We start from the raw sequence: 144,179 nt of genomic DNA, 5'->3' as shown, positions 1-144,179 counted from the left end.
CGGGCACTTGGATTATCTAGGTTAACCAGCGGGCACTTGGACGATCTAGGTTAGCTAACGGGCAATTGGACTATCTAGGTTAACTAACGGGCACTTGGACTATGTAGGTTCCCTAGAGAGCACTTGGAATATTTAGGTTACCTAGCAGGCACTTTGACTATCTAGGTTAACTAACGGGCACTTGGACTATGTAGGTTCCCTAGCGGGCACTTAGACTATATAGGTTCCCTATGGGCACGTGGAGTATGTAGGTTCCCGAACTGGCACTTGGAATATATAGGTTCCCTATCGGGCACTTGGACTATGTAGGTTCCTCAGCGGGCACTTGGACAATGTACGTTCCCTATCGGGCATTGGACTATGTAGGTTAACTAGCAGGACCTTGGATTATCTAGGTTACCTAGCGGGCACTTGGACTATGTAGGGTAACTAGCGGACACTTGGACAATCTAGGTTACCTAGCGGGCACTTGAACTATGTACATACCCTAGGGGGCACATGGACTATCTAGGTTACCTAGCGGGCACTTGGACTATGTACGTCCCCTAGCGGGCACTTGGACTATCTAGGTTAACTAGAGGGCCCTTGGACGATCTAGGTTAACTAGCGGGCACTTGGACTATCTAGGTTTACGAACGGGCACTTGGACTATGTAGGTAACCTAGCGGGCACTTGGACTGTCTAGGTTACCTAGCGGGCACTTTGACTATCTAGGTTAACGAACGGGCACTTGGATATGTAGGTTACGTAGCGGGCACTTGGACTATGTAGGATCCCTATCGGACATTTGGACTACTTAGGTTAACTAGCGGGCACTTGGACTATCTAGGTTAACGAGCGGGCACGTGGACTATCTATGTCAAGTAGCGGGCCCTTGTACTACGTAGGTTAACTAGCGGGCACTTGGACTATCTAGGTTAAATAGCGGACCTTGGACTATGTAGGTTAACTTGCGGGCCCTTGGACTATGTAGGTTAACTAGCGGGCACTTGGATTATCTAGGTTTCCTAGCCAGCACTCGGACTATGTACATACCCTAGCGCGCACTTGGACTATCAAGGTTACCTCGCGGGCACTTGGACTATGTACGTCCCCTAGTGGGCACTTGGACTATCTAGGTTAACTAACGGGCACTTGGACTATGTAGGTTACCTAGCGGGCACTTGGACTATGTAGGTTAACTAGAAGGCGCTTGGACTATCAAGGTTACCTAGCGGGCCCTTGGACTATGTAGGTTAACTAGCGGGCCCTTGGACTATCTAGGTTTACTAGCGGGCACTTGGACTATCTAGGTTAACAAGCGGCCACTTGGACTATCTAGGTTAACTAGCGGGCATTTGGATTATGTAGGTTAACTACCGGACACTTCGATATCTAGGTTAGCTAACGTGCAATTGAACTATCTAGGTTACCTAGTGGGCACTTCGACTACGTAGGTTCCCTAGCGGGCACTTGGACTATTTAGGTTACCTAGCAGGCACTTTGACTATCTAGGTTAACTAACGGGCACTTGGACTATGTAGGTTGCTTAGCGAGCACTTGTACTATGTAGATTCCCTAGGGGGCACTTGGACTATGTATGTCCCCTAGCGGGCACTTGGAATATCTAGGTTAACTATTGGGCCCTTGGACTATGTAGGTTAACTATCGGGCACTTGGATTATCTAGGTTAACCAGCAGGCACTTGGACGATCTAGGTTAACTAGCGGGCACTTGGACTATCTAGGTTAACTAGTGGGCACTTGGCCTATCTAGATTAACTAGCGGGCCCTTGGACTATCTAGGTTAACTAGCGGGCACTTGGACTATCTAGGTTAACTAGTGGGCACTTGGACTATGTAGTTTCCCTAGCGGGCATTTGGACTATTTAGGTTACCAAGCGGGAACTTGGACTATGTAAGTTCCCTAGCGGGCACTGGGACTCTCTAGGTTAACTAGCGTGCACTTGGACTATGTAGGTACCTTAGTGGGCACTTGGACTATCTAGGTTGCCTAGCGGGCACTTGGACTATGTAGGTTAACTAGCGTGCCCTTGGACTATCTAGGTTACGTAGCGGGTACTTTGTATATAGGTTAACTTGCTGGTACATGGACTATGTAGGTTAACTAGAGGACACTTGGATTATCTAGGTTAACTAGTGGGCCCTTGGACTATGTAGGTTAAGTAGCAGGCACTTGGACAATCTAGGTTAACTCGCGGGCACTTGGAAGATCTAGGTTAACTAGCAGGCACTTGGACTATCAAAGTTAACAAGTGAGACCTTGGACTATGTAGGTTACCTAGCGGGCACTTGGACTATGTAGGTTAACTAGCGAGCACTTGGACTCTAGGTTACCTAGCGGGCACTTGGACTATCTAGGTTAACCAACGGACACTTGGACTATGTAGGTTAACTAGCGGACACTTCGACTATCTAGGTTAGCTAACGGACAATTGGACTATCTAGGTTAACTAACGGGCACTTGGACTATGTATGTTCCCTAGAGAGCACTTGGAATATTTAGGTTACCTAGCAGGCACTTTGACTATCTAGGTTAACTAACGGGCATTTGGACTATGTAGGTTGCTTAGCGAGCACTTGGACTATGTAGATTCCCTAGGGGGCACTTGGACTATGTAGGTTCCCTAGCGGGCACTTGGACTATATAGGTTCCCTATGGGCACGTGGAGTATGTAGGTTCCCGAACTGGCACTTGGAATATATAGGTTCCCTATCGGGCACTTGGACTATGTAGGTTCCTCAGCGAGCACTTGGACTATGTATGTCCCCTAGCGGGCACTTGGACTATCTAGGTTAACTATTGGGCCCTTGGACTATGTAGGTTAACTATCGGGCACTTGGATTATCTAGGTTAACCAGTGGGCACTTGGACGATCTAGGTTAACTAGCGGGCACTTGGACTATCTAGGTTAACTAGTGGGCACTTGGACTATCTAGATTAACTAGCGGGCCCTTGGACTATCTAGGTTAACTAGCGGGCACTTGGACTATCTAGGTTAACTAGCGGGCACTGGACTATGTAGATTAACTAGCGGGCCCTTAGACAATCTAGGTTTACTAGCGGGCACTTGGACTATCTAGGTTAACAAGCGGGCACTTGGATTAACTAGGTTAACTAGCGGGCATTTGGATTATTTAGGTTACATAGTGGGCACTTGGACTATGTATGTTACCTAGCGGGCACTTGGACTATGTAGGTTACCTAGAAGGCACTTGGAATATCAAGGTTACCTAGCAGGCACTTGGACTGTGTAGGTTACCTAGCGGGCACTTGGCCTATCTAGGTTAACGAACGGGCACTTGGACTATGTAGGTTAACTTGCGGACACTTCAACTATCTAGGTTAGCTAACGGGCAATTGGACTATCTAGGTTACCTAGCGGGCCCTTGGACTATGTAGGTTCCCTAGCGGGCACTTGGACTATTTAGGTTACCTAGCAGGCACTTTGACTATCTAGGTTAAGTAACGGGCACTTGGACTATGTAGGTTGCCTAGCGAGCACTTGGACTATGTAGGTTCCCAGCGGGCACTTGGACTATGTAGGTTCCCTATCGGGTACTTGGACTGTCCAGCTTAACTAGCGGGCAATTGGACTCTCTAGGTTACCTAGCGTGCACTTGGACTGTCTAGGTTACCTAGCGGGCACTTGGCCTATCTAGGTTAACGAACGGGCACTTGGACTATGTAGGTTAACTAGCGGACACTTCGACTATCTAGGTTAGCTAACGGGCAATTGGACTATCTAGGTTACCTAGCGGGCACTTGTACTACGTAGGTTCCCTAGCGGGCACTTAGACTATTTAGGTTACCTAGCAGGCACTTTGACTATCTAGGTTAACTAACGGGCACTTGGACTATGTAGGTTGACTAGCGAGCACTTGGACTATGTAGGTTCCCAGCGGGCACTTGGACTATGTAGGTTCCCTATCGGGTACTTGGACTGTCTAGCTTAACTAGCGGGCAATTGGACTGTCTAGGTTACCTCATGGGCACTTGGACTATGTAGTTTACCTAGCAGGCACTTGGAGTATGTAGGTTCACTAGCGGGCAGTTGGACTATCTAGGTTACCTAGAAGGCACTTGGACTATGTACGTTCCCTAGCGGGTACTTGGGCTATCTAAGTTACCTAGCGGGCACTTGGACTATGTAGGTTAACGGACGGGCACTTGGAGTATGTAGGTAACATAATGGTCACTTGGACTCCCTAGGTTACCTAGCGGGGACTTGGACTATGTAGGTTAACTAGCGGGCACTTTGACTATGTAGGATCCCTATCGGACATTTGTACTACTTAGGTTAATTAGCGGGCACTTTGACCATCTAGGTTAACTAGCGGGAACTTGGACTATCAAGGTCAACTAGCGGGCCCTTGTACTATGTAAGTTAACTAGCGGGTACTTGGACTATCTAGGTTAACTATTGGGCCCTTGGACTATGTAGGTTTACTATCGGGCACTTGGATTATCTAGGTTAACCAGCGGTCACTTGGACGATCTAGGTTAACTAGCGGGCACTTGGACTATCTAGGTTAACTAGTGGGCACTTGGACTATCTAGATTAACTAGCGGGCCCTTGGACTATCTAGGTTAACTAGCGGGCACTTGGACTATCTAGGTTAACTAGCGGGCACTTTGACTATCTAGGTTAACGAACGGGCACTTGGATATGTAGGTTACGTAGCGGGCACTTGGACTCTGTAGGATCCCTATCGGACATTTGGACTACTTAGGTTAACTAGCGGGCACTTGGACTATCTAGGTTAACTAGCGGGCACTTGGACTATCTAGGTCAAGTAGCGGGCCCTTGTACTATGTAGGTTAACTAGCGGGCACTTGGACTATATAGGTTAAATAGCGGACCTTGGACTATGTAGGATAACTTGCGGGCCCTTGGACTATGTAGGTTAACTAGTGGGCACTTGGATTATCTAGGTTTCCTAGCCAGCACTCGGACTATGTACATACCCTAGCGCGCACTTGGACTATCAAGGTTACCTAGCGGGCACTTGGACTATGTACGTCCCCTAGTGGGCACTTGGACTATCTAGGTTAACTAACGGGCATTGGACTATGTAGGTTACCTAGAGGGCACTTGGACTATGTACGTCCCCTAGCGGGCACTTGGACTATCTAGGTTAACTAGAGGGCCCTTGGACGATCTAGGTTAACTAGCGGGCACTTGGACTATCTAGGTTAACTAGCGGGCACTTGGACTATCTAGATTAACTAGCGGTCCCTTGGACTATCTAGGTTAACTAGCGGGCACTTGGACTATCTAGTTTAACTAGCGGGCACTTGGACTATCTAGATTAACTAGCGGGCCCTTGGAATATCTAGGTTTACTAGCGGGCACTTGGACTATCTAGGTTAACTAGCGGGCACTTGGACTATGTAGTTTTCCTAGCGGGCATTAGGATTACTTAGGTTACCTAGTGGGCACTTGGACTATGTAGGTTACCTAGCGGGCACTTGGACTATGTAGGTTAACTGGAAGGCACTTGGACTATCAAGATTACCTAGCGGGCCCTTGGATTATGTAGGTTACCAGCGGGCACTTGGACTATCTAGGTTAACGAACGTGCACTTGGACTATGTAGGTAACCTAGCGGGCACTTGGACTGTCTAGGTTACCTAGAGGGCACTTGGCCTATCTAGGTTAACGAACGGACACATGGACTATGTAGGTTAACTAGCGGACATTTGGATTATTTAGGTTACATAGTGGGCACTTGGATTATGTATGTTACCTAGCGGGCACTTGGACTATGTAGGTTAACTAGAAGGCACTTGGACTATCAAGGTTACCTAGCGGGCACTTGGACTGTCTAGGTTACCTAGCGGGCACTAGGACTATGTAGTTTTCCTAGCGGGCATTAGGATTACTTAGGTTACCTAGCGGGCACTTGGACTATGTAGGTTACCAAGCGGGCACTTGGACTATATAGGTTAACTAGAAGGCACTTGGACTATCAAGATTACCTAGGGGCCCTTGGATTATGTAGGTTGCCAGCAGGCACTTGGACTATCTAGGTTAACGAATGTGCACTTGGACTATGTAGGTAACCTAGCGGGCACTTGGACTGTCTAGGTTACCTAGAGGGCACTTGGCCTATCTAGGTTAACGAACGGACACTTGGACTATGTAGGTTAACTAGCGGGCACTTGGACTATCTAGTTTAACTAGCGGGCACTTGGACTATCTAGATTAACTAGCGGGCCCTTGGAATATCTAGGTTTACTAGCGGGCACTTGGACTATCTAGGTTAACTAGCGGGCACTTAGACTATGTAGTTTTCCTAGCGGGCATTAGGATTACTTAGGTTACCTAGTGGGCACTTGGACTATGTAGGTTACCTAGCGGGCACTTGGACTATGTAGGTTAACTGGAAGGCACTTGGACTATCAAGATTACCTAGCGGGCCCTTGGATTATGTAGGTTACCAGCGGGCACTTGGACTATCTAGGTTAACGAACGTGCACTTGGACTATGTAGGTAACCTAGCGGGCACTTGGACTGTCTAGGTTACCTAGAGGGCACTTGGCCTATCTAGGTTAACGAACGGACACATGGACTATGTAGGTTAACTAGCGGGCATTTGGATTATTTAGGTTACATAGTGGGCACTTGGATTATGTATGTTACCTAGCGGGCACTTGGACTATGTAGGTTAACTAGAAGGCACTTGGACTATCAAGGTTACCTAGCGGGCACTTGGACTGTCTAGGTTACCTAGCGGGCACTAGGACTATGTAGTTTTCCTAGCGGGCATTAGGATTACTTAGGTTACCTAGCGGGCACTTGGACTATGTAGGTTACCAAGCGGGCACTTGGACTATATAGGTTAACTAGAAGGCACTTGGACTATCAAGATTACCTAGCGGGCCCTTGGATTATGTAGGTTGCCAGCGGGCACTTGGACTATCTAGGTTAACGAATGTGCACTTGGACTATGTAGGTAACCTAGCGGGCACTTGGACTGTCTAGGTTACCTAGAGGGCACTTGGCCTATCTAGGTTAACGAACGGACACTTGGACTATGTAGGTTAACTAGCGGACACTTCGACTATCTAGGTTAGCTAACGGGCAATTTGACTATCTAGGTTACCTAGCGGACACTTGGACTATGTAGGTTCCCTAGCGGGCACTTGGACTATTTAGGTTACCTAGCAGGCACTTTGACTATCTAGGTTAACTAACAGGCACTTGGATTATATAGGTTGCCTAGCGAGCACTTGGACTATATAGGTTCCCTAGCGAGCACTTGGATTATGTAGGTTCCCTATCAGGTACTTGGACTGTCTAGGTTAACTAGCGGGCAATTGGACTGTCTAGGTTACCTAGTGGGCACTTGGACTATGTAGTTTACCTAGCAGGCACTTGGACTATGGAGGTTAACTAGCGGGCACTTGGACTGTCTAGGTAACCTAGCGGGCACTTGGACTATCTAGGTTAACGAACGGGCACTTGGACTATGTAGGTAACCTAGCGGGCACTTGGACAGTCTAGCTTACCTAGCGGGCACTTTGACTATCTAGGTTAACGAACGGGCACTTGGATATGTAGGTTATGTAGCGGGCACTTGGACTCTGTAGGATCCCTATCGGACATTTGGACTACTTAGGTTAACTAGCGGGCACTTGGACTATATAGGTTAACTAGCGGGCACTTGGACTATCTAGGTCAAGTAGCGGGCCCTTGTACTATGTAGGTTAACTAGCGGGCACTTGGACTACATAGGTTAAAAAGCGGACCTTGGACTATGTAGGTTAACTTGCGGGCCCTTGGACTATGTAGGTTAACTAGTGGGCACTTGGATTATCTAGGTTTCCTAGCCAGCACTCGGACTATGTACATACCCTAGCGCGCACTTGGACTATCAAGGTTACCTAGCGGGCACTTGGACTATGTACGTCCCCTAGTGGGCACTTGCACTATCTAGGTTAACTAACGGGCATTGGACTATGTAGGTTACCTAGAGGGCACTTGGACTATGTACGTCCCCTAGCGGGCACTTGGACTATCTAGGTTAACTAGAGGGCCCTTGGACGATCTAGGTTAACTAGCGGGCACTTGGACTATCTAGGTTAACTAGCGGGCACTTGGACTATCTAAATTAACTAGCGGTCCCTTGGACTATCTAGGTTAACTAGCGGGCACTTGGACTATCTAGATTAACTAGCGGGCCCTTGGACTATCTAGGTTTACTAGCGGGCACTTGGACTATCTAGGTTAACTAGCGGGCACTTGGACTATGTAGTTTTCCTAGCGGGCATTAGGATTACTTAGGTTACCTAGTGGGCACTTGGCCTATGTAGGTTACCTAGCGGGCACTTGGACTATGTAGGTTAACTTGCGGGCCCTTGGACTATGTAGGTTAACTAGTGGGCACTTGGATTATCTAGGTTTCCTAGCCAGCACTCGGACTATGTACATACCCTAGCGCGCACTTGGACTATCAAGGTTACCTAGCGGGCACTTGGACTATGTACGTCCCCTAGTGGGCACTTGCACTATCTAGGTTAACTAACGGGCATTGGACTATGTAGGTTACCTAGAGGGCACTTGGACTATGTACGTCCCCTAGCGGGCACTTGGACTATCTAGGTTAACTAGAGGGCCCTTGGACGATCTAGGTTAACTAGCGGGCACTTGGACTATCTAGGTTAACTAGCGGGCACTTGGACTATCTAAATTAACTAGCGGTCCCTTGGACTATCTAGGTTAACTAGCGGGCACTTGGACTATCTAGATTAACTAGCGGGCCCTTGGACTATCTAGGTTTACTAGCGGGCACTTGGACTATCTAGGTTAACTAGCGGGCACTTGGACTATGTAGTTTTCCTAGCGGGCATTAGGATTACTTAGGTTACCTAGTGGCCACTTGGCCTATGTAGGTTACCTAGCGGGCACTTGGACTATGTAGGTTAACTAGAAGGCACATGGACTATCAAGATTACCTAGCGGGCCCGTGGATTATGTAGGTTACCAGCGGGCACTTGGACTATCTAGGTTAATGAACGTGCACTTGGACTATGTAGGTAACCTAGCGGGCAATTGGACTGTCTAGGTTACCTAGAGGGCACTTGGCCTATCTAGGTTAACGAACGGACACTTGGACTATGTAGGTTAACTAGCGGACACTTCGACTATCTAGGTTAACTAGTGGGCACTTGGCCTGTCTAGATTAACTAGCGGCCCCTTGGACTATCTAGGTTAACTCGCGGGCACTTGGACTATCTAGGTTAACTAGTGGGCACTTGGACTATGTAGTTTCCCTAGCGGGCATTTGGACTATTTAGGTTACCAAGCGGGAACTTGGACTAAGTAAGTTCCCTAGCGGGCACTGGGACTGTCTAGGTTAACTAGCGTTCACTTGGACTATGTAGGTTCCTTAGTCGGCACTTGGACTATCTAGGTTGCCTAGCGGGCACTTGGACTATGTAGGTTAACTAGCGTGCCCTTGGACTATCTAGGTTACGTAGCGGGTACTTTGTATATAGGTTAACTTGCTGGTACTTGGACTATGTAGGTTAACTAGAGGACACTTGGATTATCTAGGTTAACTAGTGGGCCCTTGGACTATGTAGGTTAAGTAGCAGGCACTGGGACAATCTAGGTTAACTCGCGGGCACTTGGAAGATCTAGGTTAACTAGCAGGCACTTGGACTATCAAAGTTAACAAGTGAGACCTTGGACTATGTAGGTTACCTAGCGGGCACTTGGACTATGTAGGTTAACTAGCGAGCACTTGGACTCTAGGTTACCCAGCGGACACTTGGACTATGTGGGTTCCCTAGCGGGCACTTGGACTATGTAGTTTACCTAGCAGGCACTTTGACTATCTAGGTTAACTAACAGGCACTTGGACTATGTTTGTTACCTAGAGAGCACTTGGAATATTTAGGTTACCTAGCAGGCACTTTGACTATCTAGGTTAACTAACGGGCACTTGGACTATGTAGGTTCCCTAGCGGGCACTTGGACTATATAGGTTCCCTATGGGCACGTGGAGTATGGAGGTTCCCTAACTGGCACTTGGAATATATAGGTTCCCTATCGGGCACTTGGACTATGTAGGTTCCTCAGCGGGCACTTGGACTATGTAGGTTCCCTATCGGGCATTGGACTATGTAGGTTAACTAGCAGCACCTTGGATTATCTAGGTTACCTAGCGGGCACTTGGACTATGTAGGGTAACTAGCGGACACTTGGACAATCTAGGTTACCTAGCGGGCACTTGAACTATGTACATACCCTAGGGGGCACATGGACTATCTAGGTTACCTAGCGGGCACTTGGACTATGTACGTCCCCTAGCGGGCACTTGGACTATCTAGGTTAACTAGAGGGCCCTTGGACGATCTAGGTTAACTAGCGGGCACTTGGACTATCTAGGTTAACGAATGGGCACTTGGACTATGTAGGTAACCTAGCGGACACTTGGACTGTCTAGGTTACCTAGCGGGCACTTTGACTATCTAGGTTAACGAACGGGCACTTGGATATGTAGGTTACGTAGCGGGCACTTGGACTATGTAGGATCCCTATCGGACATTTGGACTACTTAGGTTAACTAGCGGGCACTTGGACTATCTAGGTTAACGAGCGGGCACTTGGACTATCTAGGTCAAGTAGCGGGCCCTTGTACTACGTAGGTTAACTAGCGGGCACTTGGACTATCTAGGTTAAATAGCGGACCTTGGACTATGTAGGTTAACTGGCGGGCCCTTGGACTATGTAGGTTAACTAGCGGGCACTTGGATTATCTAGGTTTCCTAGCCAGCACTCAGACTATGTACATACCCTAGCGCGCACTTGGACTATCAAGGTTACCTCGCGGGCACTTGGACTATGTACGTCCCCTAGTGGGCACTTGGACTATCTAGGTTAACTAACGGGCACTTGGACTATGTAGGTTACCTAGCGGGCACTTGGACTATGTAGGTTAACTAGAAGGCGCTTGGACTATCAAGGTTACCTAGCGGGCCCTTGGACTATGTAGATTACCAGCGGGCACTTGGACTATGTAGGTTAATGAACGTGCACTTGGACTATGTAGGTAACCTAGTGGGCACTTGGACTGTCTAGGTTACCTAGTGGGCACTTGGCCTATCTAGGTTAACGAACGGGCACTTGGACTATGTAGGTTAACTAGCGGGCCCTTGGACTATCTAGGTTTACTAGCGGGCACTTGGACTATCTAGGTTAACAAGCGGCCACTTGGACTATCTAGGTTAACTAGCGGGCATTTGGATTATGTAGGTTAACTAGCGGACACTTCGACTATCTAGGTTAGCTAACGTGCAATTGGACTATCTAGGTTACCTAGTGGGCACTTCGACTACGTAGGTTCCCTAGCGGGCACTTGGACTATTTAAGTTACCTAGCAAGCACTTTGACTATCTAGGTTAACTAACGGGCACTTGGACTATGTAGGTTGCTTAGCGAGCACTTGGACTATGTAGATTCCCTAGGGGGCACTTGGACTATATATGTCCCCTAGTGGGCACTTGGACTATCTAGGTTAACTATTGGGCCCTTGGACTATGTAGGTTAACTATCGGGCACTTGGATTATCTAGGTTAACCAGCGGGCACTTGGACGATCTAGGTTAACTAGCGGGCACTTGGACTATCTAGGTTAACTAGTGGGCACTTGGACTATCTAGATTAACTAGCGGGCCCTTGGACTATCTAGGTTAACTAGCGGGCACTTGGACTATCTAGGTTAACTAGCGGGCACTGGACTATGTAGATTAACTAGCGGGCCCTTAGACTATCTAGGTTTACTAGCGGGCACTTGGACTATCTAGGTTAACAAGCGGGCCTTGGATTATCTAGGTTAACTAGCGGGCATTTGGATTATTTAGGTTACATAGTGGGCACTTGGACTATGTATGTTACCTAGCGGGCACTTGGACTATTAGGTTAACTAGAAGGCACTTGGACTATCAAGGTTACCTAGCAGGCACTTGGACTGTGTAGGTTACCTAGCGGGCACTTGGCCTATCTAGGTTAACGAACGGGCACTTGGACTATGTAGGTTAACTAGCGGACACTTCAACTATCTAGGTTAGCTAACGGGCAATTGGACTATCTAGGTTACCTAGCGGGCCCTTGGACTATGTAGGTTCCCTAGCGGGCACTTGGACTATTTAGGTTACCTAGCAGGCACTTTGACTATCTAGGTTAACTAACGGGCACTTGGACTATATAGGTTGCCTAGCGAGCACTTGGACTATGTAGGTTCCCAGCGGGCACTTGGACTATGTAGGTTCCCTATCGGGTACTTGGACTGTCTAGCTTAACTAGCGGGCTATTGGACTCTCTAGGTTACCTAGTGGGCACTTGGACTATGTAGTTTACCTAGCAGGCACTTGGAGTATGTAGGTTAACTAGCGGGCACTTGGACTATCTAGGTTACCTAGAAGGCACTTGGACTATGTACGTTCCCTAGCGGGTACTTGGGCTACCTAAGTTACCTAGCGGGCACTTGGACTATCTAGGTTAACGGGCGAGCACTTGAACTATGTAGGTAACATAATGGTCACTTGGACTGCCTAGGTTACCTAGCGGGGACTTGGACTATGTAGGTTAATTAGCGGGCACTTTGACTATGTAGGATCCCTATCGGACATTTGTACTACTTAGGTTAATTAGCGGGCACTTTGACTATCTAGGTTAACTAGCGGGAACTTGGACTATCTAGGTTAACTAGCGGGCACTTGGACTATCTAGGTTAACGAACGGGCACTTGGACTATGTAGGTAACCTAGCGGACACTTGGACTGTCTAGGTTACCTAGCGGGCACTTTGACTATCTAGGTTAACGAACGCCACTTGGATATGTAGGTTACGTAGCGGGCACTTGGACTATGTAGGATCCCTATCGGACATTTGGACTACTTAGGTTAACTAGCGGGCACTTGGACTATCTAGGTTAACTAGCGGGCACTTGGACTATCTAGGTCAAGTAGCGGGCCCTTGTAATACGTAGGTTAACTAGCGGGCACTTGGACTATCTAGGTTAAATAGCGGACCTTGGACTATGTAGGTTAACTTGCGGGCCCTTGGACTATGTAGGTTAACTAGCGGGCACTTGGATTATCTAGGTTTCCTAGCCAGCACTCGGACTATGTACATACCCTAGCGCGCACTTGGACTATCAAGGTTACCTCGCGGGCACTTGGACTATGTACGTCCCCTAGTGGGCACTTGGACTATCTAGGTTAACTAACGGGCACTTGGACTATGTAGGTTAACTAGAAGGCGCTTGGACTATCAAGGTTACCTAGCGGGCCCTTAGACTATGTAGATTACCAGCGGGCACTTGGACTATCTAGGTTAATGAACGTGCACTTGGACTATGTAGGTAACCTAGTGGGCACTTGGACTGTCTAGGTTACCTAGTGGGCACTTGGCCTATCTAGGTTAACGAACGGGCACTTGGACTATGTAGGTTAACTAGCGGGCCCTTGGACTATCTAGGTTTACTAGTGGGCACTTGGACTATCTAGGTTAACAAGCGGCCACTTGGACTATCTAGGTTAACTAGCGGGCATTTGGATTATGTAGGTTAACTAGCGGACACTTCGACTATATAGGTTAGCTAACGTGCAATTGGACTATCTAGGTTACCTAGTGGGCACTTCGACTACGTAGGTTCCCTAGCGGGCACTTGGACTATTTAGGTTACCTAACAGGCACTTTGACTATCTAGGTTAACTAACGGGCACTTGGACTATGTAGGTTGCTTAGCGAGCACTTGGACTATGTAGATTCCCTAGGGGGCACTTGGACTATGTATGTCCCCTAGCGGGCACTTGGACTATCTAGGTTAACTATTGGGCCCTTGGACTATGTAGGTTAACTATCGGGCACTTGGATTATCTAGGTTAACCAGCGGGCACTTGGACGATCTAGGTTAACCAGCGGGCACTTGGACTATCTAGGTTAACTAGTGGGCACTTGGACTATCTAGATTAACTAGTGGGCCCTTGGACTATCTAGGTTAACTAGCGGGCACTTGGACTATCTAGGTTAACTAGTGGGCACTTGGACTATGTAGTTTCCCTAGCGGGCATTTGGACTATTTAGGTTACCAAGCGGGAACTTGGACTATGTAAGTTCCCTAGCGGGCACTGGGACTGTCTAAGTTAACTAGCGTCCACTTGGACTATGTAGGTTCCTTAGTGGGCACTTGGACTATCTATGTTGCCTAGCGGGCACTTGGGCTATGTAGGTTAACTAGCGTGCCCTTGGACTATCTAGGTTACGTAGCATATACTTTGTATATAGGTTAACTTGCTGGTACTTGGACTATGTAGGTTAACTAGAGGACACTTGGATTATCTAGGTTAACTAGTGGGCCCTTGGACTATGTAGGTTAAGTAGCAGGCACTTGGACAATCTAGGTTAACTCGCAGGCACTTGGAAGATCTAGGTTAACTAGCAGGCACTGGGACTATCAAAGTTAACAAGTGAGACCTTGGACTATGTAGGTTACCTAGCGGGCACTTGGACTATGTAGGTTAACTAGCGAGCACTTGGACTCTAGGTTACCTAGCGGGCACTTGGACTATCTAGGTTAACCAACGGACACTTGGACTATGTAGGTTAACTAGCGGACACTTCGACTATCTAGGTTAGCTAACGGGCAATTGGACTATCTAGGTTAACTAACGGGCACTAGGACTATGTATGTTCCCTAGAGAGCACTTGGAATATTTAGGTTACCTAGCAGGCACTTTGACTATCTAGGTTAACTAACGGGCACTTGGACTATGTAGGTTCCCTAGCGGGCACTTGGACTATATAGGTTCCCTATGGGCACGTGGAGTATGTAGGTTCCCTAACTGGCACTTGGAATATATAGGTTCCTTATCGGGCACTTGGACTATGTAGGTTCCTCAGCGGGCACTTGGACTATGTAGGTTCCCTATCGGGCATTGGACTATGTAGGTTAACTAGCAGGACCTTGGACTATCTAGGTTACCTAGCGGGCACTTGGACTATGTAGGGTAACTAGCGGACACTTGGACAATCTAGGTTACCTAGCGGGCACTTGAACTATGTACATACCCTAGGGGGCACATGGACTATCTAGGTTACCTAATGGGCACTTGGACTATGTACGTCCCCTAGTGGGCACTTGGACTATCTAGGTTAACTAGAGGGCCCTTGGACGATCTAGGTTAACTAGCGGGCACTTGGACTATCTAGGTTAACGAACGGGCACTTGGACTATGTAGGTAACCTAGCGGGCACTTGGACTGTCTAGGTTACCTAGCGGGCACTTTGACTATCTAGGTTAACGAACGGGCACTTGGATATGTAGGTTACGTAGCGGGCACTTGGACTATGTAGGATCCCTATCGGACATTTGGACTACTTAGGTTAACTAGCGGGCACTTGGACTATCTAGGTTAACTAGCGGGCACTTGGACTATCTAGGTCAAGTAGCGGGCCCTTGTACTACCTAGGTTAACTAGCGGGCACTTGGACTATCTAGGTTAAATAGCGGACCTTGGACTATGTAGGTTAACTTGCGGACCCTTGGACTATGTAGGTTAACTAGCGGGCACTTGGATTATCTAGGTTTCCTAGCCAGCACTCGGACTATGTACATACCCTAGCGCGCACTTGGACTATCAAGGTTACCTCGCAGGCACTTGGACTATGTACGTCCCCTAGTGGGCACTTGGACTATCTAGGTTAACTAACGGGCACTTGGACTATGTAGGTTACCTAGCGGGCACTTGGACTATGTAGGTTAACTAGAAGGCGCTTGGACTATCAAGGTTACCTAGCGGGCCCTTGGACTATGTAGATTACCAGCGGGCACTTGGACTATGTAGGTTAATGAACGTGCACTTGGACTATGTAGGTAACCTAGTGGGCACTTGGACTGTCTAGGTTACCTCGTGGGCACTTGGCCTATCTAGGTTAACGAACGTGCACTTGGACTAAGTAGGTTAACTAGCGGGCCCTTGGACTATCTAGGTTTACTAGCGGGCACTTGGACTATCTAGGTTAACAAGCGGCCACTTGGACTATCTAGGTTAACTAGCGGGCATTTGGATTATGTAGGTTAACTAGCGGACACTTCGACTATCTAGGTTAGCTAACGTGCAATTGGACTATCTAGGTTACCTAGTGGGCACTTCGACTACGTAGGTTCCCTAGCGGGCACTTGGACTATTTAAGTTACCTAGCAGGCACTTTGACTATCTAGGTTAACTAACGGGCACTTGGACTATGTAGGTTGCTTAGCGAGCACTTGGACTATGTAGATTCCCTAGGGGGCACTTGGACTATGTATGTCCCCTAGCGGGCACTTGGACTATCTAGGTTAACTATTGGGCCCTTGGACTATGTAGGTTAACTATCGGGCACTTGGATTATCTAGGTTAACCAGCGGGCACTTGGACGATCTAGGTTAACTAGCGGGCACTTGGACTATCTAGGTTAACTAGTGGGCACTTGGACTATCTAGATTAACTAGCGGGCCCTTGGACTATCTAGGTTAACTAGCGGGCACTTGGACTATCTTGGTTAACTAGCGGGCACTGGACTATGTAGATTAACTAGCGGGCCCTTAGACTATCTAGGTTTACTAGCGGGCACTTGGACTATCTAGGTTAACAAGCGGGCAATTGGATTATCTAGGTTAACTAGCGGGCATTTGGATTATTTAGGTTACATAGTGGGCACTTGGACTATGTATGTTACCTAGCGGGCACTTGGACTATGTAGGTTAACTAGAAGGCACTTGGACTATCAAGGTTACCTAGCAGGCACTTGGACTGTGTAGGTTACCTAGCGGGCACTTGGCCTATCTAGGTTAACGAACGGGCACTTGGACTATGTAGGTAAACTAGCGGACACTTCAACTATCTAGGTTAGCTAACGGGCAATTGGACTATCTAGGTTACCTAGCGGGCCCTTGGACTATGTAGGTTCCCTAGCGGGCACTTGGACTATTTAGGTTACCTAGCAGGCACTTTGACTATCTAGGTTAACTAACGGGCACTTGGACTATGTAGGTTGCCTAGCGAGCACTTGGACTATGTAGGTTCCCAGCGGGCACTTGGACTATGTAGGTTCCCTATCGGGTACTTGGACTGTCTAGCTTAACTAGCGGGCTATTGGACTCTCTAGGTTACCTAGTGGGCACTTGGACTATGTAGTTTACCTAGCAGGCACTTGGAGTATGTAGGTTAACTAGCGGGCACTTGGACTATCTAGGTTACCTAGAAGGCACTTGGACTATGTACGTTCCCTAGCGGGTACTTGGGCTACCTAAGTTACCTAGCGGGCACTTGGACTATCTAGGTTAACGGACAAGCACTTGAACTATGTAGGTAACATAATGGTCACTTGGACTGCCTAGGTTACCTAGCGGGGACTTGGACTATGTAGGTTAATTAGCGGGCACTTTGACTATGTAGGATCCCTATCGGACATTTGTACTACTTAGGTTAATTAGCGGGCACTTTGACTATCTAGGTTAACTAGCGGGAACTTGGACTATCAAGGTCAACTAGCGGGCCCTTGTACTATGTAGGTTAACTAGCGGGCACTTGGACTATCTAGGTTAACTAGCGGACCTTGGACTATGTAGGTTAACTAGCGGGCACTTGGACTATGTACATACCCTAGGGGGCACATGGACTATCTAGGTTACCTAGCGGGCACTTGGACTATCTAGGTTAACGAACGGGCACTTGGACTATGTAGGTAACCTAGCGGGCACTTGGACTGTCTAGGTTACCTAGCGGGCACTTTGACTATCTAGGTTAACCAACGGGCACTTGGATATGTAGGTTACGTAGCGGGCACTTGGACTATGTAGGATCCCTATCGGAATTTGGACTACTTAGGTTAACTAGCGGGCACTTGGACTATCTAGGTTAACTAGCGGGCATTTGGATTATGTAGGTTAACTAGCGGACACTTCGACTATATAGGTTAGCTAACGTGCAATTGGACTATCTAGGTTACCTAGTGGGCACTTCGACTACGTAGGTTCCCTAGCGGGCACTTGGACTATTTAGGTTACCTAGCAGGCACTTTGACTATCTAGGTTAACTAACGGGCACTTGGACTATGTAGGTTGCTTAGCGAGCACTTGGACTATGTAGATTCCCTAGGGGGCACTTGGACTATGTATGTCCCCTAGCGGGCACTTGGACTATCTAGGTTAACTATTGGGCCCTTGGACTATGTAGGTTAACTATCGGGCACTTGGATTATCTAGGTTAACCAGCGGGCACTTGGACTATCTAGGTTAACTAGTGGGCACTTGGACTATCTAGATTAACTAGCGGGCCCTTGGACTATCTAGGTTAACTAGCGGGCACTTGGACTATCTAGGTTAACTAGTGGGCACTTGGACTATGTAGTTTCCCTAGCGGGCATTTGGACTATTTAGGTTACCAAGCGGGAACTTGGACTATGTAAGTTCCCTAGCGGGCACTGGGACTGTCTAGGTTAACTAGCGTGCACTTGGACTATGTAGGTTCCTTAGTGGGCACTTGGACTATCTATGTTGCCTAGCGGGCACTTGGGCTATGTAGGTTAACTAGCGTGCCCTTGGACTATCAAGGTTACGTAGCGGGTACTTTGTATAAAGGTTAACTTGCTGGTACTTGGACTATGTAGGTTAACTAGAGGACACTTGGATTATCTAGGTTAACTAGTGGGCCCTTGGACTATGTAGGTTAAGTAGCAGGCACTTGGACAATCTAGGTTAACTCGCGGGCACTTGGAAGATCTAGGTTAACTAGCAGGCACTTGGACTATCAAAGTTAACAAGTGAGACCTTGGACTATGTAGGTTACCTAGCGGGCACTTGGACTATGTAGGTTAACTAGCGAGCACTTGGACTCTAGGTTACCTAGCGGGCACTTGGACTATCTAGGTTAACCAACGGACACTTGGACTATGTAGGTTAACTAGCGGACACTTCGACTATCTAGGTTAGCTAACGGGCTATTGGACTATCTAGGTTAACTAACGGGCACTTGGACTATGTATGTTCCCTAGAGAGCACTTGGAATATTTAGGTTACCTAGCAGGCACTTTGACTATCTAGGTTAACTAACGGGCACTTGGACTATGTAGGTTCCCTAGCGGGCACTTGGACTATATAGGTTCCCTATGGGCACGTGGAGTATGTAGGTCCCTAACTGGCACTTGGAATATATAGGTTCCCTATCGGGCACTTGGACTATGTAGGTTCCTCAGCGGGCACTTGGACTATGTAGGTTCCCTATCGGGCATTGGACTATGTAGGATAACTAGCAGGACCTTGGACTATCTAGGTTACCTAGCGGGCACTTGGACTATGTAGGGTAACTAGCGGACACTTGGACAATCTAGGTTACCTAGCGGGCACTTGAACTATGTACATACCCTAGGGGGCACATGGACTATCTAGGTTACCTAGCGGGCACTTGGACTATGTACGTCCCCTAGCGGGCACTTGGACTATCTAGGTTAACTAGAGGGCCCTTGGACGATCTAGGTTAACTAGCGGGCACTTGGACTATCTAGGTTAACGAACGGGCACTTGGACTATGTAGGTAACCTAGCGGGCACTTGGACTGTCTAGGTTACCTAGCGGGCACTTTGACTATCTAGGTTAACGAACGGGCACTTGGATATGTAGGGTACGTAGCGGGCACTTGGACTATGTAGGTTAACTAGAAGGCACTTGGACTATCAAGATTACCTAGCGGGCCCGTGGATTATGTAGGTTACCAGCGGGCACTTGGACTATCTAGGTTAACGAACGTGCACTTGGACTATGTAGGTAACCTAGCGGGCACTAGGACTGTCTAGGTTACCTAGAGGGCACTTGGCCTATCTAGGTTAACGAACGGACACTTGGACTATGTAGGTTAACTAGCGGACACTTCGACTATCTAGGTTAGCTAACGGGCAATTGGACTATCTAGGTTACCCAGAGGACACTTGGACTATGTGGGTTCCCTAGCGGGCACTTGGACTATGTAGTTTACCTAGCAGGCACTTTGACTATCTAGGTTAACTAACAGGCACTTAGACTATGTAGGTTGCCTAGCGAGCACTTGGATTATATAGGTTCCCTAGCGAGCACTTGGACTATGTAGATTCCCTATCGGGTACTTGGACTGTCTAGGTTAACTAGCGGGCAATTGGACTGTCTAGGTTACCTAGTGGGCACTTGGACTATGTAGTTTACCTAGCAGGCACTTGGACTATGGAGGTTAACTAGCGGGCACTTGGACTGTCTAGGTAACCTAGCGGGCACTTGGACTATCTAGGTTAACGAACGGGCACTTGGACTATGTAGGTAACCTAGCGGGCACTTGGACTGTCTAGGTTACCTAGCGGGCACTTTGACTATCTAGGTTAATGAACGGGCACTTGGATATGTAGGTTACGTAGCGGGCACTTGGACTATGTAGGATCCCTATCGGACATTTGGACTACTTAGGTTAACTAGCGGGCACTTGGACTCTCTAGGTTAAATAGCGGGCACTTGGACTATCTAGGTCAAGTAGCGGGCCCTTGTACTATGTAGTTTAACTAGCGGGCACTTGGAGTATATAGGTTAAATAGCGGACCTTGGACTATGTAGGATAACTTGCGGGCCCTTGGACTATGTAGGTTAACTAGCGGGCACTTGGATTATCTAGGTTTCCTTGCCAACACTCGGACTATGTACATACCCTAGCGCGCACTTGGACTATCAAGGTTACCTAGCGGGCACATGGACTATGTACGTCCCCTAGTGGGCACTTGGACTATCTAGGTTAACTAACGGGCACTTGGACTATGTAGGTTACCTAGCGGGCACTTGGACTATGTAGGTTAACTAGAAGGCGCTTGGACTATCAAGGTTACCTAGCGGGCCCTTGGACTATGTAGATTACCAGCGGGCACTTGGACTATCTAGGTTAATGAACGTGCACTTGGACTATGTAGGTAACCTAGTGGCACTTGGACTGTCTAGGTTACCTAGTGGGCACTTGGCCTATCTAGGTTAACGAACGGGCACTTGGACTATGTAGGTTAACTAGCGGCCCTTGGACTATCTAGGTTAGCTAACGGGCAATTGGACTATCTAGGTTACCTAGTGTTCACTTCGACTATGTAGGTTCCCTAGTGGGCACTTGGACTATTTAGGTTACCTAGCAGGCACTTTGACTATCTAGGTTAACTAACGGGCACTTGGACTATGTAGGTTGCTTAGCGAGCACTTGGACTATGTAGATTCCCTAGGGGGCACTTGGACAATGTATGTCCCCAAGCGGGCACTAGGACAATCTAGGTTAACTATTGGGCCCTTGGACTATGTAGGTTAACTATCGGGCACTTGGATTATCTAGGTTAACCAGCGGGCACTTGGACGATCTAGGTTAACTAGCGGGCACTTGGACTATCTAGGTTAACTAGTGGGCACTTGGACTATCTAGATTAACTAGCGGGCCCTTGGACTATCTAGGTTAACTAGCGGGCACTTGGAATATCTAGGTTAACTAGCGGGCACTGGACTATGTAGATTAACTAGCGGGCCCTTAGACTATCTAGGTTTACTAGCGGGCACTTGGACTATCTAGGTTAACAAGCGGGCACTTGGACTATCTAGTTAACTAGCGGGCATTTGGATTATTTAGGTTACATAGTGGGCACTTGGACTATGTATGTTACCTAGCGGGCACTTGGACTATGTAGGTTAACTAGAAGGCACTTGGACTATCAAGGTTACCTAGCGTGCACTTGGACTGTCTAGGTTACCTAGCGGGCACTTGGCCTATCTAGGTTAACGAACGGGCACTTGGACTATGTAGGTTAACTAGCGGACACTTCGACTATCTAGGTTAGCTAACGGGCAATTGGACTATCTAGGTTACCTAGCGGGCACTTGGACTATTTAGGTTACCTAGCAGGCACTTTGACTATCTAGGTTAACTAACGGGCACTTGGACTATGTAGGTTGACTAGCGAGCACTTGGACTATGTAGGTTCCCAGCGGGCACTTGGACTATGTAGGTTCCCTATCGGGTACTTGGACTGTCTAGCTTAACTAGCGGGCAATTGGACTGTCTAGGTTACCTCATGGGCACTTGGACTATGTAGTTTACCTAGCAGGCACTTGGAGTATGTAGGTTAACTATCGGGCACTTGGACTATCTAGGTTACCTAGAAGGCACTTGGACTATGTACGTTCCCTAGCGGGTACTTGGGCTATCTAAGTTACCTAGCGGGCACTTGGACTATGTAGGTTAACGGACGGGCACTTAGACTATGTAGGTAACATAATGGTCACTTGGACTGCCTAGGTTACCTAGCGGGGACTTGGACTATGTAGGTTAACTAGCGGGCACTTTGACTATGTAGGATCCCTATCGGACATTTGTACTACTTAGCTTAATTAGCGGGCACTTTGACTATCTAGGTTAACTAGCGGGAACTTGGACTATCAAGGTCAACTAGCGGGCCCTTGTACTATGTAGGTTAACTAGCGGGCACTTGGACTATCTAGGTTAACTAGCGGACCTTGGACTATGTAGGTTAACTAGCGGGCACTTGGACTATGTACGTCCCCTAGTGGCCCTTGGACCATCTAGGTTAACTAACGGGCACTAGGACTATCTAGGTTACCTACCGGGCACGTGGACTATGTAGGTTAACTAGCCGACACTTGCACGATCTAGGTTAACTAGCGAGCCCTTGCACTATGTAGGTTAACTAGCGGGCCCATGGATTATGTAGGTTTACTAGCAGGCACTTGGACTATCTAGGTTAACTAGTGGGCACTTGGACTATGTAGTTTCCCTAGCAGGCATTTGGACTATTTAGGTTACCAAGCGGGAACTTGGACTATGTAAGTTCCCTAGCGGGCACTGGGACTGTCTAGGTTAACTAGCGTGCACTTGGACTATGTAGGTTCCTTAGTGGGCACTTGGACTATCTAGGTTGCCTAGCGGGCACTTGGACTATGTAGGTTAACTAGCGTGCCCTTGGACTATCTAGGTTACGTAGCGGGTACTTTGTATATAGGTTAACTTGCTGGTACTTGGACTATGTAGGTTAACTAGAGGACACTTGGATTATCTAGGTTAATTAGTGGGCCCTTGGACTATGTAGGTTAAGTAGCAGGCACTTGGACAATCTAGGTTAACTCGCGGGCACTTGGAAGATCTAGGTTAACTAGCAGGCACTTGGACTATCAAAGTTAACAAGTGAGACCTTGGACTATGTAGGTTACCTAGCGGGCACTTGGACTATATAGGTTACCTAGCGGGCACTTGGACTATGTAGGTTAACTAGCGAGCACTTGGACTCTAGGTTACCTAGCGGGCACTTGGACTATCTAGGTTAACCAACGGACACTTGGACTATGTAGGTTAACTAGCGGACACTTCGACTATCTAGGTTAGCTAACGGGCAATTGGACTATCTAGGTTAACTAACGGGCACTTGGACTATGTAGGTTCCCTTTAGAGCACTTGGAATATTTAGGTTACCTAGCAGGCACTTTGACTATCTAGGTTAACTAACGGGCACTTGGACTATGTAGGTTCCCTAGCGGGCACTTGGACTTTATAGGTTCCCTATGGGCACGTGGAGTATGTAGGTTCCCTAACTGGCACTTGGAATATATAGGTTCCCTATCGGGCACTTGGACTATGTAGGTTCCTCAGCGGGCACTTGGACTATGTAGGTTCCCTATCGGGCATTGGACTATGTAGGTTAACTAGCGGACACTTGGACAATCTAGGTTACCTAGCGGGCACTCGAACTATGTACATACCCTAGGGGGCACTTGGACTATCTAGGTTAGCTAGCGGGCACTTGGACTATGTACGTCCCCTAGCGGGCACTTGGACTATCTAGGTTAACTAGAGGGCCCTTGGACGATCTAGGTTAACTAGCGGGCACTTGGACTATCTAGGTTAACGAATGGGCACTTGGACTATGTAGGTAACCTAGCGGGCACTTGGACTGTCTAGGTTACCTAGCGGGCACTTTGACTATCTAGGTTAATGAACGGGCACTTGGATATGTAGGTTACGTAGCGGGCACTTGGACTATGTAGGATCCCTATCGGACATTTGGACTACTTAGGTTAACTAGCGGGCACTTGGACTCTCTAGGTTAACTAGCGGGCACTTGGACTATCTAGGTCAAGTAGCGGGCCCTTGTACTATGTAGGTTAACAAGCGGGCACTTGGAGTATGTAGGTTAACTAGTGGGCACTTGGATTATCTAGGTTAACCAGCGGGCACTTGGACGATCTAGGTTAACTAGCGGGCACTTGGACTATCTAGGTTAACTAGTGGGCACTTGGCCTATCTAGATTAACTAGCGGCCCCTTGGACTATCTAGGTTAACTAGCGGGCACTTGGACTATCTAGGTTAACTAGTGGGCACTTGGACTATGTAGTTTCCCTAGCGGGCATTTGGACTATTTAGGTTACCAAGCGGGAACTTGGACTATGTAAGTTCCCTAGCGGGCACTGGGACTGTCTAGGTTAACTAGCGTTCACTTGGACTATGTAGGTTCCTTAGTGGGCACTTGGACTATCTAGGTTGCCTAGCGGGCACTTGGACTATGTAGGTTAACTAGCGTGCCCTTGGACTATCTAGGTTACGTAGCGGGTACTTTGTATATAGGTTAACTTGCTGGTACTTGGACTATGTAGGTTAACTAGAGGACACTTGGATTATCTAGGTTAACTAGTGGGCCCTTGGACTATGTAGGTTAAGTAGCAGGCACTGGGACAATCTAGGTTAACTCGCGGGCACTTGGAAGATCTAGGTTAACTAGCAGGCACTTGGACTATCAAAGTTAACAAGTGAGACCTTGGACTATGTAGGTTACCTAGCGGGCACTTGGACTATGTAGGTTAACTAGCGAGCACTTGGACTCTAGGTTACCCAGCGGACACTTGGACTATGTGGGTTCCCTAGCGGGCACTTGGACTATGTAGTTTACCTAGCAGGCACTTTGACTATCTAGGTTAACTAACAGGCACTTGGACTATGTTTGTTACCTAGAGAGCACTTGGAATATTTAGGTTACCTAGCAGGCACTTTGACTATCTAGGTTAACTAACGGGCACTTGGACTATGTAGGTTCCCTAGCGGGCACTTGGACTATATAGGTTCCCTATGGGCACGTGGAGTATGGAGGTTCCCTAACTGGCACTTGGAATATATAGGTTCCCTATCGGGCACTTGGACTATGTAGGTTCCTCAGCGGGCACTTGGTTCCCTATCGGGCATTGGACTATGTAGGTTAACTAGCAGCACCTTGGATTATCTAGGTTACCTAGCGGGCACTTGGACTATGTAGGGTAACTAGCGGACACTTGGACAATCTAGGTTACCTAGCGGGCACTTGAACTATGTACATACCCTAGGGGGCACATGGACTATCTAGGTTACCTAGCGGGCACTTGGACTATGTACGTCCCCTAGCGGGCACTTGGACTATCTAGGTTAACTAGAGGGCCCTTGGACGATCTAGGTTAACTAGCGGGCACTTGGACTATCTAGGTTAACGAATGGGCACTTGGACTATGTAGGTAACCTAGCGGGCACTTGGACTGTCTAGGTTACCTAGCGGGCACTTTGACTATCTAGGTTAACGAACGGGCACTTGGATATGTAGGTTACGTAGCGGGCACTTGGACTATGTAGGATCCCTATCGGACATTTGGACTACTTAGGTTAACTAGCGGGCACTTGGACTATCTAGGTTAACGAGCGGGCACTTGGACTATCTAGGTCAAGTAGTGGGCCCTTGTACTACGTAGGTTAACTAGCGGGCACTTGGTCTATCTAGGTTAAATAGCGGACCTTGGACTATGTAGGTTAACTTGCGGGCCCTTGGACTATGTAGGTTAACTAGCGGGCACTTGGATTATCTAGGTTTCCTAGCCAGCACTCAGACTATGTACATACCCTAGCGCGCACTTGGACTATCAAGGTTACCTCGTGGGCACTTGGACTATGTACGTCCCCTAGTGGGCACTTGGACTATCTAGGTTAACTAACGGGCACTTGGACTATGTAGGTTACCTAGCGGGCACTTGGACTATGTAGGTTAACTAGAAGGCGCTTGGACTATCAAGGTTACCTAGCGGGCCCTTGGACTATGTAGATTACCAGCGGGCACTTGGACTATGTAGGTTAATGAACGTGCACTTGGACTATGTAGGTAACCTAGTGGGCACTTGGACTGTCTAGGTTACCTAGTGGGCACTTGGCCTATCTAGGTTAACGAACGGGCACTTGGACTATGTAGGTTAACTAGCGGGCCCTTGGACTATCTAGGTTTACTAGCGGGCACTTGGACTATCTAGGTTAACAAGCGGCAACTTGGACTATCTAGGTTAACTAGCGGGCATTTGGATTATGTAGGTTAACTAGCGGACACTTCGACTATCTAGGTTAGCTAACGTGCAATTGGACTATCTAGGTTACCTAGTGGGCACTTCGACTACGTAGGTTCCCTAGCGGGCACTTGGACTATTTAAGTTACCTAGCAAGCACTTTGACTATCTAGGTTAACTAACGGGCACTTGGACTATGTAGGTTGCTTAGCGAGCACTTGTACTATGTAGATTCCCTAGGGGGCACTTGGTCTATATATGTCCCCTAGTGGGCACTTGGACTATCTAGGTTAACTATTGGGCCCTTGGACTATGTAGGTTAACTATCGGGCACTTGGATTATCTAGGTTAACCAGCGGGCACTTGGACGATCTAGGTTAACTAGCGGGCACTTGGACTATCTAGGTTAACTAGTGGGCACTTGGACTATCTAGATTAACTAGCGGGCCCTTGGACTATCTAGGTTAACTAGCGGGCACTTGGACTATCTAGGTTAACTAGCGGGCACTGGACTATGTAGATTAACTAGCGGGCCCTTAGACTATCTAGGTTTACTAGCGGGCACTTGGACTATCTAGGTTAACAAGCGGGCCTTGGATTATCTAGGTTAACTAGCGGGCATTTGGATTATTTAGGTTACATAGTGGGCACTTGGACTATGTATGTTACCTAGCGGGCACTTGGACTATTAGGTTAACTAGAAGGCACTTGGACTATCAAGGTTACCTAGCAGGCACTTGGACTGTGTAGGTTACCTAGCGGGCACTTGGCCTATCTAGGTTAACGAACGGGCACTTGGACTATGTAGGTTAACTAGCGGACACTTCAACTATCTAGGTTAGCTAACGGGCAATTGGACTATCTAGGTTACCTAGCGGGCCCTTGGACTATGTAGGTTCCCTAGCGGGCACTTGGACTATTTAGGTTACCTAGCAGGCACTTTGACTATCTAGGTTAACTAACGGGCACTTGGACTATGTAGGTTGCCTAGCGAGCACTTGGACTATGTAGGTTCCCAGTGGGCACTTGGACTATGTAGGTTCCCTATCGGGTACTTGGACTGTCTAGCTTAACTAGCGGGCTATTGGACTCTCTAGGTTACCTAGTGGGCACTTGGACTATGTAGTTTACCTAGCAGGCACTTGGAGTATGTAGGTTAACTAGCGGGCACTTGGACTATCTAGGTTACCTAGAAGGCACTTGGACTATGTACGTTCCCTAGCGGGTACTTGGGCTACCTAAGTTACCTAGCGGGCACTTGGACTATCTAGGTTAACGGGCGAGCACTTGAACTATGTAGGTAACATAATGGTCACTTGGACTGCCTAGGTTACCTAGCGGGGACTTGGACTATGTAGGTTAATTAGCGGGCACTTTGACTATGTAGGATCCCTATCGGACATTTGTACTACTTAGGTTAATTAGCGGGCACTTTGACTATCTAGGTTAACTAGCGGGAACTTGGACTATCAAGGTCAACTAGCGGGCCCTTGTACTATGTAGGTTAACTAGCGGGCACTTGGACTATCTAGGTTAACTAGCGGACCTTGGACTATGTAGGTTAACTAGCGGGCACTTGGACTATGTACGTCCCCTAGTGGGCCCTTGGACTATCTAGGTTAACTAGCGGGCACTTGGACTATCTAGGTTAACGAACGGGCACTTGGACTATGTAGGTAACCTAGCGGACACTTGGACTGTCTAGGTTACCTAGCGGGCACTTTGACTATCTAGGTTAACGAACGCCACTTGGATATGTAGGTTACGTAGCGGGCACTTGGACTATGTAGGATCCCTATCGGACATTTGGATTACTTAGGTTAACTAGCGGGCACTTGGACTATCTAGGTTAACTAGCGGGCACTTGGACTATCTAGGTCAAGTAGCGGGCCCTTGTACTACGTAGGTTAACTAGCGGGCACTTGGACTATCTAGGTTAAATAGCGGACCTTGGACTATGTAGGTTAACTTGCGGGCCCTTGGACTATGTAGGTTAACTAGCGGGCACTTGGATTATCTAGGTTTCCTAGCCAGCACTCGGACTATGTACATACCCTAGCGCGCACTTGGACTATCAAGGTTACCTCGCGGGCACTTGGACTATGTACGTCCCCTAGTGGGCACTTGGACTATCTAGGTTAACTAACGGGCACTTGGACTATGTAGGTTAACTAGAAGGCGCTTGGACTATCAAGGTTACCTAGCGGGCCCTTAGACTATGTAGATTACCAGCGGGCACTTGGACTATCTAGGTTAATGAACGTGCACTTGGACTATGTAGGTAACCTAGTGGGCACTTGGACTGTCTAGGTTACCTAGTGGGCACTTGGCCTATCTAGGTTAACGAACGGGCACTTGGACTATGTAGGTTAACTAGCGGGCCCTTGGACTATCTAGGTTTACTAGTGGGCACTTGGACTATCTAGGTTAACAAGCGGCCACTTGGACTATCTAGGTTAACTAGCGGGTATTTGGATTATGTAGGTTAACTAGCGGACACTTCGACTATATAGGTTAGCTAACGTGCAATTGGACTATCTAGGTTACCTAGTGGGCACTTCGACTACGTAGTTTCCCTAGCGGGCATTTGGACTATTTAGGTTACCAAGCGGGAACTTGGACTATGTAAGTTCCCTAGCGGGCACTGGGACTGTCTAAGTTAACTAGCGTGCACTTGGACTATGTAGGTTCCTTAGTGGGCACTTGGACTATCTATGTTGCCTAGCCGGCACTTGGGCTATGTAGGTTAACTAGCGTGCCCTTGGACTATCTAGGTTACGTAGCGGGTACTTTGTATATAGGTTAACTTGCTGGTACTTGGACTATGTAGGTTAACTAGAGGACACTTGGATTATCTAGGTTAACTAGTGGGCCCTTGGACTATGTAGGTTAAGTAGCAGGCACTTGGACAATCTAGGTTAACTCGCGGGCACTTGGAAGATCTAGGTTAACTAGCAGGCACTGGGACTATCAAAGTTAACAAGTGAGACCTTGGACTATGTAGGTTACCTAGCGGGCACTTGGACTATGTAGGTTAACTAGCGAGCACTTGGACTCTAGGTTACCTAGCGGGCACTTGGACTATCTAGGTTAACCAACGGACACTTGGACTATGTAGGTTAACTAGCGGACACTTCGACTATCTAGGTTAGCTAACGGGCAATTGGACTATCTAGGTTAACTAACGGGCACTAGGACTATGTATGTTCCCTAGAGAGCACTTGGAATATTTAGGTTACCTAGCAGGCACTTTGACTATCTAGGTTAACTAACGGGCACTTGGACTATGTAGGTTCCCTAGCGGGCACTTGGACTATATAGGTTCCCTATGGGCACGTGGAGTATGTAGGTTCCCTAACTGGCACTTGGAATATATAGGTTCCTTATCGGGCACTTGGACTATGTAGGTTCCTCAGCGGGCACTTGGACTATGTAGGTTCCCTATCGGGCATTGGACTATGTAGGTTAACTAGCAGGACCTTGGACTATCTAGGTTACCTAGCGGGCACTTGGACTATGTAGGGTAACTAGCGGACACTTGGACAATCTAGGTTACCTAGCGGGCACTTGAACTATGTACATACCCTAGGGGGCACATGGACTATCTAGGTTACCTAATGGGCACTTGGACTATGTACGTCCCCTAGTGGGCACTTGGACTATCTAGGTTAACTAGAGGGCCCTTGGACGATCTAGGTTAACTAGCGGGCACTTGGACTATCTAGGTTAACGAACGGGCACTTGGACTATGTAGGTAACCTAGCGGGCACTTGGACTGTCTAGGTTACCTAGCGGGCACTTTGACTATCTAGGTTAACGAACGGGCACTTGGATATGTAGGTTACGTAGCGGGCACTTGGACTATGTAGGATCCCTATCGGACATTTGGACTACTTAGGTTAACTAGCGGGCACTTGGACTATCTAGGTTAACTAGCGGGCACTTGGACTATCTAGGTTAAATAGCGGACCTTGGACTATGTAGGTTAACTTGCGGGCCCTTGGACTATGTAGGTTAACTAGCGGGCACTTGGATTATCTAGGTTTCCTAGCCAGCACTCGGACTATGTACATACCCTAGCGCGCACTTGGACTATCAAGGTTACCTCGCAGGCACTTGGACTATGTACGTCCCCTAGTGGGCACTTGGACTATCTAGGTTAACTAACTGGCACTTGGACTATGTAGGTTACCTAGCGGGCACTTGGACTATGTAGGTTAACTAGAAGGCGCTTGGACTATCAAGGTTACCTAGCGGGCCCTTGGACTATGTAGATTACCAGCGGGCACTTGGACTATGTAGGTTAATGATCGTGCACTTGGACTATGTAGGTAACCTAGTGGGCACTTGGACTGTCTAGGTTACCTCGTGGGCACTTGGCCTATCTAGGTTAACGAACGTGCACTTGGACTATGTAGGTTAACTAGCGGGCCCTTGGACTATCTAGGTTTACTAGCGGGCACTTGGACTATCTAGGTTAACAAGCGGCCACTTGGACTATCTAGGTTAACTAGCGGGCATTTGGATTATGTAGGTTAACTAGCGGACACTTCGACTATCTAGGTTAGCTAACGTGCAATTGGACTATCTAGGTTACCTAGTGGGCAATTCGACTACGTAGGTTCCCTAGCGGGCACTTGGACTATTTAAGTTACCTAGCAGGCACTTTGACTATCTAGGTTAACTAACGGGCACTTGGACTATGTAGGTTGCTTAGCGAGCACTTGGACTATGTAGATTCCCTAGGGGGCACTTGGACTATGTATGTCCCCTAGCGGGCACTTGGACTATCTAGGTTAACTATTGGGCCCTTGGACTATGTAGGTTAACTATCGGGCACTTGGATTATCTAGGTTAACCAGCGGGCACTTGGACGATCTAGGTTAACTAGCGGGCACTTGGACTATCTAGGTTAACTAGTGGGCACTTGGACTATCTAGATTAACTAGCGGGCCCTTGGACTATCTAGGTTAACTAGCGGGCACTTGGACTATCTTGGTTAACTAGCGGGCACTGGACTATGTAGATTAACTAGCGGGCCCTTAGACTATCTAGGTTTACTAGCGGGCACTTGGACTATCTAGGTTAACAAGCGGGCACTTGGATTATCTAGGTTAACTAGCGGGCATTTGGATTATTTAGGTTACATAGTGGGCACTTGGACTATGTATGTTACCTAGCGGGCACTTGGACTATGTAGGTTAACTAGAAGGCACTTGGACTATCAAGGTTACCTAGCAGGCACTTGGACTGTGTAGGTTACCTAGCGGGCACTTGGCCTATCTAGGTTAACGAACGGGCACTTGGACTATGTAGGTAAACTAGCGGACACTTCAACTATCTAGGTTAGCTAACGGGCAATTGGACTATCTAGGTTACCTAGCGGGCCCTTGGACTATGTAGGTTCCCTAGCGGGCACTTGGACTATTTAGGTTACCTAGCAGGCACTTTGACTATCTAGGTTAACTAACGGGCACTTGGACTATGTAGGTTGCCTAGCGAGCACTTGGACTATGTAGGTTCCCAGCGGGCACTTGGACTATGTGGGTTCCCTATCGGGTACTTGGACTGTCTAGCTTAACTAGCGGGCTATTGGACTCTCTAGGTTACCTAGTGGGCACTTGGACTATGTAGTTTACCTAGCAGGCACTTGGAGTATGTAGGTTAACTAGCGGGCACTTGGACTATCTAGGTTACCTAGAAGGCACTTGGACTATGTACGTTCCCTAGCGGGTACTTGGGCTACCTAAGTTACCTAGCGGGCACTTGGACTATCTAGGTTAACGGACAAGCACTTGAACTATGTAGGTAACATAATGGTCACTTGGACTGCCTAGGTTACCTAGCGGGGACTTGGACTATGTAGGTTAATTAGCGGGCACTTTGACTATGTAGGATCCCTATCGGACATTTGTACTACTTAGGTTAATTAGCGGGCACTTTGACTATCTAGGTTAACTAGCGGGAACTTGGACTATCAAGGTCAACTAGCGGGCCCTTGTACTATGTAGGTTAACTAGCGGGCACTTGGACTATCTAGGTTAACTAGCGGACCTTGGACTATGTAGGTTAACTAGCGGGCACTTGGACTATGTACATACCCTAGGGGGCACATGGACTATCTAGGTTACCTAGCGGGCACTTGGACTATCTAGGTTAACGAACGGGCACTTGGACTATGTAGGTAACCTAGCGGGCACTTGGACTGTCTAGGTTACCTAGCGGGCACTTTGACTATCTAGGTTAACCAACGGGCACTTGGATATGTAGGTTACGTAGCGGGCACTTGGACTATGTAGGATCCCTATCGGACATTTGGACTACTTAGGTTAACTAGCGGGCACTTGGACTATCTAGGTTAACTAGCGGGCATTTGGATTATGTAGGTTAACTAGCGGACACTTCGACTATATAGGTTAGCTAACGTGCAATTGGACTATCTAGGTTACCTAGTGGGCACTTCGACTACGTAGGTTCCCTAGCGGGCACTTGGACTATTTAGGTTACCTAGCAGGCACTTTGACTATCTAGGTTAACTAACGGGCACTTGGACTATGTAGGTTGCTTAGCGAGCACTTGGACTATGTAGATTCCCTAGGGGGCACTTGGACTATGTATGTCCCCTAGCGGGCACTTGGACTATCTAGGTTAACTATTGGGCCCTTGGACTATGTAGGTTAACTATCGGGCACTTGGATTATCTAGGTTAACCAGCGGGCACTTGGACTATCTAGGTTAACTAGTGGGCACTTGGACTATCTAGATTAACTAGCGGGCCCTTGGACTATCTAGGTTAACTAGCGGGCACTTGGACTATCTAGGTTAACTAGTGGGCACTTGGACTATGTAGTTTCCCTAGCGGGCATTTGGACTATTTAGGTTACCAAGCGGGAACTTGGACTATGTAAGTTCCCTAGCGGGCACTGGGACTGTCTAGGTTAACTAGCGTGCACTTGGACTATGTAGGTTCCTTAGTGGGCACTTGGACTATCTATGTTGCCTAGCGGGCACTTGGGCTATGTAGGTTAACTAGCGTGCCCTTGGACTATCTAGGTTACGTAGCGGGTACTTTGTATATAGGTTAACTTGCTGGTACTTGGACTATGTAGGTTAACTAGAGGACACTTGGATTATCTAGGTTAACTAGTGGGCCCTTGGACTATGTAGGTTAAGTAGCAGGCACTTGGACAATCTAGGTTAACTCGCGGGCACTTGGAAGATCTAGGTTAACTAGCAGGCACTGGGACTATCAAAGTTAACAAGTGAGACCTTGGACTATGTAGGTTACCTAGCGGGCACTTGGACTATGTAGGTTAACTAGCGAGCACTTGGACTCTAGGTTACCTAGCGGGCACTTGGACTATCTAGGTTAACCAACGGACACTTGGACTATGTAGGTTAACTAGCGGACACTTCGACTATCTAGGTTAGCTAACGGGCTATTGGACTATCTAGGTTAACTAACGGGCACTTGGACTATGTATGTTCCCTAGAGAGCACTTGGAATATTTAGGTTACCTAGCAGGCACTTTGACTATCTAGGTTAACTAACGGGCACTTGGACTATGTAGGTTCCCTAGCGGGCACTTGGACTATATAGGTTCCCTATGGGCACGTGGAGTATGTAGGTTCCCTAACTGGCACTTGGAATATATAGGTTCCCTATCGGGCACTTGGACTATGTAGGTTCCTCAGCGGGCACTTGGACTATGTAGGTTCCCTATCGGGCATTGGACTATGTAGGATAACTAGCAGGACCTTGGACTATCTAGGTTACCTAGCGGGCACTTGGACTATGTAGGGTAACTAGCGGACACTTGGACAATCTAGGTTACCTAGCGGGCACTTGAACTATGTACATACCCTAGGGGGCACATGGACTATCTAGGTTACCTAGCGGGCACTTGGACTATGTACGTCCCCTAGCGGGCACTTGGACTATCTAGGTTAACTAGAGGGCCCTTGGACGATCTAGGTTAACTAGCGGGCACTTGGACTATCTAGGTTAACGAACGGGCACTTGGACTATGTAGGTAACCTAGCGGGCACTTGGACTGTCTAGGTTACCTAGCGGGCACTTTGACTATCTAGGTTAACGAACGGGCACTTGGATATGTAGGGTACGTAGCGGGCACTTGGACTATGTAGGATCCCTATCGGACATTTGGACTATCTAGGTTAACTAGCGGGCACTTGGACTATCTAGGTTAACTAGCGGGCACTGGACTATGTAGATTAACTAGCGGGCCCTTAGACTATCTAGGTTAACTAGCGGGCACTTGGACTATCTAGGTTAACAAGCGGGCACTTGGATTATCTAGGTTAACTAGCGGGCATTTGGATTATTTAGGTTACATAGTGGCCACTTGGACTATGTATGTTACCTAGCGGGCACTTGGACTATGTAGGTTAACTAGAAGGCACTTGGACTATCAAGGTTACCTAGCAGGCACTTGGACTGTGTAGGTTACCTAGCGGGCACTTGGCCTATCTAGGTTAACGAACGGGCACTTGGACTATGTAGGTTAACTAGCGGGCACTTGGACTGTCTAGGTTACCTAGCGGGCACTTTGACTATCTAGGTTAACTAACGGGCACTTGGACTATGTATGTTCCCTAGAGAGCACTTGGAATATTTAGGTTACCTAGCAGGCACTTTGACTATCTAGGTTAACTAACGGGCACTTGGACTATGTAGGTTCCCTAGCGGGCACTTGGACTATTTAGGTTACCTAGCAGGCACTTTGACTATCTAGGTTAACTAACGGGCACTTGGACTATGTAGGTTCCCTAGCGGGCACTTGGACTATATAGGTTCCCTATGGGCACGTGGAGTATGTAGGTTCCCTAACTGGCACTTGGAATATATAGGTTCCCTATCGGGCACTTGGACTATGTAGGTTCCTCAGCGGGCACTTGGACTATGTAGGTTCCCTATCGGGCATTGGACTATGTAGGTTAACTAGCAGGACCTTGGACTATCTAGGTTACCTAGCGGGCACTTGGACTATGTAGGGTAGCTAGCGGACACTTGGACAATCTAGGTTACCTAGCGGGCACTTGAACTATATACATACCCTAGGGGGCATATGGACTATCTAGGTTACCTAGCGGGCACTTGGACTATGTACGTCCCCTAGCGGGCACTTGGACTATCTAGGTTAACTAGAGGGCCCTTGGACTATCTAGGTTACCTAGCGGGCACTTGGACTATCTAGATTAACGAACGGGCACTTGGACTATGTAGGTAACCTAGCGGGCACTTGGACTGTCTAGGTTACCTAGCGGGCACTTTGACTATATAGGTTAACGAACGGGCACTTGGATATGTAGGTTACGTAGTGGGCACTTGGACTATGTAGGATCCCTATCGGACATTTGGACTACTTAGGTTAACTAGCGGGCACTTGGACTATCTAGGTTAACGAGCGGGCACTTGGACTATCTAGGTCAAGTAGCGGGCCCTTGTACTACGTAGGTTAACTAGCGGGCACTTGGACTATCTAGGTTAAATAGCGGACCTTGGACTATGTAGGTTAACTTGCGGGCCCTTGGACTATGTAGATTAACTAGCGGGCACTTGGATTATCTAGGTTTCCTAGCCAGCACTCGGACTATGTACATACCCTAGCGCGCACTTGGACTATCAAGGTTACCTCGCGGGCACTTGGACTATGTACGTCCCCTAGTGGGCACTTGGACTATCTAGGTTAACTAACGGGCACTTGGACTATGTAGGTTAACTAGAAGGCGCTTGGACTATCAAGGTTACATAGCGGGCCCTTGGACTATGTAGATTACCAGCGGGCACTTGGACTATGTAGGTTAATGAACGTGCACTTGGACTATGTAGGTAACCTAGTGGGCACTTGGACTGTCTAGGTTACCTAGTGGGCACTTGGCCTATCTAGGTTAACGAACGGGCACTTGGACTATGTAGGTTAACTAGCGGGCCCTTGGACTATCTAGGTTTACTAGCGGGCACTTGGACTATCTAGGTTAACAAGCGGCCACTTGGACTATCTAGGTTAACTAGCGGGCATTTGGATTATGTAGGTTAACTAGCGGACACTTCGACTATCTAGGTTAGCTAACGTGCAATTGGACTATCTAGGTTACCTAGTGGGCACTTCGACTACGTAGGTTCCCTAGCGGGCACTTGGACTATTTAAGTTACCTAGCAGGCACTTTGACTATCTAGGTTAACTAACGGGCACTTGGACTATGTAGGTTGCTTAGCTAGCACTTGGACTATGTAGATTCCCTAGGGGGCACTTGGACTATGTATGTCCCCTAGCGGGCACTTGGACTATCTAGGTTAACTATTGGGCCCTTGGACTATGTAGGTTAACTATCGGGCACTTGGATTATCTAGGTTAACCAGCGGGCACTTGGACGATCTAGGTTAACTAGCGGGCACTTGGACTATCTAGGTTAACTAGTGGGCACTTGGACTATCTAGATTAACTAGCGGGCCCTTGGACTATCTAGGTTAACTAGCGGGCACTTGGACTATCTAGGTTAACTAGCGGGCACTGGACTATGTAGATTAACTAGCGGGCCCTTAGACTATCTAGGTTTACTAGCGGGCACTTGGACTATCTAGGTTAACAAGCGGGCACTTGGATTATCTAGGTTAACTAGCGGGCATTTGGATTATTTAGGTTACATAGTGGGCACTTGGACTATGTATGTTACCTAGCGGGCACTTGGACTATGTAGGTTAACTAGAAGGCACTTGGACTATCAAGGTTACCTAGCAGGCACTTGGACTGTGTAGGTTACCTAGCGGGCACTTGGCCTATCTAGGTTAACGAACGGGCACTTGGACTATGTAGGTAAACTAGCGGACACTTCAACTATCTAGGTTAGCTAACGGGCAATTGGACTATCTAGGTTACCTAGCGGGCCCTTGGACTCTGTAGGTTCCCTAGCGGGCACTTGGACTATTTAGGTTACCTAGCAGGCACTTTGACTATCTAGGTTAACTAACGGGCACTTGGACTATGTAGGTTGCCTAGCGAGCACTTGGACTATGTAGGTTCCCAGCGGGCACTTGGACTATGTAGGTTCCCTATCGGGTACTTGGACTGTCTAGCTTAACTAGCGGGCTATTGGACTCTCTAGGTTACCTAGTGGGCACTTGGATTATGTAGTTTACCTAGCAGGCACTTGGAGTATGTAGGTTAACTAGCGGGCACTTGGACTATCTAGGTTAACTAGCGGGAACTTGGACTATCAAGGTCAACTAGCGGGCACTTGGACTATGTAGGTTAACTAGCGGGCACTTGGACTATGTACGTCCCCTAGTGGGCCCTTAGACCATCTAGGTTAACTAACGGGCACTAGGACTATCTAGGTTACCTACCGGGTACGTGGACTATGTAGGTTAACTAGCGGACACTTGCACGATCTAGGTTAACTAGCGGGCCCTTGCACTATGTAGGTTAACTAGCGGGCCCATGGATTATGTAGGTTTACTAGCAGGCACTTGGACTATCTAGGTTAACTAGTGGGCACTTGGACTATGTAGTTTCCCTAGTGGGCATTTGGACTATTTAGGTTACCAAGCGGGAACTTGGACTATGTAAGTTCCCTAGCTGGCACTGGAACTGTCTAGGTTAACTAGCGTGCACTTGGACTATGTAGGTTCCTTAGTGGGCACTTGGACTATCTATTTTGCCTAGCGGGCACTTGGACTATGTAGGTTAACTAGCGTGCCCTTGGACTATCTAGGTTACGTAGCGGGTACTTTGTATATAGGTTAACTTGCTGGTACTTGGACTATGTAGGTTAACTAGAGGACACTTGGATTATCTAGGTTAACTAATGGGCCCGTGGACTATGTAGGTTAAGTAGCAGGCACTTTGACAATCTAGGTTAACTCGCGGGCACTTGGAAGATCTAGGTTAACTAGCAGGCACTTGGACTATCAAAGTTAACAAGTGAGACCTTGGACTATGTAGGTTACCTAGCGGGCACTTGGACTATGTAGGTTAACTAGCGAGCACTTGGACTCTAGGTTACCTAGCGGGCACTTGGACTATCTAGGTTAACCAACGGACACTTGGACTATGTAGGTTAACTAGCGGACACTTCGACTATCTAGGTTAGCTAACGGGCAATTGGACTATCTAGGTTAACTAACGGGCACTTGGACTATGTATGTTCCCTAGAGAGCACTTGGAATATTTAGGTTACCTAGCAGGCACTTTGACTATCTAGGTTAACTAACGGGCACTTGGACTATGTAGGTTCCCTAGCGGGCACTTGGACTATATAGGTTCCCTATGGGCACGTGGAGTATGTAGGTTCCCTAACTGGCACTAGAATATATAGGTTCCCTATCGGGCACTTGGACTATGTAGGTTCCTCAGCGGGCACTTGGACTATGTAGGTTCCCTATCGGGCATTGGACTATGTAGGTTAACTAGCAGGACCTTGGACTATCTAGGTTACCTAGCGGGCACTTGGACTATGTAGGGTAACTAGCGGACACTTGGACAATCTAGGTTACCTAGCGGGCACTTGAACTATGTACATACCCTAGGGGGCACATGGACTATCTAGGTTACCTAGCGGGCACTTGGACTATGTACGTCCCCTAGCGGGCACTTGGACTATCTAGGTTAACTAGAGGGCCCTTGGACGATCTAGGTTAACTAGCGGGCACTTGGACTATCTAGGTTAACGAACGGGCACTTGGACTATGTAGGTAACCTAGCGGGCACTTGGACTGTCTAGGTTACCTAGCGGGCACTTTGACTATCTAGGTTAACGAACGGGCACTTGGATATGTAGGTTACGTAGCGGGCACTTGGACTATGTAGGATCCCTATCGGACGTTTGGACTACTTAGGTTAACTAGCGGGCACTTGGACTATCTAGGTTAACGAGCGGGCACTTGGACTATCTAGGTCAAGTAGCGGGCCCTTGTACTACGTAGGTTAACTAGCGGGCACTTGGACTATCTAGGTTAAATAGCGGACCTTGGACTATGTAGGTTAACTTGCGGGCCCTTGGACTATGTAGGTTAACTAGCGGGCACTTGGATTATCTAGGTTTCCTAGCCAGCACTCGGACTATGTACATACCCTAGCGCGCACTTGGACTATCAAGGTTACCTCGCGGGCACTTGGACTATGTACGTCCCCTAGTGGGCACTTGGACTATCTAGGTTAACTAACGGGCACTTGGACTATGTAGGTTACCTAGCGGGCACTTGGACTATGTAGGTTAACTAGAAGGCGCTTGGACTATCAAGGTTACCTAGCGGGCCCTTGGACTATGTAGATTACCAGCGGGCACTTGGACTATGTAGGTTAATGAACGTGCACTTGGACTATGTAGGTAACCTAGTGGGCACTTGGACTGTCTAGGTTACCTAGTGGGCACTTGGCCTATCTAGGTTAACGAACGGGCACTTGGACTATGTAGGTTAACTAGCGGGCCCTTGGACTATCTAGGTTTACTAGCGGGCACTTGGACTATCTAGGTTAACAAGCGGCCACTTGGACTATCTAGGTTAACTAGCGGGCATTTGGATTATGTAGGTTAACTAGCGGACACTTCGACTATCTAGGTTAGCTAACGTGCAATTGGACTATCTAGGTTACCTAGTGGGCACTTCGACTACGTAGGTTCCCTAGCGGGCACTTGGACTATTTAAGTTACCTAGCAGGCACTTTGACTATCTAGGTTAACTAACGGGCACTTGGACTATGTAGGTTGCTTAGCGAGCACTTGGACTATGTAGATTCCCTAGGGGGCACTTGGACTATGTATGTCCCCTAGCGGGCACTTGGACTATCTAGGTTAACTATTGGGCCCTTGGACTATGTAGGTTAACTATCGGGCACTTGGATTATCTAGGTTAACCAGCGGGCACTTGGACGATCTAGGTTAACTAGCGGGCACTTGGACTATCTAGGTTAACTAGTGGGCACTTGGACTATCTAGATTAACTAGCGGGCCCTTGGACTATCTAGGTTAACTAGCGGGCACTTGGACTATCTAGGTTAACTAGCGGGCACTGGACTATGTAGATTAACTAGCGGGCCCTTAGACTATCTAGGATTACTAGCAGGCACTTGGACTATCTAGGTTAACAAGCGGGCACTTGGATTATCTAGGTTAACTAGCGGGCATTTGGATTATTTAGGTTACATCGTGGGCACTTGGACTATGTATGTTACCTAGCGGGCACTTGGACTATGTAGGTTAACTAGAAGGCACTTGGACTATCAAGGTTACCTAGCAGGCACTTGGACTGTGTAGGTTACCTAGCGGGCACTTGGCCTATCTAGGTTAACGAACGGGCACTTGGACTATGTAGGTTAACTAGCGGACACTTCAACTATCTAGGTTAGCTAACGGGCAATTGGACTATCTAGGTTACCTAGCGGGCCCTTGGACTATGTAGGTTCCCTAGCGGGCACTTGGACTATTTAGGTTACCTAGCAGGCACTTTGACTATCTAGGTTAACTAACGGGCACTTGGACTATGTAGGTTGCCTAGCGAGCACTTGGACTATGTAGGTTCCCAGCGGGCACTTGGACTATGTAGGTTCCCTATCGGGTACTTGGACTGTCTAGCTTAACTAGCGGGCAATTGGACTGTCTAGGTTACCTAGTGGGTACTTGGACTATGTAGTTTACCTAGCAGGCACTTGGAGTATGTAGGTTAACTAGCGGGCACTTGGACTATCTAGGTTACCTAGAAGGCACTTGGACTATGTACGTTCCCTAGCGGGTACTTGGGCTACCTAAGTTACCTAGCGGGCACTTGGACTATCTAGGTTAACGGACGAGCACTTGGACTATGTAGGTAACATAATGGTCACCTGGACTGCCTAGGTTACCTAGCGGGGACTTGGACTATGTAGGTTAACTAGCGGGCACTTTGACTATGTAGGATCCCTATCAGACATTTGTACTACTTAGGTTAATTAGCGGGCACTTTGACTATCTAGGTTAACTAGCGGGAACTTGGACTATCAAGGTCAACTAGCAGGCCCTTGTACTATGTAGGTTAACTAGCGGGCACTTGGACTATCTAGGTTAACTAGCGGACCTTGGACTATGTACGTCCCCTAGTGGGCCCTTGGACTATCTAGGTTAACTAGCGGGCACTTGAACTATCTAGGTTTACGAACGGGCACTTGGACTATGTAGGTAACCTAGCGGGCACTTGGACTGTCTAGGTTACCTAGCGGGCACTTTGACTATCTAGGTTAACGAACGGGCACTTGGATATGTAGGTTACGTAGCGGGCACTTGGACTATGTAGGATCCCTATCGGACATTTGGACTACTTAGATTAACTAGCGGGCACTTGGACTATCTAGGTTAACTAGCGGGCACTTGGACTATCTAGGTCAAGTAGCGGGCCCTTGTACTACGTAGGTTAACTAGCGGGCACTTGGACTATCTAGGTTAAATAGCGGACCTTGGACTATGTAGGTTAACTTGCGGGCCCTTGGACTATGTAGGTTAACTAGCGGGCACTTGGATTATCTAGGTTTCCTATCCAGCACTCGGACTATGTACATACCCTAGCGCGCACTTGGACTATCAAGGTTACCTCGCGGGCACTTGGACTATGTACGTCCCCTAGTGGGCACTTGGACTATCTAGGTTAACTAACGGGCACTTGGACTATGTAGTTTCCCTAGCGGGCATTTGGACTATTTAGGTTACCAAGCGGGAACTTGGACTATGTAAGTTCCCTAGCGGGCCCTTGGACTGTCTAGGTTAACTAGCGTGCACTTGGACTATGTAGGTTCCTTAGTGGGCACTTGGACTATCTAGGTTGCCTAGCGGGCACTTGGACTATGTAGGTTAACTAGCGTGCCCTTGGACTATCTAGGTTACGTAGCGGGCATTTTGTATATAGATTAACTAGCGGGTACTTGGACTATGTAGGTTAACTAGAGGACACTTGGATTATCTAGTTTAACTAGTGGGCCCTTGGACTATGTAGGTTAAGTAGCAGGCACTTGGACAATCTAGGTTAACTCGCGGGCACTTTGAAGATCTAGGTTAACTCGCAGGCATTTGGAATATCAAAGTTAACAAGTGAGACCTTGGACTATGTAGGTTACCTAGCGGGCAGTTGGACTATGTAGGTTAACTAGAAGGCGCTTGGACTATCAAGGTTACCTAGCGGGCCCTTGGACTATGTAGATTACCAGCGGGCACTTGGACTATCTAGGTTAATGAACGTGCACTTGGACTATGTAGGTAACCTAGTGGGCACTTGGACTGTCTAGGTTACCTAGTGGGCACTTGGCCTATCTAGGTTAACGAACGGGCACTTGGACTATGTAGGTTAACTAGCGGGCCCTTGGACTATCTAGGTTTACTAGCGGGCACTTGGACTATCTAGGTTAACAAGCGGCCACTTGGACTATCTAGGTTAACTAGCGGGCATTTGGATTATGTAGGTTAACTAGCGGACACTTCGACTATCTAGGTTAGCTAACGTGCAATTGGACTATCTAGGTTACCTAGTGGGCACTTCGACTACGTAGGTTCCCTAGCGGGCACTTGGACTATTTAGGTTTCCTAGCAGGCACTTTGACTATCTAGGTTAACTAACGGGCACATGGACTATGTAGGTTGCTTAGCGAGCACTTGGACTATGTAGATTCCCTAGGGGGCACTTGGACTATGTATGTCCCCTAGCGGGCACTTGGACTATCTAGGTTAACTATTGGGCCCTTGGACTATGTAGGCTAACTATCGGGCACTTGGATTATCTAGGTTAACCAGCGGGCACTTGGACGATCTAGGTTAACTAGCGGGCACTTGGACTATTTAGGTTAACTAGTGGGCACTTGGACTATCTAGATTAACTAGCGGGCCCTTGGACTATCTAGGTTAACTAGCGGGCACTTGGATTATCTAGGTTAACTAGCGGGCACTGGACTATGTAGATTAACTAGCGGGCCCTTAGACTATCTAGGTTAACTAGCGGGCACTTGGACTATCTAGGTTAACAAGCGGGCACTTGGATTATCTAGGTTAACTAGCGGGCATTTGGATTATTTAGGTTACATAGTGGCCACTTGGACTATGTATGTTACCTAGCGGGCACTTGGACTATGTAGGTTAACTAGAAGGCACTTGGACTATCAAGGTTACCTAGCAGGCACTTGGACTGTGTAGGTTACCTAGCGGGCACTTGGCCTATCTAGGTTAACGAACGGGCACTTGGACTATGTAGGTTAACTAGCGGGCACTTGGACTGTCTAGGTTACCTAGCGGGCACTTTGACTATCTAGGTTAACTAACGGGCACTTGGACTATGTATGTTCCCTAGAGAGCACTTGGAATATTTAGGTTACCTAGCAGGCATTTTGACTATCTAGGTTAACTAACGGGCACTTGGACTATGTAGGTTCCCTAGCGGGCACTTGGACTATTTAGGTTACCTAGCAGGCACTTTGACTATGTAGGTTAACTAACGGGCACTTGGACTATGTAGGTTCCCTAGCGGGCACTTGGACTATATAGGTTCCCTATGACCACGTGGAGTATGTAGGTTCCCTAACTGGCACTTGGAATATATAGGTTCCCTATCGGGCACTTGGACTATGTAGGTTCCTCAGCGGGCACTTGGACTATGTAGGTTCCCTATCGGGCATTGGACTATGTAGGTTAACTAGCAGGACCTTGGACTATCTAGGTTACCTAGCGGGCACTTGGACTATGTAGGGTAACTAGCGGACACTTGGACAATCTAGGTTACCTAGCGGGCACTTGAACTATGTACATACCCTAGGGGGCACATGGACTATCTAGGTTACCTAGCGGGCACGTGGACTATGTACGTCCCCTAGCGGGCACTTGGACTATCTAGGTTAACTAGAGGGCCCTTGGACGATCTAGGTTAACTAGCGGGCACTTGAACTATCTAGGTTAACGAACGGGCACTTGGACTATGTAGGTAACCTAGCGGGCACTTGGACTGTCTAGGTTACCTAGCGGGCACTTTGAATATCTAGGTTAATGAACGGGCACTTGAATATGTAGGTTACGTAGAGGGCACTTGGACTATGTAGGATCCCTATCGGACATTTGGACTACTTAGGTTAACTAGCGGGCACTTGGACTATCTAGGTTAACGAGCGGGCACTTGGACTATCTAGGTCAAGTAGCGGGCCCTTGTACTACGTAGGTTAACTAGCGGGCACTTGGACTATCTAGGTTAAATAGCGGACCTTGGACTATGTAGGTTAACTTGCGGGCCCTTGGACTATGTAGGTTAACTAGCGGGCACTTGGATTATCTAGGTTTCCTAGCCAGCACTTGGACTATGTACATACCCTAGCGCGCACTTGGACTATCAAGGTTACCTCGCGGGCACTTGGACTATGTACGTCCCCTAGTGGGCACTTGGACTATCTAGGTTAACTAACGGGCACTTGGACTATGTAGGTTACCTAGCGGGCACTTGGACTATGTAGGTTAACTAGAAGGCGCTTGGACTATCAAGGTTACCTAGCGGGCCCTTGGACTATGTAGATTACCAGAGGGCACTTGGATTATGTAGGTTAATGAACGTGCACTTGGACTATGTAGGTAACCTAGTGGGCACTTGGACTGTCTAGGTTACCTAGTGGGCACTTGGCCTATCTAGGTTAACGAACGGGCACTTGGACTATGTAGGTTAACTAGCGGGCCCTTGGACTATCTAGGTTTACTAGCGGGCACTTGGACTATCTAGGTTAACAAGCGGCCACTTGGACTATCTAGGTTAACTAGCGGGCATTTGGATTATGTAGGTTAACTAGCGGACACTTCGACTATCTAGGTTAGCTAACGTGCAATTGGACTATCTAGGTTACCTAGTGGGCACTTCGACTACGTAGGTTCCCTAGCGGGCACTTGGACTATTTAAGTTACCTAGCAGGCACTTTGACTATCTAGGTTAACTAACGGGCACTTGGACTATGTAGGTTGCTTAGCGAGCACTTGGACTATGTAGATTCCCTAGTGGGCACTTGGACTATGTATGTCCCCTAGCGGGCACTTGGACTATCTAGGTTAACTATTGGGCCCTTGGACTATGTAGGTTAACTATCGGGCACTTGGATTATCTAGGTTAACCAGCGGGCACTTGGACGATCTAGGTTAACTAGCGGGCACTTGGACTATCTAGGTTAACTAGTGGGCACTTGGACTATCTAGATTAACTAGCGGGCCCTTGGACTATCTAGGTTAACTAGCGGGCACTTGGACTATCTAGGTTAACTAGCGGGCACTTGGACTATCTAGGTTAACTTGCGGGCCCTTAGACTATCTAGGTTTACTAGCGGGCACTTGGACTATCTAGGTTAACAAGCGGGCACTTGGATTATCTAGGTTAACTAGCGGGCATTTGGATTATTTAGGTTACATAGTGGGCACCTGGACTATGTATGTTACCTAGCGGGCACTTGGACTATGTAGGTTAACTAGAAGGCACTTGGACTATCAAGGTTACCTAGCAGGCACTTGGACTGTGTAGGTTACCTAGCGGGCACTTGGCCTATCTAGGTTAACGAACGGGCACTTGGACTATGTAGGTTAACTAGCGGACACTTCAACTATCTAGGTTAGCTAACGGGCAATTGGACTATCTAGGTTACCTAGCGGGCCCTTGGACTATGTAGGTTCCCTAGCGGGCACTTGGACTATTTAGGTTACCTAGCAGGCACTTTGACTATCTAGGTTAACTAACGGGCACTTGGACTATGTAGGTTGCCTAGCGAGCACTTGGACTATGTAGGTTCCCAGCGGGCACTTGGACTATGTAGGTTCCCTATCGGGTACTTGGACTGTCTAGCTTAACTAGCGGGCAATTGGACTGTCTAGGTTACCTAGTGGGTACTTGGACTATGTAGTTTACCTAGCAGGCACTTGGAGTATGTAGGTTAACTAGCGGGCACTTGGACTATCTAGGTTACCTAGAAGGCACTTGGACTATGTACGTTCCCTAGCGGGTACTTGGGCTACCTAAGTTACCTAGCGGGCACTTGGACTATCTAGGTTAACGGACGAGCACTTGGACTATGTAGGTAACATAATGGTCACCTGGACTGCCTAGGTTACCTAGCGGGGACTTGGACTATGTAGGTTAACTAGCGGGCACTTTGACTATGTAGGATCCCTATCAGACATTTGTACTACTTAGGTTAATTAGCGGGCACTTTGACTATCTAGGTTAACTAGCGGGAACTTGGACTATCAAGGTCAACTAGCAGGCCCTTGTACTATGTAGGTTAACTAGCGGGCACTTGGACTATCTAGGTTAACTAGCGGACCTTGGACTATGTACGTCCCCTAGTGGGCCCTTGGACTATCTAGGTTAACTAGCGGGCACTTGAACTATCTAGGTTTACGAACGGGCACTTGGACTATGTAGGTAACCTAGCGGGCACTTGGACTGTCTAGGTTACCTAGCGGGCACTTTGACTATCTAGGTTAACGAACGGGCACTTGGATATGTAGGTTACGTAGCGGGCACTTGGACTATGTAGGATCCCTATCGGACATTTGGACTACTTAGATTAACTAGCGGGCACTTGGACTATCTAGGTTAACTAGCGGGCACTTGGACTATCTAGGTCAAGTAGCGGGCCCTTGTACTACGTAGGTTAACTAGCGGGCACTTGGACTATCTAGGTTAAATAGCGGACCTTGGACTATGTAGGTTAACTTGCGGGCCCTTGGACTATGTAGGTTAACTAGCGGGCACTTGGATTATCTAGGTTTCCTATCCAGCACTCGGACTATGTACATACCCTAGCGCGCACTTGGACTATCAAGGTTACCTCGCGGGCACTTGGACTATGTACGTCCCCTAGTGGGCACTTGGACTATCTAGGTTAACTAACGGGCACTTGGACTATGTAGTTTCCCTAGCGGGCATTTGGACTATTTAGGTTACCAAGCGGGAACTTGGACTATGTAAGTTCCCTAGCGGGCCCTTGGACTGTCTAGGTTAACTAGCGTGCACTTGGACTATGTAGGTTCCTTAGTGGGCACTTGGACTATCTAGGTTGCCTAGCGGGCACTTGGACTATGTAGGTTAACTAGCGTGCCCTTGGACTATCTAGGTTACGTAGCGGGCATTTTGTATATAGATTAACTAGCGGGTACTTGGACTATGTAGGTTAACTAGAGGACACTTGGATTATCTAGTTTAACTAGTGGGCCCTTGGACTATGTAGGTTAAGTAGCAGGCACTTGGACAATCTAGGTTAACTCGCGGGCACTTTGAAGATCTAGGTTAACTCGCAGGCATTTGGAATATCAAAGTTAACAAGTGAGACCTTGGACTATGTAGGTTACCTAGCGGGCAGTTGGACTATGTAGGTTAACTAGAAGGCGCTTGGACTATCAAGGTTACCTAGCGGGCCCTTGGACTATGTAGATTACCAGCGGGCACTTGGACTATCTAGGTTAATGAACGTGCACTTGGACTATGTAGGTAACCTAGTGGGCACTTGGACTGTCTAGGTTACCTAGTGGGCACTTGGCCTATCTAGGTTAACGAACGGGCACTTGGACTATGTAGGTTAACTAGCGGGCCCTTGGACTATCTAGGTTTACTAGCGGGCACTTGGACTATCTAGGTTAACAAGCGGCCACTTGGACTATCTAGGTTAACTAGCGGGCATTTGGATTATGTAGGTTAACTAGCGGACACTTCGACTATCTAGGTTAGCTAACGTGCAATTGGACTATCTAGGTTACCTAGTGGGCACTTCGACTACGTAGGTTCCCTAGCGGGCACTTGGACTATTTAGGTTTCCTAGCAGGCACTTTGACTATCTAGGTTAACTAACGGGCACATGGACTATGTAGGTTGCTTAGCGAGCACTTGGACTATGTAGATTCCCTAGGGGGCACTTGGACTATGTATGTCCCCTAGCGGGCACTTGGACTATCTAGGTTAACTATTGGGCCCTTGGACTATGTAGGCTAACTATCGGGCACTTGGATTATCTAGGTTAACCAGCGGGCACTTGGACGATCTAGGTTAACTAGCGGGCACTTGGACTATTTAGGTTAACTAGTGGGCACTTGGACTATCTAGATTAACTAGCGGGCCCTTGGACTATCTAGGTTAACTAGCGGGCACTTGGATTATCTAGGTTAACTAGCGGGCACTGGACTATGTAGATTAACTAGCGGGCCCTTAGACTATCTAGGTTAACTAGCGGGCACTTGGACTATCTAGGTTAACAAGCGGGCACTTGGATTATCTAGGTTAACTAGCGGGCATTTGGATTATTTAGGTTACATAGTGGCCACTTGGACTATGTATGTTACCTAGCGGGCACTTGGACTATGTAGGTTAACTAGAAGGCACTTGGACTATCAAGGTTACCTAGCAGGCACTTGGACTGTGTAGGTTACCTAGCGGGCACTTGGCCTATCTAGGTTAACGAACGGGCACTTGGACTATGTAGGTTAACTAGCGGGCACTTGGACTGTCTAGGTTACCTAGCGGGCACTTTGACTATCTAGGTTAACTAACGGGCACTTGGACTATGTATGTTCCCTAGAGAGCACTTGGAATATTTAGGTTACCTAGCAGGCATTTTGACTATCTAGGTTAACTAACGGGCACTTGGACTATGTAGGTTCCCTAGCGGGCACTTGGACTATTTAGGTTACCTAGCAGGCACTTTGACTATGTAGGTTAACTAACGGGCACTTGGACTATGTAGGTTCCCTAGCGGGCACTTGGACTATATAGGTTCCCTATGACCACGTGGAGTATGTAGGTTCCCTAACTGGCACTTGGAATATATAGGTTCCCTATCGGGCACTTGGACTATGTAGGTTCCTCAGCGGGCACTTGGACTATGTAGGTTCCCTATCGGGCATTGGACTATGTAGGTTAACTAGCAGGACCTTGGACTATCTAGGTTACCTAGCGGGCACTTGGACTATGTAGGGTAACTAGCGGACACTTGGACAATCTAGGTTACCTAGCGGGCACTTGAACTATGTACATACCCTAGGGGGCACATGGACTATCTAGGTTACCTAGCGGGCACGTGGACTATGTACGTCCCCTAGCGGGCACTTGGACTATCTAGGTTAACTAGAGGGCCCTTGGACGATCTAGGTTAACTAGCGGGCACTTGAACTATCTAGGTTAACGAACGGGCACTTGGACTATGTAGGTAACCTAGCGGGCACTTGGACTGTCTAGGTTACCTAGCGGGCACTTTGAATATCTAGGTTAACGAACGGGCACTTGAATATGTAGGTTACGTAGAGGGCACTTGGACTATGTAGGATCCCTATCGGACATTTGGACTACTTAGGTTAACTAGCGGGCACTTGGACTATCTAGGTTAACGAGCGGGCACTTGGACTATCTAGGTCAAGTAGCGGGCCCTTGTACTACGTAGGTTAACTAGCGGGCACTTGGACTATCTAGGTTAAATAGCGGACCTTGGACTATGTAGGTTAACTTGCGGGCCCTTGGACTATGTAGGTTAACTAGCGGGCACTTGGATTATCTAGGTTTCCTAGCCAGCACTTGGACTATGTACATACCCTAGCGCGCACTTGGACTATCAAGGTTACCTCGCGGGCACTTGGACTATGTACGTCCCCTAGTGGGCACTTGGACTATCTAGGTTAACTAACGGGCACTTGGACTATGTAGGTTACCTAGCGGGCACTTGGACTATGTAGGTTAACTAGAAGGCGCTTGGACTATCAAGGTTACCTAGCGGGCCCTTGGACTATGTAGATTACCAGAGGGCACTTGGATTATGTAGGTTAATGAACGTGCACTTGGACTATGTAGGTAACCTAGTGGGCACTTGGACTGTCTAGGTTACCTAGTGGGCACTTGGCCTATCTAGGTTAACGAACGGGCACTTGGACTATGTAGGTTAACTAGCGGGCCCTTGGACTATCTAGGTTTACTAGCGGGCACTTGGACTATCTAGGTTAACAAGCGGCCACTTGGACTATCTAGGTTAACTAGCGGGCATTTGGATTATGTAGGTTAACTAGCGGACACTTCGACTATCTAGGTTAGCTAACGTGCAATTGGACTATCTAGGTTACCTAGTGGGCACTTCGACTACGTAGGTTCCCTAGCGGGCACTTGGACTATTTAAGTTACCTAGCAGGCACTTTGACTATCTAGGTTAACTAACGGGCACTTGGACTATGTAGGTTGCTTAGCGAGCACTTGGACTATGTAGATTCCCTAGTGGGCACTTGGACTATGTATGTCCCCTAGCGGGCACTTGGACTATCTAGGTTAACTATTGGGCCCTTGGACTATGTAGGTTAACTATCGGGCACTTGGATTATCTAGGTTAACCAGCGGGCACTTGGACGATCTAGGTTAACTAGCGGGCACTTGGACTATCTAGGTTAACTAGTGGGCACTTGGACTATCTAGATTAACTAGCGGGCCCTTGGACTATCTAGGTTAACTAGCGGGCACTTGGACTATCTAGGTTAACTAGCGGGCACTTGGACTATCTAGGTTAACTTGCGGGCCCTTAGACTATCTAGGTTTACTAGCGGGCACTTGGACTATCTAGGTTAACAAGCGGGCACTTGGATTATCTAGGTTAACTAGCGGGCATTTGGATTATTTAGGTTACATAGTGGGCACCTGGACTATGTATGTTACCTAGCGGGCACTTGGACTATGTAGGTTAACTAGAAGGCACTTGGACTATCAAGGTTACCTAGCAGGCACTTGGACTGTGTAGGTTACCTAGCGGGCACTTGGCCTATCTAGGTTAACGAACGGGCACTTGGACTATGTAGGTTAACTAGCGGACACTTCAACTATCTAGGTTAGCTAACGGGCAATTGGACTATCTAGGTTACCTAGCGGGCCCTTGGACTATGTAGGTTCCCTAGCGGGCACTTGGACTATTTAGGTTACCTAGCAGGCACTTTGACTATCTAGGTTAACTAACGGGCACTTGGACTATGTAGGTTGCCTAGCGAGCACTTGGACTATGTAGGTTCCCAGCGGGCACTTGGACTATGTAGGTTCCCTATCGGGTACTTGGACTGTCTAGCTTAACTAGCGGGCAATTGGGCTGTCTAGGTTACCTCGTGGGTACTTGGACTATGTAGTTTACCTAGCAGGCACTTGGAGTATGTAGGTTAACTAGCGGGCACTTGGACTATCTAGGTTACCTAGAAGGCACTTGGACTATGTACGTTCCCTAGCGGGTACTTGGGCTACCTAAGTTACCTAGCGGGCACTTGGACTATCCAGGTTAACGGACGAGCACTTGGACTATGTAGGTAACATAATGGTCACTTGGACTGCCTAGGTTACCTAGCCGGGACTTGGACTATATAGGTTAACTAGCGGGCACTTTGACTATGTAGGATCCCTATCAGACATTTGTACTACTTAGGTTAATTAGCGGGCACTTTGACTATCTAGGTTAACTAGCGGGAACTTGGACTATCAAGGTCAACTAGCGGGCCCTTGTACTATGTAGGTTAACTAGCGGGCACTTGGACTATCTAGGTTAACTAGCGGACCTTGGACTATGTAGGTTAACTAGCGGGCACTTGGACTATGTACGTCCCCTAGTGGGCCCTTGGACTATCTAGGTTAACTAGCGGGCACTTGGACTATCTAGGTTAACGAACGGGCACTTGGACTATGTAGGTAACCTAGCGGGCACTTGGACTGTCTAGGTTACCTAGCGGGCACTTTGACTATCTAGGTTAACGAACGGGCACTTGGATATGTAGGTTACGTAGCGGGCACTTGGACTATTTAGGATCCCTATCGGACATTTGGACTACTTAGATTAACTAGCGGGCACTTGGACTATCTAGGTTAACTAGCGGGCACTTGGACTATCTAGGTCAAGTAGCGGGCCCTTGTACTACTTAGGTTAACTAGCGGGCACTTGGACTATCTAGGTTAAATAGCGGACCTTGGACTATGTAGGTTAACTTGCGGGCCCTTGGACTATGTAGGTTAACTAGCGGGCACTTGGATTATCTAGGTTTCCTAGCCAGCACTCGGACTATGTACATACCCTAGCGCGCACTTGGACTATCAAGGTTACCTCGCGGGCACTTGGACTATGTACGTCCCCTAGTGGGCACTTGGATTATCTAGGTTAACTAACGGGCACTTGGACTATGTAGTTTCCCTAGCGGGCATTTGGACTATTTAGGTTACCAAGCGGGAACTTGGACTATGTAAGTTCCCTAGCGGGCCCTTGGACTGTCTAGGTTAACTAGCGTGCACTTGGACTATGTAGGTTCCTTAGTGGGCACTTGGACTATCTAGGTTGCCTAGCGGGCACTTGGACTATGTAGGTTAACTAGCGTGCCCTTGGACTATCTAGGTTACGTAGCGGGCACTTTGTATATAGGTTAACTAGCGGGTACTTGGACTATGTAGGTTAAGTAGAGGACACTTGGATTATCTAGTTTAACTAGTGGGCCCTTGGACTATGTAGGTTAAGTAGCAGGCACTTGGACAATCTAGGTTAACTCGCGGGCACTTTGAAGATCTAGGTTAACTCGCAGGCACTTGGACTATCAAAGTTAACAAGGGAGACCTTGGACTATGTAGGTTACCTAGCGGGCAGTTGGACTATGTAGGTTAACTAGAAGGCGCTTGGACTATCAAGGTTACCTAGCGGGCCCTTGGACTATGTAGATTACCAGCGGGCACTTGGACTCTCTAGGTTAATGAACGTGCACTTGGACTATGTAGGTAACCTAGTGGGCACTTGGACTGTCTAGGTTACCTAGTGGGCACTTGGCCTATCTAGGTTAACGAACGGGCACTTGGACTATGTAGGTTAACTAGCGGGCCCTTGGACTATCTAGGTTTACTAGCGGGCACTTGGACTATCTAGGTTAACAAGCGGCCACTTGGACTATCTAGGTTAACTAGCGGGCATTTGGATTATGTAGGTTAACTAGCGGACACTTCGACTATCTAGGTTAGCTAACGTGCAATTGGACTATCTAGGTTACCTAGTGGGCACTTCGACTACGTAGGTTCCCTAGCGGGCACTTGGACTATTTAGGTTTCCTAGCAGGCACTTTGACTATCTAGGTTAACTAACGGGCACATGGACTATGTAGGTTGCTTAGCGAGCACTTGGACTATGTAGATTCCCTAGGGGGCACTTGGACTATGTATGTCCCCTAGCGGGCACTTGGACTATCTAGGTTAACTATTGGGCCCTTGAACTATGTAGGTTAACTATCGGGCACTTGGATTATCTAGGTTAACCAGCGGGCACTTCGACGATCTAGGTTAACTAGCGGGCACTTGGACTATCTAGGTTAACTAGTGGGCACTTGGACTATCTAGATTAACTAGCGGGCCCTTGGACTATCTAGGTTAACTAGCGGGCACTTGGACTATCTAGGTTAACTAGCGGGCACTGGACTATGTAGATTAACTAGCGGGCCCTTAGACTATCTAGGTTAACTAGCGGGCACTTGGACTATCTAGGTTAACAAGCGGGCACTTGGATTATCTAGGTTAACTAGCGGGCATTTGGATTATTTAGGTTACATAGTGGCCACTTGGACTATGTATGTTACCTAGCGGGCACTTGGACTATGTAGGTTAACTAGAAGGCACTTGGACTATCAAGGTTACCTAGCAGGCACTTGGACTGTGTAGGTTACCTAGCGGGCACTTGGCCTATCTAGGTTAACGAACGGGCACTTGGACTATGTAGGTTAACTAGCAGACACTTCAACTATCTAGGTTAGCTAACGGGCAATTGGACTATCTAGGTTACCTAGCGGGCCCTTGGACTATGTAGGTTCCCTAGCGGGCACTTGGACTATTTAGGTTACCTAGCAGGCACTTTGACTATCTAGGTTAACTAACGGGCACTTGGACTATGTAGGTTGCCTAGCGAGCACTTGGACTATGTAGGTTCCCAGCGGGCACTTGGACTATGTAGGTTCCCTATCGGGTACTTGGACTGTCTAGCTTAACTAGCAGGCAATTGGACTCTCTAGGTTACCTAGTGGGCACTTGGACTATGTAGTTTACCTAGCAGGCACTTGGAGTATGTAGGTTAACTAGCGGGCACTTGGACTATCTAGGTTACCTAGAAGGCACTTGGACTATGTACGTTCCCTAGCGGGTACTTGGGCTACCTAAGTTACCTAGCGGGCACTTGGACTATCTAGGTTAACGGACGAGCACTTGGACTATGTAGGTAACATAATGGTCACTTGGACTGCCTAGGTTACCTAGCGGGGACTTGGACTATGTAGGTTAATTAGCGCACACTTTGACTATGTAGGATCCCTATCGGACATTTGTACTACTTAGGGTAATTAGCGGGCACTTTGACTATCTAGGTTAACTAGCGGGAACTTGGACTATCAAGGTCAACTAGCGGGCCCTTGTACTATGTAGGTTAACTAGCGGGCACTTGGCCTATCTAGGTTAACTAGCGGACCTTGGACTATGTAGGTTAACTAGCGGGCACTTGGACTATGTACGTCCCCTAGTGGGCCCTTGGACTATCTAGGTTAACTAACGGGCACGAGGACTATCTAGGTTACCTACCGGGCACGTGGACTATGTAGGTTAACTAGCGGACACTTGCACGATCTAGGTTAACTAGCGGGCCCTTGCACTATGTAGGTTAACTAGCGGGCCCATGGATTATGTAGGTTTACTAGCAGGCACTTGGACTATCTAGGTTAACTAGTGGGCACTTGGACTATGTAGTTTCCCTAGCGGGCATTTAGACTATTTAGGTTACCAAGCGGGAACTTGGACTATGTAAGTTCCCTAGCGGGCACTGGGACTGTCTAGGTTAACTAGCGTGCACTTGGACTATGTAGGTTCCTTAGTGGGCACTTGGACTATCTAGGTTGCCTAGCGGGCACTTGGACTATGTAGGTTAACTAGCGTGCCCTTGGACTATCTAGGTTACGTAGCGGGCACTTTGTATATAGGTTAACTAGCTGGTACTTGGACTATGTAGGTTAACTAGAGGACACTTGGATTATCTAGGTTAACTAGTGGGCCCTTGGACTATGTAGGTTAAGTAGCAGGCACTTGGACAATCTAGGTTAACTCGCGGGCACTTGGAAGATCTAGGTTAACTAGCAGGCACTTGGACTATCAAAGTTAACAAGTGAGACCTTGGACTATGTAGGTTACCTAGCGGGCACTTGGACTATATAGGTTACCTAGCGGGCACTTGGACTATGTAGGTTAACTAGCGAGCACTTGGACTCTAGGTTACCTAGCGTGCACTTGGACTATCTAGGTTAACCAACGGACACTTGGACTATGTAGGTTAACTAGCGGACACTTCGACTATCTAGGTTAGCTAACGGGCAATTGGACTATCTAGGTTAACTAACGGGCACTTGGACTACGTAGGTTCCCTAGAGAGCACTTGGACTATTTAGATTACCTAGCAGGCACTTTGACTATCTAGGTTAACTAACGGGCACTTGGACTATGTAGTTTCCCTAGCGGGCACTTGGACAATATAGGTTCCCTATGGGCACGTGGAGTATGTAGGTTCCCTAACTGGCACTTGGAATATATAGGTTCCCTATCGGGCACTTGGACTATGTAGGTTCCTCAGCGGGCACTTGGACTATGTAGGTACCCTATCGGGGATTGGACTATGTAGGTTAACTAGCAGGACCTTGGACTATCTAGGTTACCTAGCGGGCACTTGGACTATGTAGGGTAACTAGCGGACACTTGGACAATCTAGGTTACCTAGTGGGCACTTGAACTATGTACATACCCTAGGGGGCACTTTGACTATCTAGGTTACCTAGCGGGCACTTGGACTATGTACGTCCCCTAGAGGGCACATGGACTATCTAGGTTAACTAGAGGGCCCTTGGACGATCTAGGTTAACTAGCGGGCACTTGGACTATCTAGGTTAACGAACGGGCACTTGGACTATGTAGGTAACCTAGCGGGCACTTGGACTGTCTAGGTTACCCAGCGGGCACTTTGACTATCTAGGTTAACGAACGGGCACTTGGATATGTAGGTTACGTAGCAGGCACTTGGACTATGTAGGATCCCTATCGGACATTTGTACTACTTAGGTTAATTAGCGGGCACTTTGACTATCTAGGTTAACTAGCGGGAACTTGGACTATCAAGGTCAACTAGCGGGCCCTTGTACTATGTAGGTTAACTAGCGGGCACTTGGACTATCTAGGTTAACTAGCGGACCTTGGACTATGTAGGTTAACTAGCGGGCACTTGGACTATGTACGTCCCCTAGTGGGCCCTTGGACCATCTAGGTTAACTAACGGGCACTAGGACTATCTAGGTTACCTACCGGGCACGTGGACTATGTAGGTTAACTAGCGGACACTTGCACGATCTAGGTTAACTAGCGGGCCCTTGCACTATGTAGGTTAACTAGCGGGCCCATGGATTATGTAGGTTTACTAGCAGGCACTTGGACTATCTAGGTTAACTAGTGGGCACTGGGACTATGTAGTTTCCCTAGCGGGCATTTGGACTATTTAGGTTACCAAGCGGGAACTTGGACTATGTAAGCTCCCTAGCGGGCACTGGGACTGTCTAGGTTGACTAGCGTGCACTTGGACTATGTAGGTTCCTTAGTGGGCACTTGGCTATCTAGGTTGCCTAGCGGGCACTTGGACTATGTAGGTTAACTAGCGTGCCCTTGGACTATCTAGGTTACGTAGCGGGCACTTTGTATATAGGTTAACTAGCTGGTACTTGGACTATGTAGGTTAACTAGAGGACACTTGGATTATCTAGGTTAACCAGTGGGCCCTTGGACTATGTAGGTTAAGTAGCAGGCACTTGGACAATCTAGGTTAACTCGCGGGCACTTGGAAGATCTAGGTGAACTAGCAGGCACTTGGACTATCAAAGTTAACAAGTGAGACGTTGGACTATGTAGGTTACCTAGCGGGCACTTGGACTATATAGGTTACCTAGCGGGCACTTGGACTATGTAGGTTAACTAGCAAGCACTTGGACTCTAGGTTACCTAGCGGGCACTTGGACTATCTAGGTTAACCAACGGACACTTGGACTATGTAGGATAACTAGCGGACACTTCGACTATCTAGGTTAGCTAACGGGCAATTGGACTATCTAGGTTAACTAACGGGCACTTGGACTATGTAGGTTCCCTAGAGAGCACTTGGATTATTTAGGTTACCTAGCAGGCACTTTGACTATCTAGGTTAACTAACGGGCACTTGGACTATGTAGGTTGCTTAGCGAGCACTTGGACTATGTAGATTCCCTAGGGGGCACTTGGACTATGTATGTCCCCTAGCGGGCATTGGACTATCTAGGTTAACTATTGGGCCCTTGGACTATGTAGGTTAACTATCGGGCACTTGGATTATCTAGGTTAACAGCGGGCACTTGGACGATCTAGGTTAACTAGCGGGCACTTGGACTATCTAGGTTAACTAGTGGGCACTTGGCTATCCAGATTAACTAGCGGGCCCTTGGACTATCTAGGTTACCTAGCGGGCACTTGGACAATATAGGTTAACTAGCGGGTACTGGACTATCTAGATTAACTAGCGGGCCCTTGGACAATCTAGGTTAACTAGCGGGCACTTGGACTATCTAGGTTACCTAGCAGGCACTTTGACTATCTAGGTTAACTAACAGGCACTTGGACTATGTAGGTTGCCTAGCGGGCACTTGGACTATATAGGGTCCCTAGCGAGCACTTGGACTATGTAGGTTCCCTATCGGGTACTTGGACTGTCTAGGTTAACTAGCGGGCAATTAGACTGTCTAGGTTACCTAGTGGGCACTTGGACTATGTAGTTTACCTAGCAGGCATTTGGACTATGGATGTTAACTAGCGGGCACTTGGACTATCTAGGTAACCTAGCGGGCACTTGGACTATCTAGGTTAACGAACGGGCACTTGGACTATGTAGGTAACCTAGGGGGCACTTGGACTGTCTAGGTTGCCTAGCGGGCACTTGGACTATGTAGGTTAACTAGCGTGCCCTTGGACTATCTAGGTTACGTAGCGGGCACTTTGTATATAGGTTACCTAGCGGGCACTTGGACTATGTAGGTTAACTAGCGAGCACTTGGACTCTAGGTTACCTAGCGGGCACTTGGACTATCTAGGTTAACCAACGGACACTTGGACTATGTAGGTTAACTAGCGGACACTTCGACTATCTAGGTTAGCTAACGGGCAATTGGACTATCTAGGTTAACTAACGGGCACTTGGATTATGTAGGTTCCCTAGCGGGCACTTGGAATATATAGGTTCCCTATGGGCACGTGGAGTATGTAGGTTCCCTAACTGGCACTTGGAATATATAGGTTCCCTATCGGGCACTTGGACTATGTAGGTTCCTCAGCGGGCACTTGGACTATGTAGGTTCCCTATCGGGCATTGGACTATGTAGGTTAACTAGCAGGACCTTGGACAATCTAGGTTACCTAGCGGGCACTTGAACTATATACATACCCTAGGGGGCACTTGGACTATCTAGGTTACCTAGCGGGCACTTGGACTATGTACGTCCCCTAGCGGGCACTTGGACTATCTAGGTTAACTAGAGGGCCCTTGGACGATCTAGGTTAACTAGCGGGCACTTGGACTACCTAGGTTAACTAGCGGGCACTTGGACTATGTAGTTTCCCTAGCGGGCATTTGGACTATTTAGGTTACCAAGCGGGAACTTGGACTATGTAAGTTCCCTAGCGGGCACTTGGACTGTCGAGGTTAACTAGCGTGCACTTGGACTATGTAGGTTCCTTAGTGGGCACTTGGACTATCTAGGTTGCCTAGCGGGCACTTGGACTATGTAGGTTAACTAGCGTGCCCTCGGACTATCTAGGTTACGTAGCGGGCACTTTGTATATAGGTTAACTAGCGGGTACTTGGACTATGTAGGTTAACTAGAGGACACTTGGATTATCTACTTTAACTAGTGGGCCATTGGACTATGTAGGTTAAGTAGCAGGCACTTGGACAATCTAGGTTAACTCGCGGGCACTTTGAAGATCTAGGTTAACTAGCAGGCACTTGGACTAACAAAGTTAACAAGTGAGACCTTGGACTATGTAGGTTACCTAGCGGGCACTTGGACTATATAGGTTACCTAGCGGGCACTTGGACTATGTAGGTTAACTAGGGAGCACTTGGACTCTAGGTTACCTAGCGGGCACTTGGACTATCTAGGTTAACTAGTGGGCACTTGGCTATCTAGATTAACTAGCGGGCCCTTGGACTATCTAGGTTACCTAGCGGGCACTTGGACAATATAGGTTAACTAGCGGGCACTGGACTATCTAGATTAACTAGCGGGCCCTTGGACAATCTAGGTTAACTAGCGGGCACTTGGACTATCTAGGTTACCTAGCAGGCACTTTGACTATCTAGGTTAACTAACAGGCACTTGGACTATGTAGGTTGCCTAGCGAGCACTTGGACTATGTAGGTTCCCTATCGGGTACTTGGACTGTCTAGGTTAACTAGCGGGCAATTGGACTGTCTAGGTTACCTAGTGGGCACTTGGACTATGTAGTTTACCTAGCAGGCACTTGGACTATGGATGTTAACTAGCGGGCACTTGGACTGTCTAGGTAACCTAGCGGGCACTTGGACTATCTAGGTTAACGAACGGGCACTTGGACTATGTAGGTAACCTAGCGGGCACTTGGACTGTCTAGGTTGCCTAGCGGGCACTTGGACTATGTAGGTTAACTAGCGTGCCCTTGGATTATCTAGGTTACGTAGCGGGCACTTTGTATATAGGTTAACGAGCGGGTACTTGGACTATGTAGGTTAACTAGAGGACACTTGGATTATCTAGGTTAACTAGTGGGCCCTTGGACTATGTAGGTTAAGTAGCAGGCACTTGGACAATCTAGGTTAACTCGCGGGCACTTGGAAGATCTAGGTTAACTAGCAGGCACTTGGACGATCAAAGTTAACAAGTGAGACCTTGGACTATGTAGGTTACCTAGCGGGCACTTGGACTATATAGGTTACCTAGCGGGCACTTGGACTATGTAGTTTCCCTAGCGGGCATTTGGACTATTTAGGTTACCAAGCGGGAACTTGGACTATGTAAGTTCCCTAGCGGGCACTTGGACTGTCGAGGTTAACTAGCGTGCACTTGGACTATGTAGGTTCCTTAGTGGGCACTTGGACTATCTAGGTTGCCTAGCGGGCACTTGGACTATGTAGGTTAACTAGCGTGCCCTCGGACTATCTAGGTTACGTAGCGGGCACTTTGTATATAGGTTAACTAGCGGGTACTTGGACTATGTAGGTTAACTAGAGGACACTTGGATTATCTACTTTAACTAGTGGGCCATTGGACTATGTAGGTTAAGTAGCAGGCACTTGGACAATCTAGGTTAACTCGCGGGCACTTGGAAGATCTAGGTTAACTAGCAGGCACTTGGACTAACAAAGTTAACAAGTGAGACCTTGGAATATGTAGGTTACCTAGCGGGCACTTGGACTATATAGGTTACCTAGCGGGCACTTGGACTATGTAGGTTAACTAGCGAGCACTTGGACTCTAGGTTACCTAGCGGGCACTTGGACTATCTAGGTTAACCAACGGACACTTGGACTATGTAGGTTAACTAGCGGACACTTCGACTATCTAGGTTAGCTAACGGGCAATTGGACTATCTAGGTTAACTAACGGGCACTTGGATTATGTAGGTTCCCTAGCGGGCACTTGGAATATATAGGTTCCCTATGGGCACGTGGAGTATGTAGGTTCCCTAACTGGCACTTGGAATATATAGGTTCCCTATCGGGCACTTGGACTATGTAGGTTCCTCAGCGGGCACTTGGACTATGTAGGTTCCCTATCGGGCATTGGACTATGTTGGTTAACTAGCAGGACCTTGGACAATCTAGGTTACCTAGCGGGCACTTGAACTATATACATACCCTAGGGGGCACTTGGACTATCTAGGTTACCTAGCGGGCACTTGGACTATGTACGTCCCCTAGCGGGCACTTGGACTATCTAGGTTAACTAGAGGGCCCTTGGACGATCTAGGTTAACTAGCGGGCACTTGGACTATCTAGGTTAACTAGCGGGCACTTGGACTATCTAGATTAACTAGCGGGCCCTTGGACTATCTAGGTTTACTAGCGGGCACTTGGACTATCTAGGTTAACTAGCGGGCACTTGGACTATGTAGTTTTCCTAGCGGGCATTAGGATTACTTAGGTTACCTAGTGGGCACTTGGACTATGTAAGTTACCTAGCGGGCATGTGGACTATGTAGGTTAACTAGAAGGCACTTGGACTATCAAGATTACCTAGCGGGCCCTTGGATTATGTAGGTTACCAGCGGGCACTTGGACTATCTAGGTTAACGAACGTGCACTTGGACTATGTAGGTAACCTAGCGGGCACTTGGACTGTCTAGGTTACCTAGAGGGCACTTGGCCTATCTAGGTTAACGAACGGACACTTGGACTATGTAGGTTAACTAGCGGACACTTCGACTATCTAGGTTAGCTAACGGGCAATTGGACTATCTAGATTACCTAGCGGACACTTGGACTATGTAGGTTCCCTAGCGGGCACTTGGACTATTTAGGTTACCTAGCAGGCACTTTGACTATCTAGGTTAACTAAGAGGCACTTGGACTATGTAGGTTGCCTAGCGAGCACTTGGACTATATAGGTTCCCTAGCGAGCACTTGGACTATGTAGGTTCCCTATCGGGTACTTGGACTGTCTAGGTTAACTAGCGGGCAATTGGACTGTCTAGGTTACCTAGTGGGCACTTGGACTATGTAGTTTACCTAGCAAGCACTTGGACTATGGATGTTAACTAGCGGGCACTTGGACTGTCTAGGTAACCTAGCGGGCACTTGGACTATCTAGGTTAACGAACGGGCACTTGGACTATGTAGGTAACCTAGCGGGCACTTGGACTGTCTAGGTTGCCTAGCGGGCACTTGGACTATGTAGGTTAACTAGCGTGCCTTTGGACTATCTAGGTTACGTAGCGGGCACTTTGTATATAGGTTAACGAGCGGGTACTTGGACTATGTAGGTTAACTAGAGGACACTTGGATTATCTAGGTTAACTAGTGGGCCCTTGGACTATGTAGGTTAAGTAGCAGGCACTTGGACAATCTAGGTTAACTCGCGGGCACTTGGAAGATCTAGGTTAACTAGCAGGCACTTGGACGATCAAAGTTAACAAGTGAGACCTTGGACTATGTAGGTTACCTAGCGGGCACTTGGACTATATAGGTTACCTAGAGGGCACTTGGACTATGTAGGTTAACTAGCGAGCACTTGGACTCTAGGTTACCTAGCGGGCACTTGGACTATCTAGGTTAACCAACGGACACTTGGACTATGTAGGTTAACTAGCGAACACTTCGACTATCTAGGTTAGCTAACGGGCAATTGGACTATCTAGGTTAACTAACGGGCACTTGGATTATGTAGGTTCCCTAGCGGGCACTTGGAATATATAGGTTCCCTATGGGCACATGGAGTATGTAGGTTCCCTAACTGGCACTTGGAATATATAAGTTCCCTATCGGGCACTTGGACTATGTAGGTTCCTGAGCGGGCACTTGGACTATATAGGTTCCCTATCGGGCATTGGACTATGTAGGTTAACTAGCAGGACCTTGGACAATCTAGGTTACCTAGCGGCACTTGAACTATATACATACCCTAGGGGGCATTTGGACTATCTAGGTTACCTAGCGGGCACTTGGACTATGTACGTCCCCTAGCAGGCACTTGGACTATCTAGGTTAACTAGAGGGCCCTTGGACGATCTAGGTTAACTAGTGGGCCCTTGGACTATCTAGATTAACTAGCGGGCCCTTGGACTATCTTGGTTTACTAGCGGGCACTTGGAGTATCTAGGTTAACTAGCGGGCACTTGGACTATGTAGTTTTCCTAGCGGGCATTAGGATTACTTAGGTTACCTAGTGGGCACTTGGACTATGTAGGTTAACTAGAAGGCACTTGGACTATCAAGATTACCTAGTGGGCCCTTGGATTATGTAGGTTACCAGCGGGCACTTGGACTATCAAGGATAACGAACGTGCACTTGGACTATTTAGGTAACCTAGCGGGCACTTGGACTGTCTAGGTTACCTAGAGCGCACTTGGCCTATCTAGGTTAACGAACGGACACTTGGACTATGTAGGTTAACTAGCGGACACTTCGACTATCTAGGTTAGCTAACGGGCAATTGGACTATCTAGGTTACCTAGCGGACACTTGGACTATGTAGGTTCCCTAGCGGGCACTTGGACTATTTAGGTTACCTAGCAGGCACTTTGACTATCTAGGTTAACTAACAGGCACTTGGACTATGTAGGTTGCCTAGCGAGCACTTGGACTATATAGGTTCCCTAGCGAGCACTTGGACTATGTAGGTTCCCTATCGGGTACTTGGACTGTCTAGGTTAACTAGCGGGCAATTGGACTGTCTAGGTTACCTAGTGGGCACTTGGGCTATGTAGTTTACCTAGCAGGCACTTGGACTATGGAGGTTAAGTAGCGGGCACTTGGACTGTCTAGGTAACCTAGCGGGCACTTGGACTATCTAGGTTAACGAACGGGCACTTGGACTATGTAGGTAACCTAGCGGGTACTTGGACTGTCTAGGTTAACTAGCGGGCACTTTGACTATCTAGGTTAACGAACGGGCCCTTGGATATGTAGGTTACGTAGCGGGCACTTGGACTATGTAGGATCCCTATCGGACATTTGGACTACTTAGGTTAACTAGCGGGCACTTGGACTATCTAGGTTAACGAGCGGGCACTTGGACTATCTAGGTCAAGTAGCGGGCCCTTGTACTATGTAGGTTAACTAGCGGGCACTTGGACTATCTAGGTTAAATAGCGGACCTTGGACTATGTAGGTTAACTTGCGGGCCCTTGGACTATGTAGGTTAAATAGCGGGCACTTGGATTATCAAGGTTTCCTAGCCAGAACTCGGACTATGAACATACCCTAGCGCGCACTTGGACTATCAAGGTTACCTAGCGGGCACTTGGACTATGTACGTCCCCTAGTGGGCACTTGGACTATCTAGGTTAACTAACGGGCACTTGGACTATGTAGGTTACCTAGCGGGCACTTGGACTATGTAGGTTAACTAGAAGGCGCTTGGACTATCAAGGTTACCTAGCGGGCCCTTGAACTATGTAGATTACCAGCGGGCACTTGGACTATCTAGGTTAACGAACGTGCACTTAGACTATGTAGGTAACCTAGTGGGCACTTGGACTGTCTAGGTTACCTAGAGGGCACTTGGCCTATCTAGGTTAACGAACGGGCACTTGGACTATGTAGGTTAACTAGCGGGCCCTTGGACTATCTAGGTTTACTAGCGGGCACTTGGACTATCTAGGTTAACAAGCGGGCACTTGGACTATCTAGGTTAACTAGAGGGCATTTGGATTATGTAGGTTAACTAGCGGACACATCGACTATCTAGGTTAGCTAACGGGCAATTGGACTATCTAGGTTACCTAGTGGGCACTTCGACTATGTAGGTTCCCTAGGGGGCACTTGGACTATTTAGGTTACCTAGCAGGCACTTGACTATCTAGGTTAACTAACGGGCACTTGGACTATGTAGGTTGCTTAGCGAGCACTTGGACTATGTAGATTCCCTAGGGGGCACTTGGACTATGTATGTCCCCTAGCGGGCACTTGGACTATCTAGGTTAACTATTGGGCCCTTAGACTATGTAGGTTAACTATCGGGCACTTGGATTATCTAGGTTAACCAGCGGGCACTTGGACGATCTAGGTTAACTAGCGGGCACTTGGACTATATAGGTTAACTAGCGGGCACTTGGACTATCTAGGTTTACTAGCGGGCACTTGGACTATCTAGGTTAACTAGCGGGCACTTGGACTATGTAGTTTTCCTAGCGGGCATTAGGATTACTTAGGTTACCTAGTGGGCACTTGGACTATGTAAGTTACCTAGCGGGCATGTGGACTATGTAGGTTAACTAGAAGGCACTTGGACTATCAAGATTACCTAGCGGGCCCTTGGATTATGTAGGTTACCAGCGGGCACTTGGACTATCTAGGTTAACGAACGTGCACTTGGACTATGTAGGTAACCTAGCGGGCACTTGGACTGTCTAGGTTACCTAGAGGGCACTTGGCCTATCTAGGTTAACGAACGGACACTTGGACTATGTAGGTTAACTAGCGGACACTTCGACTATCTAGGTTAGCTAACGGGCAATTGGACTATCTAGATTACCTAGCGGACACTTGGACTATGTAGGTTCCCTAGCGGGCACTTGGACTATTTAGGTTACCTAGCAGGCACTTTGACTATCTAGGTTAACTAAGAGGCACTTGGACTATGTAGGTTGCCTAGCGAGCACTTGGACTATATAGGTTCCCTAGCGAGCACTTGGACTATGTAGGTTCCCTATCGGGTACTTGGACTGTCTAGGTTAACTAGCGGGCAATTGGACTGTCTAGGTTACCTAGTGGGCACTTGGACTATGTAGTTTACCTAGCAAGCACTTGGACTATGGATGTTAACTAGCGGGCACTTGGACTGTCTAGGTAACCTAGCGGGCACTTGGACTATCTAGGTTAACGAACGGGCACTTGGACTATGTAGGTAACCTAGCGGGCACTTGGACTGTCTAGGTTGCCTAGCGGGCACTTGGACTATGTAGGTTAACTAGCGTGCCTTTGGACTATCTAGGTTACGTAGCGGGCACTTTGTATATAGGTTAACGAGCGGGTACTTGGACTATGTAGGTTAACTAGAGGACACTTGGATTATCTAGGTTAACTAGTGGGCCCTTGGACTATGTAGGTTAAGTAGCAGGCACTTGGACAATCTAGGTTAACTCGCGGGCACTTGGAAGATCTAGGTTAACTAGCAGGCACTTGGACGATCAAAGTTAACAAGTGAGACCTTGGACTATGTAGGTTACCTAGCGGGCACTTGGACTATATAGGTTACCTAGAGGGCACTTGGTCTATGTAGGTTAACTAGCGAGCACTTGGACTCTAGGTTACCTAGCGGGCACTTGGACTATCTAGGTTAACCAACGGACACTTGGACTATGTAGGTTAACTAGCGAACACTTCGACTATCTAGGTTAGCTAACGGGCAATTGGACTATCTAGGTTAACTAACGGGCACTTGGATTATGTAGGTTCCCTAGCGGGCACTTGGAATATATAGGTTCCCTATGGGCACATGGAGTATGTAGGTTCCCTAACTGGCACTTGGAATATATAAGTTCCCTATCGGGCACTTGGACTATGTAGGTTCCTGAGCGGGCACTTGGACTATATAGGTTCCCTATCGGGCATTGGACTATGTAGGTTAACTAGCAGGACCTTGGACAATCTAGGTTACCTAGCGGCACTTGAACTATATACATACCCTAGGGGGCATTTGGACTATCTAGGTTACCTAGCGGGCACTTGGACTATGTACGTCCCCTAGCAGGCACTTGGACTATCTAGGTTAACTAGAGGGCCCTTGGACGATCTAGGTTAACTAGTGGGCCCTTGGACTATCTAGATTAACTAGCGGGCCCTTGGACTATCTTGGTTTACTAGCGGGCACTTGGAGTATCTAGGTTAACTAGCGGGCACTTGGACTATGTAGTTTTCCTAGCGGGCATTAGGATTACTTAGGTTACCTAGTGGGCACTTGGACTATGTAGGTTAACTAGAAGGCACTTGGACTATCAAGATTACCTAGTGGGCCCTTGGATTATGTAGGTTACCAGCGGGCACTTGGACTATCAAGGATAACGAACGTGCACTTGGACTATTTAGGTAACCTAGCGGGCACTTGGACTGTCTAGGTTACCTAGAGCGCACTTGGCCTATCTAGGTTAACGAACGGACACTTGGACTATGTAGGTTAACTAGCGGACACTTCGACTATCTAGGTTAGCTAACGGGCAATTGGACTATCTAGGTTACCTAGCGGACACTTGGACTATGTAGGTTCCCTAGCGGGCACTTGGACTATTTAGGTTACCTAGCAGGCACTTTGACTATCTAGGTTAACTAACAGGCACTTGGACTATGTAGGTTGCCTAGCGAGCACTTGGACTATATAGGTTCCCTAGCGAGCACTTGGACTATGTAGGTTCCCTATCGGGTACTTGGACTGTCTAGGTTAACTAGCGGGCAATTGGACTGTCTAGGTTACCTAGTGGGCACTTGGGCTATGTAGTTTACCTAGCAGGCACTTGGACTATGGAGGTTAAGTAGCGGGCACTTGGACTGTCTAGGTAACCTAGCGGGCACTTGGACTATCTAGGTTAACGAACGGGCACTTGGACTATGTAGGTAACCTAGCGGGTACTTGGACTGTCTAGGTTAACTAGCGGGCACTTTGACTATCTAGGTTAACGAACGGGCCCTTGGATATGTAGGTTACGTAGCGGGCACTTGGACTATGTAGGATCCCTATCGGACATTTGGACTACTTAGGTTAACTAGCGGGCACTTGGACTATCTAGGTTAACGAGCGGGCACTTGGACTATCTAGGTCAAGTAGCGGGCCCTTGTACTATGTAGGTTAACTAGCGGGCACTTGGACTATCTAGGTTAAATAGCGGACCTTGGACTATGTAGGTTAACTTGCGGGCCCTTGGACTATGTAGGTTAAATAGCGGGCACTTGGATTATCAAGGTTTCCTAGCCAGAACTCGGACTATGAACATACCCTAGCGCGCACTTGGACTATCAAGGTTACCTAGCGGGCACTTGGACTATGTACGTCCCCTAGTGGGCACTTGGACTATCTAGGTTAACTAACGGGCACTTGGACTATGTAGGTTACCTAGCGGGCACTTGGACTATGTAGGTTAACTAGAAGGCGCTTGGACTATCAAGGTTACCTAGCGGGCCCTTGAACTATGTAGATTACCAGCGGGCACTTGGACTATCTAGGTTAACGAACGTGCACTTGGACTATGTAGGTAACCTAGTGGGCACTTGGACTGTCTAGGTTACCTAGAGGGCACTTGGCCTATCTAGGTTAACGAACGGGCACTTGGACTATGTAGGTTAACTAGCGGGCCCTTGGACTATCTAGGTTTACTAGCGGGCACTTGGACTATCTAGGTTAACAAGCGGGCACTTGGACTATCTAGGTTAACTAGAGGGCATTTGGATTATGTAGGTTAACTAGCGGACACATCGACTATCTAGGTTAGCTAACGGGCAATTGGACTATCTAGGTTACCTAGTGGGCACTTCGACTATGTAGGTTCCCTAGGGGGCACTTGGACTATTTAGGTTACCTAGCAGGCACTTTGACTATCTAGGTTAACTAACGGGCACTTGGACTATGTAGGTTGCTTAGCGAGCACTTGGACTATGTAGATTCCCTAGGGGGCACTTGGACTATGTATGTCCCCTAGCGGGCACTTGGACTATCTAGGTTAACTATTGGGCCCTTAGACTATGTAGGTTAACTATCGGGCACTTGGATTATCTAGGTTAACCAGCGGGCACTTGGACGATCTAGGTTAACTAGCGGGCACTTGGACTATATAGGTTAACTAGCGGGCACTTGGACTATCTAGGTTTACTAGCGGGCACTTGGACTATCTAGGTTAACTAGCGGGCACTTGGACTATGTAGTTTTCCTAGCGGGCATTAGGATTACTTAGGTTACCTAGTGGGCACTTGGACTATGTAAGTTACCTAGCGGGCATGTGGACTATGTAGGTTAACTAGAAGGCACTTGGACTATCAAGATTACCTAGCGGGCCCTTGGATTATGTAGGTTACCAGCGGGCACTTGGACTATCTAGGTTAACGAACGTGCACTTGGACTATGTAGGTAACCTAGCGGGCACTTGGACTGTCTAGGTTACCTAGAGGGCACTTGGCCTATCTAGGTTAACGAACGGACACTTGGACTATGTAGGTTAACTAGCGGACACTTCGACTATCTAGGTTAGCTAACGGGCAATTGGACTATCTAGATTACCTAGCGGACACTTGGACTATGTAGGTTCCCTAGCGGGCACTTGGACTATTTAGGTTACCTAGCAGGCACTTTGACTATCTAGGTTAACTAAGAGGCACTTGGACTATGTAGGTTGCCTAGCGAGCACTTGGACTATATAGGTTCCCTAGCGAGCACTTGGACTATGTAGGTTCCCTATCGGGTACTTGGACTGTCTAGGTTAACTAGCGGGCAATTGGACTGTCTAGGTTACCTAGTGGGCACTTGGACTATGTAGTTTACCTAGCAAGCACTTGGACTATGGATGTTAACTAGCGGGCACTTGGACTGTCTAGGTAACCTAGCGGGCACTTGGACTATCTAGGTTAACGAACGGGCACTTGGACTATGTAGGTAACCTAGCGGGCACTTGGACTGTCTAGGTTGCCTAGCGGGCACTTGGACTATGTAGGTTAACTAGCGTGCCTTTGGACTATCTAGGTTACGTAGCGGGCACTTTGTATATAGGTTAACGAGCGGGTACTTGGACTATGTAGGTTAACTAGAGGACACTTGGATTATCTAGGTTAACTAGTGGGCCCTTGGACTATGTAGGTTAAGTAGCAGGCACTTGGACAATCTAGGTTAACTCGCGGGCACTTGGAAGATCTAGGTTAACTAGCAGGCACTTGGACGATCAAAGTTAACAAGTGAGACCTTGGACTATGTAGGTTACCTAGCGGGCACTTGGACTATATAGGTTACCTAGAGGGCACTTGGACTATGTAGGTTAACTAGCGAGCACTTGGACTCTAGGTTACCTAGCGGGCACTTGGACTATCTAGGTTAACCAACGGACACTTGGACTATGTAGGTTAACTAGCGAACACTTCGACTATCTAGGTTAGCTAACGGGCAATTGGACTATCTAGGTTAACTAACGGGCACTTGGATTATGTAGGTTCCCTAGCGGGCACTTGGAATATATAGGTTCCCTATGGGCACATGGAGTATGTAGGTTCCCTAACTGGCACTTGGAATATATAAGTTCCCTATCGGGCACTTGGACTATGTAGGTTCCTGAGCGGGCACTTGGACTATATAGGTTCCCTATCGGGCATTGGACTATGTAGGTTAACTAGCAGGACCTTGGACAATCTAGGTTACCTAGCGGCACTTGAACTATATACATACCCTAGGGGGCATTTGGACTATCTAGGTTACCTAGCGGGCACTTGGACTATGTACGTCCCCTAGCAGGCACTTGGACTATCTAGGTTAACTAGAGGGCCCTTGGACGATCTAGGTTAACTAGTGGGCCCTTGGACTATCTAGATTAACTAGCGGGCCCTTGGACTATCTTGGTTTACTAGCGGGCACTTGGAGTATCTAGGTTAACTAGCGGGCACTTGGACTATGTAGTTTTCCTAGCGGGCATTAGGATTACTTAGGTTACCTAGTGGGCACTTGGACTATGTAGGTTAACTAGAAGGCACTTGGACTATCAAGATTACCTAGTGGGCCCTTGGATTATGTAGGTTACCAGCGGGCACTTGGACTATCAAGGATAACGAACGTGCACTTGGACTATTTAGGTAACCTAGCGGGCACTTGGACTGTCTAGGTTACCTAGAGCGCACTTGGCCTATCTAGGTTAACGAACGGACACTTGGACTATGTAGGTTAACTAGCGGACACTTCGACTATCTAGGTTAGCTAACGGGCAATTGGACTATCTAGGTTACCTAGCGGACACTTGGACTATGTAGGTTCCCTAGCGGGCACTTGGACTATTTAGGTTACCTAGCAGGCACTTTGACTATCTAGGTTAACTAACAGGCACTTGGACTATGTAGGTTGCCTAGCGAGCACTTGGACTATATAGGTTCCCTAGCGAGCACTTGGACTATGTAGGTTCCCTATCGGGTACTTGGACTGTCTAGGTTAACTAGCGGGCAATTGGACTGTCTAGGTTACCTAGTGGGCACTTGGGCTATGTAGTTTACCTAGCAGGCACTTGGACTATGGAGGTTAAGTAGCGGGCACTTGGACTGTCTAGGTAACCTAGCGGGCACTTGGACTATCTAGGTTAACGAACGGGCACTTGGACTATGTAGGTAACCTAGCGGGTACTTGGACTGTCTAGGTTAACTAGCGGGCACTTTGACTATCTAGGTTAACGAACGGGCCCTTGGATATGTAGGTTACGTAGCGGGCACTTGGACTATGTAGGATCCCTATCGGACATTTGGACTACTTAGGTTAACTAGCGGGCACTTGGACTATCTAGGTTAACGAGCGGGCACTTGGACTATCTAGGTCAAGTAGCGGGCCCTTGTACTATGTAGGTTAACTAGCGGGCACTTGGACTATCTAGGTTAAATAGCGGACCTTGGACTATGTAGGTTAACTTGCGGGCCCTTGGACTATGTAGGTTAAATAGCGGGCACTTGGATTATCAAGGTTTCCTAGCCAGAACTCGGACTATGAACATACCCTAGCGCGCACTTGGACTATCAAGGTTACCTAGCGGGCACTTGGACTATGTACGTCCCCTAGTGGGCACTTGGACTATCTAGGTTAACTAACGGGCACTTGGACTATGTAGGTTACCTAGCGGGCACTTGGACTATGTAGGTTAACTAGAAGGCGCTTGGACTATCAAGGTTACCTAGCGGGCCCTTGAACTATGTAGATTACCAGCGGGCACTTGGACTATCTAGGTTAACGAACGTGCACTTGGACTATGTAGGTAACCTAGTGGGCACTTGGACTGTCTAGGTTACCTAGAGGGCACTTGGCCTATCTAGGTTAACGAACGGGCACTTGGACTATGTAGGTTAACTAGCGGGCCCTTGGACTATCTAGGTTTACTAGCGGGCACTTGGACTATCTAGGTTAACAAGCGGGCACTTGGACTATCTAGGTTAACTAGAGGGCATTTGGATTATGTAGGTTAACTAGCGGACACATCGACTATCTAGGTTAGCTAACGGGCAATTGGACTATCTAGGTTACCTAGTGGGCACTTCGACTATGTAGGTTCCCTAGGGGGCACTTGGACTATTTAGGTTACCTAGCAGGCACTTTGACTATCTAGGTTAACTAACGGGCACTTGGACTATGTAGGTTGCTTAGCGAGCACTTGGACTATGTAGATTCCCTAGGGGGCACTTGGACTATGTATGTCCCCTAGCGGGCACTTGGACTATCTAGGTTAACTATTGGGCCCTTAGACTATGTAGGTTAACTATCGGGCACTTGGATTATCTAGGTTAACCAGCGGGCACTTGGACGATCTAGGTTAACTAGCGGGCACTTGGACTATATAGGTTAACTAGCGGGCACTTGGCCGATCTAGGTTAACTAGCGGGCAGCTGGATTATCAAAATTAACAAGTGAGCCCTTGGACTATGTAGTTTAACTAGCGGGTCCTTGGACTATCTAGGTTACCTAGCGGGCCCATGGACTATATAGGTTACCTAACGGGCACTTGGACTATGTAGGTTACCTAGTGGACACTTGGACTATCTAGGTTAACGAACGGGCACTTGGAATATGCAGGTAACCTTACGGGCACTTGTACTGTCTAGGTTACCTAGCGGGCCCTTGGACTTCTAGGTTAACGAACGGGCACTTCGAATATGCAGGTAACCTTGCGGGCACTTGTACTGTCTAGGTTACCTAGCGGGCACTTGGACTATCTAGGTTAGGTAATGGGAACTTGGACTATCTAGGTTACCTAGCGGGAATTTGGACAATGTAAGTTACCTAGCAGGCACTTGGACTATCTAGGTTACATAGCGGGCACTTGGACTATGTAGGTTAACTAGCGAGCAATTGGACTCTAGGTTACCTAGCGGGCACTTGGACTATCTAGGTTACCTAGCGGGCCCTTGGACTATGTAGGTTTCCTATCGGGCACTTGGACTATCTAGGTTAACGAACGGGCACTTAGACTATGTAGGTAACCTAGCGGGCACTTGGACAGTCTAGGTTACCTAGCGGGCTCTAGGACTATCTAGGTTAGCTAACAGGCACTTGGACTATCTAGGTTCCCTAGCGGGCACTTGTACTATCTTGGTTACCAATTTGGCACTTGGACTATGTAGGTCAACTAGCGGGACCTTGGACTATCCAGGTTCCCTAAAGGGCACTTGGACTATCTAGTTACCGAACGGGAACTTGGACTATTTAGGTTACCTAGTGGGCACTTGGACTATGTAGTCTAACTAGTGGGCCCTTGGACGATCTAGGTTACCTAGCGGGTATTTGAACTATCTACGTTAACTAGCGGGCACTTGCACTATCTAGGTTACTTAGTGGGCACTTGGACTATGTAAGTTCCCTCGCGGGCACTTGGACTATGTAGGTTAACTACCGTGCCCTTGGACTATCTAGGTTACGTAGCGGGCATTGGACTATGTAGGTTAACTAGCAGGACCTTGGACTATCTAGGTTACCTAGCGGGCTTTTGGACTATGTAGGGTAACTAGCGGACACTTGGACAATCTAGGTTAACTAGCGGGCACTTGAACTATGTACATACCCTAGGGGGCACTTGGACTATCTAGGTTACCTACCGGGCACTTCGACTATGTACGTCCCCTAGCGGGCACTTGGACTATCTAGGTTAACTAGAGGGCCCTTGGACGATCTAGGTTAACTAGCGGGCACTTGGACTATCTAGCTTAACTAGCGGGCACTTGGACTATCTAGATTAACTAGCGGTCCCTTGGACTATCTAGGTTAACTAGCGGGCACTTGGACTATCTAGGTTAACTAGCAGGCACTTGGACTATCTAGGTTAACTAGCGGGCACTTGGAATATCTAGGTTAACTACCATGCACTTGGACTATGTAGGTTCCCTAGCGGGCACTTGGACTATCTATGTTAACTAGCGGGCACTTGGAATATGTACGTTACCTAGCAGGCACTTGGACTATCTAGGTTAACTAGCGGGCACTTGGAATATCTAGGTTAACTACCATGCACTTGGACTATGTAGGTTCCTTAGCGGGCACTTGGACTATCTAGGTTGCCTAGCGGGTACTTGGACTATGTAGGTCAACTAGTGGGCCCTTGGACTATGTAGATTAACTAGCAGGCACTTGGACAATCTAGGTTAACTAGCGGGCACTTGGACGATCTAGGTTAACTAGCGGGCAGCTGGATTATCAAAATTAACAAGTGAGCCCTTGGACTATGTAGTTTAACTAGCGGGTCCTTGGAATATCTAGGTTACCTAGCGGGCACTTGGACTATATAGGTTACCTAACGGGCACTTGGACCATGTAGGTTACCTAGTGGACACTTGGACTATCTAGGTTAACGAACGGGCACTTGGAATATGCAGGTAACCTTACGGGCACTTGTACTGTCTAGGTTACCTAGCGGGCACTTGGACTTCTAGGTTAACGAACGGGCACTTCGAATATTCAGGTAACCTTGCGGGCACTTGTACTGTCTAGGTTACCTAGCGGGCACTTGGACTATCTAGGTTAGGTAATGGGAACTTGGACTATCTAGGTTACCTAGCGGGAACTTGGACAATGTAAGTTACCTAGCAGGCACTTGGACTATCTAGGTTACATAGCGGGCACTTGGACTATGTAGGTTAACTAGCGAGCAATTGGACTCTAGGTTACCTAGCGGGCACTTGGACTATCTAGGTTACCTAGCGGGCCCTTGGACTATGTAGGTTTCCTATCGGTCACTTGGACTATCTAGGTTAACGAATGGGCACTTAGACTATGTAGGTAACCTAGCGGGCACTTGGACAGTCTAGGTTACCTAGCGGGCTCTTGGACTATCTAAGTTAGCTAACAGGCACTTGGACTATCTAGGTTCCCTAGCGGGCACTTGTACTATCTTAGTTACCAATTTGGCACTTGGACTATGTAGGTCAACTAGCGTGCCCTTGGACTATCCAGGTTCCCTAAAGGGCACTTGGACTATCTAGTTACCGAACGGGAACTTGGACTATTTAGGTTACCTAGCGGGCACTTGGACTATGTAGGCTAACTAGTGGGCCTTTGGACGATCTAGGTTACCTAGCGGGTATTTGAACTATCTAGGTTAACTAGCGGGCACTTGCACAATCTAGGTTACCTAGTGGGCACTTGGATTATGTAAGTTCCCTAGCGGGCACTTGGACTGTCTAGGTTAACTAGCGTGCACTTGGACTATGTAGGTTCCTTAGTGGGCACTTGGACTATCTAGGTTGCCTAGCGGGCACTTGGACTATGTAGGTTAACTAGCGTGCCCTTGGACTATCTAGGTTACGTAGCGGGCACTTTGTATATAGGTTAACTAGCGGGTACGTGGACTATGTAGGTAAACTAGAGGACACTTGGATTATCTAGGTTAACTAGTGGGCCCTTGGACTATGTAGGTTAAATAGCAGGCACTTGGACAATCTAGGTTAACGCGCGGGCACTTGGAAGATCTAGGTTAACTAGCAGGCACTTGGACTATCAAAGTTAACAAGTGAGACCTTGGACTATGTAGGTTACCTAGCGGGCACTTGGACTATGTAGGTTAACTAGCGAGCACTTGGCCTCTAGTTTACCTAGTGGGCACTTGGACTATCTAGGTTAACCAACGGACACTTGGACTATGTAGGTTAACTAGCGGACACTTCGACTATCTAGGTTAGCTAACGGGCAATTGCACTATCTAGGTTAACTAACGGGCACTTGAACTATGTAGGTTCCCTAGAGAGCACTTGGACTATTTAGGTTACCTAGCAGGCACTTTGACTATCTAGGTTAACTAACGGGCACTTGGACTATGTAGGTTCCCTAGCAGGCACTTGGACTATATAGGTTCCCTATGGGGACATGGTGTATGTAGGTTCCCTAACTGGCACTTGGAATATATAGGTTCCATATCAGGCACTTGGACTATGTAGGTTCCTCAGCGGGCTTTTGGACGATGTAGGTTCCCTATCGGGCATTGGACTATGTAGGTTAACTAGCAGGACCTTGGATTATCTAGGTTACCTAGCGGGCACTTGGACTATGTAGGGTAACTAGCGGACACATGGACAATCTAGGTTACCTAGCGGGCACTTGAACTATGTACATACCCTAGGGGGCACTTGGACTATCTAGGTTACCTAGCGGGCACTTGGACTATGTACGACACCTAGCGGGCACTTGGACTACCTAGGTTAACTAGAGGGCCCTTGGACGATCTAGGTTAACTAGCGGGCAATTGGACTATCTAGGTTAACTAGCGGGCACTTGGACTATCTAGATTAACTAGCGGTCCCTTGGACTATCTAGGTTAACTAGCGGGCACTTGGACTATCTAGGTTAACTAGCGGGCACTTGGACTATCTAGATTAACTAGCGGGCCCTTGTACTATCTAGGTTTACTAGCGGGCACTTGGACAATCTAGGTTAACTAGCGGGCACTTTGACTATGTAGTTTTCCTAGCGGGCATTAGGATTACTTAGGTTACCTAGTGGGCACGTGGACTATGTAGGTTACCTAGCGGGCACTTGGACTATGTAGGTTAACTAGAAAGCACTTGGACTATCAAGATTACCTAGCGGGCCCTTGGATTATGTAGGTTACCAGCGGGTACTTGGACTATCTAGGTTAACGAACGTGCACTTGGACTATGTAGGTAACCTAGCGGGCACTTGGACTGTCTAGGTTACCTAGAGGGCACTTGGCCTATCTAGGTTAACGAACGGACACTTGGACTATGTAGGTTAACTAGCGGACACTTCGACTATCTAGGTTAGCTAACGGGCAATTGGACTATCTAGGTTACCTAGCGGACACTTGGACTATGTAGGTTCCCTAGCGGGCACTTGGACTATTTAGGTTACCTAGCAGGCACTTTGACTATCTAGGTTAACTAACAGGCACTTGGACTATGTAGGTTGCCTAGCGAGCACTTGGACTATATAGGTTCCCTAACGAGCACTTGGACTATGTAGGTTCCCTATCGGGTACTTGGACTGTCTAGGTTAATTAGCGGGCAATTGGACTGTCTAGGTTACCTAGTGGGTACTTGGACTATGTAGTTTACCTAGCAGGCACTTGGACTATGGAGGTTAACTAGCGGGCACTTGGACTGTCTAGGTAACCTAGCGGGCACTTGGACTATCTAGGTTAACGAACGGGCACTTGGACTATGTAGGTAACCTAGCGGGTACTTGGACTGTCTAGGTTACCTAGCGGGCACTTTTACTATCTAGGTTAACGAACGGACACTTGGATATGGAGGTTACGTAGCGGGCACTTGGACTATGTAGGATCCCTATCGGACATTTGGACTACTTAGGTTAACTAGCGGGCACTTGGACTCTCTAGGTTAACTAGCGGGCACTTGGACTATCTAGGTCAAGTAGCGGGCCCATGTACTATGTAGGTTAACTAGCGGGCACTTGGACTATCTAGGTTAAATAGCGGACCTTGGACTATGTAGGTTAACTTGCGGGCCCTTGGACTATGTAGGTTAACTAGCGGGCACTTGGATTATCTAGGTTTCCTAGCCAGCTCTCGGACTATGTACATACCCTAGCGCGCACTTGGACAAGCAAGGTTACCTAACGGGCACTTGGACTATGTACGTCCCCTAGTGGGCACTTGGACTATCTAGTTTAACTAACGGGCACTTGGACTATGTAGGTTACCTAGCGGGCACTTGGACTATGTAGATTACCAGCGGGCACTTGGACTATCTAGGTTAATGAACGTGCACTTGGACTATGTAGGTAACCTAGTGGGCACTTGGAATGTCTAGGTTACCTAGTGGGCACTTGGCCTATCTAGGTTAACGAAGGGGCACTTGGACTATGTAGGTTAACTAGCGGGCCCCTGGACTATCTAGGTTTACTAGCGGGCACTTGGACTATCTAGGTTAACAAGCGGGCACTTGGACTATCTAGGTTAACTAACGGGCACTTGGACTATGTAGGTTACCTAGCGGGCACTGGGACTATGTAGGTTAAATAGAAGGCGCTTGGACTATCAAGGTTACCTAGCGGGCCCTTGGACTATGTAGATTACCAGCGGGCACTTGGACTATCTAGGTTAACGAACGTGCACTTGGACTATATAGGTAACCTAGTGGGCACTTGGACTGTCTAGGTTACCTAGAGGGCACTTGGCCTATCTAGGTTAACGAACGGGCACTTGGACTATGTAGGTTAACTAGCGGGCCCTTGGACTATCTAGGTTTACTAGCGGGCACTTGGACTATCTAGTTTAACAAGCGGACACTTGGACTATCTAGGTTAACTAGCGGGCATTTGGATTATGTAGGTTAACTAGCGGACACTTCGACTATCTAGGTTAGCTAACGGGCAATTGGACTATCTAGGTTACCTAGTGGGCACTTCGACTATGTAGGCTCCCTAGCGGGCACTTGGACTATGTAGGTTACCTAGCAAGCACTTTGACTATCTAGGTTAACTAACGGGCACTTGGACTATATAGGTTAACTAGCGGTCACTGGACTATCTAGATTAACTAGCGGGCCCTTGGACTATCTAGGTTTACTAGCGGGCACTTGGACTATCTAGATTAACAAGCGGGCACTTGGACTATCTAGGTTAACTAGTGGGCATTTGGATTATTTAGGTTGCATAGTGGGCACTTGGACTATGTATGTTACCTAGCAGGCACTTGGACTATGTAGGTTAAGTAGAAGGCACTTGGACTATCAAGGTTACCTAGCGGGCACTTGGACTGTCTAGGTTACCTAGCGGGCACTTGGCCTATCTAGGTTAACGAACGGGCACTTGGACTATGTAGGTTAACTAGCGGACACTTCGACTATCTAGGTTAACGAACGGGCACTTGGACTATGTAGTTTAACTAGCGGGCCCTTGGACTATCTAGGTTTACTAGCGGGCACTTGGACTATCTAGGTTAACAAGCGGGCACTTGGACTATCTAGGTTAACTAGTGGGCACTTGGACTATCTAGATTAACTAGCGGGCCCTTGGACTATCTAGGTTAACTAGCAGGCACTTGGACTATATAGGCTAACTAGCGGGCACTGGACTATCTAGATGAACTAGCGGTCCCTTGGACTATCTAGGTTTCCTAGCGGGCACTTGGACTATCTAATTTAACAAGCGGGCACTTGGACTATCTAGGTTAACTAGCGGGCATTTGGATTATTTAGGTTACATAGTGGGCACTTGGATCATGAATGTTACCTAGCGGGCACTTGGACTATGTAGGTTAACTAGAAGGCACTTGGACTATCAAGGTTAACTAGCGGGCACTTGGACTGTCTAGGTTCCCTAGCGGGCACTTGGCCTATCTAGGTTAACGAACGGGCACTTGGACTATGTAGGTTAACTAGCGGACACTTCGACTATCTAGGTTAGCTAACGGCAATTGGACTATCTAGGTTACCTAGCGGGCACTTGGACTATGTAGGTTCCCTAGCGGGAACTTGGACTATTTAGGTTACCTAGCAGGCACTTTGACTATCTAGGTTAACTAACGGGCACTTGGACTATGTAGGTTGCCTAGCGAGCACTTGGACTATGTAGGTTCCCAGCAGGCACTTGGACTATGTAGGTTCCCTATCGGGTACTTGGACTGTCTAGCTTAACTAGCGGGCAATTGGACTCTCTAGGTTACCTAGTGGGCACTTGGACTATGTAGTTTACCTAGCAGGCACTTGGAGTATGTAGGTTAACTAGCGGGCACTTGGACTATCTAGGTTACCTAGAAGGCACTTGGACTATGTACGTTCCCTAGCGGGTACTTGGGTTATCTAAGTTACCTAGCGGGCACTTGGACTATGTAGGTTAACGGACGGGCACTTGGACTATGTAGGTAACATAATGGTCACTTGGACTGCCTAGGTTACCTAGCGGGGACTTGGACTATGTAGGTTAACTAGCGGGCACTTTGACTATGTAGGATCCCTATCGGACATTTGTACTACTTAAGTTAATTAGCGGGCACTTTGACTATCTAGGTTAAATAGCGGGAACTTGGACTATCAAGGTCAACTAGCGGGCCCTTGTACTATGTAGGTTAACTAGCGGGCACTTGGACTATCTAGGTTAACTAGCGGAACTTGGACTATGTATGTTAACTAGCGGGCACTTGGACTATGTACGTCCCCTAGTGGGCCCTTGGACTATCTAGGTTAACTAACGGGCACTAGGACTATCTAGGTTACCTACCGGGCACGTGGACTATGTAGGTTAACTAGCGGACACTTGCACGATCTAGGTTAACTAGCGGGCCCTTGCACTATGTAGGTTAACTAGCGGGCCCATGGATTATGTAGGTTTACTAGCAGGCACTTGGACTATCTAGGTTAACTAGTGGGCACTTGGACTATGTAGTTTCCCTAGCCGGCATTTGGACTATTTAGGTTACCAAGCGGGAACTTGGACTATGTAAGTTCCCTAGCGGGCACTTGGACTGTCTAGGTTAACTAGCGTGCACTTGGACTATGTAGGTTCCTTAGTGGGCACTTGGACTATCTAGGTTGCCTAGCGGGCACTTGGACTATGTAGGTTAACTAGCGTGCCCTTGGACTATCTAGGTTACGTAGCGGGCACTTTGTATATAGGTTAACTAGCGGGAACTTGGACTATGTAGGTTAACTATACGACACTGGGATTATCTAGTTTAACTAGCGGGCCCTTGGACTATGTAGGTTAAGTAGCAGGCACTTGGACAATCTAGGTTAACTCGCGGGCACTTTGAAGATCTAGGTTAACTAGCAGGCACTTGGACTATCAAAGTTTACAAGTGAGACCTTGGACTACGTAGGTTACCTAGCGGGCACTTGGACTATATAGGTTACCTAGCGGGCACTTAGACTATGTAGGTTAACTAGCGAGCACTTGGCCTCTAGGTTACCTAGCGGGCACTTGGACTATCTAGGTTAACCAACGGACACTTGGACTATGTAGGTTAACTAGCGGACACTTCGACTATGTAGGTTAGCTAACGGGCAATTGGACTATCTAGGTTAACTAACGGGCACTTGGACTATGTAGGTTCCCTAGAGAGCACTTGGACTATTTAGGTTACCTAGCAGGCACTTTGACTATCTAGGTTAACTAACGGGCACTTGGACTATGTAGGTTCCCTAGCGGGCACTTGGATTATATAGGTTCCCTATGGGCACGTAGAGTATGTAGGTTCCCTAACTGGCACTTGGAATATATAGGTTCCCTATCGGGCACTTGGACTATGTAGGTTCCTCAGCGGGCACTTGGACTATGTAGGTTCCCTATCAGGCATTGGACTATGTAGGTTAACTAGCAGGACCTTGGACTATCTAGGTTACCTAGCGGGCACTTGGACTATGTAGGGTAACTAGCGGACACTTGGACAATCTAGGTTACCTAGCGGGCACTTGAACTATGTACATACCCTAGGGGGCACTTGGACTATCTAGGTTACCTAGCGGGCACTTGGACTATGTACGTCCCCTAGCGGGCACTTGGACTATCTAGGTTAACTAGAGGGCCCTTGGACGATCTAGGTTAACTAGCGGGCACTTGGACTATCTAGGTTAACTAGCAGGCACTTGGACTATCTAGATTAACTAGCGGTCCCTTGGACTATCTAGGTTAACTAGCGGGCACTTGGACTATCTAGATTAACTAGCGGACCCTTGGACTATCTAGGTTTACTAGCATGCACTTGGACTATCTAGGTTAACTAGCGGGCACTTGGACTATGTAGTTTTCCCAGCGGGCATTAGGATTACTTAGGTTACCTAGTGGGCACTTGGACTATGTAGGTTACCTAGCGGGCACTTGGACTATGTAGGTTAACTAGAAGGCACTTGGACTATCAAGATTACCTAGCGGGCCCTTGGATTATGTAGGTTACCAGCGGGCACTTGGACTATCTAGGTTAACGAACGTGCACTTGGACTATATAGGTAACCTAGCGGGCACTTGGACTGTCTAGGTTACCTAGAGGGCACTTGGACTATCTAGATTAACTAGCAGGCCCTTGGACTATCTAGGTTAACTAGCGGGCACTTGGACTATCTAGGTTAACTAGCGGGCACTGGACTATGTAGATTAACTAGCGGGCCCTTGGACTATCTAGGTTTACTAGCGGGCACTTGGACTATCTAGGTTAACAAGCGGGCACTTGGACTGTCTAGGTTAACTAGCGGGCATTTGGATTATTTAGGTTACCTAGTGGGCACTTGGACTATGTATGTTACCTAGCAGGCACTTGGAATATGTAGGTTCCCTATCGGGCATTGGACTATGTAGGTTAACTAGCAGGACCTTGGACTATCTAGGTTACCTAGCAGGCACTTGGACTATGTAGGGTAACTAGCGGACACTTGGACAATCTAGGTTACCTAGCGGGCACTTGAACTATGTACATACCCTAGTGGGATTGGACAATCTAGGTTACCTAGCGGGCACTTGGACTATGTACGTCCCCTAGCGGGCACTTGGACTATCTAGGTTAACTAACGGGCACTTGGACTATGTAGGTTGCCTAGCGAGCACTTGGACTATGTAGGTTCCCAGCGGGCACTTGGGCTATGTAGGTTCCCTATCGGGTACTTGGACTGTCTAGCTTAATTCGCAGGCAATTGGACTGTCTAGGTTACATAGTTGGCACTTGGACTATGTAGTTTACCTAGCAGGCCCTTGGACTATGTAGGTTAACTAGCGGGCACTTGGACTATCTAGGTTACCTAGAGGGCACTTGGAATATGTACGTTCCCTAGCGGGTACTTGGGCTATCTAAGTTACCTAGCGGGCACTTGGACTATGTAGGTTAACGGAAGGGCACTTGGACTATGTAGGTAACATAATGGTCACTTGGACTGCCTAGGTTACCTAGCGGGGTCTTGGACTATGTAGGTTAACTAGCGGGCACTTGGAATATGTAGGATCCCTATCGGACATTTGTACTACTTAGGTTAATTAGCGGGCACTTTGACTATCTAGGTTAACTAGCGGAACTTGGACTATCAAGGTCAACTAGCGGGCCCTTGTACTATGTAGGTTAACTAGCGGGCACTTGACCTATCTAGGTTAACTAACGGACCATGGACTATGTAGGTTAACTAGCGGGCACTTGGACTATGTACGTCCCCTAGTGGGCCCTTGGACTATCTAGGTTATCTAACGGGCACTAGGACTATCTAGGTTACCTAGCGGGCACGTGGACTATGTAGGTTAACTAGCGGACACTTGCATGATATAGGTTAACTAGAAGGCCCTTGCACTATGTAGGTTAACTAGCGGGCCCATGGATTATGTAGGTTTACTAGCAGGCAATTGGACTATCTAGGTTAACTAACGGGCACTAGGACTATCTAAGTTAACTAGCGAGCACTTGGATTATGAAGGATCCCTAGATGGCACTTGGACAATCTAGGTTAACTAGCGGGCACTTGGACGATCTAGGTTAATAGCGGGCACTTGGACTATCAAAGTTAACAAGTGAGCCCTTGGACTATGTAGGTTAACTAGCGGGCCTTTGGACTATCTAGGTTACCTAGCGGGCACTTGGACTATATAGGTTAACTAGTGGGCACTTGGACTATCTAAGTTAACGAACGGGCACTTGGAATATGTAGGTAACCTTGCGGGCACTTGGACTGTCTAGGTTACCTAGCGGGCACTTGGACTTCTAGGTTAACGAACGGGCACTTGGACTATGTAGGTTGCTTAGCGGGCACTTGGACTATCTAGGTTAGGTAACGGGCACTTTGAGTATCTAGGTTACCTAGGGGGAACTTGGACAATATATGTTACCTAGCGGGCACTTGGACTATCTAGGTTACCTAACGGGCACTTTGACTATCTAGGTTACATAGCGGGCACTTGGACTATGTAGGTTAACTAGCGAGCACTTGGATTCTAGGTTACCTAGCGGGCACTTGGACTATCTAGGTTACCTAGCGGGTCCTTGGACTATGTAGGTTTCCTAGCGGGCACTTGGACTATCTAGGTTAACGAACGGGCACTTGGAATATTTAGGTAACCTAGCGGGCACTTGGACAGTCTAGGTTAACTAGCGGGTACTTGGACTATCTAGGTTAACGAACGGGCTCTTGGACTATGTAGGTTACCTAGCGGACACTCGGACTATGTAGGATTCCTATCGGACATTTGGACTACTTAGGTTATCTAGCAGGCACTTGGACTATCTAGGTTAACTAGCGGGCACTTGGACTATCTAGGTCAACTAGCGGGCCCTTGTACTACGTAGGTTAACTAGCGAGCACTTGGAGTATCTAGGTTAACTAGCGGACCTTGGACTACGTAGGTTTACTAGCAGGCCCTTGGACAATGTAGGTTAACTAGCGGGCCCTTGGACGATCTAGGTTAACTAGAGGGCACTTGGACTATCTAGGTTAACTAGCGTGCACTTGGACTATGTAGGTTAACTAGCACACACTTGCACGATCTAGGTTAAATAGCGGGCTCTTGCACTATGTTGGTTAACTAGTGGGCCCATTGACTATGTTGGTTAACTAGCGGGCACTTGGACGATCTAGGTTAACTAGCGGGCACTTGGACTATGTAGGTTCCCTAGCGGGCATTTGAACTATATAGATAACCTAGCAGGCACTTAGACTTTGTAGGTTACCTAGCGGGCCCTTGGACAATGTAGGTTAACTAGCGGGCACTTGGACTATGTAGGTTACCTAGCGGGCAATTGGACGATCTAGGTTAACTAGCGGGTACTTGGACTATGTAGGTTAACTAGCGGGCCCTTGGACTATGTAGATTAACTAGCGACTCTTGGAGTATATACGTTAACTAGCGGGCCCTTGGACTATGTAGATTCCCTAGCGGGCATTTGGACTACATAGATAACCAAGCGGGCACTTAGATTTTGTAGGTTACCTAGCGGGCACTTGGAATATCTAGGTTACCTTGCTGGCACTTGAACTTTCTAAGTTAACTAGCGGGTTCTTGGAGGATGTTGGTTACTAGCTGGCTGTTGGACTATCTAGGTTACCAAGCGGGCACTTGGACTATCTAGGTTAACTAACGGGCACTTGGACTATGTAGGTTCCCTAGCGGGCCCTTGGACTATGTAGATTCCCTAGCGGGCCCTTGAACTATCTAGGTTTACTAGCGGGCACTTGGACTATCTAGGTAAACTAGCGGGCACTTGGATTATGTAGTTTCCCTAGCGGGCACTTGGACTATCTAGGTTAACGAACGTGCACTTGGACTATGTAGGTAACCTAGCGGTCACTTGGACTGTCTAGGTTACCAAGCGGGCACTTGGCCTATCTATGTTAATGAACGGGCACTTGGACTATGTAGGTTAACTAGCGGACACTTCGACTATCTAGGTTAGCTAACGGGCACTTGGAATATCTAGGTTACCAGCGGGCACTTGGTCTATGTAGGTTACCTAGCGGGCCTTGGACTATTTAGGTTACCTAGCAGGCACTTTGACTATCTACGTTAACTAACGGGCACTTGGACTATGTAGGTTGCCTAGCGAGCACTTGGACTATGTAGGTTCCCTAGCGAGAACTTAGACTATGTAGGTTCCCTATCGGGTACTTTGACTGTCTAGGTTAACTACGGGGCAATTGGACTGTCTAGGTTACCTAGTGGGCACTTGGACTATGTAGTTTACCTAGCAGGCACTTGGACTATGTAGGTTAACTAGCGTGCACTTGGACTATCTAGGTTACCTAGCGTGCACTTGGACTATGTACGTTCCCTAGCGGGCACTTGGGCTATCTACGTTACTTAGCGGGCACTTGGACTATGTAGGTTAACGAACGGGAATTTGGACTATGTAGGTAACCTAATGGTCACTTGGACTGTCTAGGTTACCTAGCGGGAACTTGAACTATGTAGTTTAACTAGCGGGCACTTGGACTTTCAAGGTTAACTAGCGGGCCCTTGCTCTATGTAGGTTAACTAGCAGGCCTTTGGACTATGTAAGTTAACTAGAGGGCACTTTGATGATCCTGGTTAACTAGCGGGCACTTGGACTATCTAGGTTAACTAGAGGGCACTTTGACTATGTAGGTTCCCTAGCGGGCACTTTGACTATGTAGGTTCCCTAGTGGGCATTTGGACTATATAGGTTAACTAGCGGGCACTTGGACTATGTAGGTTACCTAGCGGCCACTTGGATTATCAAGGTTAGCTCACAGGAACTTGGACTATCTAGGTTACCTAGTGGGCACTTGGACTATGTAGGTTACCTAGCGGGCACATGGACTATGTACGTCCCCTAGTGGGCACTTGGACTATCTTGGTTAACTAACGGGCACTTGGACTATGTAGGTTACCTAGCGGGTACTTGGACTATGTAGGTTAACTAGAAGGCACTTGGACTATCAAGGTTACCTAGCGGGCCCTTGGACTATGTAGGTTACCAGCGGGCACTTGGACTATCTAGGTTAACGAACGGGCACTTGGACTATGTAGGTTAACTAGCGGACACTTCGACTATCTAGGTTAGCTAACGGGGAATTGGACTATCTAGGTTACCTAGCGGGCACTTGGACTATGTAGGTTCCCTAGCAGGCACTTGGACTATTTAGGTTACCTAGCAGGCACTTTGACTATCTAGGTTAACTAACGGGCACTTGGACAATTTATGTTACCTAGCAGGCACTTTGACTATCTAGGTTAACTAACGGGCACTTGGACTATGTAGGTTGCCTAGCGAGCACTTGGGCTATGTTGGTTCCCTACCGAGCACTTAGACTATGTAGGTTCCCTATCGGGTACTTGGACTGTCTAGGTTAACTAGGGGGCAATTGGACTGTCTAGGTTACCTAGTGGGCACTTGGACTATGTAGTTTACCTAGCAGGCACTTGGACTATGTACGTTCCCTAGCGGGCACTTGGGCTATCTACGTTACCTAGCGGGCACTTGGACTATGAAGGTTAACGAACGGGCACTTGGACTATGTAGGTTACCTAATGGTCACTTGGACTGTCTAGCTTACCTAGCGGGAACTTGGACTATGTAGTTTAACTAGCGGGCACTTGGACTATCAAGGTTAACTAGCGGGCCCTTCCTCTATGTAGGTTAACTAGCAGGCCTTTGGACTATGTAAGTTAACTAGAGGGCACTTTGATGATCCTGGTTAACTAGCGGGCACATGGACTATCTAGGTTAACTAGAGGGCACTTGGATTATGTAGGTTCCCTAGCGGGCACTTTGACTATGTAGGTTCCCTAGCGGGCACTTGGACTATATAGGTTAACTAGCGGGCCCTTGGACTATGTAGGTTAACTAGCGTGCACTTGGATGATCTAGGTTAACTAGCGGGTACTTGGACTATGTAGGTTAACTAGCGGGCCCTTGGACTATGTAGATTATCTAGCGGCACTTGGACTATCTACGTTAACTAGCGGGCCCTTGGACTATGTAGGTTAACTAGCGAGCACTTGGACTCTAGGTTACCTAGCGGGCACTTGGACTATCTAGGTTACCTAGCGGGCCCTTGGACTATGTAGGTTTCCTAGCGGGCACTTGGACTTTCTAGGTTAACGAACGGGCACTTGGAATATGTAGGTAACCTAGCGGGCACTTGGACAGTCCAGATTAACTAGCGGGTACTTGGACTATCTAGGTTAACGAACCGGCTCTTGGACTATGTAGGTTACCTAGCGGACACTTGGACTATCTAGGTTAACTAGCGGGCACTTGGACTATCTAGGTCAACTAGCGGGCACTTGTACTATGTAGGTTATCTAGCGAGCACTTGGAGTATCTAGGTTAACTAGCCTAGCGGACCTTGGACTACGTAGGTTTACTAGCAGGCCCTTGGACAATGTAGGTTAACTAGCATGCACTTGGACGATCTAGGTTAACTAGAGGGCACTTGGACTATCCAGGTTAACTAGCGTGCACTTGGACTCTCTAGGTTAACTAGCGGGCACTTGGATGATCAATGTTAACTAGCGGGCCCTTTGACTATCTAGGTTAGCTAACTGGCACTTGGACTATGTAGGTTAACTAGCAGACACTTGCACGATCTAGGTTAACTAGCGGGCTCTTGCACTATGTAGGTTAACTAGTGGGCCCATTGACTATGTTGGTTAACTAGCAGGCACTTGGACGTTCTAGGTTAACTAGCAGGCACTTGGACTATGTAGGTTCCCTAGCGGGCATTTGGACTATTTAGATAACCTAGCGGGCACTTAGACTTTGTAGGTTACCTAGCGGGCCCTTGGACAATGTAGGTTAACTAGCGGGCCCTTGGACTATGTAGATTCCCTAACGGGCATTTGGACTACATAGATAACCAAGCGGGCACTTAGATTTTGTAGGTTACCTAGCGGGCACTTGGAATATCTAGGTTACCTAGCTGGCACTTGAACTTTCTACGTTAACTAGCGGGTTCTTGGAGTATGTAGGTTACTAGCGGGCTGTTGGACTATCTAGGTTACCAAGCGGGCACTTGGACTATCTAGGTTAACTAACGGGCACTTGGACTATGTAGGTTCCCTAGCGGGCCCTTGGGCTATGTAGATTCCCTAGCGGGCCCTTGGACTACCTAGGTTTACTAGCGGGCACTTGGACTATCTAGGTTAACTAGCGGGCACTTGGATTATGTAGTTTCCCTAGCGGGCACTTGGACTATCTAGGTTAACGAACGTGCACTTGGACTATGTAGGTAACCTAGCGGTCACTTGGAATGTCTAGGTTAAAAAGCGGGCACTTGGCCTATCTATGTTAATGAACGGGCACTTGGACTATGTAGGTTAACTAGCGGACACTTCGACTATCTAGGTTAGCTAACAGGCACTTGGACTATCTAGGTTACCAGCGGGCACTTGGACTATGTAGGTTCCCTAGCGGGCCTTGGACTATTTAGGTTACCTAGCAGGCACTTTGACTATCTAGGTTAACTAATGGGCACTTGGACTATATAGTTTGCCTAGCGAGCACTTGGACTATGTAGGTTCCCTAGCGAGAACTTAGACTATGTAGGTTCCCTATCTGGTACTTTGACTGTCTAGGTTAACTAGGGGGCAATGGACTGTCTAGGTTACCTAGTGGGCACTTGGACTATGTAGTTTACCTAGCAGGCACTTGGACTATGCAGGTTAACTAGCGGGCACTTGGACTATGTAGGTCATCTAGCGGGCACTTGGGCTATCTACGTTACCTAGCGGGCACTTGGACTATGTAGGTTAACTAACGGGAATTTGGACTATGTAGGTAACCTAATGGTCACTTGGACTGTCTAGGTTACCTAGCGGGAACTTGGACTCTGTCGTTTAACTAGCGGGCACTTGGACTATCAAGGTTAACTAGCGGGCCCTTGCTCTAGTAGGTTAACTAGCAGGCCTTTGGACTATGTAAGTTAACTAGAGGGCACTTTGATGATTCTGGTTAACTAGCGGGCACTAGGACTATCTAGGTTAACTAGAGGGCACATGGACTATGTAGGTTCCCTAGCGGGCACTTTGACTATGTAGGTTCCCTAGCGGGCACTTGGACTATATAGGTTAACTAGTGGGCCCTTGGACTATGTAGGTTAACTAGCATGCACTTTGGACGATCTAGGTTAACTAGCGGGTACTTGGACTATGTAGGTTAACTAGCGTGCACTTGGACGATCTAGGTTAACTAGCGGGTACTTGGACTATGTAGGTTAACTAGCGTGCACTTGCACTATGTAGATTATCTAGCGGCACTTGGACTATCTACGTTAACTAGCGGGCCCTTGGACTATGTAGATAACCTAGCGGGCACTTGGACTCTGTATGTTCCCTACGGACACTTGAACTATGTAGGTTCCCTAGCAGGCACTTGGATTATATAGGTTCCAGAGCGGGCACTTGGACTATGTAAGTTAACTACCGGGCATTTTGACTATGTAAGTTACCTAGCGGGCACTTTGACTATCTAGGTTACCTAGCGGGCACTTGGACTATGTAGGTTAACTAGCGGGCACTTAGACTATGTATGTTGCATAGCGGGCAATTGGACTATCTAGGTTAGGTAACGGGCACTTGGACTATATAGGTTACCTAGCGGACCCTTTGACTATGTAGGTTACCTAGCGGGCACTTGGACTATCTAGGTTAACGAAAGGGCACGTGGATTATGTAGGTTACCTAGCGGGCACATGGATTATCTAGGTTAGCTCACAGGAACTTGGACTATGTAGGTGACCTAGTGGGCACTTGGACTATGTAGGTTACCTTGCGGGCACTTGTACTATCTAGGTTACCTAACGGGAACTTGGACTAGGTAGGTTAACTAGCGGCACTTGGACTATCTACGTTAACTAGCGGGTCCTTGGAATATGTAGATTCCCTAGCGGGCACTTGGACTATCTTGGTTAACGAACGTGCACTTGGACTATGTAGGTAACCTAGCGGTCACTTGGACTGTCTAGGTTACCAAGCCGTCACTGGCCTATCTATGTTAATGAACGGGCACTTGGACTATGTAGGTTAACTAGCGGACACTTCGACTATCTAGGTTAGCTAACGGGCACTTGGACTATCTAGGTTACCTAGCGGGCACTTGGACTATGTAGGCTCCCTAGCGGGCACTAGGACTATTTAGGTTACCTAGCAGGCTTTGACTATCTAGGTTAACTAACGGGCACTTGGACTATGTAGGTTGCCTAGCGAGCACTTGGACTATGTAGGTTCCCTATCGGGTACTTGGACTGTCTAGGTTAACTAGGGGGCAATTGGACTGTCTAGGTTACCTAGCAGGCACTTGGACTATGTACGTTCCCTCGCGGGCACTTGGGCTATCTACGTTACCTAGCGGGCACTTGGACTATGTAGATTAACGAACGGGCACTTGGACTATGTAGGTAACCTAATGGTCACTTGGAATGTCTAGCTTACCTAGCGGGAACTTGGACTATGTAGTTTAACTAGCGGGCACTTGGACTATCAAGGTTAACTAGCGGGCCCTTGCTCTATGTAGGTTAACGAGCAGGCCTTTGGACTATGTAAGTTAACTAGAGGGCACTTTGATGATCCTGCTTAACTAGCGGGCACTTGAACTATCTAGGTTAACTAGAGGGCACTTGGATTATGTAGATTCCCTAGCGGGCACTTTGACTATGTAGGTTCCCTAGCGGGCACTTGGACTATATAGGTTAACTAGCGGGCCCTTGCACTATGTACGTTAACTAGCGTGCACTTGGATGATCTAGATTAACTAGCGGGTACTTGGACTATGTAGGTTAACTAGCGGGCCCTTGGACTATGTAGATTATCTAGCGGCACTTGGACTATCTACGTTAACTAGCAGGCCCTTGGACTATGTATATTCCCTAGCGGGCACTTGGACTCCGTATGTTCCCTACGGACACTTGAACTATGTAGGTTCCCTACCAGGCACTTGGACTATGTAGGTTCCAGAGCGGGCATCTGGACTATGTAAGTTAACTACCGGGCACTTGGACAATGTAGGTAAACTAGCGGGCCCTTGGACTATCTAGGTTACCTAGCGGGCACTTGGACTATGTAGGTTAACTACCGGGCACATGCACTATCTAGGTTACCTAGCGGGCACTTGGACTATGTACGTTCCCTAGCGGGCACTTGGACTATCTATGTTAACTACCGGGCACTTGGACTATGTAGGTTAACTAGGGGACACTTGCACTATGTAGGTTACCTAGCGGCACTAGGACTATGTAGGTTAACTAGCGTGCACTTGGATTATGCAGGTTAACTAGAGGACACTTGGACGATCTAGGTTAACTAGTGGGCCCTTGGACTATGTAGGTTAACCAGCAGGCTTTTGGACTATGTAGGTTACCTAGCAGACACTTGGACTGTCTAGGTTACCTAGCGGGCACTTGGCTATCTAGGTTTACGAACGGGCACTTGGACTATCTAGGTTGCCTAGCGGGCATTTGGACTATGTAAGTTACCTAGCGGGCACTTGGACTATCTAGGTTACCTAGCGGGCACTTGGTCTATGTAGGTTAACTAGCGGGCACTTGGACTATGTATGTTGCATAGCGGGCAATTGGACTATCTAGGATAGGTAACGGGCACTTGGACTATATAGGTTACCTAGCAGACCCTTTGATTATGTAGGTTACCTAGCGGGCACTTGGACTAGCTAGGTTAACGAAAGGGCACTTGGACTATGTAGGTTACCTAGCGGGCACTTGGATTATCTAGGTTAGCTAAGAGGAACTTGGACTATCTAGGTTACCTAGTGGGCACTTGGATTTTTAGGTTACCTTGCGGGCACTTGTACTATCTAGGTTACCTAACGGGATCTTGGACTATGTAGGTTAACTAGCGAACACTTGGACGATCTAGGTTAACTAGCGGGCACTTGAATATCTAGGTTAACTATCAGGCACTTGGACTATCTAGGTTAACTAGCTGACCTTGGATTATGTAGGTTAACTAGCGGGCACTTGGACTATCTAGGTTAACTAGCTGACCTTGGACTATGTAAGTTAACTAGCGGGCACTTGGACGATCTAGGTTAACTTGCGGGCACTTGCACAATGCAGGTTCCCTAGCGGGCACTTTGAATATGGAGGTTCCCTAGCAGGCACTTGGACTATATAGGTTCCCTACGGGCACTTGGACTATCTAGGTTCCCTAACGGGCACTTGGAATATGTAGGTTCCCTATCGGGCACTTGGACTATGTAGGTTCCTCTGTGGGCAATTTGACTATGTAGGTTCCCTATCAGGCACTTGGACTATGTAGGTTAACTAGCGGGCACTTGGATGATCAAGGTTAAGTAGCAGGCACTTGGATTATCTAGGGTAACTAGCGGGCACTTGGACTATCTAGGTTGATTAGCCGGCACTTTTACAATGCAGGTGCCCTAGCGGGCACTTGGATTATATAGGTTCCCTAAGGGCACTTGGACTATGTAGGTTAACTAGCGGGCACTTGGAAAATCTAGGTTAACTAGCGGGCCCTTGTACTATGTAGGTTAACTAGCGGGAACTTGGACTATCTAGGCTAACTAACGGGTTCTTGGACTATGTAGGTTAACTAGCGGGCACTTGAACTATCTAGGTTAACTAGCGGGCACTTGGATGATCTAGGTTAACTAGCGGGCACTTGGACTATCTAGGTTAATTAGCGGGCACTTGTACAATGCAGGTTCCCTAGCGGGCAATTGGACTATATAGGTTCCCTACGGGCACTTGGACTATCTAGGTTCCCTAACGGGCACTTGGAATATGTAGGTTCCCTATCGGGTACTTGGACTATGTAGGTTCCTCAGCGGGCAATTGGACTATGTAGGTTCCCTATCAGGCATTGGACTATGTAGGTTAACTAGCAGGACCTTGGACTATCTAGGTTACTTAGCGGGCACTTGGACTATGTAGGTTAACCAGCGGGAACTTGGACTATCTAGGTTAACTAACGGGTTCTTGGACTATGTAGGTTAACTAGTGGGCACTTGGACTATCTAGGTTAACTAGCGGGCACTTGGACTATCTAGGTTAACTAGCGGGCACTTGGATTATCTAGGTTAACTAGCGGGCACTTAGACTATCTAGGTTAATTAGCGGGCACTTGTACAATGCAGGTTCCCTAGCGGGCAATTGGACTATATAGGTTCCCTACGGGCACTTGGACTATCTAGGTTCCCTAACGGGCACTTGGAATATGTAGGTTCCCTATCGGGTACTTGGATTATGTAGGTTCCTCAGCGGGAAATTGGACTATGGAGGTTCCCTATCGGGCATTGGACTATGTAGGTTAACTAGCAGGACCTTGGACTATCTAGGTTACTTAGCGGGCACTTGGACTATGTTGGTTAACTAGCGGACACTTGGACAATCTAGGTTACCTAGCGGGCACTTGAACTATGTACAACAATAGTGGGCACTTGGACTATCAAGGTTACCTAGCGGGCACTTGGACTATGTACGTCCCCTAGCGGGCACTTGGACTATCTAGGTTAACTAGAGGGCCCTTGGACTATGTAGGTTAACTAGCGGGCACTTGGAATATCTAGATTAACTAGCGGGCCCTTGGACTATCTAGGTTAACGAACGGGCACTTTGACTATGTAGGTTACCTAGTGGGCACTTGGACTATCTAGGTTAACTAGCGGGCACTTGGACTATGTAGTTTACCTAGCGGGCATTTGGATTATTTAGGTTACCTAGTGGGCACCTGGACTATGTAGGTTTCCTAGCGGGCACTTGGACTATCTATTTTAACGAAAGGGCACTTTGACTATGTAGGTTACCTAGTGGGCACTGGGACTATGTAGGTTACCTTGCGGGCACTTGTACTATCTAGGTTACCTAACGGGAACTTGGACTACGTATGTTAACTAGCAGGACCTTGGACTATCTAGGTTACTTAGCGGGCACTTGGACTATGTAGGTTAACTAGCGGACACTTGGACAATCTAGGTTACCTAGCGGGCACTTGAACTATATACATACAATAGTGGGCACTTGGACTATCTAGGTTAACTAGAAGGCCCTTGGACTATGTAGGTTAAATAGCGGGCACTTGGACTATCTAGGTTAACTAGCGGGCACTTGCACAATGCAGGTTCCCTAGCGGGCACTTGGATTATCTAGGTTAGCTAACAGGAAGTTGGACTATCTAGGTTACCTAGTGGGCACTTGGACTATGTAGGTTACCTGCGGGCACTTGTACTATCTAGGTTACCTAACAGGAACTTGGACTATGTAGGTTAACTAGCGGACACTTGGACGATCTAGGTTAACTAGCGGGCACTTGGAATATCTAGGTTAACTAGCGGGCACTTGGACTATCTAGTTTAACTAGCTGACCTTGGACTATGTAAGTTAACTAGCGGTCACTTGGACTATCTAGGTTAACTAGCGGGCACTTTCACAATGCAGGTTCCCTAGCGGGCACATTGACTATGTAGGTTCCCTAGCGGGCACTTGGACTATATAGGTTCCCTACGGGCACTTGGATTATCTAGGTTCCCTAACGGGCACTTGGAATATGTAGCTTCCCTATCGGGCACTTGGACTATGTAGGTTCCTCTGCAGGGAATTTGACTATGTAGGTTCCCTATTAGGCACTTGGACTATGTAGATTAACTAGCGGGCACTTGGATGATCAAGGTTAAGTAGCAGGCACTTAGATTATCTAGGTTAACTAGCGGGCACTTGGACTATCTAGGTTGTTTAGCGGGCACTTGTACAATGCAGGTTCCCTAGCGGGCACTTGGAATATATAGGTTCCCTAAGGGCACTTTGACTATGTAGGTTAACTAGCGGGCACTTGGAATATCTAGGTTAACTAGCGGGCCCTTGGACTATGTAGGTTAACTAGCGGGAACTTGGACTATCAACGTTAACTAGCTGACCTTGGACTATGTAGGTTAACTAGCGGGCACTTAGACTATCTAGGTTAACTAGCTGACCTTGGACTATGTACGTCCCCTAGCGGGCACTTGGACTATCTAGGTGAACTAGAGGGCCCTTGGACTATATAGGTTAACTAGCGGGCACTTGGATTATCTAGGTTAACTAGCGGGCACTTGGACGATCTAGGTTAACTAGCGGGCACTGGGATTATCTAGGTTAATTAGCAGGCACTTGGACTATCTAGATTAACTAGCGGGCCCTTGGACTATCTAGGTTTACTAGCGGGCACTTGGACTATCTAGGTTAACTAGCGGGCACTTGGACTATGTAGGTTTCCTAGCGGGCATTTGGATTACTTAGGTTACCTAGTGGGCACTTGGATTATGTAGGTTACCAAACGGGCACTTGGACTATGTAGGTTAACTAGAAGGCACTTGGACTATCAAGGTTACCTAGCGGGCCCTTGGATTATGTAGGTTACCAGCGGGCACTTGGACTATCTAGGTTAACGAACGTGCACTTGGACTATGTAGGTAACCTAGCGGGCACTTGGTCTGTCTAGGTTACCTAGAGGGCACTTGGCCTATCTAGGTTAACGAACGGACACTTGGAGTATGTAGGTTAACTAGCGGACACTTCGACTATCTAGGTTAGCTAACGGGCAATTGGACTACCTAGGTTACCTAGCGGACACTTGGACTATGTAGGTTCCCTAGCGGGCACTTGGACTATTTAGGTTACCTAGCAGGCACTTTGACTATCTAGGTTAACTAACGGGCACTTGGACTATGTAGGTTGCCTATCGAGCACTTGGACTATATAGGTTCCCAAGCGGGCACTTGGACTATGTAGGTTCCCTATCAGGTACTTGGACTGTCTAGGTTAACTACAGGGCAATTGGACTGTCTAGGTTACCTAGTGGGCACTTGGACTATGTAGTTTACCTAGCAGGCACTTGGACTATGTAGGTTAACTAGCGGGCACTTGGACTGTCTAGGTAACCTAGCGGGCACTTGGACTATCTAGGTTAACGAACGGGCACTTGGACTATGTAGGTAACCTAGCGGGCACTTGGACTGTCTAGGTTACCTAGTGGGCACTTGGACTATCTAGGTTAACGAATGGGCACTTCGATATGTAGGTTACGTAGCGGTCACTTGGACTATGTTGGATCCCTATCGGACATTTGGACTAATTAGGTTAACTAGCGGGCACTTGGACTATCTAGGTTAACTAGCGGGCACTTGGACCATCTAGGTCAAGTAGCGGGCCCTTGTACTATGTAGGTTAACTAGCGGGCACTTGGACTATCTAGGTTAAATAGCGGACCTTGGACTATGTAGGTTAACTTGCGGGCCCTAGGACTATGTAGGTTAACTAGCGAGCACTTGGATTATCTAGGTTTCCTAGCCAGCACTCGGACTATGTACATACCTTAGCGCGCACTTGGACTATCAAGGTTACCTAGCGGGCACTTGGACTATGTACGTCCCCTAGAGGGCACTTGGACTATCTAGGTTAACTAACGGGCACTTGGACTATGTAGGTTACCTAGCGGGCACTTGGACTATGTAGGTTAACTAGAAGGCACTTGGACTATAAAGGTTACCTAGCGGGCCCTTGTACTATGTACGTTACCAGCGGGCACTTTGACTATGTAGGTTAACTAGCGGACACTTCGAGTATCTAGGTTAGCTAACGGGCAATTGGACTATCTAGGTTACCTAGTGGGCACTTGGACTATGTAGGTTCCCTAGCAGGCACTTTGACTATCTAGGTTAACTAATGGGCACTTGGACTATGTAGGTTGCTTAGCGAGCACTTGGACTATGTAGATTCCCTAGTGGGCACTTGGACTATGTATGTCCCCTAGCGGGCACTTGGACTATCTAGGAAAACTAGAGGGCCCTTGGACTATGTAGGTTAACTTTCGGGCACTTGGATTCTCTAGGTTAACCAGCGGGCACTTGGACGATCTAGGTTAACTAGAGGGCACTTGGACTATCTAGGTTAACTAGTGGGCACTTGGACTATCTAGATTAACTAGCGGGCCCTTGGACTATCAAGGTTAACTAGCGGGCACTTGGACTATCTAGGTTAACTAGCGGGCAGTGGACTATCTAGATTAACTAGCGGACCCTTGGACTATCTAGGTTTACTAGCGGGCACTTGGACTATCTAGGTTAACAAGCGGGCACTTGGACTATCTAGGTTAACTAGCGGGCATTTGGATTATTTAGGTTACCTAGTGGGCACTTGGACTATGTATGTTACCTAGCGGGCACTTGGACTATGTGGGTTAAATAGAAGGCACTTGGACTATCAAGGTTACCTAGCGGGCACTTGGACTGTCTAGGTTACCTAGCGAGCACTTGGCCTATCTAGGTTAACGAACGGGCACTTGGACTATGTAGGTTAACTAGCGGACACTTCGACTATCTAGGTTAGCTAACGGGCAATTGGACTATCTAGGTTTCCTAGCGGGCACTTGGACTATGTAGGTTCCCTAGCGGGCACTTGGACTATTTAGGTTACCTAGCAGGCACTTTGACTATCTAGGTTAACTAACGGGCACTTGACTATGTAGGTTGCCTAGCGAGCACTTGGACTATATAGGTTCACGAACGGGCACTTGGAATATGTAGGTAACCTAGCGGGCACTTGGACAGTCTAGGTTACCTAGCGGGTACTTGGACTATCTAGGTTAACGAACGGGCTATTGGACTATGTAGGTTACCTAGCAGACACTTGGACTATGTAGGACTCTTATCGGACATTTGGGCTACTTAGGTTACCTAGCGGGCACTTGGACTATCTAGGTTAACTAGCGGGCACTTGGACTGTGTAGGTCAACTAGCGGGCCCTTGTACTATGTAGGTTAACTAGCGAGCACTTGGAGTATCTAGGTTAACTAGCGGACCTTGGACTACGTAGGTTAACTAGCAGGCCCTTGGACAATGAAGGTTAACTAGCGGGAACTTGGACGATCTAGGTTAACTAGAGGGCACTTGGACTATCTAGGTTAACTAGTGTGCACGTGGACTACTAGGTTAACTAGCGGGCACTTGGATGATCAATGTTAACTAGCGGGCCCTTTGACTATCTAGGTTAGCTAACTGGCACTTGGACTATGTAGGTTAACTAGCAGACACTTGCACGATCTAGGTTAACTAGCGGGCTCTTGCACTATGTAGGTTAGCTAGTGGGCCCATTGACCATGTTGGTTAACTAGCAGGCACTTGGACGATCTAGGTTAACTAGCGGGCACTTGGACTATGTAAGTTCCCTAGCGGGCATTTGGACTATATAGATAACCTAGCAGGCGCTTAGAATTTGTAGGTTACCTAGCGGGCCCTTAGACAATGTAGGTTAACTAGCAGGCCCTTGGACTATGTAGGTTACCTAGCGGGCAATTGGACGATGTAGGTTAACTAGCGGGTACTTGGACTATGTAGGTTAAGTAGCGGGCCCTTGGACTATGTAGATTATCTAGCGGCTCTTGGACTATCTACGTTAACTAGCGGGCCCTTGGACTATATAGATTCCCTAGCGGGCATTTGGACTACATAGATAACCTAGCGGGCACTTAGATTTTGTAGGTTACCTAGCGGGCACTTGGAATATCTAGGTTACCTAGATGGCACTTGAACTTTCTTCGTTACCTAGCGGGTTCTTGGAGTATGTTGGTTACTAGCGGGCTGTTGGACTATCTAGGTTACCAAGCGGGCACTTGGACTATCTAGGTTAACTAAAGGGCACTTGGACTATGTAGATTCCCTAGCGGGCCCTTGGACTATCTAGGTTTACTAGCGGGCACTTGGACTATCTAGGTTAACTAGCGGGCACTTGGATTATGTAGTTTCCCTAGCGGGCACTTGGACTATCTAGGTTAACGAACGTGCACTTGGACTATGTAAGTAACCTAGCGGTCACTTGGACTGTCTAGGTTACCAAGCGGGCACTTGGCCTATCTATGTTAATGAACGGGCACTTGGACTATGTAGGTTAACTAGCGGACACTTCGAATATCTAGGTTAGCTAACGGGCACTTGGACTATCTAGGTTACCTAGCGGGCACTTGGTCTATGTAGGTTCCCTAGCGGGCTTTGGACTATTTAGGTTACCTAGCAGGCACTTTGACTATCTAGGTTAACTAATGGGCACTTGGACTATGTAGGTTGCCTAGCGAGCACTTGGACTATGTAGGTTCCCTAGCGAGCACTTAGACTATGTAGGTTCCCTATCGGGTACTTGGACTGTCTAGGTTAACTAGGGGAAATTGCACTGTCTAGGTTAACTAGTGGGCACTTGGACTATGTAGTTTACCTAGCAGGAACTTGTACTATGTAGTTTAACTAGCGGGCACTTGGACTATCAAGGTTAACTAGCGGGCCCTTGCTCTATGTAGGTTAACTAGCAGGCCTTTGGACTATTTAAGTTAACTAGAGGGCACTCTGATAATCCTGGTTAACTAGCGGGCACTTGGACTATCTAGGTTAACTAGCGGGCATTTGGACTACCTAGGTTAACTAGAGGGCACTTGGACAATGTCGGTTCCCTAGCGGGCACTTTGACTATGTAGGTTCCCTAGCGGGCACTTGGACTATGTAGGTTAACTAGCGTGCACTTGGATTATGCAGGTTAACTAGAGGACACTTGGACGATCTAGGTTAACTAGTGGGCCCTTGGACTATGTAGGTTAACCAGCAGGCTTTTGGACTATGTAGGTTACCTAGCAGACACTTGGACTGTCTAGGTTACCTAGCGGGCACTTGGCTATCTAGGTTAACGAACGGACACTTGCACTATCTAGGTTGCCTAGCGGGCATTTGGACTATGTAAGTTACCTAGCGGGCACTTGGACTATCTAGGTTACCTAGCGGGCACTTGGACTATGTAGGTTAACTAGCGGGCACTTAGACTATGTATGTTGCATAGCGGGCAATTGGACTATCTAGGTTAGGTAACGGGCACTTGGACTATATAGGTTACCTAGCGGACCCTTTGACTATGTAGGTTACCTAGCGGGCACTTGGACTATCTAGGTTAACGAAAGGACACTTGGACTATGTAGGTTACCTAGCGGGCACTTGGATTATCTAGGTTAGCTCACAGGAACTTGGACTATCTAGGTTACCTAGTGGGCACTTGGAATATGTAGGTTACCTTGCGGGCACTTGGATTATCTAGGTTAACGAACGTGCCCTTGGACTATGTAGGTAACCTAGCAGTCACTTGGACTGTCTAGATTACCAAGCGGGCACTTGGCCTATCTATGTTAATGAACGGGCACTTGTACTATATAGGTTAACTAGCGGACACTTCGACCTTCTAGGTTAGCTAACGGGCACTTGGACTATCTAGGTTACCTAGCGGGCACTTGGACTATGTAGGTTCCCTAGCGGGCACTTGGACTATTTAGGTTACCTAGAAGGCACTTTGACTATCTAGGTTAACTAACGGGCACTTGGACTATGTGGGTTGCCTAGCGAGCACTTGGACTATGTAGGTTCCCTAGCGAGCACTTAGACAATGTAGGTTCCCTATCGGGGACTTGGACTGTCTAGGTTAACTAGGGGGCAATTGGACTGTGTAGGTTACCTAGTGGGCACTTGGACTATGTAGTTTACCTAGCAGGCACTTGGACTATGTACGTTCCCTAGCGGGCACTTGGACTATCTATGTTAACTACCGGGCACTTGGACTATTTAGGTTAACTAGGGGACACTTGCACTATGTAGGTTACCTAGCGGCACTTGGACTATGTAGGTTAAGTAGCGTGCACTTGGATTATGCAGGTTAACTAGAGGACACTTGGACGATCTAGGTTAACTAGTGGGCCCTTGTACTATGTAGGTTAACGAACAGGCATTTGGACTATGTAGGTTACCTAGCAGACACTTGGACTGTCTAGGTTACCTAGCGGGCACTTGGCTATCTAGGTTAACGAACGGACACTTGGACTATCTAGGTTGCCTAGCGGGCATTTGGACTATGTAAGTTACCTAGTGGGCACTTGGACTATCTAGGTTACCTAGCGGGCACTTGGACTATGTAGGTTAACTAGCGGGCACTTAGACTATGTATGTTGTATAGCGGGCAATTGGACTATCTAGGATAGGTAACGGGCACTTGGACTATATAGGTTACCTAGCGGACCCTTTGATTATGTAGGTTACCTAGCGGGCACTTGGACTATCTAGGTTAACGAAATGGCACTTGGACTATGTAGGTTACCTAGCGGGCACTTGGATTATCTAGGTTAGCTAAGAGGAACTTGGACTATCTAGGTTACCTAGTGGGCACTTGGACTATGTAAGTTACCTTGCGGGCACTTGTAGTATCTAGGTTACCTAACAGGAACGTGGACTATGTAGGTTAACTAGCGGACACTTGGACGATCTAGGTTAACTAGCGAGCACTTGGAATATCTAGGTTAACTAGCGGGCACTTGGACTATCTAGGTTAACTAGCTGACCTTGGACTATGTAAGTTAACTAGCGGGCACTTGGACTATCTAGGTTAACTAGTGGGCACTTGCACAATGCAGGTTCCCTAGCGGGCACTTGGACTATATAAGTTCCCTACGGGCACTTGGACTATCTAGGTTCCCTAACGGGCACTTGGAATATGTAGGTTCCCTATCGGGCACTTGGACTATGTAGGTTCTTCTGCGGGCAATTTGACTATGTAGGTTCCCTATCAGGCACTTGGACTATGTAGGTTAACTAGCGGGCACTTGGATGATCAAGGTTAAGAAGCAGGCACTTGGATTATCTAGGTTAACTAGCGGGCACTTGGACTATCTAGGTTGATTAGCGGGCACTTGTACAATGCAGGTTCCCTAGCGGGCACTTGGACTATATAGGTTCCCTAAGGGCACTTTGACTATGTAGGTTAACTAGCCGGCACTTGGAATATCTAGGTTAACTAGCGGGCCTTGGACTATGTAGGTTAACTAGCAGGAACTTGGACTATCTAGGTTAACTAGCGGGTTCTTGGACTATGTAGGTTAACTAGCGGGCACTTGGACTATCAAGTTAATTAGCTGACCTTGGACTATGTAGGTTAACTAGCGGGCACTTGGACTATCTAGGTTAACTAGCTGACCTTGGACTATGTAAGTTAACTAGCGGGCACTTGGACTATCTAGGTTAACTAGCGGGCACTTGCACAATGCAGGTTCCCTAGCGGGCAATTTGACTATGTAGGTTCCCTTGCGGGCACTTGGACTATATAGGTTCCCTAACGGGCACTTGGAATATGTAGGTTCCCTATCGGACACTTGGACTATGTAGGTTCCTCTGCGGGCACTTGGACTATGTAGGTTCCCTATCAGGCACTTGGACTATTTAGGTTAACTAGCGGGCACTTGGATGATCAAGGTTAACTAGCGGGCACTTGGACTATCTAGGTTAATTAGCGGGCACTTTTACAATGCATGTTCCCTAGCGGGCTCTTTGACTCTGTAGGTTCCCTAGCGGGCAATTGGACTATATAGGTTCCCTACGGGCACTTGGACTATCTAAGTTCCTTAACGGGCACTTGGAATATGTAGGTTCCCTATCGGACACTTGTACTATGTAGGTTCCTCTGCGGGCACTTGTACTATGTAGGTTCCCTATCAGGTACTTGGACTATGTAGGTTAACTAGCGGGCACTTGGATGATCAAGGTTAAGAAGCAGGCACTTGGATTATCTAGGTTAACTAGCGGGCACTTGGACTATCTAGGTTGATTAGCGGGTACTTGTACAATGCAGGTTCCCTAGCGGGCACTTGGACTATATAGGTTCCCTAAGGGCACTTTGACTATATAGGTTAACTAGCCGGCACTTGGAATATCTAGGTTAACTAGCGGGCCTTGGACTATGTACGTCCCCTAGCGGGCACTTGGACTATCTAGGTGAACTAGAGGGCCCTTGGACTATGTAGGTTAACTAGCGGGCACTTGGATTATCTAGGTTAACTAGCGGGCACTTGGACGATCTAGGTTAACTAGCGGGCTCTTGGACTATCTAGGTTAATTAGCAGGCACTTGGACTATCTAGATTAACTAGCGGTCCCTTGGACTATCTAGGTTAACTAGCGGGCACTTGGATTATCTAGGTTACCTAGCGGGCACTTGGACTATCTAGGTTAACTAGCGGGCACTTGGACTATGTAGTTTTCCTAGCGGGCATTTGGATTACTTAGGTTACCTAGTGGGCACTTGGATTATGTAGGTTTCCTAGCGGGCACTTGGACTATGTACGTTAACTAGAAGGCACTTGGACTATCAAGGTTACCCAGCGGGCCCTTGGATTATGTAGGTTAGCAGCGGGCACTTGGACTATCTAGGTTAACGAACGTGCACTTGGACTATGTAGGTAACCTAGCGGGCACTTGGACTGTCTAGGTTACCTAGAGGGCACTTGGCCTATCTAGGTTAACGAACGGACACTTGGACTATGTAGGTTAACTAGCGGACACTTCGACTATCTAGGTTAGCTAACGGGCAATTGGACTATCTAGGTTACCTAGCGGACACTTGGACTATGTAGGTTCCCTAGCGGTCACTTGGACTATTTAGGTTACCTAGCAGGCACTTTGACTATCTAGGTTAACTAACGGGCACTTGGACTATGTAGGTTGCCTAGCGAGCACTTGGACTGTATAGGTTCCCAAGCTGGCACTTGGACTATCTTGGTTCCCTATCAGGTACTTGGACTGTCTAGGTTAACTACCGGGCAATTGGACTGTCTAGGTTACCTAGTGGGCACTTGGACTATGTAGTTTACCTAGCAGGCACTTGGACTATCTAGGTTAACTAGCGGGCACTTGGACTGTCTAGGTAACCTAGCGGGCACTTGGACTATCTAGGTTAACGAACGGGCACTTGGACTATGTAGGTAACCTAGCGGGCAATTGGACTGTCTAGGTTACCTAGTGGGCACTTTGACTATCTAGGTTATCGAATGGGCCCTTGGATATGTAGGTTACGTAGCGGTCACTTGGACTATGTAGGATCCCTATCGGACATTTGGACTACTTATGTTAACTAGCTGGCACTTGGACTATCTAGGTTAACTAGCGGGCACTTGGACCATCTAGGTCAAGTAGCGGGCCTTTGTACTATGTAGGTTAACTAGCGGGCACTTGGACTATCTAGGTTAACTAATGGACCTTGCACTATCTAGGTTAACTAGCGGGCACTTGGACTATGTAGGTTAACTAGCGGGCACTTGGATTATCTAGGTTTCCTAGCCAGCACTCGGACTATGTACATACCCTAGCGCGCACTTGGACTATCAAGGTTACCTAGCGGGCACTTGGACTATGTACGTCCCCTAGAGGGCACTTGGACTATCTAGGTTAACTAATGGGCACTTGGACTATGTAGGTTACCTAGCGGGCACTTGGACTATGTAGGTTAACTAGAAGGCACTTGGACTATCAAGGTTACCTAGCGGGGCCCTGGGACTATGTAGGTCACCAGCGGGCACTTTGACTATGTAGGTTAACTAGCGGACACTTCGAGTATCTAGGTTAGCTAACGGGCAGTTGGACTATCTAGGTTACCTAGTGGGCACTTGGAGTATGTAGGTTCCCTAGCGGGCACTTGGACTATTGAGGTTACCTAGCAGGCACTTTGACTATCTAGGTTAACTAACGGGCACTTGGACTATGTAGGTTGCTTAGCGAGCACTTGGACTATGTAGATTTTCTAGGGTGCACTTGGACTATGTATGTCCTCTAGCGGGCACTTGGACTATCTAGGTAAACTAGAGGGCCCTTGGACTATGTAGGTTAACTATCGGGCACTTGGATTATCTAGGTTAACCAGCGGGTACTTGGACGATCTAGGCTAACTAGCTGGCACTTGGACTATCTAGGTTAACTAGTGGGCACTTGGACTATCTAGATTAACTAGCGGGCCCTTGGACTATCTAGGTTAACTAGCGGGCACTTGGACTATCTAGGTTAACTAGCGGGAACTGGACTATCTAGATTAACTAGCGGGCCCTTGGACTATCTAGGTTTACTAGCGGGCACTTGGACTATCTAGGTTAACAAGCGGGCACTTGGACTATCTAGGTTAACTAGCGGGCATTTGGATTATTTACGTTACCTAGTGGGCACTTGGACTATGTATGTTACCTAGCGGGCACTTGGACTATGTAGGTTAACTACAAGGCACTTGGACTATCAAGGTTACCTAGCGGGCACATGGACTGTCTAGGTTACCTAGCGGGCACTTGGCCTATCTAGGTTAACGAACGGGCACTTGGACTATGTAGGTTAACTAGCGGACACTTCGACTATCTAGGTTAGCTAACGGCAATTGGACTATCTAGGTTCCCTAGCGGGCACTTGGACTATTTAGGTTACCTAGCAGGCACTTTGACAATCTAGGTTAACTAACGGGCACTTGGACTATGTAGGTTGCCTAGTGAGCACTTGGACTATATAGGTCCACGAACGGGCACTTGGAATATGTAGGTAACCTAGCGGGCACTTGGACAGTCTAGGTTACCTAGCGGGTACTTGGACTATCTAGGTTAACGAACAGGCTCTTGGACTATGTAGGTTACCTAGCGGACACTTGGACTATGTAGGATTCTTATCGGACATTTGGACTACTTAGGTTACCTATCGGGCACTTGGACTATCAAGGTTAACTAGCGGGCACTTGGACTATCTAGGTCAACTAGCGGGCCCTTGTACTATGTAGGTTAACTAGCGAGCACTTGGAGTATCTAGGTTAATTAGCGGACCTTGGACTACGTAGGTTAACTAGCAGGCCCTTGGACAATGTAGGTTAACTAGCGGGCACTTGGACGATCTAGGTTAACTAGAGGGCACTTGGACTATCTAGGTTAACTAGCGTGCACTTGGACTCTCTAGGTTAACTAGCGGGCACTTGGATGATCAATGTTAACTAGCGGGCCCTTTGACTATCTAGGTTAGCTAACTGGCACTTGGACTATGTAGGTTAACTAGCAGACACTTGCACGATCTAGGTTAACTTGCGGGCTCTTGCACTATGTAGGTTAACTAGTGGGCCCATTGACTATGTTGGTTAACTAGCGGGCACTTGGACGATCTAGGTTAACTAGCGGGCACTTGGACTATGTAGGTTCCCTAGCGGGCATTTGGACTATATAGATAACCTAGCGGGCAATTAGAATTTGTAGGTTACCTAGCGGGCCCTTGGACAATGTAGGTTAACTAGCGGGCCCTTGGACTATGTATGTTACCTAGCGGGCAATTGGACGATCTAGGTTAACTAGCGGGTACTTGGACTATGTATGTTAACTAGAGGGCCCTTGGACTATGTAGATTATCTAGCGGCTCTTGGACTATCTACGTTAACTAGCAGGCCCTTGGACAATGTAGATTCCCTAGCGGGCATTTGGACTACATAGATAACCTAGCGGGCACTTAGATTTTGTAGATTACCTAGCGGGCACTTGGAATATCTAGGTTACCTAGATGGCACTTGAACTTTCTACGTTACCTAGCGGGTTCTTGGAGTATGTAGGTTACTATCGGGCTGTTGGACTATCTAGGTTACCAAGCGGGCACTTGGACTATCTAGGTTAACTAACGGGCACTTGGACTATGTAGGTTCCCTAGCGGGCCCTTGGTCTATGTAGATTCCCTAGCTGGCCCTTGGACTATCTAGGTTTACTAGCGGGCACTTGGACTATCTAGGTTAACTAGCGGGCACTTGGATTATGTAGTTTCCCTAGCGGGCACTTGGACTATCTAGGTTAACGAACGTGCACTTGGACTAAGTAGGTAACCTAGCGGTCACTTGGCATGTCTAGGTTGGCAAGCGGGCACTTGGCCTATCTATGTTAATGAACGGGCACTTGGACTATGTAGGTTAACTAGCGGACACTTCGACTATCTAGGTTAGCTAACGGGCACTTGGACTATCTAGGTTACCAGCGGTCACTTGGTCTATGTAGGTTCCCTAGAGGGCCTTGGACAATTTAGGTTACCTAGCAGGCACTTTGACTATCTAGGTTAATTAATGGGCACTTGGACTATGTAGGTTGCCTAGCGAGCACTTGGACTATGTAGGTTCCCTAGCGAGCACTTAGACTATGTAGGTTCCCTATCGGGTACTTGGACTGTCTAGGTTAACTAGGGGGAAATTGGACTGTCTAGGTTAACTAGTGGGCACTTGGACTATGTAGTTTACCTAGCAGGAACTTGGACTATGTAGGTTAACTAGTGGGCACTTGGACTATCTAGGTTACCTAGCGGGCACTTGGACTATGTACGTTCCCTAGCGGGCACTTGGGCTATCTACGTTACCTAGCGGGCACTTGGACTATGTAGGTTAACGAACGGGCACTTGGACTATGTAGGTAACCTAATGGTCACTTGGACTGTCTAGGTTACCTAGCGGAAAGTTGGACTATGTAGTTTAACTAGCGGACACTTCGACTATCTAGGTTAGCTAACGGGCACTTGGACTATCTAGGTTACCTAGCGGGCACTTGGACTATGTAGGTTCCCTAGCGGGCACTTGGACTATTTCGGTTACCTAGCAGGCACTTTGACTATCTAGGTTAACTAACGGGCACTTGGACTATGTTGGTTGCCTAGCGAGCACTTGGCTATGTAGGTTCCCTAGCGAGCACTTAGACAATGTAGGTTCCCTATCGGGTACTTGGACTGTCTAGGTTAACTAGGGGGCAATTGGACTGTGTAGGTTACCTAGTGGGCACTTGGACTATGTAGTTTACCTAGCAGGCACTTGGACTATGTACGTTCCCTAGCGGGCACTTGGGCTATCTACGTTACCTAGCGGGCACCTGGACTATGTAGGTTAACGAACGGGCACTTGGACTATGTAGGTAACCTAATGGTCACTTGGACTGTCTAGGTTACCTAGCGGGAACTTGGACTATGTAGTTTAACTAGCGGGCACTTGGACTTTCAAGGTTAACTAGCGGGCCCTTGCTCTATGTAGGTTAACTAGCAGGCCTTTGGACTATGTAAGTTAACTAGAGGGCACTTTGATGATCCTGGTTAACTAGCGGGCACTTGGACTATCTAGGTTAACTAGCGGGCATTTGGACTATCTAGGTTAACTAGAGGGCACTTGGACTATGTAGGTTCCCTAGCGGGCACTTTGACTATGTAGGTTCCCTAGCGGGCACTTGGACTATATAGGTTAACTAGCGGGCCCTTGGACTATGTAGGTTAACTAGCGTGCACTTTTGATGATCTAGGTTAACTAGCGGGTACTTGGACTATGTAGGTTAACTAGCGGGCCCTTGCACTATGTAGATTATCTAGCGGCACTTGGACTATCTACGTTAACTAGCGGGCCCTTGGACTATGTAGATTCCCTAGCGGGCACTTGGACTCCGTATTTTCCCTACGGACACTTGAACTATGTAGGTTCCCTAGCAGGCACTTGGACTATGTAGGTTCCAGAGCGGGCACTTGGACTATGTAAGTTAACTACCGGGCACTTGGACTATGTAGGTAAACTAGCGGGCCCTTGGACTATCTAGGTTACCTAGCGGGCACTTGGACTATGTAGGTTAACTACCGGGCACATGCACTATCTAGGTTACCTAGCGGGCACTTGGAGTATGTACGTTCCCTAGCGGGCACTTGGACTATCTATGTTAACTACCGGGCACTTGGACTATGTAGGTTAACTAGGGGACACTTGCACTATGTAGGTTACCTAGCGGCACTTGGACTATGTAGGTTAACTAGCGTGCACTTGGATTATGCAGGTTAACTAGAGGACACTTGGACGATCTAGGTTAACTAGTGGGCCCTTGGACTATGTAGGTTAACGAACAGGCATTTGGACTATGTAGGTTACCTAGCAGACACTTGGACTGTCTAGGTTACCTAGCGGGCACTTGGCTATCTAGGTTAACGGACGGACACTTGGACTATCTAGGTTGCCTAGCGGGCATTTGGACTATGTAAGTTACCTAGCGGGCACTTGGACTATCTAGGTTACCTAGTGGGCACTTGGACTATGTAGGTTAACTAGCGGACACTTAGACTATGTATGTTGCATAGCGGGCAATTGGACTATCTAGGATAGGTAACGGGCACTTGGACTATATAGGTTACCTAGCAGACCCTTTGATTATGTAGGTTACCTAGCGGGCACTTGGACTATCTAGGTTAACGAAAGGGCACTTGGACTATGTAGGTTAACAAGCGGGCACTTGGATTATCTAGGTTAGCTAAGAGGAACTTGGACTATCTAGGTTACCTAGTGGGCACTTGGACTATGTAGGTTACCTTGCGGGCACTTGTACTATCTAGGTTACCTAACAGGAACTTGGACTATGTAGGTTCCCTAGCGGGCACTTGGACTATCTAGGTTCCCTAACAGGCACTTGGAATATGTAGGTTCCCTATCGGACACTTGGACTATGTAGGTTCCTCTGCGGGCACTTGGACTCTGTAGGTTCCCTATGAGGCACTTGGACTATGTAGGTTAACTAGCGGGCACTTGGATGATCAAGGTTAACTAGCGGGCACTTGGACTATCTAGGTTAATTAGCGGGCACTTGTCAATGCAGGTTCCCTAGCGGGCTCTTTGACTATGTAGTTTCCCTAGCGGGCAATTGGACTATATAGGTTCCCTACGTGCACTTGGACTATCTAGGTTCCCTAACGGGAACCTGGAATATGTAGGTTCCCTATCGGGTACATGGACTATGTAGGTTAACTAGCAGGACCTTGGACTATCTAGGTTACTTACCGGGCACTTGGAATATGTAGGTTAACTAGCGGACACTTGGACAATCTAGGTTACCTAGCGGGCACTTGAACTATGTACATACAATAGTGGGCACTTGGACTATCTAGGTTAACTCCAGGGCCCTTGGACTATGTAGGTTAACTAGCGGGCACTTGGACTATGTACGTCCCCTAGCGGGCACTTTGACTATCTAGGTTAACTAGAGGGTCCTTGGACTATGTAGGTTAACTTGCGGGCACTTGGACTATCTAGATTAACTAGCGGGCCCTTGGACTATCTAGGTTTACTAGCCGGCACTTGGACTATCTAGGTTAACTAGCGGGCACTTGGACTATGTAGTTTCCCTAGCGGGCATTTGGATTATTTAGGTTACCTAGTGGGCACTTGGACTATATAGGTTTCCTAGCGGGCACTTGGACTGTCTAGGTTAACGAACGGGTAATTTGACTATGTAGGTTACCTAGTGGGCACTTGGACTATGTAGATTACCTTGCGGGCACTTGTACTATCTAGGTTACCTAACGGGAACTTGGACTATGTACGTTAACTAGCAGGACCTTGGACTATCTAGGTTACTTAGCGGGCACTTGGACTATGTAGGTTAACTAGCGGACTCTTGGACAATGTAGGTTACCTAGCGGGCACTTGAACTATGTACATACAATAGTGGGCACTTGGACTATCTAGGTTAACTCCAGGGCCCTTGGACTATGTAGGTTAACTAGCGGGCACTTGGAATATATAGGTTAACTAGCGGGCCCTTGGACTATGTAGGTTAACTAGCGTGCACTTGGATGATCTAGGTTAACTAGCGGGTACTTGGACTATGTAGGTTAACTAGCGGGCCCTTGGACTATGTAGATTATCTAGCGGCACTTGGACTATCTACGTTAACTAGCGGGCCCTTGGACTATGTAGATTCCCTAGCGGGCACTTGGACTCCGTATTTTCCCTACGGACACTTGAACTATGTAGGTTCCCTAGCAGGCACTTGGACTATGTAGGTTCCAGAGCGGGCACTTGGACTATGTAAGTTAACTACCGGGTACTTGGACTATGTACGTAAACTAGCGGGCCCTTGGACTATCTAGGTTACCTAGCGGGCACTTGGACTATGTAGGTTAACTACCCGGGCACATGCACTATCTAGGTTAACTAGGGGACACTTGCACTATGTAGGTAACCTAGCGGCACTTGGACTATGTAGGTTAACTAGCGTGCACTTGGATTATGCAGGTTAACTAGAGGACACTTGGACAATCTAGGTTAACTAGTGGGCCCTTGGACTATGTAGGTTAACGAACAGGCATTTGGACTATGTAGGTTACCTAGCAGACACTTGGACTGTCTAGGTTACCTAGCGGGCACTTGGCTATCTAGGTTAACGAACGGACACTTGGACTATCTAGGTTGCCTAGCGGGCATTTGGACTATGTAAGTTACCTAGCGGGCACATGGACTATCTAGGTTACCTAGCGGGCACTTAGACTATGTATGTTGCATAGAGGGCAATTGGACTATCTAGGATAGGTAACGGGCACATGGACTATATAAGTTACCTAGCGGACCCTTTGATTATGTAGGTTACCCAGCGGGTACTTGGACTATCTAGGTTAACGAAAGGGCACTTGGACTATGTAGGTTACCTAGCGGGCACTTGGATTATCTAGGTTAGCTAAGAGGAACTTGGACTATCTAGGTTACCGTGCGGGCACTTGTACTATCTAGGTTACCTAACAGGAACTTGGATTATGTAGGTTAACTAGCGGACACTTGGACGATCTAGGTTAACTAGCGGTCACTTGGAATATCTAGGTTAACTAGCGGGCACTTGGACTATCTAGGTTAACTAGCTGACCTTGGACTATGTAGGTTAACTAGCGGGCACTTGGACTATCTAGGTTAACTAGCTGACCTTGGACTATGTAAGTTAACTAGCGGGCACTTGGACTATCTAGGTTAACTAGCGGGCACTTGCACAATGCAGGTTCCCTAGTGGGCACTTTGACTATGTAGGTTCCCTAGCGGGCATTTGGACTATATAGGTTCCCTACGGGCACTTGGACTATCTAGGTTCCCTAACGGGCACTTGGAATATGTAGGTTCCCTATCGGACACTTGGACTATGTAGGTTCCTCGGCGGGCACTTGGACTCTGTAGGTTCCCTATCAGGCACTTGGACTATGTAGGTTAACTAGCGGGGACTTGGATGATCAAGGTTAACTAGCGGGCACTTGGACTATCTAGGTTAATTAGCGGGCACTTGTACAATGCAGGTTCCCTAGCGGGCTCTTTGACTATGTAGGTTTCCTAGCGGGCAATTGGACTATATAGGTCCCCTACGTGCACTTGGACTATCTAGGTTCCCTAACGGGAACTTGGATTATGTAGGTTCCCTATCGGGTACATGGACTATGTAGGTTAACTAGCAGGACCTTGGACTATCTAGGTTACCTAGCGGGAACTTGAACTATGTACATACAATAGTGGGCACTTGGACTATCAAGGTTACCTAGCGGGCACTTGGACTATGTACGTCCCCTAGCGGGCACTTTGACTATCTAGGTTAACTAGAGGGTCCTTGGACTATGTAGGTTAACTTGCGGGCACTTGGACTATCTAGATTAACTAGCGGGCCCTTGGACTATCTAGGTTTACTAGCCGGCACTTGGACTATCTAGGTTAACTAGCGTGCACTTGGACTATGTTGTTTCCCTAGCGGGCATTTGGATTATTTAGGTTACCTAGTGGGCACTTGGACTATATAGGTTTCCTAGCGGGCACTTGGACTATCTAGGTTAACGAACGGGCACTTGGACTATGTAGGTGACCTAGTGGGCACTTGGACTATGTAGGTTACCTTGCGGGCACTTGTACTATCTAGGTTACCTAACGGGAACTTGGACTATGTAGGTTAACTAGCGGCACTTGGACTATCTACGTTAACTAGAGGGCCCTTGGACTATGTAGATTCCCTAGCGGGCACTTGGACTATCTAGGTTAATGAACGTGCACTTGGACTATGTAGGTAACCTAGCGGTCACTTGGACTGTCTAGGTTACCAAGCGGGCACTTGGCCTATCTATGTTAATGAATGGGCATTTGGACTATGTAGGTTAACTAGCGGACACTTCGACTATGTAGGTTAGCTAACGGGCACTTGGACTATCTAGGTTACCTAGCGGGCACTTGGACTATGTAGGTTCCCTAGCGGGCACTTGGAATATGTAGGTCCCCTATCGGGCACTTGGTCTATGTAGGTTACTCTGCGGGCAATTTGAATATGTAGGTTCCCTATCAGGCACTTGGACTATGTAGGTTAACTAGCGGGCACTTGGATGATCAAGGTTAAGTAGCAGGCATTTGGATTATCTAGGTTAACTAGCGAGCACTTGGACTATCTAGGTTGATTGGCGGGCACTTGTATAATACAGGTTCCCTAGCGGGCACTTGGACTATATAGGTTCCCTAAGGGCACTTTCACTATGTAGGTTAACTAGCGGGCACTTGGAATATCTAGGTTAACTAGCGGGCCCTTGGACTATGTAGGTTAACTAGCGGGAACTTGGACTATCTAGGTTATCTAGCGGGATCTTGGACTATGTTGGTTAACTAGCGGGCACTTGGACTATCTAGGTTAACTAGCTGACCTTGGACTATGTAGGTTAACTAGCGGGCACTTGGATTATCTAGGTTAACTAGTTGACCTTGGACTATGTAAGTTAACTAGCGGGCACTTGGACTATCTAGGTTAACTAGCGGGCACTTGCACAATGCAGGTTCCCTAGCGGGCACTTGACTATGTAGTTTCCCTAGCGGGCACTTGGACTATATAGGTTCCCTACGGGCACTTGGACTATCTAGGTTCCCTAACGGACACTTGGAATATGTATGTTCCCTATCGGACACTTGGACTATGTAGGTTCCTCTGCGGGCACTTGGACTATGTAGGTTCCCTATCAGGCACTTGGACTACGTAGGTTAACTAGCGGGCACTTTGATGATCAAGGTTAACTAGCGGGCACTTGGACTATCTAGGTTAATTAGCGGGCACTTGTACAATGCAGGTTCCCTAGCGGGCTCTTTGACTATGTAGGTTCCCTAGTGGGCACTTGGACTATATAGGTACCCTACGGGCACTTGGACTATCTAGGTTCCCTAACGGGCACTTGGAATATGTAGGTTCCCTATCGGACACTTGTACTATGTAGGTTCCTCTGCGGGCACTTGTACTATGTAGGTTCCCTATCAGGCACTTGGACTATGTAGGTTAACTTGCGGGCAGTTGGATGATCAAGGTTAACTAGCGGGCACTTGGAATTTCTAGGTTAATTAGCGGGCACTTGTACAATGCAGGTTCCCTAGCGGGCTCTTTAATATGTAGGTTCCCTAGCGGGCAATTGGACTATATAGCTTCCCTACATGCACTTGGACTATCTAGGTTCCCTAACGGGCACTTGGAATATGTAGGTTCCCTATCGGGTACTTGGACTATGTAGGTTCCTCAGCGGGCACTTGGACTATGTAGGTTCCCTATCGGGCATTGGACTATGTAGGTTAACTAGCAGGACCTTGGACTATCTAGGTTACTTAGCGGGCACTTGGACTATGTAGGTTAACTAGCGGACACTTGGACAATCTAGGTTACCTAGCGGGGAATTGAAGTATGTACATACAATCGTGGGCACTTGGACTATCAAGATTACCTAGCGGGCACTTGGACTATGTACGTCCCCTAGCGGGCACATGGACTATCTAGGTTAACTAGAGGGCCCATGGACTATGTAGATTTACTAGCGGGCACTTGGACTATCTAAGTTAACTAGCGGGCACTTGGACTATGTAGTTTCCCAAGCGGGCATTTGGACTATCTTGGTTCCCTATCAGGTACTTGGACTGTCTAGGTTAACTACCGGGCAATTGGACTGTCTAGGTTACCTAGTGGGCACTTGGACTATGTAGTTTACCTAGCAGGCACTTGGACTATGTAGGTTAACTAGCGGGCACTTGGACTGTCTAGGTAACCTAGCGGGCACTTGGACTATCTAGGTTAACGAACGGGCACTTGGACTATGTAGGTAACCTAGCGGGCAATTGGACTGTCTAGGTTACCTAGTGGGCACTTTGACTATCTAGGTTATCGAATGGGCACTTGGATATGTAGGTTACGTAGCGGTCACTTGGACTATGTAGGATCCCTATCGGACATTTGGACTACTTATGTTAACTAGCTGGCACTTGGACTATCTAGGTTAACTAGCGGGCACTTGGACCATCTAGGTCAAGTAGCGGGCCCTTGTACTATGTAGGTTAACTAGCGGGCACTTGGACTATCTAGGTTAACTAACGGACCTTGCACTATATAGGTTAACTAGCGGGCACTTGGACTATGTAGGTTAACTAGCGGGCACTTGGATTATCTAGGTTTCCTAGCCAGCACTCGGACTATGTACATACCCTAGCGCGCACTTGGACTATCAAGGTTACCTAGCGGGCACTTGGACTATGTACGTCCCCTAGAGGGCACTTGGACTATCTAGGTTAACTAATGGGCACTTGGACTATGTAGGTTACCTAGCGGGCACTTGGACTATGTAGGTTAACTAGAAGGCACTTGGACTATCAAGGTTACCTAGCGGGCCCTGGGACTATGTAGGTCACCAGCGGGCACTTTGACTATGTAGGTTAACTAGCGGACACTTCGAGTATCTAGGTTAGCTAACGGGCAGTTGGACTATCTAGGTTACCTAGTGGGCACTTGGAGTATGTAGGTTCCCTAGCGGGCACTTGGACTATTGAGGTTACCTAGCAGGCACTTTGACTATCTAGGTTAACTAACGGGCACTTGGACTATGTAGGTTGCTTAGCGAGCACTTGGACTATGTAGATTTTCTAGGGTGCACTTGGACTATGTATGTCCTCTAGCGGGCACTTGGACTATCTAGGTAAACTAGAGGGCCCTTGGACTATGTAGGTTAACTATCGGGCACTTGGATTATCTAGGTTAACCAGCGGGTACTTGGACGATCTAGGCTAACTAGCTGGCACTTGGACTATCTAGGTTAACTAGTGGGCACTTGGACTATCTAGATTAACTAGCGGGCCCTTGGACTATCTAGGTTAACTAGCGGGCACTTGGACTATCTAGGTTAACTAGCGGGAACTGGACTATCTAGATTAACTAGCGGGCCCTTGGACAATCTAGGTTTACTAGCGGGCACTTGGACTATCTAGGTTAACAAGCGGGCACTTGGACTATCTAGGTTAACTAGCGGGCATTTGGATTATTTACGTTACCTAGTGGGCACTTGGACTATGTATGTTACCTAGCGGGCACTTGGACTATGTAGGTTAACTACAAGGCACTTGGACTATCAAGGTTACCTAGCGGGCACATGGACTGTCTAGGTTACCTAGCGGGCACTTGGCCTATCTAGGTTAACGAACGGGCACTTGGACTATGTAGGTTAACTAGCGGACACTTCGACTATCTAGGTTAGCTAACGGCAATTGGACTATCTAGGTTCCCTAGCGGGCACTTGGACTATTTAGGTTACCTAGCAGGCACTTTGACAATCTAGGTTAACTAACGGGCACTTGGACTATGTAGGTTGCCTAGTGAGCACTTGGACTATATAGGTCCACGAACGGGCACTTGGAATATGTAGGTAACCTAGCGGGCACTTGGACAGTCTAGGTTACCTAGCGGGTACTTGGACTATCTAGGTTAACGAACAGGCTCTTGGACTATGTAGGTTACCTAGCGGACACTTGGACTATGTAGGATTCTTATCGGACATTTGGACTACTTAGGTTACCTATCGGGCACTTGGACTATCAAGGTTAACTAGCGGGCACTTGGACTATCTAGGTCAACTAGCGGGCCCTTGTACTATGTAGGTTAACTAGCGAGCACTTGGAGTATCTAGGTTAATTAGCGGACCTTGGACTACGTAGGTTAACTAGCAGGCCCTTGGACAATGTAGGTTAACTAGCGGGCACTTGGACGATCTAGGTTAACTAGAGGGCACTTGGACTATCTAGGTTAACTAGCGTGCACTTGGACTCTCTAGGTTAACTAGCGGGCACTTGGATGATCAATGTTAACTAGCGGGCCCTTTGACTATCTAGGTTAGCTAACTGGCACTTGGACTATGTAGGTTAACTAGCAGACACTTGCACGATCTAGGTTAACTTGCGGGCTCTTGCACTATGTAGGTTAACTAGTGGGCCCATTGACTATGTTGGTTAACTAGCGGGCACTTGGACGATCTAGGTTAACTAGCGGGCACTTGGACTATGTAGTTTCCCTAGCGGGCATTTGGACTATATAGATAACCTAGCGGGCACTTAGAATTTGTAGGTTACCTAGCGGGCCCTTGGACAATGTAGGTTAACTAGCGGGCCCTTGGACTATGTATGTTACCTAGCGGGCAATTGGACGATCTAGGTTAACTAGCGGGTACTTGGACTATGTATGTTAACTAGAGGGCCCTTGGACTATGTAGATTATCTAGCGGCTCTTGGACTATCTACGTTAACTAGCAGGCCCTTGGACAATGTAGATTCCCTAGCGGGCATTTGGACTACATAGATAACCTAGCGGGCACTTAGATTTTGTAGATTACCTAGCGGGCACTTGGAATATCTAGGTTACCTAGATGGCACTTGAACTTTCTACGTTACCTAGCGGGTTCTTGGAGTATGTAGGTTACTATCGGGCTGTTGGACTATCTAGGTTACCAAGCGGGCACTTGGACTATCTAGGTTAACTAACGGGCACTTGGACTATGTAGGTTCCCTAGCGGGCCCTTGGTCTATGTAGATTCCCTAGCTGGCCCTTGGACTATCTAGGTTTACTAGCGGGCACTTGGACTATCTAGGTTAACTAGCGGGCACTTGGATTATGTAGTTTCCCTAGCGGGCACATGGACTATCTAGGTTAACGAACGTGCACTTGGACTATGTAGGTAACCTAGCGGTCACTTGGCATGTCTAGGTTGCCAAGCGGGCACTTGGCCTATCTATGTTAATGAACGGGCACTTGGACTATGTAGGTTAACTAGCGGACACTTCGACTATCTAAGTTAGCTAACGGGCACTTGGACTATCTAGGTTACCAGCGGTCACTTGGTCTATGTAGGTTCCCTAGAGGGCCTTGGACAATTTAGGTTACCTAGCAGGCACTTTGACTATCTAGGTTAATTAATGGGCACTTGGACTATGTAGGTTGCCTAGCGAGCACTTGGACTATGTAGGTTCCCTAGCGAGCACTTAGACTATGTAGGTTCCCTATCGGGTACTTGGACTGTCTAGGTTAACTAGGGGGAAATTGGACTGTCTAGGTTAACTAGTGGGCACTTGGACTATGTAGTTTACCTAGCAGGAACTTGGACTATGTAGGTTAACTAGTGGGCACTTGGACTATCTAGGTTACCTAGCGGGCACTTGGACTATGTACGTTCCCTAGCGGGCACTTGGGCTATCTACGTTACCTAGCGGGCACTTGGACTATGTAGGTTAACGAACGGGCACTTGGACTATGTAGGTAACCTAATGGTCACTTGGACTGTCTAGGTTACCTAGCGGAAAGTTGGACTATGTAGTTTAACTAGCGGACACTTCGACTATCTAGGTTAGCTAACGGGCACTTGGACTATCTAGGTTACCTAGCGGGCACTTGGACTATGTAGGTTCCCTAGCGGGCACTTGGACTATTTCGGTTTCCTAGCAGGCACTTTGACTATCTAGGTTAACTAACGGGCACTTGGACTATGTTGGTTGCCTAGCGAGCACTTGGCTATGTCGGTTCCCTAGCGAGCACTTAGACAATGTAGGTTCCCTATCGGGTACTTGGACTGTCTAGGTTAACTAGGGGGCAATTGGACTGTGTAGGTTACCTAGTGGGCACTTGGACTATGTAGTTTACCTAGCAGGCACTTGGACTATGTACGTTCCCTAGCGGGCACTTGGGCTATCTACGTTACCTAGCGGGCACCTGGACTATGTAGGTTAACGAACGGGCACTTGGACTATGTAGGTAACCTAATGGTCACTTGGACTGTCTAGGTTACCTAGCGGGAACTTGGACTATGTAGTTTAACTAGCGGGCACTTGGACTTTCAAGGTTAACTAGCGGGCCCTTGCTCTATGTAGGTTAACTAGCAGGCCTTTGGACTATGTAAGTTAACTAGAGGGCACTTTGATGATCCTGGTTAACTAGCGGGCACTTGGACTATCTAGGTTAACTAGCGGGCATTTGGACTATCTAGGTTAACTAGAGGGCACTTGGACTATGTAGGTTCCCTAGCGGGCACTTTGACTATGTAGGTTCCCTAGCGGGCACTTGGACTATATAGGTTAACTAGCGGGCCCTTGGACTATGTAGGTTAACTAGCGTGCACTTGGATGATCTAGGTTAACTAGCGGGTACTTGGACTATGTAGGTTAACTAGCGGGCCCTTGCACTATGTAGATTATCTAGCGGCACTTGGACTATCTACGTTAACTAGCGGGCCCTTGGACTATGTAGATTCCCTAGCGGGCACTTGGACTCCGTATTTTCCCTACGGACACTTGAACTATGTAGGTTCCCTAGCAGGCACTTGGACTATGTAGGTTCCAGAGCGGGCACTTGGACTATGTAAGTTAACTACCGGGCACTTGGACTATGTAGGTAAACTAGCGGGCCCTTGGACTATCTAGGTTACCTAGCGGGCACTTGGACTATGTAGGTTAACTACCGGGCACATGCACTATCTAGGTTACCTAGCGGGCACTTGGAGTATGTACGTTCCCTAGCGGGCACTTGGACTATCTATGTTAACTACCGGGCACTTGGACTATGTAGGTTAACTAGGGGACACTTGCACTATGTAGGTTACCTAGCGGCACTTGGACTATGTAGGTTAACTAGCGTGCACTTGGATTATGCAGGTTAACTAGAGGACACTTGGACGATCTAGGTTAACTAGTGGGCCCTTGGACTATGTAGGTTAACGAACAGGCATTTGGACTATGTAGGTTACCTAGCAGACACTTGGACTGTCTAGGTTACCTAGCGGGCACTTGGCTATCTAGGTTAACGAACGGACACTTGGACTATCTAGGTTGCCTAGCGGGCATTTGGACTATGTAAGTTACCTAGCGGGCACTTGGACTATCTAGGTTACCTAGTGGGCACTTGGACTATGTAGGTTAACTAGCGGACACTTAGACTATGTATGTTGCATAGCGGGCAATTGGACTATCTAGGATAGGTAACGGGCACTTGGACTATATAGGTTACCTAGCAGACCCTTTGATTATGTAGGTTACCTAGCGGGCACTTGGACTATCTAGGTTAACGAAAGGGCACTTGGACTATGTAGGTTAACAAGCGGGCACTTGGATTATCTAGGTTAGCTAAGAGGAACTTGGACTATCTAGGTTACCTAGTGGGCACTTGGACTATGTAGGTTACCTTGCGGGCACTTGTACTATCTAGGTTACCTAACAGGAACTTGGACTATGTAGGTTCCCTAGCGGGCACTTGGACTATCTAGGTTCCCTAACAGGCACTTGGAATATGTAGGTTCCCTATCGGACACTTGGACTATGTAGGTTCCTCTGCGGGCACTTGGACTCTGTAGGTTCCCTATGAGGCACTTGGACTATGTAGGTTAACTAGCGGGCACTTGGATGATCAAGGTTAACTAGCGGGCACTTGGACTATCTAGGTTAATTAGCGGGCACTTGTCAATGCAGGTTCCCTAGCGGGCTCTTTGACTATGTAGTTTCCCTAGCGGGCAATTGGACTATATAGGTTCCCTACGTGCACTTGGACTATCTAGGTTCCCTAACGGGAACCTGGAATATGTAGGTTCCCTATCGGGTACATGGACTATGTAGGTTAACTAGCAGGACCTTGGACTATCTAGGTTACTTACCGGGCACTTGGAATATGTAGGTTAACTAGCGGACACTTGGACAATCTAGGTTACCTAGCGGGCACTTGAACTATGTACATACAATAGTGGGCACTTGGACTATCTAGGTTAACTCCAGGGCCCTTGGACTATGTAGGTTAACTAGCGGGCACTTGGACTATGTACGTCCCCTAGCGGGCACTTTGACTATCTAGGTTAACTAGAGGGTCCTTGGACTATGTAGGTTAACTTGCGGGCACTTGGACTATCTAGATTAACTAGCGGGCCCTTGGACTATCTAGGTTTACTAGCCGGCACTTGGACTATCTAGGTTAACTAGCGGGCACTTGGACTATGTAGTTTCCCTAGCGGGCATTTGGATTATTTAGGTTACCTAGTGGGCACTTGGACTATATAGGTTTCCTAGCGGGCACTTGGACTGTCTAGGTTAACGAACGGGTAATTTGACTATGTAGGTTACCTAGTGGGCACTTGGACTATGTAGATTACCTTGCGGGCACTTGTACTATCTAGGTTACCTAACGGGAACTTGGACTATGTACGTTAACTAGCAGGACCTTGGACTATCTAGGTTACTTAGCGGGCACTTGGACTATGTAGGTTAACTAGCGGACTCTTGGACAATGTAGGTTACCTAGCGGGCACTTGAACTATGTACATACAATAGTGGGCACTTGGACTATCTAGGTTAACTCCAGGGCCCTTGGACTATGTAGGTTAACTAGCGGGCACTTGGACTATATAGGTTAACTAGCGGGCCCTTGGACTATGTAGGTTAACTAGCGTGCACTTGGATGATCTAGGTTAACTAGCGGGTACTTGGACTATGTAGGTTAACTAGCGGGCCCTTGGACTATGTAGATTATCTAGCGGCACTTGGACTATCTACGTTAACTAGCGGGCCCTTGGACTATGTAGATTCCCTAGCGGGCACTTGGACTCCGTATTTTCCCTACGGACACTTGAACTATGTAGGTTCCCTAGCAGGCACTTGGACTATGTAGGTTCCAGAGCGGGCACTTGGACTATGTAAGTTAACTACCGGGTACTTGGACTATGTACGTAAACTAGCGGGCCCTTGGACTATCTAGGTTACCTAGCGGGCACTTGGACTATGTAGGTTAACTACCCGGGCACATGCACTATCTAGGTTAACTAGGGGACACTTGCACTATGTAGGTAACCTAGCGGCACTTGGACTATGTAGGTTAACTAGCGTGCACTTGGATTATGCAGGTTAACTAGAGGACACTTGGACAATCTAGGTTAACTAGTGGGCCCTTGGACTATGTAGGTTAACGAACAGGCATTTGGACTATGTAGGTTACCTAGCAGACACTTGGACTGTCTAGGTTACCTAGCGGGCACTTGGCTATCTAGGTTAACGAACGGACACTTGGACTATCTAGGTTGCCTAGCGGGCATTTGGACTATGTAAGTTACCTAGCGGGCACTTGGACTATCTAGGTTACCTAGCGGGCACTTGGATTATGTAGGTTAACTAGCGGGCACTTAGACTATGTATGTTGCATAGAGGGCAATTGGACTATCTAGGATAGGTAACGGGCACATGGACTATATAAGTTACCTAGCGGACCCTTTGATTATGTAGGTTACCCAGCGGGTACTTGGACTATCTAGGTTAACGAAAGGGCACTTGGACTATGTAGGTTACCTAGCGGGCACTTGGATTATCTAGGTTAGCTAAGAGGAACTTGGACTATCTAGGTTACCGTGCGGGCACTTGTACTATCTAGGTTACCTAAAAGGAACTTGGATTATGTAGGTTAACTAGCGGACACTTGGACGATCTAGGTTAACTAGCGGTCACTTGGAATATCTAGGTTAACTAGCGGGCACTTGGACTATCTAGGTTAACTAGCTGACCTTGGACTATGTAGGTTAACTAGCGGGCACTTGGACTATCTAGGTTAACTAGCTGACCTTGGACTATGTAAGTTAACTAGCGGGCACTTGGACTATCTAGGTTAACTAGCGGGCACTTGCACAATGCAGGTTCCCTAGTGGGCACTTTGACTATGTAGGTTCCCTAGCGGGCATTTGGACTATATAGGTTCCCTACGGGCACTTGGACTATCTAGGTTCCCTAACGGGCACTTGGAATATGTAGGTTCCCTATCGGACACTTGGACTATGTAGGTTCCTCGGCGGGCACTTGGACTCTGTAGGTTCCCTATCAGGCACTTGGACTATGTAGGTTAACTAGCGGGGACTTGGATGATCAAGGTTAACTAGCGGGCACTTGGACTATCTAGGTTAATTAGCGGGCACTTGTACAATGCAGGTTCCCTAGCGGGCTCTTTGACTATGTAGGTTTCCTAGCGGGCAATTGGACTATATAGGTCCCCTACGTGCACTTGGACTATCTAGGTTCCCTAACGGGAACTTGGATTATGTAGGTTCCCTATCGGGTACATGGACTATGTAGGTTAACTAGCAGGACCTTGGACTATCTAGGTTACCTAGCGGGAACTTGAACTATGTACATACAATAGTGGGCACTTGGACTATCAAGGTTACCTAGCGGGCACTTGGACTATGTACGTCCCCTAGCGGGCACTTTGACTATCTAGGTTAACTAGAGGGTCCTTGGACTATGTAGGTTAACTTGCGGGCACTTGGACTATCTAGATTAACTAGCGGGCCCTTGGACTATCTAGGTTTACTAGCCGGCACTTGGACTATCTAGGTTAACTAGCGTGCACTTGGACTATGTTGTTTCCCTAGCGGGCATTTGGATTATTTAGGTTACCTAGTGGGCACTTGGACTATATAGGTTTCCTAGCGGGCACTTGGACTATCTAGGTTAACGAACGGGCACTTGGACTATGTAGGTGACCTAGTGGGCACTTGGACTATGTAGGTTACCTTGCGGGCACTTGTACTATCTAGGTTACCTAACGGGAACTTGGACTATGTAGGTTAACTAGCGGCACTTGGACTATCTACGTTAACTAGAGGGCCCTTGGACTATGTAGATTCCCTAGCGGGCACTTGGACTATCTAGGTTAATGAACGTGCACTTGGACTATGTAGGTAACCTAGCGGTCACTTGGACTGTCTAGGTTACCAAGCGGGCACTTGGCCTATCTATGTTAATGAATGGGCATTTGGACTATGTAGGTTAACTAGCGGACACTTCGACTATGTAGGTTAGCTAACGGGCACTTGGACTATCTAGGTTACCTAGCGGGCACTTGGACTATGTAGGTTCCCTAGCGGGCACTTGGAATATGTAGGTCCCCTATCGGGCACTTGGTCTATGTAGGTTACTCTGCGGGCAATTTGAATATGTAGGTTCCCTATCAGGCACTTGGACTATGTAGGTTAACTAGCGGGCACTTGGATGATCAAGGTTAAGTAGCAGGCATTTGGATTATCTAGGTTAACTAGCGAGCACTTGGACTATCTAGGTTGATTGGCGGGCACTTGTATAATACAGGTTCCCTAGCGGGCACTTGGACTATATAGGTTCCCTAAGAGCACTTTCACTATGTAGGTTAACTAGCGGGCACTTGGAATATCTAGGTTAACTAGCGGGCCCTTGGACTATGTAGGTTAACTAGCGGGAACTTGGACTATCTAGGTTATCTAGCGGGATCTTGGACTATGTTGGTTAACTAGCGGGCACTTGGACTATCTAGGTTAACTAGCTGACCTTGGACTATGTAGGTTAACTAGCGGGCACTTGGATTATCTAGGTTAACTAGTTGACCTTGGACTATGTAAGTTAACTAGCGGGCACTTGGACTATCTAGGTTAACTAGCGGGCACTTGCACAATGCAGGTTCCCTAGCGGGCACTTGACTATGTAGTTTCCCTAGCGGGCACTTGGACTATATAGGTTCCCTACGGGCACTTGGACTATCTAGGTTCCCTAACGGACACTTGGAATATGTATGTTCCCTATCGGACACTTGGACTATGTAGGTTCCTCTGCGGGCACTTGGACTATGTAGGTTCCCTATCAGGCACTTGGACTACGTAGGTTAACTAGCGGGCACTTTGATGATCAAGGTTAACTAGCGGGCACTTGGACTATCTAGGTTAATTAGCGGGCACTTGTACAATGCAGGTTCCCTAGCGGGCTCTTTGACTATGTAGGTTCCCTAGTGGGCACTTGGACTATATAGGTACCCTACGGGCACTTGGACTATCTAGGTTCCCTAACGGGCACTTGGAATATGTAGGTTCCCTATCGGACACTTGTACTATGTAGGTTCCTCTGCGGGCACTTGTACTATGTAGGTTCCCTATCAGGCACTTGGACTATGTAGGTTAACTTGCGGGCACTTGGATGATCAAGGTTAACTAGCGGGCACTTGGAATTTCTAGGTTAATTAGCGGGCACTTGTACAATGCAGGTTCCCTAGCGGGCTCTTTAATATGTAGGTTCCCTAGCGGGCAATTGGACTATATAGCTTCCCTACATGCACTTGGACTATCTAGGTTCCCTAACGGGCACTTGGAATATGTAGGTTCCCTATCGGGTACTTGGACTATGTAGGTTCCTCAGCGGGCACTTGGACTATGTAGGTTCCCTATCGGGCATTGGACTATGTAGGTTAACTAGCAGGACCTTGGACTATCTAGGTTACTTAGCGGGCACTTGGACTATGTAGGTTAACTAGCGGACACTTGGACAATCTAGGTTACCTAGCGGGGAATTGAAGTATGTACATACAATCGTGGGCACTTGGACTATCAAGATTACCTAGCGGGCACTTGGACTATGTACGTCCCCTAGCGGGCACATGGACTATCTAGGTTAACTAGAGGGCCCATGGACTATGTAGATTTACTAGCGGGCACTTGGACTATCTAAGTTAACTAGCGGGCACTTGGACTATGTAGTTTCCCAAGCGGGCATTTGGACTATCTTGGTTCCCTATCAGGTACTTGGACTGTCTAGGTTAACTACCGGGCAATTGGACTGTCTAGGTTACCTAGTGGGCACTTGGACTATGTAGTTTACCTAGCAGGCACTTGGACTATGTAGGTTAACTAGCGGGCACTTGGACTGTCTAGGTAACCTAGCGGGCACTTGGACTATCTAGGTTAACGAACGGGCACTTGGACTATGTAGGTAACCTAGCGGGCAATTGGACTGTCTAGGTTACCTAGTGGGCACTTTGACTATCTAGGTTATCGAATGGGCACTTGGATATGTAGGTTACGTAGCGGTCACTTGGACTATGTAGGATCCCTATCGGACATTTGGACTACTTATGTTAACTAGCTGGCACTTGGACTATCTAGGTTAACTAGCGGGCACTTGGACCATCTAGGTCAAGTAGCGGGCCCTTGTACTATGTAGGTTAACTAGCGGGCACTTGGACTATCTAGGTTAACTAACGGACCTTGCACTATCTAGGTTAACTAGCGGGCACTTGGACTATGTAGGTCAAGTAGCGGGCCCTTGGACTATGTAGGTTGACTAGCGGGCACTCGGACTATCTAGGTTAACTAGCGGGTTCTTTGACTATGTAGGTTAACTAGCGGGCACTTGGATTATCAAGGTTAACTAGCGGGCACTTGGACTATCTAGGTTAATTAGCGGGCACTTGTACAATGCAGGTTCCCTAGCAGGCTCTTTGATTATGTAGGTTCCCTAGCGGGCAAATGGACTATATAAGTTCCCTACGGGCACTTGGTCTATCTAGGTTCCCTAAAGGGCATTTGGAATATGTAGGTTCGCTATCGGGTACTTGGACTATGTAGGTTCCTCAGCGGGCACTTGGACTATGTAGGTTCCCTATCGGGCATTGGACTATGTAGGTTAAGTAGCAGCACCTTGGACTATCTAGGTTACTTAGCGGGTACTTGGACTACGTAGGTTAACTAGCGGATACTTGGACAATCTAGGTTACCTAGCGGGCATTTGAACTATGTACATACAATAGTGGGCACTTGGACTATCAAGGTTACGTAGCGGGCACTTGGTCTATGTACGTCCCCTAGCGGGCACTTGGACTATCTAGGTTAACTAGAGGGCCCTTGGACTATGTAGGTTTACTAGCAGGCACTTGGACTATCTAGGTTAACTAGAGGGCCCTTGGACTATGTAGGTTAACTAGCGGGCACTTGGACTATCTAGATTAACTAGCGGGCCCTTGGACTATCTAGGTTTACTAGCGGGCAGTTGGACTATCTAGGTTAACTAGCGGGCAGTTGGACTATGTAGTTTCCCTAGCGGGCATTTGGATTATTTAGGTTACCTAGTGGGCACTTGGACTATGTAGGTTTCCTAGCGGGCACTTGGACCATCTAGGTTAACGAACGGGCACTTTGACTATGTAGGATACCTAGTGGGCACTTGGACTATGTAGGTTACCTTGCGGGCACTTGTACTATCTAGGTTACCTAACGGGAACTTGGACTATGTAGGTTAACTAGCGGACACTTGGACGATCTAGGTTAACTAGCGGGCACTTGGAATATCTAGGTTAACTAGCGGGCCCTTGGACTATGTAGGTTGACTAGCGGGCACTTGGACTATCTAGGTTAACTAGCGGGCCCTTGGACTATGTAGGTTAACTAGCGGGCACTTGGACTAACTAGGTTAACTAGCTGACCTTGGACTATGTAGGTTAACTAGCGGGCACTTGGACTATCTAGGTTAACTAGCTGACCTTGGTGTATGTAAGTTAACTAGCGGGCTTTTGGACTATCTATGTTAACTAGCGGGCACTTGCACAATGCAGGTTCCCTAGCGGGCACTTTGACTATGTAGGTTCCCTAGCGGACACTTGGACTATATAGGTTCCCTACGGGCACTTGGACTATCTAGATTCCCTAACGGGCATGGAATATATAGGTTCCCTATCGGACACTTGTACTATGTAGGTTCCTCTGCGGGCACTTGTACTATGTAGGTTCCCTATCAGGCACTTTGACTATGTAGGTTATCTAGCGGGCACTTGGATGATCAAGGTTAACTAGCGGGCACTTGGACTATCTAGGTTAATTAGGGGGCACTTGTACAATGCAGGTTCCCTAGCGGGCTCTTTGACTATGTAGGTTCCATAGCGGGCAATTGGACTATATAGGTTCCCTACGTGCACTTGGACTATCTAGGTTCCCTAACGGGCACTTGGAATATGTAGGTTCCCTATCGGGTACTTGGACTATGTAGGTTCCTCAGCGGGCACTTGGACTATGTAGGTTCCCTATCGGGCATTGGACTATGTAGGTTAACTAGCAGGACCTTGGACTATCTAGGTTACTTAGCGGGCACTTGGACTATGTAGGTTAACTAGCGGACACTTGGACAATCTAGGTTACCTAGCGGGCACTTGAACTATGCACATACAATAGTGGGCATTTGGACTATCAAGATTACCTAGCGGGCACTTGGACTATGTATGTCCCCTAGCAGGCACTTGGACTATCTAGGTTAACTACAGAGCCCTTGTACTATGTAGATTTACTAGCGGGCACTTGGACTATCTAGGTTAACTAGCGGGCACTTGGACTATGTAGTTTCCCAAGTGGGCATTTGGATTATTTAGGTTACCTAGTGGGCACTTGGACTATGTAGGTTTCCTAGCGGGCACTTGGACTATCTAGGTTAACGAAAGGGCACTTGGACTATGTAGGTTACCTAGTGGTCACTTGGACTATGTAGGTTACCTTGCGGGCATTTGTACTATCTAGGTTACCTAAAGGGAACTTGGACTATGTAGGTTAACTAGCGGACACTTGGACGATCTAGGTTAACTAGCGGGCACTTGGAATATCTAGGTTAACTAGCGGGCCCTTGGACTATGTAGGTTGACTAGCGGGCACTTGGATGATCAAGGTTAACTTGCGGGCACTTGGACTATCTAAGTTAATTAGCGGGCACTTGTACAATGCAGGTTCCCTAGCGGGCTCTTTGATTATGTAGGTTCCCTAGCGGGCAATTGGACTAAATAGGTTCCCTACGGGCACTTGGACTATCTATGTTCCCTAAAGGGCATTTGGAATATGTAGGTTCCCTATCGGGTACTTGGACTATGTAGGTTCCTCAGCAGGCACTTGGACTATGTAGGTTCCCTATCGGGCATTGGACTATGTAGGTTAAGTAGCAGGACCTTGGACTATCTAGGTTACTTAGCGGGCACTTGGACTATGTAGGTTAACTGGCGGATACTTGGACAATCTAGGTTACCTAGCGGGCACTTGAACTATGTACATACAATAGTGGACACTTGGACTATCAAGGTTACCTAGCGGGCACTTGGACTATGTACGTCCCCTAGCGGGCACTTGGACTATCTAGGTTAACTAGAGGGCCCTTGGACTATGTAGGTTAACTAGCGGGCACTTGGACTATCTAGATTAACTAGCGGGCCCTTGGACTATCTAGGTTTACTAGCGGGCACTTGGACTATCTAGGTTAACTAGCGGGCACTTGGACTATGTAGGTTTCCTAGCGGGCACTTGGACCATCTAGGTTAACGAACGGGCACTTTGACTATGTAGGTTACCTAGTGGGCACTTGGACTATGTAGGTTACCTTGCGGGCACTTGTACTATCTAGGTTACCTAACGGGAACTTGGACTATGTAGGTTAACTAGCGGACACTTGGACGATCTAGGTTAACTAGCGGGTACTTGGAATATCTAGGTTAACTAGCGGGCCCTTGGACTATGTAGGTTGAGTAGCGGGCACTTGGACTATCTAGGTTAACTAGCGGGTTCTTGGACTATGTAGGTTAACTAGCGGGCACTTGGACTATCTAGGTTAACTAGCTGACCTTGGACTATGTAAGTTAACTAGCGGGCTTTTGGACTATCTAGGTTAACTAGCGGCCACTTGCACAATGCAGGTTCCCTAGCGGGCACTTTGACTATGTAGGTTCCCTAGCGGGCACTTGGATTATATAGGTTCCATACGGGCACTTGGACTATCTAGGTGCCCTAACGGGCACTTGGAATATGTAGGTTCCCTATCGCGCACTTGGACTATGTAGGTTCCTCTGCGGTCACTTGGACTATGTAGGTTCCCTATCAGGCACTTGGACTATGTAGGTTAACTAGCGGGCACTTGGATGATTAAGGTTAACTAGCAGGCACTTGGATTATCTAGGTTAACTAGCGGGCACTTGGACTATCTAGGTTGATTAGCTGGCACTTGTACAATGCAGGTTCCCTAGCGGGCACTTGGACTATATAGGTTCCCTATGGGCACTTTGACTATGTAGGTTAACTAGCGGGCACTTGGAATATCTAGGTTAACTAGCGGGCACTTGCACAATGCAGGTTCCCTAGCGGGCACTTTGACTATGTAGGTTCCCTAGCAGGCACTTGGATTATATAGGTTCCCTAAGGGCTCTTGGACTATCTAGGTTCCCTAACGGGCACTTGGAATATGTAGGTTCCCTATCGGACACTTGGACTATGTAGGTTCCTCTGCATGCAATTGGACTATGTAGGTTCCCTCTCAGGCACTTGGAATATTTAGGTCAACTAGCGGGCACTTGGATGATCAAGGTTAACTAGCGGGCACTTGGACTATCTAGGTTAACTAGCGGGCACTTGGACTATCTAGGTTAATTAGCGGGCACTTGTACAATGCAGGTTCCCTAGCGGGCTCTTTGACTATGTAGGTTCCCTAGCGGGCAATTGGATTATATAGGTTCCCTACGGGCACTTGGACTATCTAGGTTCCCTAATGGGCACTTGGAATATGTAGGTTCCCTATCGGGTACTTGGGCTATGTACCTTCCTCAGCGGGCACTTGGACTATGTAGGTTCCCTATCGGGCATTGGACTATGTAGGTTACCTAGCAGGACCTTGGACTATCTAGGTTACTTAGCGGGCACTTGGATGAGTAGGTTAACTAGCGGACACTTGGACAATCTAGGTTATCTAGCGGGCACTTGAACTATGTACATACAATAGTGGGCTCTTGGACTATCAAGATTACCTAGCGGGCACTTGGACTATGTACGTCCCCTAGCGGGCACTTGGACTATCTAGGTTAACTAGAGGGCCCTTGGACTATGTAGGTTTACTAGTGGGCACTTGGACTATTTAAGTTAACTAGCGGGCACGTGGACTATGTAGTTTCCCAAGCGGGCATTTGGATTATTTAGGTTACCTAGTGGGCACTTGGACAATGTAGGTTTCCTAGCAGGCACTTGGACTATCTAGGTGAATGATCGGGCACTTTGACTATGTAGGTTACCTAGTGGGCACTTGGACTATGTAGGTTACTTTGCGGGCACTTGTACTATCTAGGTTACCTAAAGGGAACTTGGACTATGTAGGTTAACTAGCGGACACTTGGACGATCTAGGTTAACTAGCGGGCACTTGGAATATCTAGGTTAACTAGCGGGCCCTTGGACTATGTAGGTTGACTAGCGGGCACTTGGACTATCTAGGTTAACTAGCGGGTTCTTGGACTATGTAGGTTAACTAGCGGGCACTTGGATGATCAAGGTTAACTAGCGGGCACTTGGACTATCTAGGTTAATTAGCGGGCACTTGTACAATGCAGGTTCCCTAGCGGGCTCTTTGACTATGTAGGTTCCCTACGGTCACTTGTACTATCTAGGTTCCCTAAAGGGCATTTGGAATATGTAGGTTCCCTATCGGGTACTTGGACTATGTAGGTTCCTCAGCGGGCACTTGGAATATGTAGGTTCCCTATCGGGCATTGGACTATGTAGGTTAACTAGCAGGACCTTGGACTATCTAGGTTATTTAGCGGGCACTTGGACTATGTAGATTAACTAGCGAATACTTGGACAATGTAGGTTACCTAGCGGGCACTTGAACTATGTACTTACAATAGTTGGCACTTGGACTATCAAGTTTCCCTAGCGGGCAATTTGAGTATGTAGGTTCCCTAGCGGGCACTTGGACTATCTAGGTTCCCTACGGGCACTTGGACTATCTAGGATCCCTAACGGGCACTTGGAATATGTAGGTTCCCTATCGGACACTTGGACTATGTAGGTTCCTCTGCAGGCACTTGGACTATGTATGTCCCCTAGCGGGCACTTGGACTATCTAGGTTAACTAGAGGGCCCTTGGACTATGTAGGTTAACTAGCGGGCACTTGGACTATCTAGATCAACTAGCGGGCCCTTGGACTATACAGGTATACTAGTGGGTACTTGGACTATCTAGGTTAACTAGCGGGCACTTGGACTATGTAGTTTCCCTAGCGGGCATTTGGATTATTTAGGTTACCTAGTGGGCACTTGGACTATGTAGGTTTCCTAGTGGGCACTTGGACCATCTAGGTTAACGAAAGGGCACTGTGACTATGTAGGTTACCTAGTGGGCACTTGGACTATGTAGGTTACCTTGCGGGCACTTTTACTATCTAGGTTACCTAACGGGAACTTGGACTATGTAGGTTAACTAGCGGACACTTGGACGGTCTAGGTTAACTAGCGGGCACTTGGACTATCTAGGTTAACTAGCTGACCTTGGACTATGTAGGTTAACTCGCGGGCACTTGGACTGTCTAGGTTAACTAGCTGACCTTGGACTATGTAAGTTAACTAGCGGGCTTTTGGACTATCTAGGTTAACTAGCGGGCACTTGCACAATGCAGGTTCCCTAGCGGGCACTTTGACTATGTAGGTTCCCTAGCGGGCACTTGGACTATATAGGTTCCCTACGGGCACTTGGACTATCTAGGTTCCCTAACGGGCACTTGGAATATGTAGGTTCCCTATCGGGCACTTGGACTATGTAGGTTCCTCTGCGGGCACTTGGACTATGTAGGTTCCCTATCAGGCACTTGGACTATGTAGGTTAACTAGCGGGCACTTGGATGATTAAGGTTAACTAGCAGGCACTTGGATTATCTAGGTTAACTAGCGGGCACTTGGACTATCTAGGTTGATTAGCTGGCACTTGTACAATGCAGGTTCCCTAGCGGGTACTTGGACTATATAGGTTCCCTATGGGCACTTTGACTATGTAGGTTAACTAGCGGGTACTTGGAATATCTAGGTTAACTAGCGGGCACTTGCACAATGCAGGTATCCAAGCGGGCACTTTGACTATGTAGGTTCCCTACGGGCACTTGGACTATCTAGGTTCCATAACGGGCACTTGGAATATGTAGGTTCCCTATCGGACACTTGGACTATGTAGGTTCCTCTGCAGGCAATTGGACTATGTAGGTTCCCTATCAGGCACTTGGAATATGTAGGTTAACTAGCGGGCACTTGGATGATCAAGGTTAACTAGCGGGCACTTGGACTATCTAGGTTAACTAGCGGGCACTTGGACTATCTAGGTTAATTAGCGGGCACTTGTACAATGCAGGTTCCCTAGCGGGCTCTTTGACTATGTAGGTTCCCTAGCGGGCAATTGGACTATATAGGTTCCCTACGGGCACTTGGACTATCTAGGTTCCCTAACGGGCACTTGGAATATGTAGGTTTCCTATCGGGTACTTGGACTATGTAGCTTCCTCAGCGGGCACTTGGACTATGTAGGTTCCCTATCGGGCATTGGACTATGTAGGTTAACTAGCAGGACCTTGGACTATCTAGGTTACTTAGCGGGCACTTGGACTATGTAGGTTAACTAGCGGACACTTGGACAATCTAGGTTACCTAGCGGGCACTTGAACTACGTACATACAATAGTGGGCTCTTGGACTATCAAGATTACCTAGCGGGCACTTGGACTATGTACGTCCCCTAGCGGGCACTTGGACTATCTAGGTTAACTAGAGGGCCCTTGGACTATGTAGGTTTACTAGCGGGCACTTGGACTATCTAAGTTAACTAGCGGGCACGTGGACTATGTAGTTTCCCAAGCGGGCATTTGGATTATTTAGGTTACCTAGTGGGCACTTGGACAATGTAGGTTTCCTAGCGGGCACTTGGACTATCTAGGTGAACGATCGGGCACTTTGACTATGTAGGTTACCTAGTGGGCACTTGGACTATGTAGGTTACCTTGCGGGCACTTGTACTATCTAGGTTACCTAAAGGGAACTTGGACTATGTAGGTTAACTAGCGGACACTTGGACGATCTAGGTTAACTAGCGGGCACTTGGAATATCTAGGTTAACTAGCGGGCCTTTGGACTATGTAGGTTGACTAGCGGGCACTTGTACTATCTAGGTTAACTAGCGGGTTCTTGGACTATGTAGGTTAACTAGCGGGCACTTGGATGATCAAGGTTAACTAGCGGGCACTTGGACTATCTAGGTTAATTAGCGGGCACTCGTACAATGCAGGTTCCCTAGCGGGCTCTTTGACTATGTAGGTTCCCTAGCGGGCAATTGGACTATATAGGTTCCCTACGGGCACTTGGACTATCTAGGTTCCCTAAAGGGCACTTGGAATATGTAGGTTCCCTATCGGGTACTTGGACTATGTAGGTTCCTCAGCGGGCACTTGGACTATGTAGGTTCCCTATCGGGCATTGGACTATGTAGGTTAAGTAGCAGGACCTTGGACTATCTAGGTTACCTAGCGGGCACTTGGACTATGTAGGTTAACTACCGGATACTTGGACAATCAAGGTTACCTAGCGGGGACTTGAACTATGTACATACAATAGTGGGCACTTGGACTATCAAGGTTCCCTAGCGGGCACTTTGACTATGTAGGTTCCCTAGCGGGCACTTGGACTATCTAGGTTCCCTACGGGCACTTGGATTATCTAGGATCCCTAAGGGGCACTTGGAATATGTAGGTTCCCTATCGGACACTTGGACTATGTAGGTTCCTCTGAAGGCACTTGGACTATGTACATCCCCTAGCGGGCACTTGGACTATCTAGGTTAACTAGAGGGCCCTTGGACTATGTAGGTTAACTAGCGGGCACTTGGACTATCTAGATTAACTAGCGGGCCCTTGGACTATCTAGGTTAACTAGCGGGCACTTAGACTATGTAGTTTCCCTAGCGGGCATTTGGATTATTTAGGTTACCTAGTGGGCACTTGGACTATGTAGGTTTCCTAGCGGGCACTTGGACCATCTAGGTTAACGAAAGGGCACTTTGATTATGTAGGTTACCTAGTGGGCACTTGGACTATGTAGGTTACCTTGCGGGCACTTTTACTATCTAGGTTACCTAACGGGAACTTGGACTATGTAGGTTAACTAGCGGACACTTGGACGATCTAGGTTAACTAGCGGGCACTTGGAATATATAGGTTAACTAGCGGGCCCTTGGACTATCTAGGTTAACTAGCGGGCACTTAGACTATGTAGTTTCCCTAGCGGGCATTTGGATTATTTAGGTTACCTAGTGGGCACTTGGACTATGTAGGTTTCCTAGCGGGCACTTGGACCATCTAGGTTAACGAAAGGGCACTTTGATTATGTAGGTTACCTAGTGGGCACTTGGACTATGTAGGTTACCTTGCGGGCACTTTTACTATCTAGGTTACCTAACGGGAACTTGGACTATGTAGGTTAACTAGCGGACACTTGGACGATCTAGGTTAACTAGCGGGCACTTGGAATATATAGGTTAACTAGCGGGCCCTTGGACTATGTAGGTTGACTAGCGGGCACATTGACTATCTAGGTTAACTAGCGGTTTCTTGGAATATGTAGGTTAACTAGCGGGCACTAGGACTATGTAGGTTCCCTATCAGGCACTTGGACTATGTAGGTTAACTAGCGGGCACTTGGATGATTAAGGTTAACTAGCAGGCACTTGGATTATCTAGGTTAACTAGCGGGCACTTGGACTATCTAGGTTGATTAGCTGGCACTTGTACAATGCAGGTTCCCTAGCGGGTACTTGGACTATATAGGTTCCCTAAGGGCACTTTGACTATGTAGGTTAAGTAGCGGGCACTTGGAATATCTAGGTTAACTAGCGGGCCCTTGGACTATGTAGGTTGACTAGCGGGCACTTGGACTATCTAGGTTAACTAGCGGGTTCTTGGACTATGTATTTTAACTAGCGGGCACTTGGACTATCTTGGTTAACTAGCTGACCTTGGACCATGTAGGTTAACTAGCGGGCGCTTGGACTATCTAGGTTAACTAGCTGACCTTGGACTATGTAGGTTAACTCGCGGGCACTTGGACTGTCTAGGTTAACTAGCTGACCTTGGACTATGTAAGTTAACTAGCGGGCTTTTGGACTATCTAGGTTAACTAGCGGGCACTTGCACAATGCAGGTTCCCTAGCGGGCACTTTGACTATGTAGGTTCCCTAGCGGGCACTTGGACTATATAGGTTCCCTACGGGCATTTGGACTATCTAGGTTCCCTAACGGGCACTTGGAATATGTAGGTTCCCTATCGGGCACTTGGACTATGTAGGTTCCTCTGCGGGCACTTGGACTATGTAGGTTCCCTATCAGGCACTTGGACTATGTAGGTTAACTAGCGGGCACTTGGATGATTAAGGTTAACTAGCAGGCACTTGGATTATCTAGGTTAACTAGCAGGCACTTGGACTATCTAGGTTGATTAGCTGGCACTTGTACAATGCAGGTTCCCTAGCGGGTACTTGGACTATATAGGTTCCCTATGGGCACTTTGACTATGTAGGTTAACTAGCGGGCACTTGGAATATCTAGGTTAACTAGCGGGCACTTGCACAATGCAGGTATCCAAGCGGGCACTTTGACTATGTAGGTTCCCTACGGGCACTTGGACTATCTAGGTTCCCTAACGGGCACTTGGAATATGTAGGTTCCCTATCGGACACTTGGACTATGTAGGTTCCTCTGCAGGCAATTGGACTATGTAGGTTCCCTATCAGGCACTTGGAATATGTAGGTTAACTAGCGGGCACTTGGATGATCAAGGTTAACTAGCGGGCACTTGGACTATCTAGGTTAACTAGCGGGCACTTGGACTATCTAGGTTAATTAGCGGGCACTTGTACAATGCAGGTTCCCTAGCGGGCTCTTTGACTATGTAGGTTCCCTAGCGGGCAATTGGACTATATAGGTTCCCTACGGGCACTTGGACTATCTAGGTTCCCTAACGGGCACTTGGAATATGTAGGTTTCCTATCGGGTACTTGGACTATGTAGCTTCCTCAGCGGGCACTTGGACTATGTAGGTTCCCTATCAGGCATTGGACTATGTAGGTTAACTAGCAGGACCTTGGACTATCTAGGTTACTTAGCGGGCACTTGGACTATGTACGTCCCCTAGCGGGCACTTGGACTATCTAGGTGAACGATCGGGCACTTTGACTATGTAGGTTACCTAGTGGGCACTTGGACTATGTAGGTTACCTTGCGGGCACTTGTACTATCTAGGTTACCTAAAGGGAACTTGGACTATGTAGGTTAACTAGCGGACACTTGGACGATCTAGGTTAACTAGCGGGCACTTGGAATATCTAGGTTAACTAGCGGGCCTTTGGACTATGTAGGTTGACTAGCGGGCACTTGTACTATCTAGGTTAACTAGCGGGTTCTTGGACTATGTAGGTTAACTAGCGGGCACTTGGATGATCAAGGTTAACTAGCGGGCACTTGGACTATCTAGGTTAATTAGCGGGCACTTGTACAATGCAGGTTCCCTAGCGGGCTCTTTGACTATGTAGGTTCCCTAGCGGGCAATTGGACTATATAGGTTCCCTACGGGCACTTGGACTATCTAGGTTCCCTAAAGGGCACTTGGAATATGTAGGTTCCCTATCGGGTACTTGGACTATGTAGGTTCCTCAGCGGGCACTTGGACTATGTAGGTTCCCTATCGGGCATTGGACTATGTAGGTTAAGTAGCTGGACCTTGGACTATCTAGGTTACCTAGCGGGCACTTGGACTATGTAGGTTAACTACCGGATACTTGGACAATCAAGGTTACCTAGCGGGGACTTGAACTATGTACATACAATAGTGGGCACTTGGACTATCAAGGTTCCCTAGCGGGCACTTTGACTATGTAGGTTCCCTAGCGGGCACTTGGACTATCTAGGTTCCCTACGGGCACTTGGATTATCTAGGATCCCTAAGGGGCACTTGGAATATGTAGGTTCCCTATCGGACACTTGGACTATGTAGGTTCCTCTGAAGGCACTTGGACTATGTACATCCCCTAGCGGGCACTTGGACTATCTAGGTTAACTAGAGGGCCCTTGGACTATGTAGGTTAACTAGCGGGCACTTGGACTATCTAGATTAACTAGCGGGCCCTTGGACTATCTAGGTTAACTAGCGGGCACTTAGACTATGTAGTTTCCCTAGCGGGCATTTGGATTATTTAGGTTACCTAGTGGGCACTTGGACTATGTAGGTTTCCTAGCGGGCACTTGGACCATCTAGGTTAACGAAAGGGCACTTTGATTATGTAGGTTACCTAGTGGGCACTTGGACTATGTAGGTTACCTTGCGGGCACTTTTACTATCTAGGTTACCTAACGGGAACTTGGACTATGTAGGTTAACTAGCGGACACTTGGACGATCTAGGTTAACTAGCGGGCACTTGGAATATATAGGTTAACTAGCGGGCCCTTGGACTATGTAGGTTGACTAGCGGGCACATTGACTATCTAGGTTAACTAGCGGTTTCTTGGAATATGTAGGTTAACTAGCGGGCACTAGGACTATGTAGGTTCCCTATCAGGCACTTGGACTATGTAGGTTAACTAGCGGGCACTTGGATGATTAAGGTTAACTAGCAGGCACTTGGATTATCTAGGTTAACTAGCGGGCACTTGGACTATCTAGGTTGATTAGCTGGCACTTGTACAATGCAGGTTCCCTAGCGGGTACTTGGACTATATAGGTTCCCTAAGGGCACTTTGACTATGTAGGTTAAGTAGCGGGCACTTGGAATATCTAGGTTAACTAGCGGGCCCTTGGACTATGTAGGTTGACTAGCGGGCACTTGGACTATCTAGGTTAACTAGCGGGTTCTTGGACTATGTATTTTAACTAGCGGGCACTTGGACTATCTTGGTTAACTAGCTGACCTTGGACCATGTAGGTTAACTAGCGGGCGCTTGGACTATCTAGGTTAACTAGCTGACCTTGGACTATGTAGGTTAACTCGCGGGCACTTGGACTGTCTAGGTTAACTAGCTGACCTTGGACTATGTAAGTTAACTAGCGGGCTTTTGGACTATCTAGGTTAACTAGCGGGCACTTGCACAATGCAGGTTCCCTAGCGGGCACTTTGACTATGTAGGTTCCCTAGCGGGCACTTGGACTATATAGGTTCCCTACGGGCATTTGGACTATCTAGGTTCCCTAACGGGCACTTGGAATATGTAGGTTCCCTATCGGGCACTTGGACTATGTAGGTTCCTCTGCGGGCACTTGGACTTTGTAGGTTCCCTATCAGGCACTTGGACTATGTAGGTTAACTAGCGGGCACTTGGATGATTAAGGTTAACTAGCAGGCACTTGGATTATCTAGGTTAACTAGCAGGCACTTGGACTATCTAGGTTGATTAGCTGGCACTTGTACAATGCAGGTTCCCTAGCGGGTACTTGGACTATATAGGTTCCCTATGGGCACTTTGACTATGTAGGTTAACTAGCGGGCACTTGGAATATCTAGGTTAACTAGCGGGCACTTGCACAATGCAGGTATCCAAGCGGGCACTTTGACTATGTAGGTTCCCTACGGGCACTTGGACTATCTAGGTTCCCTAACGGGCACTTGGAATATGTAGGTTCCCTATCGGACACTTGGACTATGTAGGTTCCTCTGCAGGCAATTGGACTATGTAGGTTCCCTATCAGGCACTTGGAATATGTAGGTTAACTAGCGGGCACTTGGATGATCAAGGTTAACTAGCGGGCACTTGGACTATCTAGGTTAACTAGCGGGCACTTGGACTATCTAGGTTAATTAGCGGGCACTTGTACAATGCTGGTTCCCTAGCGGGCATTTTGACTATGTAGGTTCCCTAGCGGGCAATTGGACTATATAGGTTCCCTACGGGCACTTGGACTATCTAGGTTCCCTAACGGGCACTTGGAATATGTAGGTTTCCTATCGGGTACTTGGACTATGTAGCTTCCTCAGCGGGCACTTGGACTATGTAGGTTCCCTATCAGGCATTGGACTATGTAGGTTAACTAGCAGGACCTTGGACTATCTAGGTTACTTAGCGGGCACTTGGACTATGTACGTCCCCTAGCGGGCACTTGGACTATCTAGGTTAACTAGAGGGCCCTTGGACTATGTAGGTTTACTAGCGGGCACTTGGACTATCTAAGTTAACTAGCGGGCACGTGGACTATGTAATTTCCCAAGCGGGCATTTGGATTATTTAGGTTACCTAGTGGGCACTTGGACAATGTAGGTTTCCTAGCGGGCACTTGGACTATCTAGGTGAACGATCGGGCACTTTGACTATGTAGGTTACCTAGTGGGCACTTGGACTATGTAGGTTACCTTGCGGGCACTTGTACTATCTAGGTTACCTAAAGGGAACTTGGACTATGTAGGTTAACTAGCGGACACTTGGAAGATCTAGGTTAACTAGCGGGCACTTGGAATATCTAGGTTAACTAGCGGGCCCTTGGACTATGTAGGTTGACTAGCGGGCACTTGGACTATCTAGGTTAACTAGCGGGTTCTTGGACTATGTAGGTTAACTAGCGGGCACTTGGATGATCAAGGTTAACTAGCGGGCACTTGGACTATCTAGGTTAATTAGCGGGCACTTGTACAATGCAGGTTCCCTAGCGGGCTCTTTGACTATGTAGGTTCCCTAGCGGGCAATTGGACTATATAGGTTCCCTACGGGCACTTGGACTATCTAGGTTCCCTAAAGGGCACTTGGAATATGTAGGTTCCCTATCGGGTACTTGGACTATGTAGGTTCCTCAGCGGGCACTTGGACTATGTAGGTTCCCTATCGGGCATTGGACTATGTAGGTTAAGTAGCAGGACCTTGGACTATCTAGGTTACCTAGCGGGCACTTGGACTATGTAGGTTAACTAGCGGATACTTGGACAATCAAGGTTACCTAGCGGGGACTTGAACTATGTACATACAATATTGGGCACTTGGACTATCAAGGTTCCCTAGCGGGCACTTTGACTATGTAGGTTCCCTAGCGGGCACTTGGACTATCTAGGTTCCCTACGGGCACTTGGACTATCTAGGATCCCTAAGGGGCACTTGGAATATGTAGGTTCCCTATCGGACACTTGGACTATGTAGGTTCCTCTGAAGGCACTTGGACTATGTACATCCCCTAGCGGGCACTTGGACTATCTAGGTTAACTAGAGGGCCCTTGGACTATGTAGGTTAACTAGCGGGTACTTGGACTATCTAGATTAACTAGCGGGCTCTTGGACTATCTAGGTTAACTAGCGGGCACTTAGACTATGTAGTTTCCCTAGCGGGCATTTGGATTATTTAGGTTACCTAGTGGGCACTTGGACTATGTAGGTTTCCTAGCGGGCACTTGGACCATCTAGGTTAACGAAAGGGCACTTTGATTATGTAGGTTACCTAGTGGGCACTTGGACTATGTAGGTTAACTAGCGGGCACTTGGATGATTAAGGTTAACTAGCAGGCACTTGGATTATCTAGGTTAACTAGCGGGCACTTGGACTATCTAGGTTGATTAGCTGGCACTTGTACAATGCAGGTTCCCTAGCGGGCACTTGGACTATATAGGTTCCCTAAGGGCACTTTGACTATGTAGGTTAAGTAGCGGGCACTTGGAATATCTAGGTTAACTAGCGGGCCCTTGGACTATGTAGGTTGACTAGCGGGCACTTGGACTATCTAGGTTAACTAGCGGGTTCTTGGACTATGTATTTTAACTAGCGGGCACTTGGACTATCTTGGTTAACTAGCTGACCTTGGACCATGTAGGTTAACTAGCGGGCGCTTGGACTATCTAGGTTAACTAGCTGACCTTGGACTATGTAGGTTAACTCGCGGGCACTTGGACTGTCTAGGTTAACTAGCTGACCTTGGACTATGTAAGTTAACTAGCGGGCTTTTGGACTATCTAGGTTAACTAGCGGGCACTTGCACAATGCAGGTTCCCTAGCGGGCACTTTGACTATGTAGGTTCCCTAGCGGGCACTTGGACTATATAGGTTCCCTACGGGCATTTGGACTTTCTAGGTTCCCTAACGGGCACTTGGAATATGTAGGTTCCCTATCGGGCACTTGGACTATGTAGGTTCCTCTGCGGGCACTTGGACTATGTAGGTTCCCTATCAGGCACTTGGACTATGTAGGTTAACTAGCGGGCACTTGGATGATTAAGGTTAACTAGCAGGCACTTGGATTATCTAGGTTAACTAGCGGGCACTTGGACTATCTAGGTTGATTAGCTGGCACTTGTACAATGCAGGTTCCCGAGCGGGTACTTGGACTATATAGGTTCCCTATGGGCACTTTGACTATGTAGGTTAACTAGCGGGCACTTGGAATATCTAGGTTAACTAGCGGGCACTTGCACAATGCAGGTATCCAAGCGGGCACTTTGACTATGTAGGTTCCCTACGGGCACTTGGACTATCTAGGTTCCCTAACGGGCACTTGGAATATGTAGGTTCCCTATCGGACACTTGGACTATGTAGGTTCCTCTGCAGGCAATTGGACTATGTAGGTTCCCTATCAGGCACTTGGAATATGTAGGTTAACTAGCGGCACTTGGATGATCAAGGTTAACTAGCGGGCACTTGGACTATGTAGGTTAACTAGCGGGCACTTGGACTATCTAGGTTAATTAGCGGGCACTTGTACAATGCAGGTTCCCTAGCGGGCTCTTTGACTATGTAGGTTCCCTAGCGGGCAATTGGACTATATAGGTTCCCTACGGGCACTTGGACTATCTAGGTTCCCTAACGGGCACTTGGAATATGTAGGTTTCCTATCGGGTACTTGGACTATGTAGCTTCCTCAGCGGGCACTTGGACTATGTAGGTTCCCTATCGGGCATTGGACTATGTAGGTTAACTAGCAGGACCTTGGACTATCTAGGTTACTTAGCGGGCACTTGGACTATGTACGTCCCCTAGCGGGCACTTGGACTATCTAGGTTAACTAGAGGGCCCTTGGACTATGTAGGTTTACTAGCGGGCACTTGGACTATCTAAGTTAACTAGCGGGCACGTGGACTATGTAATTTCCCAAGCGGGCATTTGGATTATTTAGGTTACCCAGTGGGCACTTGGACAATGTAGGTTTCCTAGCGGGCACTTGGACTATCTAGGTGAACGATCGGGCACTTTGACTATGTAGGTTACCTAGTGGGCACTTGGACTATGTAGGTTACCTTGCGGGCACTTGTACTATCTAGGTTACCTAAAGGGAACTTGGACTATGTAGGTTAACTAGCGGACACTTGGACGATCTAGGTTAACTAGCGGGCACTTGGAATATCTAGGTTAACTAGCGGGCCCTTGGACTATGTAGGTTGACTAGCGGGCACTTGGACTATCTAGGTTAACTAGCGGGTTCTTGGACTATGTAGGTTAACTAGCGGGCACTTGGATGATCAAGGTTAACTAGCGGGCACTTGGACTATCTAGGTTAATTAGCGGGCACTTGTACAATGCAGGTTCCCTAGCGGGCTCTTTGACTATGTAGGTTCCCTAGCGGGCAATTGGACTATATAGGTTCCCTACGGGCACTTGGACTATCTAGGTTCCCTAAAGGGCACTTGGAATATGTAGGTTCCCTATCGGGTACTTGGACTATGTAGGTTCCTCAGCGGGCACTTGGACTATGTAGGTTCCCTATCGGGCATTGGACTATGTAGGTTAAGTAGCAGGACCTTGGACTATCTAGGTTACCTAGCGGGCACTTGGACTATGTAGGTTAACTACCGGATACTTGGACAATCAAGGTTATCTAGCGGGGACTTGAACTATGTACATACAATAGTGGGCACTTGGACTATCAAGGTTCCCTAGCGGGCACTTTGACTATGTAGGTTCCCTAGAGGGCACTTGGACTATCTAGGTTCCCT

This window comes from Tenrec ecaudatus, chromosome 1 (assembly GCF_050624435.1).
Source record: "Tenrec ecaudatus isolate mTenEca1 chromosome 1, mTenEca1.hap1, whole genome shotgun sequence".
NCBI classification, from domain to species: domain Eukaryota; kingdom Metazoa; phylum Chordata; class Mammalia; order Afrosoricida; family Tenrecidae; genus Tenrec; species Tenrec ecaudatus.
The sequence above is the reverse complement of the archived record's forward strand: the minus strand, read 5'-3'. Positions refer to the sequence as shown.